The 116161-nt window shown below is 41.3% G+C and overlaps 3 protein-coding genes and 1 long non-coding RNA gene across 6 annotated transcripts; 3 read left to right on the forward strand and 1 right to left on the reverse strand.

Moving 5' to 3' along the window:
- The first annotated feature begins 27737 nt into the window (after positions 1-27737).
- On the forward strand, positions 27738-59820 carry RAP1B (RAP1B, member of RAS oncogene family). 2 transcript variants are annotated; one of them, XM_080576214.1, is made up of 8 exons: positions 27738-27927; positions 46483-46567; positions 47978-48046; positions 50833-50889; positions 52860-53000; positions 55086-55229; positions 57204-57319; positions 58596-59820. In XM_080576214.1, exons 2-7 carry the CDS (start codon positions 46511-46513, stop codon positions 57288-57290), a joined length of 555 nt encoding a protein of 184 aa, XP_080432340.1. In that variant the 5' UTR covers positions 27738-27927; positions 46483-46510; the 3' UTR covers positions 57291-57319; positions 58596-59820. The 2 variants fall into 2 exon arrangements, with proteins under 2 accessions (XP_080432340.1, XP_080432339.1); XM_080576213.1 differs by having other exon boundaries at positions 27739-27921.
- On the reverse strand, positions 59523-66363 carry LOC308187847. Its single transcript, XR_013944951.1, has 2 exons — positions 66141-66363; positions 59523-66045 (listed from the first exon to the last, which is right to left on the reverse strand). It is a non-coding gene; the product is annotated as an uncharacterized lncRNA (long non-coding RNA).
- A 142-nt stretch (positions 66364-66505) lies between these two features.
- NUP107 (nucleoporin 107) lies at positions 66506-96105 on the forward strand. Of its 2 annotated transcripts, XM_080576183.1 has the most exons (28): positions 66506-66639; positions 66833-66918; positions 68708-68797; positions 72505-72620; positions 74534-74660; positions 75165-75268; positions 76097-76224; positions 76583-76631; positions 77848-77919; positions 78422-78510; positions 79514-79592; positions 80783-80896; positions 82903-82993; positions 84033-84109; positions 84656-84715; positions 86398-86543; positions 86652-86700; positions 87824-87893; positions 88334-88452; positions 90675-90713; positions 91042-91192; positions 91744-91850; positions 92758-92860; positions 93100-93260; positions 93520-93645; positions 94350-94463; positions 94760-94927; positions 95780-96105. In XM_080576183.1, the coding sequence occupies exons 1-28, from the start codon at positions 66632-66634 to the stop codon at positions 95885-95887; spliced, it is 2751 nt and encodes a 916-aa protein (XP_080432309.1). In that variant the 5' UTR covers positions 66506-66631; the 3' UTR covers positions 95888-96105. The 2 variants fall into 2 exon arrangements, with proteins under 2 accessions (XP_080432309.1, XP_080432308.1); XM_080576182.1 differs by lacking the exon at positions 66506-66639 and having other exon boundaries at positions 66686-66918.
- Positions 96106-96751: 646 nt separating this feature from the next.
- On the forward strand, positions 96752-102740 carry SLC35E3 (solute carrier family 35 member E3). Its single transcript, XM_080576209.1, has 5 exons — positions 96752-97257; positions 97373-97483; positions 98719-98877; positions 99843-99925; positions 100425-102740. The coding sequence occupies exons 1-5, from the start codon at positions 96868-96870 to the stop codon at positions 100609-100611; spliced, it is 930 nt and encodes a 309-aa protein (XP_080432335.1). The 5' UTR covers positions 96752-96867; the 3' UTR covers positions 100612-102740.
- The last annotated feature ends 13421 nt before the right edge of the window (positions 102741-116161 follow it).

Consider the following 116161-nt stretch of genomic DNA (forward strand, 5'->3'; position numbering starts at 1 on the left):
TAGAAAAACTGAGATGAGAGGGAGAAAGTGCTGACCTGTTGTAACTCGATCAGTGCTAGTACAAGATGATGCTTGCATAGCAGGATCATATCTTCATTCTCTCCTCTTTCAAAACTCAATCCAGTTCATACTCAGTAAGTATAAAGTTTGCTGGAGAGTAACTTTTGGAGTTAATCTCCTGTAAGACTGATCTGTAGTTTTAATAACAAGAAACCCATGCAGCGTAACTGCCCAGGGCTCCTCCTGTGTAGTATTTAGGATTCCATTCAGAAGCAGTTCTGTCTTTGTCTGCTGCCTTCATAAATAATGGATACATCTTGCAGTAGAGATTAGCAAAGATTGTTAAATTTGCTTTTTTTCCACATGTGTAAGATTTGGTAGCTTTTAAAATATTGATATAGTTGTGCAAGTTGGTGGACCTATTATATTTTTAAGCAAGAATTTATTTTTTTAGAAAAAAATGCAAAGAGAAGAGGAAAATGATAGATCTAAAAGGCAGATCTCTGACAGTCAGAAACACCAGAAAATATGGTCCTTGTTTTCATGTCTGTGGGAAAATAGTTGCATTACTAACTTTTGTGATATTCTTTTAAGAATATTCTACAGATATCACTGTAGATTTCAAAGCAATTATGGTAGGTCATGAAAAGCCTTCAGGAAAAGCTGCCAAGGTACTGCACCATCTAAAAGGAAGAACACAGTGCTGGAAACTTTTCAAATCTGATTGAGAATAGACAGAGGAAGACAAATTTTCAAAGTCTTCTTTGCCTATTTCACTGATTTTACTTTTAATGTAATACTTTACAATTATATCTGTTATCTGAAAACACTTTCATGCTTCGCCTTGGTATTCACTTCTGGGGAAAAAAAAAAAAAGAAAAAAAAAACACAGATAATTGACTGCATATTTTGGTAGAAACCAGTTCTATCAAGACTGGTGACTTCTGTTTTTTCTTTTGTGTGCATGCTACTGATTTTAACTGTCTAAGCAGTGACATTGTACTCGTTATTGTGGTTCTTTGGATGCAGTGATGTCCTATTTCCAGCTCTCTGGCCCATCCCTTCTGCATATCCCACAGACACGACTCCTAAGTGCAGCTAATTACAGGGACAAGTTAACCGGTAATTTCATTGTGCTCCGTGGCGAGGATCCTGAAGTGCAGGCTGCCTAGCCAAAAAAGGGTGGACAAAAAAAAATAAATAAATAAAATAAAAAAAATGAGACACTGCATTAAATAACCATAAAAGTTACAGGGTCTGATAATACACGCAGCTATGGCAAAAATCATTGCTTTCATGGTGCAGCCAACTTGCCATTATCCAGAGCTATGGGAGAGGAGGAGAGGAATAAAGGCCTGAAATAACCCAGCTAATGGAAAATTGCAGGCAATATGGCACTGAGCAACCCAGTGCCAAGGCATCTGAATGGTTTGCTGTGAAGTCAGCCAGAATGGCTGGTGCCACATTAGTGCTAATAAGCCCTTCTGGAGCACACTGATTCCTTCAGGACCACACAAGCGCGGCCTTTCGTCCACGTTGCACGTTGCAGGGATACTCAGAGCTGGCTGAGGAGCACAGTGCAGATGTAGAAAGGGCTCTGCAGAAGTTAGCTGAAGTCCAGCTGGACTTAATACCTCAAGCTTAGTGCCAGACCTGCTAAACTGAGGCTGGCTTCATTCAAAGCCACCTTGAACCACAAGGTATCTGGACACCCATGGTCCCTCTGAGCAGAGCCAGCTTCAGTCTTGCGTGACTAGATAGTTCAGTCTTTGGCATACAGAAGTGGCCTAAGTGTCTTGAAGACAAACTTACTCTGGATATGGCATAGCTGTCTATGCAACACCGTCGAAATTACCAAGCCTGGCCAGATCCAAACTGAGTCTGTTTCCATAATACAGTTAAGCCTGAAAACACACAACGCTGAAAATGGATGGCTTTAAGGGCAGACCATTTGAGACACACAATAAAACATTCACTCAAGTCTCATGTCAGTAAGAAGTCTGCAGCTGCTTACTGTCCAAACCACTTCCCAAACTTTAAGTCTTAGCTCAGATTACTTTGCACGAACAGGGCTGGGGTCCATGTCCTTACCTTCCCTAACCACAGGGAATGGCAGGGTGAGGAATTCCTAACTTGTAAAATGGTCACTACAAAACCCATCGATCAGCAGATGGAGAATGGAAATAACAGGACTGAGTTAAGGGGGACTGAAAGGTCCAGCTTTCATGACCACAGAGGGATACCACAAAAATGGTCACGAAAAAAACTACTTGGAAGTTGGAAAGCAGAAGACAGGTACTCTATACCCAAGTGGATTAGCTAAGGTATGGTTGACTGGAATTGCATGTGACTTTTTAAATTACACATTTGGCAGCACTAGGGATGTGAAGAGAGCAGGGGGGACTGACCGCATTGTTTTCTTTTGACTCTGAGGCAAACTGTTTGGACTGGAAGTGGATCAGAACTTGCAACAAGCTCTTCAGTCTTTGAAGATTCATCAGGTTACACACAATGCATCCAAAAAGTGACTTAGCCTCTCCTCAGATCATAAATATATTATGGAAGGAGAGTCAGCAAATACATAGAGAAATGACAATATTTAGAACTTTCCTCTGATTTTCCTCTCAGTGACCTCTATTCGTCTTCTTCTACAAGCTGTCATTTGATTCCTCCTTTCCTCCAACTATTCCCATGATGAAATGTGAAATATCCTGCAGAAAACTTTAAAAACATAGAAACAGAGACACCAAGGCAGACAGCCCTGTACCCTGTCTCTAACAGTGGGCAGCAGTAAATGCCTGGAGAAGAATTTAGGAGGAGAGCAAGTGCACGATGTTATTCCCAGAATATCTATCTAGTACACAACAATTTGTGGTTCGGAGAATTCCTGAACCAGACATGGTGATTTTGCATTTAATAGCCCCCAATGGATTCATCTTTCATTAAGTTGTCTAGTCACTTCGGAATCCATGCTAATTTTAATCATCTACAGCATTTTGTGGTGAGGGGTTCATACCTTCAGTATTCTGTCTTCTGTGTTATTGATTAAGATTCTTGTTATTGGTATTTCAAGGAGATGTTTCATGAGATATTTCAAGAGCTGATGAACTAGGGTTGATCTTTGACCTTGAGATGAACAGAGATGTGATTCTCCTTCAGAACATCAGATAAATGTACCTCAAGTTTTAAATGGGAAAAAGGGTGAAAAAAAATAAAGAGAACCAGAGCACAACAGTAATATATGTCTTTACACGGTGAAAGTATTTGAGTTTGGTTTCAGCTGCAAGCCTGTCACCATGCACAGCTGAATTTATTAGAAAAGTTCTCAAGAAGTAATCTAAAGTTGGCTGCATAGTGGAACAGTGCATATGTTAGGATGGTTTCTTTGTTTGTTTGCTTGTTTGTTTTTATAAGCATTGAGCTGAATTTATGCTGCAGTGTGGCTAGACAGACTCAATGCTGTGTAGTTTCATAATCAGCGTCTTCTGTTTCCCACCATTCCTTTTTACTTAACATGTGCAGGAGAGAGTTCCCTGTAGCAACTCCTAGTAGCATCCAAAGGAATTTAAAACAGAAGTGTGAAGTCTATTGTATGCTGAGAAAAAAAAACAGATCCTTTGTGCCATAAGGTAATGGAGCATATCTAAAATAATACTTTTGAGCATTAAACTCAGCAAGACATGCTCTATTCTGTTACCACCAGCTTATTGACAGAAACTGAAACTGAAAAAAATTGGCCAAGTACACTTCTGTATTTTCTTCATGCCTGGTTGTTGTGTTCAAACAAAGGCCTTCTATTTCCCAAGCAGTATAAATGCTCCTTGTTTTAATCTAGAGTTCATAACCTAAGAATTTGTTCCTATGGAAATTGTTTTATTGTTGTTACTAGTGCTACTGAGAGAAGAGAAAGAAAAACAAAAAAAAAAAAGCATTAGCAAAGCATTTAGGATTCCTAGTTGTATTAATACAGACAGAAAGAGAGGAAATACTAAAGCAGGGAGATTACTCTGGTCAGCCTGGCCAGCAGTAGCTGCTGCACACTGCTGGTTTGACCTGACATCAGGTGGGAATTGCCACGGAGGGAGGTGCTGAGATTTGGACAGAAAGCTCTGGTGTAGAGGGGGAAGACGAGGTAGGCCACGTGGGAACATCACCTGATTCTGTGGATGTGGATGAGATGAGGTTGGGACCAGGGTGAGCAGGGAGAAGAGGACAACAGGGAGAACAGGACCTGTACAAAAACCTGGAAGAGGGAAAGGAAGAGCTTCAACAGACCTGCTAGAAGAGGAGTTGCGGGGGGCAGAAAGAGAAATTAGTACAGTAGGAGACATTCAGTATGACATGACCCAGCGCGGGACTAACCAGGACTGACTGCATTTCAGCAAGGCATCACGAGGCAGGACCTGCAAGCAGCCACGGGGCCACAGCCGCCTGGAGGGACAACCAGAACCTCCCGAGTCCCTGTTCCTGTGAATGCCACGCTGCGAGGGGGGGGAGAAAATGCCTTTAACTGCTGCACCCTCAAGAATTCCACCTGGGCTCCTGCACCTTCAGGTTGCCTGGCTAAATATTTGGCCCTAAAGAACAGCCGTAGGTTGTTGTTCAGCCACTGCAGTGTTGCGTGGTGCTGTTTGCTGTAAACTTGCATTCAAAACAGAGCTAGACTTTTGAACCAGAGGCCCCTGGGGAGGCAGAGCTATGTACCATTGCTAAATTTAGAAGCTTCTAAAGTGGAAAATGGTAAAATGTTTTGCAAATAGCAAACCTTTCAGGATGTGGTGCGCAAGAGGATCTCCACACAGCCTGGCTGCTGCAAGCTGATGATTGGGAAGTGGGCAATCATTAATCTTTTTCTGGAAAGACATATAGATTCCTGAACCATTCACAGATGACTTCAGCTACATCCAGAGAGAAAGGCCTGATTTTTCTTCCCAGCTCCAGTCACACAGAACATTTCACACTGGCACTCTTGCCTAGGAACCACTGCTCCCCAAGGAGGCATTTAAATCCTCTACAGAAACAGATGAGTCAATGTAAAAGCTGACGCGTTTCCTGATAATATTTGGGAAGGGTGTTTTCGCCCAGTTTTGGCTTATTTTTAAAGAGAGGTTTTACAGTTATCATCAAAACAGATAATCTATTATGTCAGATAATCATGGTATTTATAGTCTTTATCACCTTCAGCTCAGTTCACTGTATTAAATTACACTTCAGGCATAACTCACTTTCCTGTGCAGTCTTCTAAGTCATCACCCCAACAGCAACAGACGGTCACCCCCTTGAAGAGGTTATTATTTCTTAACATTGGGATACATAGTGTTAATTAGGATGTGTTACTACTTTGTGTCTTACTGTGGCATATTTACAAAGTCCTGTGAGAAAGCTGGCTTCGGATTTCTTTACTCTTCTGAGAAAGCTCTGCCAGTGCATTGCACTACAACATCTGCTTCATGTCATCTCCTCGAAGTTCACCGGGACACGGTATAACAAGTAGCTACTAGGGGCTAGCTGGCTGGTGGAGGTAAATGAAGGTTCATCTGCAGGATCCTTCTGACAAACATCACGGTCACTACAAGTGATCTATGTATTTCCATGGGTATTCAACACCCCAAGTCCCAAGTATCTACAAACTGGAATAGATAAAAAGGAACAGGAAAAGCCCAGAGATATGCTTCCTCCTTTATTTTTTGTTGATTCACAATAAAGAAGCCAGATGCAGTGAAATAAAATATGTGTACTTAGGCAAGAATGCTTTATAGTTTAGTTAACAGAATTATTTAATAAAAACAGGCAAAATCCCATAAAAATTAACATTTTGCCTCTCTGATGTGGAAGATATGTTGCAGACTGGTGATTCAGAATAAAACTAGGATAATGTGGTTGCATGAATTATAAAAAACTCCTTTTTATACTACAAAATGAGACAACAGAATTTAAGAGAGAATATTAATCTCTTGCGACACCATCTCTTGGCTTAAGTTGCACAGCAGGACAAGGGTTTCCTAAGACAAATCTGATAACCGCCATGGAGGTTTTTTTCTTTTTTTAGTTGCCTAGTTACACAGTTTGTGAGCACACACTACAAGGTTAGCCCATTTGTGAGTTATCCTAAATGTGTTAGGCCTGAAAGTACAGCCTTGGCAATGTACCAGAGACCCAAAGGTTTCTTGCAGAAGACTGATATGTATCAGTTTCTGGCAAAACCTACAGATTAAAATCATCTTTGGCATACAAAAAGGTCCAAGCGAGACCCGGACTGACAATGACCCAGTGTTTCTGCGTGGATTAGTCATTAGGCTTCTTCATGATTCAATCTACATTGTATCTGTAATATGGAAAGCAAAGGGATATTTCCTTCATTTCCATATAGAATTTTAAGATCTACAAATTAAAGAATTGTATAATAGTGCCACTATAATATTAAATTGATAAGCCTGTGTTCTGAGTCATTGATTTGCTATCTTTTCCATAGTAATTTATAGATATACCTTTCAATAATTTTTTTATTTTTATTTTTTTAATATTTTCTGATTTCATGCTCTGAAACTTGCAAGGATGTAAAACATTTGACCTTGCTATAATCTCTTCTCCCCAACACTTTTGTTTCCTCTTTTTTTGGCACTACCATGACCTCTCTGAATCTGCCTTTACTCAGCCCTCTAGGAGCAAATTAATTGGATTAGATTAAGCGACCCCCCTTCGCCCATTACAAAGCGTAGCAGGGTGTTACAGACCCAGCCCGCAGCTCGTCAGGCAGAAAGCTGTGAAGGCAGGAGGCAGAACCTAGCAGCCCAAAGCTGGGAAGCGGGGACCCGAGGAGTCCCAGAGCAGAGCTGCCAGAGCCGGCTGAGAGCTTTCCTCTGAACAAATGGAGGAGAAAGAAGGTGCTGAACAAACATCAGCAGAGCCAAGACCTGCGGAGCAGAGCCTGGCCAAATGAGAGGTGGAACGTTTTAAACTCCCCCGCCGATATAAGCTTTGTTGAGGAAAAAAAAACAGTTAGTTTCATTGTCAAGTTCAGCGTGCCAGCTGGTCACTAGCCACCTCTGATTGCCCACCCTGCTCTGGTAGCTCCCAAGACAGATCTGCACAAGGCCAGGTCAGGTCTATGAGCACTATGGGCCCTTCTGCAGAACTGTGCCTGCCTGGGTAGGCATAATGCTAGCTCACTGTTTTTTCCTCTTTGTATGCCTTTATAGTCTAATTTAGATACGTTTTGTATTACTCATTTTTTTTCTTTAAGCCGAGCATTCACCCCTGTCTCCCCTGCCTGCGTTTTCCTCGATAATTAGAAGCTGTGTGAACTATACTTATGGGATGAAGGTGGGCATGGAGAGCAGGGAGCAAATACTAAGGTCCCATTCTTTCACCTTAGAAACAGCATTTTGTTTCAAAAGAGCCCAAGAATGTTGCCATGGCACTTGGGGATTGTTTTTGTGTGTTGGGTTCCACTGTGTGGTGACTTATATAGAGCTTCTTTTAATTTCCTGACATTTTAAGTGACGGATCTAAACTATAAATTCTCAGATCCCCGAACTTTGCTCCCATTTTGTGATTTGAGCTCATTTTATTGGCTGATAATGATTTTATAATAAGAGAATTGTTCACTCATTAGTGGTGCAGTTACTGTTGGAGGTCTGTGCCCAGCGTAGATTACTTCTTAATCCAAGCCGGCCAGACATTTAAATCAACCATGCATTTTAGCTATTTCAAATGAAGACTTTTCATTAAACTGGCTTCTATTAATTTTCACTGCCCTCTGACAGCTGCTGTGTCAGACTTTCCTTTCTGTAATTACTCGTTGCAATTTTTTTAATATATGAACAGTTTTTAAATGCAGGAGGTAACTGACACTGGTGCAGTTTACACTGCCAAAGCGATTAGCCCAGCGGGAAAATGAGTATAGCAGGGACAATATGGGAAACATTACAGAAGTGAGTTCCTGCCATATGGGATGTCATTTCACGCAGCGAAACGTCTCGGAGCCGTTCGGTGATCGTGCGGCACGCAACACCCCACGCGGCCGCACGAGCTGCAAGCAGCGCTCCTCCTGAGCAGAGGCCTCGTGCTCTGCTGGGCTGCTGTGTCACAAAATTAACTCTGCTGCCTCGCATTTAGCAGCCTGCATAATCCATAGGTTGTGATGAGTAGGTCACATGAAATGCTAGAAAGAAAGAATGAGGCTCATCTCACCTAATCTTTGCCGTGAAGACAAGAGGCTAGCCGTGGAAGCTCTCTGCTGTGGTGAGAACCTCCCATGGACAAGTCACTCTCCTGTGCACAGCAGTTTTTCCCCTCTCAGACACAGCTTAACCAGGTCTTGCCATTCTTTTAGCCATTCATTTTTGGTCCCACGAGACTTCTCCAAGCAGGTCAGCAAAACCCCGCATGGCTACCCTGTGATCCCAGTCAAGTGATCGATGTGGCCTAACAGGAGCTCTCCTGGATTTCCTGGTACCACACACTCCACCACCTCAGCAACTTCACCCGCACCATTCTGAGGACAGTGCAGAGGAACAACAAGGCAAGGAGGCAAAAAGAGGTGGAATTTAATTAAATAAGCCACTGGCAGCAAAGGAAACATCTGTGGAGCCACCACCTTCCCCGCTGACTGCAGAACAGAGTCCCTGGTGGTACATGTCTCTCTCTGCTAACCACAGAGCCTTGAAGACCTCCTTAGACTGAACACTAATTTTTCAGATAAAGTCAGAATAAAAGACCCCACCCAAGACATCTCTGGGTATGTTGTGTGAAAGCACCACATCCTGATATCTTGTTTGCTAACCATTTTTCAGGCTGTCAAACGCTGTTTCTGATCATGAAGCTGTCTTGATGCCCCCTCACTACCTACTCTTTTTTTCTTCCTGACCTTTCAAATTGTATTTTGACCTTTTCCTTTGCTCTTGTTTCTGTTGCGCTTCTTTTCCTCTTCCTTTCATGTTTTTTATCTTCTCTTTTCTCCTCCTCTGGTTTCAGCTTTACATTTCCGTATTTTGTTTTCAGCGTGCCACTGCCTCTCGAGTTGTCACAGTAACACCTCGTACATAATTAGCTCGTGTCTTCCTCAGCTTACTGTCAGGTAGAGATCTAATTGGCCTCTGGTTTTCCCCAGGGCAGGACAATTGCAGCCTTTTTTGTCCTTTCTGCTTCGTGACAGCCATCATCACTGTCCTCCTGAACCCTTCCTCGCCCTGGTCAACCATTTGCCTTTTGCGAGGAAGGATGGGAAGCAGCTGATATAGCCCCAGAACCAGCCAGCTCCCCACTTGGGTGGCTCATCAGAAACCTGTATTCCTCAGGCCCAATTTGGAGCCAGCAGGTCCGAAGCCAAGCTTCAGCAGTTCTGTGAACACAGGATTTCAGGCTGGTGTTAGTGACTTCGGGGAACCGCACGACCCTCGGCCCCGCAGCACCAAAACCTCTGAAGGATGGAAATAGAAATAATTCTGAGAATTAAAGCAAGAGGTGGCTGGGAAAGGGGGGGGGGAGGAGGAACAGACACGCTCCTCGGTGTTTGCCAAGAGACAGCTTGCTGTTCAATCTGGTTTATAACCATTAGCTTATAAAGAGGTACTTCTCAGCTCTGCTGTGCAATGACACCGAGGAGTCACTGCCCCGCATGTCGTGGAGGGCCTGAACGCAGCCTGTTGTAATCAGACCACACGGCTGGTATTTTTCCTCCAGGTATTGCCATGCATAAAAAACATCCCAGACTCTTTAGCTCCATTAAAGAAAGCAATTACGCCGTCTCCATTCAGCTGGACTGGCGGGCCAGTGTCACTGTACAGGAAATCCATCTCCAGGATCTGCAAATGGCAAAGCTGGCCTCTCAGTGCACGAAAGCTCACTGCAGCAGCATTAGCCGCAGTACCTTCGTTGCATTCTGCTTACTCTGTACAATATTGTGTAACTTGATATTTCTCTGAGTGACATTCAAATTTAAGCCAAGAAGAAAGCTGATCGTCTATTTTTTTTTTTTTGCAAAAACATTATGTGAGAATTTTAGACCTGTGTCTCTTGATATAAATCAGCTCTGTGCATAAAAATCTGCTAAACTACCCTCGACCCCTGTAAGGGCTATAATCGTCACGTAATTTTGGTGTGATTATTGTTCAGCCATTTATGTGTGACTATGATAAACATACTCCCTTGGAATTAGTCCATTTAAAAGCACAGTTCCGTGATCAGCCTGCCCTTCTTAACCCTTCTTGACCCCCAACTGGTAATTTCTTCTAAGTCATTTTAATCATGTTTTATCATTGCGAGGCTTCTTAATAGGACAGTCTAGCCTTCCCTCCTGACTGCATGAAACACTGCTGTTGGAGTTTGATTTGCATGACCTAAATGATTTCTGCAATCACTGCTCTCCAGTTGTTTGTCCTGGAGGGACAGTGAAGGATTATACTGTTTTAAAAGCATTTCTATTTAGCAAATACCTCATTTGCAATAAGACATCAGCATTTACCACATTCATAATGCAACTGGTCCTGCTAATAAATTTCATTTCTGCTTCAATTTTCTTGCTTCGTAGAAGACCAGAGACAAAGATTGCATAATTGAGATCCAAGAGCAGGTAATAATCATTCTTTGCCCATTAGCCCTCCAACTGCAGAACTGTAAGCTTGTTCAAAACAGTTCATCAGGAGCTTGCACCATCCATCCTATCACAAGGACCCCACATGAGGACCTGCGTATCCCTTTGCATAAAAGGGAGGGAAGAACACTCTGCTGAAGCCCTGAAGTTCTGCCTCTCATCCTACTGCTCCTTTCTGCCTCCTATTTGCTTCATGAAAAAAAGGAAGAAAAGAAAGGAAGGAAGAGAAGGGAGGAAGAGTAGGAAGAGTAGGAAAGCTTTTTTAAAGAGGCTTTTAGTATCACAGATACCTTGAAACTAAAGATGTTACCTCGTCTATTTGAGGGACTGATCCAAAGAATAGGAATCTCATTATGGAGTTAAATCACTCCTAGTTCAAGCCCTTTTTTGGGGACTGGGGAACAGAAATATAGCAAGGTGTGGTGACAGGCTGTTGTTCAAGCCTCCTCCAGCTGCTCTCCTAAATGGGCAGTCCTCAGTACCAACAGCTAATGTAGGCAGTGCTAGCAAGGCCAAAAGCAGTTAAGCACATTTCCTATGCTGCCTGCCACTACGGAGTTGCACTGAGGAAGAGTTAGGTAAGAAGAGGCAGGGTCTGAAGTTTTCCCATCATACGGCAGCCGTGCAATACAAAAGACATGATTTTCTTTGTAATAGTAAGCTAAAGGAAAGTATGAGTTGATTAATGACCACGGCAGAGGAAGAATAAATAGTGAATGCATTTATAAGCCTCTGTATACCTTCCAGACTGGGAAAGGATTCTGAAGCAAACTACTACATGTAGCGGTTGCTGTTACAGAGAGGCATTCCTGTCGTGTTTTTGATTTTGGGTATTCATACACTGTAACCACCAATGTCATGACAAAAGCAGCAGTAATTGTCTTCCACATCTTCTTGAAATATCCTGTATCTTAACACGGGGTATGTCTCTTTGCCACGTTTCTGTACTGCCTCAGACGTTGATATTGGACCTATTAGACCTTGTCATAGTAGGAGGGATAATTACTGTGTAATCCTTCCAAGAACAATATTGTTTAATAAAAGATTTCCTTTTCTCAGCTTCTATATTTAGACAACGCAACAGCTCCACAGCTCTTTTCATAAAGCAGGCCTGTTTCTGGCAACTTCTTATGGGAAAAAGTTTTCTTCTGTCCGTCCTTGAATCCAGAACCACGTCTCCCTCCGGACCCCCAGAAACCCAGGGCATGGCTGCTGGGAGGAGAGAGCACTTTCCTCCGCACTGCAGCCTGCCTTTGTGAGGGAGAAAAAGGAGCTGAGCCAGCGGACACTTGTTGAATTCTGAACATTCTCCATCACCCACCACGCGCGGCGCAGACAGCTCAGCTGCTGTCTGCAGAAGCAGCAACACAGAAGGCTTATTAACAGAATAGACCGTAAGGCATCTTATCAGGTTACACAGACCCTCACACGCAAGTACACACACAGGCACCCACTGAAATAGTAGTGGCCAGAGAGAGAGAAAAGCAGTTTATAAGGTTTCCACCTCTTCGTGCCACAGCAAGTTGAGAGACAGGCAACTCCCTAAAACATGGCAAATGACCATAACTGGAAGTCTTGGTATTAGAAGTCTGTTTCTCTGCTAAATTTGGATTAAGGGGGGAAATCATAAAATCTGTTGTTAAACCGAGCAGAATCCCCTATGAAGCCAGTAATGCTGAGGTTTGTGGTGAATTAGTACAGCTCACACAACATCAGACAACATGAGGTGCCATTGACAAACAACAAATATCTGGCAGATAATTTTAAGTCTGTAGTCTGAAGCAGAGAAAGCAATCGATATATGTTGGCAATATTTACCCACTTACAGTACTGCCAAATGTGAATTTGCAAGGATGTGTTGGCTGTTTTGAACTGAACTTTGACTTTGTCTCTTCACAAGCAAAAGTGGACTGAAATTAGAATAATCCATATTGCAGAGAAAGAGATATGGCAGAAATGCACAGGGTCACCCCTACTATTTGCTCGTGCCGTAAGAGTCACTGCTGAAAAAAAACTAGGTCAGATACAATTTCCAGAGGGATTAAGTGAGGTAAATCAGATTGATAACAGAATACGAGTCTGACAAAATTTGCCATATCAGACTTGATCGTCCTTCTACTTGGAATAAAAACTAGAGTTTTGGGGGTTTGTTTGTTTGTTTGTTTGTTTTTGTTTTGTTTTTCTAATTAGAACGTAAATCTTGGATTTAAAAAGAATGAGCCTATATCTGGTCCGTTATCCATTTCCAGCTCTCTCACTCTCCCTTCCTCACTCCCTTCAGGCTTTTAGACATACCCTCTTAGAAATACAGACTGAGACAGCAATAGTTGCATGACCTGCTTCATGTAGACAGTAAGGAAGCATATGCATGAGATAGAAAAGTGTCCTGTGGCAACAAAAACTAGGCCAAACATGACTTTGGCTTATTTAATTTGATTCATGATTGCTGTTACAATCCATGAGCTATGAAAATTCTGCTGAAAAACAATAGTAATTTCAAATATCAGGTCCTAATTAAGAGCAGCAGAAGTGTCCTACTAAATCAGACTAATAATCCACCTCATCTCATACTCTGTCTTCCAGGAAAGTTCCAGGTCCTTTCCTGAAACTTTATCTTCCTCCTCATTCTGCCAAGGCCAAGAAATAGTTTGAAACTGAAGAGCTGGTTTCTGTGTGAGAGCAAAGGCAGAAGTATTTGGCCATTTGTAAGTTACCAAGAGAAATGAAGCTTCCTACGGTCATACGGAGCTTTAAAAAATTTAAGCAACAAGCCCGAGACATGGAATAAATCAAAGGAGAAACTAACTATTGTTCTGGGGCCTTTGCTAGCATTTTTAATTTTGGAAAAAAATGAGAAAACTCTCAAGTAGAATCTCTTTGATACAACGGCATTAAAGGATAATTTCCATTCCCCAGATGCATCATCTAACTCCTAATGAAAGGTGTGTCCTGAAGGACAGAATTTGGCCTTATGTGAATCTAATGAACCCAACATCTTTAGCAGGCTTCTCAAATACTCCTTTGTTCTGTAAAGTGCTTTACTGTTCTGTTTACATGAAAGAAGCTGTACAAAAAATGAGCCAGATAAAATGCTCTCAGGCCAGATTTCATCTGACCTTCCAGCGATACACGGGTAAAAAATTAAAGGGAGGTCTTGTGCGGGGAGTAGAGACACATTTCTTTTTACTGCATGAAGCGCCAGGTCTGCTCCCTCACTGTGAAGGAAACAAGGACTCAGGTCTAACTTGCCTCTGCATTGGAGGAGATCCTGAAATTCTGAGACAGTCAGCGTATCTCCCCATCATAGCAAGCTAGGGTAGAATAGCAACCAAAATATAACCTTACCTTTCAATAATATCTACAAAAGAATCGTGGCTTTTTCTAAAACTGTATCTGCAGGGCAGAGCTGCTTAGGGACCGTGCTTGAAAGGCATATCAGGAAGGTTGATACAACTGTACAAAGTTGGGGGGAAAAAATCAAAATAAAATGACTCTCTTTATCAACCGCTAAGTTACATTGTCCCAAGCAGGTGATGAATTCTGAAAAATTCAGAGCTTCATTTCTCTTACTGTGCAGATGTATTCAGTTTTCAGTTTTCCTGCAGCTGTACTGATACCACCTTACAGACCATCTACTTCTCAATGACAAATCTGTTTAGGTGCCTGGGGAATTAAATTCAATACAGAGTGATAGGCACCAGGCCTAGAAGGATTTCTAGTAGCATTCTGGAAGCACTGCAGCTAGGTGGGAGCTCTGTTCAACAGCAGAGCAAAACAGGTTGGGAGAATGATATTAAGACAGACTTTGGAGGTACTCTGTGATCCTGGGAGAATGAAAAGTATTTTGGAAATCATTTTTAATTTACTGGCAGAACTCTTCAAATGTTCATGGTAGAAAAGGAGTTGTGTTGTCTGCAACTCAGTTAATAAATTAAGGTTCTGATTATGTAGTCATTCACTAGAAAGGACTGATAACCTTTAGATATGGCCACTCTCTATTTAATGGAAAACCTGAAGGGGACCAAAGCATCTCCCTCCTCAGGATCGCTAAGAGCCAGCTTTGAAGCAGTTTTAAACTTGCATACGATGTCTCAGCAGCAGAGCGTGAGGCCAGGCAGAAGGAAATGCTGTTGAACAGCACACAGCATTGCTGGTGGCTCTGCTCCAGCTCAGCTGCCCCCACTGGCTCATGCCCTCACACCTCTGCCCTGGGAGACCCTCTGGAGAGCCTTCCACTTTCCTGGGCACTGAGGAAGGCAACCAGGACAGATGGACCTGTGTGGCCTCGTGGCTCCCACAAGTGTCTGCACCTAGCACGGTGCATTGCCTTGGTCCTCCCTGGAGAGGTCCTGATAGGACTTCTGGCAGGACAGCAGGAGCAAGGCTCTGACCAGCCTGTTCTCACGGTAAGCACTATTTGCCCAAAAGCGAGGGATGGACGTGTGGCACTAAGCCTTGGGACTGCTTCAAGCACCAGGTCAGTCTTGGTCCTGGTCTGGTGTCTCTTGACTTGGCCACTGAGTCCTAATAATGTTTAAAGCTAAGAAAGAGATTACGGTGCCAGACGGGAATCAATAGATTGCCTCTGACTTTTGGCCAAGTTATTCCCCATATCTCTATATTTTGTGTGATGTTTCTACTGGCAACTGTAACAAAAATGTAGGCAGGTACACACCTATCTCAACTCTCCCACGTGTTAGAAGCCAGTGCTCATGAACTCTTTCCTGCCCCTTTCAGTTGAGAAAACCACATGAGAAGCCACATGCGACATCCAGCTTAAACATCAGGGGTCACAGAGTTTTCTTCTGAGAACTGCTTTGAATAACCTTTGTGAAAAAATGCAGTATAATGTAATGAGGCAGATGACATTAAGCTGTCAGCTCTACATGATGGATGTGTGTTGTGAAAGGAAACACGAATACAAGAACTAGAAAAGAACATAAAGGAAGTACTGAAAATGCAATATGCAGAAAACGTTCAGGAACTGAAAAGCAGGAAATGTATACAAAGAGGTAGACTGGAAGTCTTGCAGGAACTAAACAGCAAAAGTGAGATGACAAAATGCTACAAATAAGAGGTAGAACCAAGGAATGTAAACAGGAAAGCTATAGTCCAAGAAGCAGGGGAGAGAAATTGATTTGCCTTCATGGTGATAAAACTGCAACTATTTAGTACATAGCATCAGTGGCTGTTCTTACTCTGAGCTCTCAGGTATTCTCAGACACATAGTGAGCAGAACAACAGCTGAGCAACTTCCAGTATACCCACAGTCAACAGGTCCGTAAATGAACATCAAAGAACCGGGTACCCTCCAACAACCCCAGTACAACAGCTCTGGATGCTGGGAGTGTGTGCAAGGAATGGGCCACATGAAGGGCTGTCGGTCTGACTCTGTATGGAAGCATTTTTTAAATGCTCATGCTCTCAAATCCTTTCAGAAATGCTGTATTAGAAGATAGTTCACCACCCACCTCTCTCTGTTGTAGTGTCCTTGGTTCTAAATGTTCTGAGGGCATTTGTCATAGCTTCTTTCACACTAAGAGCAAAGACTTCCAGGATGGCCCCAGTGGGCCACATTGTCAAATTGTCTTCTGCCTTTTTCAACAGGTCAACATCTCAGACAGATTGTAGGGAAATCCTGTGGGCACAAGAGAAGAGATGTGGGCTGGAGGAACCCAGAAGAAATATCAGATTACTGTGACAGGACAAAACAAAACAATAAATAGTTTTCATTACTTGAAATACAACAGCCAGTTTTTGCATCCCTTGTGGCAATATAAATCTGAAAATTCCTGATCTGCTCAAAAGAGTTGCTGGTTAATATATATGCAGTTTTCATATAGGGCTGTTTCCCTAGAATTGCTGAGTATCTTTGATTCTCATGTTAATACTTTATCTGCTAGTATGAAAGCAGCAGCACCATTTTACGCTTGGCCCACAGGATCCAGTGTAAGGAGTACTCATCAGCTCCTATCATTGCACCCAGTAATTATCTTTGTGATAATTAACATATGTCTCTTGGAGATCTCCATCAAGATTCCTCTTTCTATTGTGGACTATAACTATTAGGTTGGATCTCTGGCTGGAATGAACTGGTGTAACACCCTTAATTAATATCTTTTCCTCTCCCTCAGAGCTGAAAGGAAGCCTTAGGAAAAGATGTTGTTAAGGGTTATTCAAGGTAGCCATGAACTGAAGATCTGAATCTCTTAAAATCTGATTATGCATTCCTTGTGCACTCAGAACTCTGAAAGTTTTAGCTTGGTCATAAATCCGAGATCAGACCTTCCATTTGTCTGTATGTAGGAAAATGTGCTGCACTGAATGCAGGTGTCGTTAAACTGATAAACTTGGTACTGATATAAGCATTTTCCTTTAAAGACTGAACTGATTTTCAGACTTCAAAACCTCACAGCCAGTGTCTATGGTGCAAAAGTGCTTGGTCTGCCACCCTTCTCATTTTAATTAGTATAATTATAATGGATTGCTTCGTATCATTTAAACAAGTTCACATACCATCATCTCACAACCGAAATGCCAGTGGCACTTCATGGATCTCAGCCTGAAAGCAGCAGAGGTCATTATTTTTCCTCTTTCTCTGCTTGTTGTAAGCATGGCCCGTTTCTTGTTTGCTTCTGAAACACGACTCAGCCAGTTGTGGCTGCAGGACCTGTTTACAACCTGGGGAGCTGGCAGTGGGAGCAGGGCCATCATGTCCCCACTTCCTTTCAGTGACAAAAGCCTCAGGATAAAATGTCAGCCGAGCTTCTCAATGGGCTGCTCAGGCAAATGGGAGCAGGCTGGGACTGAAGTCCAGCTGCTCACCTCCTCCTGTAGCAGATTGATGGTATTTGCTCTGGAAAGGGGAAAGACTTCAGAAGCTGTCGATGCTCACGAACCACAATGTTAAAGCAGAGCTGTTGATGCCTTTCTGTGGTCACACATTGCCCTTGTAAAAGTACAGTAACTTCTGACTACAAATAAATGTTCATAACATGCCCCTCTGAACTTGTGGAGAATCTACGCCTAGTTTCTGTACCTAGTAAAGTTTCTCTGGATCAAAATATTTATTTATTTATTTATTTATTAGAACATGAGTTCTAGAACAACTACTTTTACAGGTGCACATAATCCACAACAGTTATTTTGGTTAATTTTTCTCTCTGCAAATAAGTACTACTAGTTACAGCTAGCCTTTGCTAGGATACTGTTAAAATCTTTCTCATCATGCATGTTGCATTTATGTATATAATAGCAATTATTATTCTTACATACCCCTATATAATGACTATACATACTATTGGCATGTATATGTGTTATGCTATTAAAATGATGTATATTTTATAAATAAATGTTATATATTATACATACATGCATGTGTTTTTATACATATATGTGCAAAGGAAAAATGGGTAATTGGACATAGGATACTATATTTTGAGTCGCATATGAATACAAAATAGAGAAATTAAAAAAATAAATAAAGGCCTGGAAGCTCCTTGCTCCCTGGCTGTGGTCTCCGTCAGGGCTGTAAGCAGGAGGGTGGTGGCGTGTTTTGAAAGGCTGCTTGATCAGGGAGCGAAGATACCTGCCAGGATGCCTCTGCTGAGCACTGCATCTTCCAAGTGCCACCCCCAGCTGCTGGCAACCGTTGCTGGCGCTGGCCAATGTCTAGGTGTCAGAAAATGTCCTTTGTTGTCCCCAGATGAGGCTTTCAAGCACAAAAAGGTAGGTAACCCCCCAGCCTATTAAAACTCAAAGAATATATCGGCATTTAACTATTGTGACTTAATCAAGATTTGTAAATACGTTAGGATGAGTAAGCGCTACACTCAGTGTCAATTGAAACAAGAGGATGACACAGCACTGAGTTTATGCTAGCCAAAGATATTTCTGGATGATCTGAAAACCGCACCTATCCGCTGCTGATGCTTGAGGCAAATTATTTCTGTAGGCTCAAACAATTAGAGATATCCTCCTGAATGATGTTTATCTAATGCTGCTTTCTTCGCAGTAAAGACTGTTAATGCAGCAGTTGAGCAACTCCAGGAAGGCACAGTTATCCTGAGATAATCAGGAGCCTGAGGGCTGAGAGGCAGTCATCTGTGTTCTGTGCCCCAATTTCATCGGTATTTTAAATTAAAAAAAAAAAATGTATGTTAATACATCATGAAGGTCAAACATTTCATCGCAAAGAAGTGTGGAAATTCAAAAATAGGATTCCCAGAGCAATTCTAGCTCTATACATATATATATTACATGTATACAGGTACAGTGGATTTTCCCAAATATTATGACTGTTGTCACTCAAACCTACCAGAAACGTGGAGAAATCATTAGGTAATTGATGTCTCAAAAATTGCTTATTTGTTTATTTGCCTTCATGTATGTGTTCATGAAGTGTGTGGGTAAGCAGATAGCCAATTAGTTCAATTTCATTTTTGACATGTATTTATAGATATTCTTTGATGAGTTTTGTAATTCATTTCTGTATTATGTGATTGCATATACTGGGAGGAGGAATTGTTGTTGATCTGTCCACCTTAAAAAGGAATGGTAAATATTTCCATGTACCTACATTGAATCTCTTTTATGTGATAATGGTCCCAAATCCCAGGACACTGGGTGCAGAACACGTTTTCAACTTTGCTTTGGAGGAATGACAGATTTTTGCCACCAACATTCACTGAAATAAAACGGGATTGGGATTTATTAGAGGTGTTCAGGGTTCCTAATTATGGGCCAAGCTCCCTTGTACTAGGAAATCCAGTAACAAATCCAAAATCAGCTGTAGCAAGCTGATGGGCATCGATAGGACAGGACAGTTCGTGACTGTTGTGAATAGGCTATGTCCAATATTACAGAACATTACAGAGGCAGCTCTGCTCACTTTCTAGAGCACGTGTGCCCATATTACTGCCGTCCACACACACACAGCCTCCGTGAGCAGCTGAAGCCACGGACAGCATGTTCCCGGGAGCTGGAAGATGGGTTTGTGCCTGGAATAGGGCAGACACAGTGCGACCAGGATGTGGGCCAACCTGGGAGAGCGTGAAGTGCCTCCGAACTTATTCTATAAAAGGCAGGATTCCATCCTGAGGGCTTTTCCTCCATTACTGGATGCCCATAGACAGACAAAAAATCCAGCTAAACATTAAAAAGCTGTTCCCAAGAGCTGGCTATAAAACAACTCTTATCTCCAAGGCACTACTCTTTCTCTGAATCCACTGTTATGTACCAAAATTGTTAAATAACATGGTGCTAATCGAAGAGTGTTTTTAGGAAAAATATATATATATATATATTCCTCTCCTTTTATGTCATTGGAGGAGCGTAGAGAAATAGAGTAAATGCTGATCTCTGAGCATAAGTTTCAGCGTTGTAGTGGCAGAAAGGAAATGTAAAGGCTATCTTGATTATATCACACAACCCCACCCCAAAACTAATGTGAAATCTTTAAACTGCTGTGTTAAAGTAAAAGGGGATGCAAGATAAAAGATAGAGAAGAAAGGGGGGAGGGGGAATGTTGCTGTTCTATAAAGTAATGGAATGATATATAATAAAGCTTAAACTAAATTATATGAGTTGGAGAAAGACGGCATGAAATCCATCACTGCAATTCATTGTGTCCTCACTGGAGTCTGAAGCTCCCATAATTTGCTCATATTTTAAGGAAAAAGAAGAAGGGAGGGAAAAGGAAGAACGCAGAAGAAAACGAGTTAGGAAAAATGGGGAGCAACAATAACAACTCAGGTGGCAATACCATTTTAAAAATAAAAATTTGAATTTATTTTATGTCATTGAAATCATGGCCCTGTGTCTTCTTTCACTTGAACTGAATCTGAAATGCCACATTGTGCATACAAACCAGCTGCAGAGCTAGCATGGCCCGTGGAGTTTCGCCTTCACATATGAAACCCAGCACCAGAGCAACATCAGCGTCACCTTCACACAAGGCAGCAGCCTCGACTCCGTCCCCATCTCCAGATGCGATACACAGGGCTCCTCGCCACCCAGCCATCCCTGAATGCTAAGACACTGTCTAGAGCTCAAATCAGAATGAATTTTATGCTGCTCGAGGTTGTAATAGAAGATTCTGTGTAGCGCAGAGGCAGTTAAAAGGCTTGGGACCTTGAAGCGATTCTGAATCTGTTAGAGAGGTTTGGAGAAGACAGCATTTACATTTCAAATGAGTATTTCTATTGATAAAAGTTGAAGGAATAAAACAAAATAGACATCTCATGGGAATGGGATATTAACAAACCAAAGTTCAACAGAACTGCATAGTATAGCAGTAGTAAAATGAAAGGACCCATAAAATAAACCTATTACACAAACTGCCTGTTCAGAACCTCAGGCAGGGTAAGGAGCAAAAAGGAATTTGACCTTGTGTCCTTCTGAGCATCAGAAAGCGTCAAATAGGTTGTAGGCCTATAAGCTGATAAACCGCACTGAAAAACAGGTGGAAATGAACCAAGAAAGTGGCAAAGAGCAAGGAGAGACGGAGCAGGAGGAGACAGAGAGGGGCACCAGCATGTCCCTGAGCAGCTCCCACACTACATGAAAAAATGTCAAAACTTTTCCTGGCCAGGCTGTGAGCTGTGACCTGTGGCAAATGTAGCAACTTTTTTGGAGATGGTTTCATTTCAGGATAGGATAGGATAGGATAGGATAGGATAGGATAGGATAGGATAGGATAGGATAGGATAGGATAGGATAGGATAGGATAGGATAGGATAGGATAGGATAGTTGAGTTGGAAGGGACCACCAGAGATCATCCAGCCCAACTACCTGACCGCTTCAGGGCTAGCCATAAGTTAAGGCACGTTACCGAGGGCACTGTCCAAATGCCCCTTGAACACCGGCAGGCACGGGGCATCAACCACCTTGCTAGGAAGCCTGTTCCAGGGTTTGGCCACCCTCACAAAGAGATTTTCCTCATGCCCAGCCTGCAGCCCCCCGGCGCAGCTCTGGGCCGTCCCCAGGTGTCCCGGGGAGCAGAGGCCGGCACCTCCCTCCCCGCTCGCCCTCCTCGGGAAGCTGCCGAGAGCCAGGAGGTCGCCTCTCAGCCTCCTTGTCTCCAGCCCAGGCAGCCCAAGGGCCTCAGCCTGCCCTCATGGGACACGCCTGCCAGCCCTGCTACCAGCCCTGTCATCCTCATCACCTCAACACGCTTTTTGTATTGTGGAGCTCAGACAGCGCACAGCATTCAAAGTGAGGCCACACCAACACTAAACACGGCCAGAGAGTCACCTCTTCTGACCTGCTGGCTATGCTGTGTGTAACACACCCAAAATCATTCATCCATAACGCACTCGGCCAAAAACAGCAAGCTTGTCAACATTTTCTTGGTTTTCCATTGGTTATTTGGGGCATATTGGCTCACTACAATTTACCTTCCAACCAAAATAAGCACCAGGATTACTGGCAAACACATTAATGAAACAGCTGCTTGAGGGATTAGCCACTTACGGACTTGCTAAGAAAGAGGTTAAAAAAAATGAAATTTTTATCAGCTAAAGAAACAATAATGCATTCTTTCTGCAAAAAGATTCATAAAAAAAATAAAATTAAATTACCCTGCTTTTTGGCTAGCGCTAAAACATAAGGAATATGTGTATTCCTTGGTGCCAGCTCTAACAATCCTTATTCAGCCCTCCCTCCTGGTTTGTAGTTTCAGCAACAGCTTCCATGGCCAGAGGAAAGATATGGCAGAACGAGGCCGCATCTACAGAGCAAGCTGAGGAGAAAATGATGTAATGGAGTTATGAAATACATTCTGCTTTCTGCGCCGTACATTTTGTTCTTCTAACCAACCTGAGTACCAAAACTAATGAATTGCTAACATAACTAATGATCGCAAGAGATTCCTGTGAATGCTTCTGGCCCACTGTGTTAATTAAGGCTTGATTCTGAAGTGGACAGAAAGGAAAGGAAGCAAAGAAAAATCCTATCTATATTTCAGTGTAAATTGTCGTGTTAATTGGGACATAATTCTGCTGCTGGGGGAAGCAGGACAAAAAATACTGAGTATTTTTAGACCTGTCATCATTAAATATACTTGCTCCTGTCTTGATATTGAGGTAAACCAGAAGTGAGTATATGTTTTAAATGCAAGTATTGCTAAATGTTGCACATCCCTCAAGGGCTGAATTTGAGTCCTGGTATAAAGCTCGTTAAAATCAACAGTAACTTTTCCCCTGTTTTCAGTAGAATCTGAATCTGGACATAAAGGAGTATTCTGGGAAAAAAAAAAAAAAAGAGTAATGGTGAGAAAGAAAATTCAAAGAAAGGTAACTATAGTTAAAATGTTGGTACTGACATTCCTTTATACTTATAAACACTGCTTTCCGAAGTTAAAATTCTGTACTTGAATGTTCTGGTAAAACAGGATCAAAAGGGCCCACTTCCCATATATCTGACTGGGACTACCACTATGGTCCCAGTGCTTTTCTTGCTCAGACTATTCAGAATTTCTGCTCGGTGCATTATTTAAAAAACTCTGGTAACAGGGTGAAGAAGGTCATTCTCAGCAAGAATGCAGACTTATAAATGGAGGAAACTAAGCGTGAGCTCAGAACTTCATGCTGCCATGTTATCTAAGGTGTGATTCAATCAGTCATCATCAGATAATTGTCGTTGCACCCAGGCCTTTTATGGAAGACTTTGAAGAACTCTCCTGGTATCACAGGAGGTGGTGATTCAGAAGGCGGTAACCTTCTGTCTGCATCATGTGCTGCTCAAAGTATCCTCTCGGAAAAGAAGGGAAGTAAGGCATCTGAAGCTTTGAAATTGTTAAAATACGTGTAACTTTTTTTTTTTTTTTTTAAGGGAAGTGCTAATCCATACCCTGGACACTTTCTGCTCCGGGTAATTACATTCCCTCTCTATTTCCACGTTATTCTTCATTTCCTCTTTTAAAACACTTCTGTTGCTGTGACAGTCTTGTTCCCCATCCAATCAGCTGGTTGTGCGATGCAGTTTGAAAGATCTTTTCAACACAGGATAAAACAAAGTAGGCTTTTCCTTTTACCAAATTAATCCTTACTTTTAAGAGTTTAAATTCCAGAGCTGAGGGCATTTTCTACAATCTCCCTGCAATTCAGAGTACTGTGCTTTCACAACAGCCATGTTGTGAAACAGCTATTCCGTGCTTTATCTGAAGTAACTACAGTGATATAAAAAGTGGTCTTACAAAGGCAGGAGAAAACAGATTTTAAAAAATGACACCCCAGTAAGCAAATGTTGACACTTACAATTTAGATTGCAGTAGTGTCCATTGCTTTAGATTGCAGTAGTGTCTGCAGCTTAGAAAAACAAAGGCAGAGTTTGGCCCTCAAAAGAGTTATCACAAGGGAAAAAAAAAAAAAAAGGACAAAGATAAAGGGAGGGCTACATTTTATAAACAAATAGAAGGAACGGAAGGACTTGGGCCAACAGCATGGAAGAGAGTCAGACGAGTAAGAGATACTGGCAGACAAATGTGAAGAGAGTCAAACATCCCTACAAGATAGGAAACATCCATTCAACACCAGTTGGAGGAAGAAGAGGTTTAGAGTGATTTAGAGTTTTCTTCAACAATGAAGAAAATGTGGAAAGTGAAAATGACTCAGGAATGAAAAACTGGAGTTAAGTTTCAGTCAAGTTTGTGATGAAGCCCTAATTTAAACAACTTTGATTAATAATTGGCAATACATCAAGAAGATGCAACTGAGAGAGGTCTGGATGGAAAGCTGCATAAATGGAAGCTATGTCAGAAGTTAAGATGATGAACTGGTAGAAATGATAATCATCAGTGTAAAATTCTCAGTCTGAGTTGTCTGAACAGATGAGAAGACACAGAGAAATCGCTCAGAGTTTACAGGGGAAGACATGTCTCTGAAATGGCTGGAGGAGCTATTCAGGCAGGCAGGGATTCCCCACGTACGTTACTACATCTTCTGAGTGTGGAGAAACACTAAACGAAAATCATGTCGAAGGATAAAGAATGATAAAGATATCTCACACAGCTATGTCTCAAAGATAACAGACAGTTTTCTTTGGTGTAGGAAATGTCTCCTTATTACTCTCGCAATCCAAAGTGCATTCTGACCTGTTAAACACCCTCTTGCTGGAACAACATAGCCTTCAAGCTAAGAATCAAACCCTTTTGGTCCATTCACCACAAAAGACAAGAACTTTGCTTCCCCTCAGAAAGCAAAGCATCCTCCTCGATTAACCAGATGACATTTCTGTCCCTCTAGGACAAATTTCTAGAAAAGTTCACGACTAATTGGCACAGGGCCCGGATAACATTCTCTGGCACCGCGTGCCCATTAAACTCCAGAGTTTGCTGGCAGCGCACGCTCTGCGTTCTGTCCCAGGGATGGCTGCATTTCAGCTGTAATGAAACTGCAGCGCACACAACGCCACATTCCTCCCTCCAACACCCAGGCAGCCCCAGTGAAAACAATGCAGGCAAAGTTAGAAAAACGACGTGCAAGTGACCAAAGGCCATCCTGTCAAACTTGGATTAAAGCATCATTTTTATAAGTCCTTCGTTTTTCCCAAATAATCTATCAACTGTCCCCCGTCCGTCTGTCCATCCCCCAGTAATTCCTCAGCGTTTCTAACAAGATCTGTCAATATTTTCATCCTCTTCTTCCAGAAGAAAGGATCTTCTGTGTTCTCTTTTAGCTGTTCCTCCCAACAGCCACAACATTAGGTAGTTCGCTGTGTTAGTGATGAGCAGGCTGAACGTCCCATGAGCTTCAGCTACGTGCAGGTCATGGACACAAGAGGTTTTTGAAGTACAGGCGGGCATCTGGAGAATCAGGGAACATAAGTTAGAGCGCTGAGAAGGAAAGCCAATGTGGCTGTGCTGTCGCTATTCAATACAACAGCACTTCAGCCCCATCTCCCTCATTTATTCTACGTTTCTGGCTCTTTGGGGAGTTGCTACGCCATGCAGGCACCTCCGCACTGGCACAGCTGCTGGAGTAACCAGCAGTGAGCAGCTCAGGCACATCTTAAGCACACAACGAGCTGAGCAGAACGAGCTGTGCAGAGTACCAGCCTGTTAAGCATACCCAATTTCCACTCACCAGTCACACTGATATGAATAAAGCTGGTTTAAGAATTGTGCTGAGGATTAACCAAATGATTCACAGGCAAATCCAAACTTAGGGGCCCGATTTACATTCAAAATATGTAGTCCAGAGAGTTGGGAAAAGGGAATGTTCAGTCTCTTGCTCAGGATGGATCCTAATCGCCTATTTCTTCTAGTTATTGTGATCAATTTTCAAGCCTGTCTATATTAAGTAAACCATATGTGTATATATGTGTGTGTACACTTCTTTTAAAATATCGGGTTTCAGATTCCCCCGTGTGAAACTCAAACACCAAGATCTGCTCGCCAGAGACTCGTTCAAACTCCCAAAGGCCCCTTCCTGTTTTCTTGTTGTGTAGCAAAGAGCAACACTTGCCCCACCGTCTACAAAACACAGGGTAATTAAAGGCACACTGTAAAACATTATTATGGCAACGACACACATCTGTTCTCTGAACGCTGCTTGTTATTTGGGTTTAATCTAGGTCATCGTTGAAAGTTGTGATGGCAGAGGATGCATCTTTCTGTTTGTTCTTTTAATCTGTATAATGATTGTCTCTGGGAGCTGATAATAATATCTACTTACCAAAAAAAAAGTCTAAATAAACCTTTTTTTCGGTTTGGTGAGTAAATATACTATTAAGCTAATTGTTGCAAGAGATGCTCTTATGCTTTTTACTCCGGAGACGCTATCGGTTTTGACATCTGATTTATGACTTCTGCCCCACATAGGATGCCCCGATGAGAAAGGACTGGTTTCTGCGTACTCAGTTTCTCACCGCCCAAGCTCTCCGGCATTATCCGTCATTTACAGGGATTCATTATCGAAGTACTACACGAGGGTTTAAGCTGTAAAACACCGAGAGATTTGCCTGGACTTTGGAGATTTTATGACGTCTGGGATTTGGAAGCAACACTCAAAAATGTTTTCTAAATGTGTCACTTTCTCGATGCCGTGAGCCTCGATGAAGCTCCTCCAACCAAGGGCAGATAATTCACCGGTCGCTCTTTGACCACGTTTGCTCTGACCTCCAGCATCTCCCACGCACCCACTCCAAGCTGTACAGCCCCCAAACATTCATAGCGAGGAGCTCTCTCCATCGTGCAACGGGGAGAAACATAATCTTTTTTTTTTTTTCCTTTTTCTATCTCTGTGCTACAAACAGAGAGCCTGCGCTTCCTCCACACCCACTCTCCTTGCCAGAAGCCTCCTTGCAACTTCCTGTCAGTTTCACACACCATGCCGTGGACTTCCTCTGAGCAAAAGTTTTATCTCAGCACACCATGTTAACTATTTGCTTGCTTTTTTTTTTTTTTTTTCCTCCCAGAAACATAAATGATTATTTTTAACGTTTATCAGCGGAACTATTTCTAACTGGAAAGTATTAGTGATGGGTGGGGGTTGGGGGGGAGGGGATGTAATGATGCTAATGTGGAAATGAGAGAGAAGCGTGGGGGGGGAAGGCAATGATGTTTAATGGGGAAATGAGAGAGAAGCGCTGAGGAATTTATTTGCAGGTCACGGGCATCCTGCTTTGTATCGCAGGGCTAACGGCAGCCAGTTCGCATCCAGAGGCGTAGCGAGCTGTGTACGCGTAGTGGCACGTCATGGTTTTGATACACTCTTCATCCATGGATCCCCAAAAGCCTTTCGGAGGTGGAAGAGCCGCATCCCTGCCATTTCTCCTCAGAACTGACCCAGGGCGACCATTACATGCCCAGCGCAGCGCTCGGCCCCACGTTTGGGCCGCCCCTAACCCACAGCTCTGTCACACCGGGGGGTGCGGGGACCCTGGGGGCCGCCCGGAGAGCTGGGGGCGAGCCCACGACCCCCTGCAGCCGGGACAAACCCCGGGGGGACAACCCCGGGGGGCTGCGTTCCCTCAGGGGGGGCAGCGCTGAGGGGAAGGGGGCGAAGGGAAGGGGGCCGGGGGGCGAAGGGAAGGGGGCCGGGCGCCTGCGCGGTGGCAGCGCGGCGGCGGGGTCAGCCCTTCCCCTCCCTCCTTCCCCTCCCTCCCTCCTTCCCTTCCCGTCCCTTCCCTTCCCTTCCCGTCCCCGCCCCGCCGCCAGAGCGAGGCTGGCCGTGCGGCGTCACGGCGACGGCCCCAAGCCGCGCCCCGGCACAGGCAGCCAGAGGCGGCGGGCGGAGCGGAGCGGAGCGCAGCGCAGGGCAGCGCAGCGCGGCGCGGCGCAGGGCAGCGGGCTCGGCCGGCGGGCGGGGAGCGGAGGCGCTGTCCGGTAAGGGTAAGGCGGCGGCTGGGAGGGGAGAAGGGGCAGCAGGCTGAACATGGCGGAGCCGCCGCCGCCTCGAGGCGCTGGGGGCCGCCCGGGAGCGGGGCGCTGAGGGACGGGGTGTGCGTGTTGGGGGGGGTGATCGGGGGAGGCTGGAGGGGCCGTGCCCGGCCCTCGCCCCGCCGCCGGTGCCCGCGGCCGAAGTTGGAGCGGGGGCGGAAAGTTGCGGCCCCGGCGGCGGGGCGAGGGGAGGCGCCCGGGGAGGGCCGGGCCCCGGCCCCAGCCCCGGTGGTGGCGGCGGTGCCGGCAGCGGGAAGTCCGAGCCGGGCCCCACCTCGTCCGGCCGCACGCCGCCGCTTCCGCCCGCCCGGGGCTCCGGGGGAGGGGAGGGGAGGCGGGGGGGGGGGGACCGGGGCCGGGCCCCGCTGCTCAGCCCCCGGGGGTGGCGGCGAGGACGAGGCCGGAAGGGACGCGGCCCGGCCCGGCTGCGCTGTGGCAGCAAATGGAAGAGCTGGTCCTGCGCCCTGCCGCCGCAACCCCTTCGTTTCTCCCCCCCCCCTCCCCGAATAAACCCCCCAAAACCCGCACAATGCCGGCCCCTCCCGTCTGGGCGCGGAGGGGGAAGGCAGAGCGAAGTTTGCGAAGGGGCAGAGCGAAACGCGAGCCTTTGGGCTGGCCTCGGATGACAAAAAGAGGATGGTGGGGCGCCAGGGCTCCGGCCCGAGGCTCCCCGCCTCGAGGAGGGGCAGGAAAAGTCCTCCCCGTGCCGTGGGCACGGCCCCGAGGGGGTAAAGGGCCGATAAAGGGGATGTTTCAGGGGTGCCCCGCTTGAAAATCGCGTGGTTTGTGTGTCTTCCTGCGTTTAGGTGTTCTGAGTAGTATAACTTGCTACTTCCACCATCTAACAGCTGTGTTGTATCCCAAATTGGAGTACGTAGACAGTGAATGACAAAGACTTTTTTTAGGTACTCTTTCATGGTAAACTGCGTTGAAATCACCGTTACGAGAAAAAAGAAGCCAGAAAACAATCTTCTTTTTCCCACAGATTATAATTAAGAGATAAAGAAGCAATCACGTTGTCTTGTATAGTAACCACTCAAAAATAAACGCATTTCCCTTTGGAAGGAGGTTCTTTTCTCCCCCACAGAAAACTTGAAAAATGAACCCAACGATCTGCTTTTAGATGACTTACATCAATGCTAAAATCTCAAGCTTTGGGAAAACAAAACTTAATTTCTAGTACAAACAAGCGTTTTCACTTTCTTTATCCATTCCTTTTTTTTAAAACTCTTGTTCCAAGTCTATCCTGTAGACTTCATTCTAGCTAAAAATGAGCTGAGGGAATAGCGAAGGTTGCCTTGGTCGTTTGCACCAAAGGCTTTGCAGATAAACTTCCTAAATAACGATGTGCGGTGTTCCGATCCTTGGTGCCTGCGTGTTTTCAGGCTCGTGTCATGCACTCGTATGAACTTCTTCAAGTTTAGCTTGCAACTGGAGGGTAAGGCTTTATGGCCTTTACTGCAGGGTAAGGCTTTATGTAGCTAAATAGCTGAGGTTTGAGTTGCTCCATATGCTATAAATGTCATGCATCCTTTTATTTTTTTAATTTTTTTTAGCAAAGCTGATCATACGTGGCACCTGTCTGCCTGGGGGTGAATTAAAGTGCAAAACAGAGCTGAGAGACTATAAGCATTATAACAGAAGTCATATGAAAAAAAGACAAATAGTCTTTTGTACTCTTTGTAACTGGAGGTCCTGCTTCGATTGCTGTGTGCATGCACCAGATAAGTTTTCTGAGTGCAATTAAAATTTTGCTATGCTGTTCTCGACCTCTGCTGCAGGACGGGTCATCAAAAATAAATCTGAAGTGAGCCATGACAGTTTTCTTTGTGCTGTGCCAGTTTTACAGAGTGAAGCTGACTGTCTTTAATTTGAGAGCCTTTCTGGAGCAGAAGCAAACAGATGGGAATCTAGGTGAGAGCCTACAAAGGCAGAAAGAAATTACTTGTATGGCTGAGAAAGGAAGCGTGCTGAAGATGACTTAGCTTGTGATCTAGCACTTAGTAAGCACGGGAACTGAAATAAATAGGTGTCCACCTATCGTCTGGAATATGAGAAGTGCAGGAGTCACAGAAGTACTTGAGTACTCGGTGTGCGCGCTGCTGTAGTGCCAGTCCTGGCATCCGTAGCGCTCTGCTGCCTGCTCCGAGCTAGAGAGGTGCTCCGAAGGGCAGGGATAGCGTACGGATTAAAAACAGGCGCGCGGTTATCCTTGGGTGGATGGTGAGACAATAGCTGGGTCCTTGGCCGGTAATGCTGCGATGACTTTCAGATACCTAACTGACTTCTGAGAGTGCCCTGTAATTCTCCAGGGCATGCTCTGCAATTTCTCTCAAGCTATTGTGAGTTTTAATCAGAATTACTCTTAGTAAATAGATGGCTAAGTATATGCTGTGCAACAGAAGCTTGTATTTAGCTTGTATTTAGCTTGTGGTTGCAAGCAGTGCCACTCTTCTGTCTCAGAACAAATACAGGAGCAGGCTGAAGTACTCTGTGTAATGTCAGCGTATTGAGTCCCCGCTGAGCTGGGGCAGGCTTCTGCTGAGTTCTGTCGCATCTAGGTCAGGTAGAGGGATATTTTAGACAGCCTCCTTCTTTGGAGAGATGGAGGGAGTGACTGCAGCAGCTACACCTTCCTATCTGAAGGCAGACTTTGTTTTCCTGCTCACAGATGGTTGAGATAGTCTGATTGTATTCTTCTCGGATAAAGCAGGGAAGAGGAAGGTGCTTTTTTGTTATCTGAAGGCATTTAATAGGGGACCTGCTTATTACTTGACACTTCTCAAAGTTGTTCAGCAGTCGACTGCAGGAGAGTCTGAGCATCTCACTCGGAGCATCTCATGTGTCGCTTCCTTCCCGGGTCCTGTCAAACATGAGAAAACTGAGTGGGATAGGCAGAGTAAAAGTGAGTTTCTCACGAGGCTGTGACACTGCTTGTAGTAGGCAAGCGGTGTTTGGAGACAGTCGGAGACCTCGTCTGGTGGTGCAGATTGTTTCTTGATGGCACAACTGAGCGAGGCTACCTTCGGAAGTGGCGGTGAGTTCTGGCTTGCAGCCCATGTCTCCCATGCTTTAGGATGCCTAAAGAAACACTGGACAACTAAAAAGGCCTCCTTTTTTCCTCTTTTTTTTTTTTTAACTGTCTGCACATCTCTGTGCTGTGAACTCCAACAATCTCCATGGTCTTTTAGCGAGAAGGAAAGGGAGGGAGGCTGTACGCACCATGTTGGCAATCTGCCTCTTGAGCGACTTTCGAAATACACAATGAGTTGTGGGCCCTCCAGCTCTTCAGGATGCTCTCTGCTCAAAGGCAGGGTTTTTCCCAGCACCGTCCATCAGTGGAGCAGTGGGGTGAAGGCTCTGTACGACCCCGCAGGGAAGCAAAGCTGCTCAGAGCTGAAGCAGGCAGGAGAGGAGGCGTTTGGCAGCATTGAGCGCATTGTCCCGCTCAGCTTTCTAGTTATTAATCTAAGGAGCTGATGTTGTTTGAAGTAAATCCCTGCTCTGCGACTCTGAAGAGAGACTGCCAATTACAGTAAACATGGTTAGCTCAGCCTCGGCCAAGGGAGGAAGGCCAGACCAGAGTGCAGAAGTGGGAGAGCCTGCCTGGCCCTTCTCATGGACGAGTGCTTGCGTCCTGCGGCACAGAAACAGCATCTCGTGTTTCCCTCCAGCCTGAGATCCTCTTCAGGGAACCCTTGGCTGCTCAGATCAACCTATCGTTCCTGCAGCTGTTACAACACAGGAAGGTGTTCGAAATCCTAATCATTTGACCAGTCCTTCTGCAGAAAGGATACCGGGTGGCGGTGTTCCTAATTCATGAAATAATTTTCAATGTAACCCTAATCTTAGGGCCATGAGAAATTTTGTATCATTAAATTTCTGGACAGTGTTGAGGAACTGGAACAGGAGAACAGTTTATTTTTGTTAACTGAAGACAAACCTTAAAGCAAGCATCTGCAACTAATTCCTGGCTTTCCTCATAGAAACTCTGAAGAAAATGTGCTCTTTGCATCAAAATGTATTGATGTTGATGCGGATGTTAACTGTTAACCTTACTTGCTTTAACTATAAAGTTTTATTAATCTTGGTTTTGTTAAGTAAAAGGAAAAGATGCAATTCTGCAAGGTTATTTTGTTTAGCATGGCCTACTTCAGAACTTCATGAAATGAGTTGGTCAAAGCTGAAATGAATTTGCTATCTGTTGCCCAAATCATGCATGTTGGCCAGCCTCCTCTTCAGTTAATCTAAAATAACTCCCAAATACAAATAGTCCCTGCTAGTGTTCCTTTTTGTTGCTCTGAATTAATTATCTTAGCTTTTGGAGTCTTCTCTTTTTTTTTTTTTTTCCCCACACAGTCTGCTTCTGCAACCTAGTCAGTTGTGTCTTGATTTTTTTTTTTCATGCCTTCAGTGAAGGGAAACTCTTTAAGGTATTCTTCATGTATCGAGAAGAAGCAAAAAGGGAACCACCACGTGTCTTAAAGATGAGCTGCAGACACCTGTGAGTTACCTGTGTGGAGCTTGAGAGGGGAGGAAGAGGAGGCAGGAGGAGGACCTGAATGATGCTAGGTGTGGGACTTCATTCAGCATTACTGAAATCAAAGTGTGTTCAAGAGACGTAGGGCCAGAGCAGCTACTTCCTTTTTAAAGGCTTAGCTTCAAATGCAGTCAAATTTTTATTTAAGATGAAGTTAAGAAGCTGAAAACCATTTGGACTGCCCCAGAGCCTGGACAAAACTGATAGCCAAGTTGCACAATTCTTGTTTGCAGTTAAACTTCTGTAACACCTGGTCTGATACTTCCCCAAAAGTGATTCACTGGGAGAGGAGTGGAAAGCTGAAGCACATCTTGTTTTTTTTCTAAATGTGGAGGAGAGCAAACTGGACTGTCGTATAGAGGTAATCTGTTAAATGGAAGTTATTTAAGAACCCTTCTCCACGACATAGTATTTAGGACTGGATTTATTTGTTTATAAGGTGATATTTACACTTGAGACTGAGCTGTGTGCTTGTGTGTCCAGCTTGTGTGGTCAAGTGCAAGGGCAGTCCAGGGGCATACTGGGCAGGAACCTCTTGCTTATTAATCTTGCAAGCCTTAAGTAGGTAAGGTGAATTGTTAAGACATTGTAAGACGCAGTCGGTAACCCTCCTCTCATCTTTCATTATGAAACTGCTTACAAGATAATGTTCCAAAAGCTTGATGTCCTTAAAAAAGATGACCCATAAAGCATACCCTGCCTAGTTTCTCGTTGGTTATTGCAGACAACATTGTTAAAGGATTTTCTCAGGGTTGGAAAAGTATGTAAATTAATACAGCAAAATCTCGATTCTTGTGCTCCTGCAGTTATATAGTTAGTGTGTATGTATAAAGGTATATCAGACTGGCTTTCTGTCACCCTTGTGACTTGTTTTAAATGGAGAATTGATGGTGAACATGGTGTTCTTAACCACGTTGTGCTGTTATTTATGCATATTGTTAAGTTGTGCAAGTATATGGGAAGTGATGTGTGTTTTCATGGATTCCACCATGAGCAGCATCAGAAACATGAGTTCTTTGTGAGTACGAATTCACCCTCAGAGTTCTTGCCCGTGTTATTACCAGTCCACAGATGAATTTCTGAAGTCATTTAACATCATCAGTACTCACTGAATAGAAGCACCCAAGTCGAGTTGCCTTGGACTTGTGTTCTTAACATGCTGTGAAATGCTTTGCTGCAAACCCAACTTCTTGCTGACACTAGTTATTTGAAAATATGCCGTGCTTCTAGAAATTGGTGCCAAATTGTCATCTTAGCACTTGGTGGAACATAAGAGACTGTGTAGTAGTCCTGTGGCATCGAGCAGGAACACTGGAAGAGGCAAAAATAGCTGACTGTCATGCTAGAGAATCGCTCTTCCGTCTTTCTCATAAATCTCATCTGATTTATGCAGCAGATTAGGAGATATCTCGCCGAAGAGGCGAGAGGCATCCTGTTACTTGATTATACATCATTCTGGGCTTTGAATAAGTTTGGAGACCAGCAGGGGGAAGCTTGTGATCCCACAATAAATCCAGGCACTCGTAACTTTCGTTCTGACTAGATGCTTGATTTTCACATGCTCTTACTTTTGGTGCAGAATTTTCTGCTTGCTTTTTATACTGGAGAGAAACAAGCATTTCTGAATCACTCATTTGTTCATTGCATGCTCTTTCAGTTTGTTACCTTTTCACCTTGCTTTATGTTTGAGAATGCCCATGCTTTCTTTTTTTTTTTTCTTTTATGATGCTCTTTCCTTTTCTGATCTCCCTAAACCTTTTATTTCAGGAAACGCCCTGAGCTATATTGAGGTTCAGCCAGAGATCTTGCATAGAAAACCAAAGTGTGGTGGCTGAAGTTCTGCAAAAACGGAGTAGCTGAAAGCGCAGTTCTACAATAAAGTGCTTTAGGCCGCTGTATGTGCGAGTGTTTGGCATCTTTTTGATCTGTGTTGCTTTTCATCAAATTCCTGAAAGAATCTCAGAAGAGAAATGCTGTGTCTATGTGAGCAGGAATTAGAGTGAGGAAATGGAGTACTACGTGTGAAGCCATCAATGAAAAGAGCGAGTAGGTTGTACAGTCTGTTTCTTGACAAACAAAGGTACAAGAAGTCCTGAAGCTGCCTTTTCCTTTTCTGCTAGGAATCTGGGTCCTGCCTAGCCAGCATGTTGATGAAGAAGCAACATTACATGCACGTTAGTTTGGACTTACTTAACTACAGCAGCCAATAAGTATAGCCTTGCTCACTGGAAGTACATCCTGCTCCTAACTAGAGGCAAGATCTTAAGATGCAGTTTGCAAATATGTATTTTTTTTCAGATTTCTCGAGTTGAAAATATTTGTAGTCTCAAATCATATAATTCTTCCTTAGTTAACTGCATGCAGAGTGCTTTTTAGAAATGAAATTCTGTGCTGTACGTTTCATAAAGGAAAGCCAAAACCTCTTTTGGTAGTTGAATGCTGAACGTGCTGTGACAGTAGACGTGAAGGTAAGGAACCATTCGCAGCCTTATCTACAGAAGGCTGACGCCACATGTCGAAAGCCCAAAAAGAGGATGCACTGGCTGTACTGGGAACTCCCTGAGCGATGTGGAAATACAAGAGTGGTTTTGTGAAGGATAAACTTGCCTCACTGGAACACGGGGTGGACTGAAAAGTTGTTCTTCCACTCAGGCTTTGCCCAAAATACAGATTGTTTGGAGATGCATATATTTGATTTCCTGGAGGTAAAACTTGTTCAGGAAAACATTTAGGGTACGGTGGTAATACCTGCTCAAATAGTGTGGTGATTGTCATAGTCTGAATAATAGATGACTCTTAGATGACCCGGCATGCTGCTCTGTATATAGAAAGGTCTTCCTGCCCAAACCGCTGGAGCTGACTTTAGATTTCGGTATGCTTTGGACATCATCTGCTGCCCTGTGAAAGTATGCATTTGATTTAACTTAACAGCAAAGCAAATCTTAAGGAAGTACAGGTTTCTCCAGTAAATGACAAGCTTTGAAGATGTAGAGGAACCAAAAACTGTGGTCTGAACAAGAACTAGGCTGATCTTAAGAAGATTGAAATAGACTCTTGTGGAGACTTGTTTAATCAAGTTTAACCCATACTAATTTGGTAACTCACTAAAGATCTAGTCCATGTAATAGCGGTGTGGGGCTGAGTGTGATTCAAATTCATTTGGTTAAAATTCTTTACCTTTGTGTGTAGGTGTCATTGTGTGTGTGAGCTTAGGCTTACAAATGTGAATTGCTTCTCTTTGGGCTCCTGCTCGTAGCTGTCAGATTTTTCCTTCTCGGAAATTTCTGACCCATTTAATAAGATTTTTTGGGGGGCTGTCTGAAATGCATCAGCTGCTCACAAAGCAGAGGCAGAATTACTGCAGATCACAGCTTGGCATGTGAAGGTAAGCTGGCATTTGTTTTAGTGTTTTTTAAACACTAGTATGAAGCTGCAGCAACTTCAGTTGCCTCAACAACAAACAAGTTGTCTGCGGATCTGCATCTGTGCAGGGCTTTGGAGTTAAGGCACGTTACTGAGGGCACTGTCCAAATGCCCCTTGTACACCGGCAGGCACGGGGCATCAACCACCTTGCTAGGAAGCCTGTTCTAGGGTTTGGCCACCCTCACAAAGAGATTTTCCTCGTGCCCAGCCTGCAGCCCCCTGGCGCAGCTCTGGGCCGTCCCCAGGTGTCCCGGGGAGCAGAGGCCGGCACCTCCCTCCCCGCTCGCCCTCCTCGGGAAGCTGCCGAGAGCCAGGAGGTCGCCTCTCAGCCTCCTTGTCTCCAGCCCAGGCAGCCCAAGGGCCTCAGCCTGCCCTCGTAGCACGTGCCTTCTGCCCAAGTTTCAGCCACTTCCATGAAGTGTTTCATATCTCGCACAAACTCACCTTCATCGGTGGATTCAGCTAATAAACTGTGAAAAGAAGCAATTAAGTCACACCTCCGTTATTACAGAAGTAGAATAATCGTGTGGCAGAAGATGGTAGCTATTGCTGGTGGTTTGTGCGTGCTTTTTTTTTTGCCTAACTTAACCTCACGATGGAAATCTTAAGCTTTAAAAAAGGAACTGTTTATGAAGTTATGTATAACTCGAGTAATGTTTGCTCACATTCAAATAACCGTGCTTTTATTGAGGAAGCATTGATTGAGAGCTCAAAACAGGCACGAGTTATAAAAACTTGACTTTTCTGCTATGGTTCATTTATCATAGCAGAGCTAATTTTGTTGCTGTAATGATTGCTAGTACCTACTACTCTCAATTTGCATAGGATCAGTGTCCTTTCAGCAGATAAAACTTCTAATCTTAATTGGAATGGCACATGAGAATTGGTAAGACTGATCTCAGGCTACTATCCTGAGTTGTAATAGAGGGACTGTAAATCATACTACAGAAGGATACTTTGGCGTAAGTTGCACTTTGGAAGATGACTTTTTTTTCAGTATATCATGATGTTGTTAGCTTCTGACTGGAAATAGGAACCTTTCAGGTGGTGGTTGTATGCTGTGTAGCTGTATGCAAAGGAGCTACACAAGCCAGTCTTCAGTGGCCAGTAACAAAAGGTAATCTAATGATGAGGGAAATGTCTGTGCCTTGATGATGTGTAAGTAATGTCAACAAATCAGGACTGAAATCCAACTTTTAATATTGAAGACGGTGCAAGCAGGCATGGAAGAATGCAAGCTCTGGTATTGCCAGGCCTGTACACGATGCGTGGGTTATAGAGACAAACTGGCAGGAGGGACAAAGATTCAGGACGTCCTGGAATTGCAGCTGTACTCAGCGTTGCCGTACGTTTGAAGGTGGAAACCTGACACGAGGCTGGATGGCTTCAGCAGCCAGCGGCACAAGCAGAGGAGAGCTAAGACTGGCAGATGTTATGCAGATAGCGCATGGAATTTGAGGGTAGGTCTTGTTTCTATGACAGGAGTAAAGCTGCCTTTTTTCCTAAGAGGAGTATCTTAAACCAACCTACAAGCTTATTTTTTAACTTAACTTTCGAACTGCAGAAGTGCATTTTTACAAGGGAAGTATCTTGACTCTGAAAACTTGCACGCCTCACTTGTAGTCCTGCTATTTTTGTCTCTATTTGTAACTTGAAAGATAAAATTTACTAGAATGGTTACGACGATAAGCAAATGATCTGATCTGCTGTTAATCAGGAGGAGACAGTGGGAGGTGTATTGGGTCAAACATGACAGGTTCACCATGTCCCTTAATTAATAAGTTCAGGCAGTCTATTAATTAATAAGTTTTAGAGCTAAATACTGGTCCTTCTCTAATGACAGTAGAGACGAGCTTGCAGCTGTAAATTGCTGTCTTAGTTCTCAAAATTTGCTGCATAGTTGAATACTTAGTTTATGGCTGGCAAGATATTATAATGTGATAATTATGCTTTCTCTGAATTTAAAGTATTTGTAGTTTTTTTAAAAATCTGAGTGCTCTTTCTACTTACTGTCTGCCTAGAGTTTTCTTTGCAAGCATCAAAAACATTTGCAGTTCAGTTTCTTTAGAAATTCTGAGATCATCGTTTTAGCTGGAAGTCAGACTGGTAGAGCACGCACAAACGACTTCTCTGGGGGATGGTGGTGTTTTACTGAGATTGGAAGAAAAGGTGTCACGGCAAACAGTTACCAAAAATAATCTGATAAAAGTTACGAAGTCCAACTGAGGCGTAAATAGGCTTAATATAACTTAATTTTGAGTCTCTTATAAAACCTGAATTGGCATAGTTGAGTTTTTGCATAAAACTGAAACTTCAGCTCAGAATTGGAGCATTGCATTATTTTTTAGTAGCTTAAGAGTGTTCATTGCATCACTTGTTTTGAAACAAGTTGGCTTTTTATGCTTGATATGAAACTGCTTTAAGTTGGTCTCACGCTTGGAACCTCTCATCCTGAGATACCTGTGGCTTGAAGTATGCCGGTTTTCAGCCTTACAACATGCATCAGGTGTGCGTTTAGATTTAAGATCTAGCTGGGAGATAACTTTGACTTTGGGAAGGGGGGAAATTACTCAGTTACACTAATTATAGACCCCGGAACTACCCAGAGGTAAGCTTGAATGTGGCATTTAGTGTGCTAGATCCTTTGCAGAACTTCTCCGTGTATGTCATACTAATCAAGGTCGTTCCCTTCAATGATGGGAAGAAAACTTGGTTATCTCTGTAGGATGAGCATCCCCATGGGATATTCAAGTAGTAACTTAAACCTCCGTGCCCTGCTTGTGCTGCAGTAACTTGGTTTTGTGTCTCTGCCACTTTCTCAGGTGGTGAGTATGACTTCCTGTCACTGGGCAAGTTTAACTGTCCAGGCAAGTTTTCAAAGATAGTTTGGCATCAGTTAAAATATTTGAAGATAATTGAAGAAATATTTTTGTCCAAGAAAAACTGCTGCATTAGGGCCCAGAAGAACTAGCTAGCTAATTGACAAATCCTTTTCTTTCTGAAATAGTTGCTTGTCTTGACAAAAAGGTGTCAAAATCAGGTAAAAACTAGAAACAAAAAGTTCTAGCTTTGTTTACTGAACAACTGATTTGCTTCCAGAAAGTCTGCATTGGTAATGGATTAGCTATTCTTCCCAGAGGCTTGAGTATAAATGTCTTCAATTAGACCCTATCATCTTTTCATTGTATCTTGTCTCGAATTGATTTCAGAATAATGTTTTCTGTAGATAAGTGTGATAAAGTCAACTCTGGAGTATTTTAACTCAACTCTTGTAAGAGATCACCCTATTGAGCAAGGATTCTATGAGTTGCTTTAATTCCTAAAACATCTAAAAGCTTTTGGAAGTGAATGGACTGAGAAAACCCTCCTTGGCTTGGAGTTTAGAGCTAAGAATTTAGGACTTCTCCTCATGTATATATTTGAGGAATGGTAAGAACAGCCCATGTTCTCCCTAACCACCTGTTCCAGCGAAGAAGGGGCTCTAAACCAAGGGACTCAAATCTTGGTGGAATCTGGATAGCCCAGGTAATTACAAAGATTTAGGTTTGGCCAGTACCAGAGGTGGGAAGCATCTTTCCTTGTAAGATGCAATCCGCTGGCCATGGTCAGACTGACCCAAGTCCTGTGAATGAGCTAGAGCTGTTTTTCGAAATGTCTGACCGCTGTCTTGTCATTCCACCTCAGGGCTAATATCCCCTCTCCGAGAAGTAGGATTTCTTTTCCATGGTGAGTTTCTCAACTGGTAAGCAGGTAAACCAGTCAGTTGATTTGCTTGATCTGTCATTCAGATGTTCAGAACTTATGGAAAGAGTTGAGAGGAGATTAAGAGCACTGTTCCCAAGGCGGTTCTAACAAAACGCCTCTTCTGAAGAGGTAAATATGCAGAGGCAGAAAAGTTATGAAAATTTCAGTGAATGCACTGAACAATAGAACCAGTACATCAAGACCTGAACATGAGAGCGGTGTCTGTAAAGTTCTGAAAATGATAATGCTTCTGGGAAGGACTATTTGCTTAATTCCATACCTGAACAACTCGTTCACATAAGCAAGTCTCAGGGATATCTTCAAGGACTGAATGTGTTTAGTTCCTGTTTTGGCCTGGAGGTGAGTTCCAGTTCCAGCTTCATTTGGTTTAATATCACTTGGAAAGATTGATTGATTGGCTTTCCCATTCTTCAGACAGGTAACAAAGTTGAATCAGAAACCAAAATTTGAGGCTGAAGGAGTTGAACAAAAATTAGCAAACTAAATTCTAACCCCCCAAAAAATTGTCTTCATAACTGTCGTATCGAGTCCAAATCCTTTCAGATGCCTCAAATGGTATTTGAACTTGCCTGAATTCTGAGTTCTTCATTGTGTGCTTGCTTTTTAGGAAGGCTTTACAGGCAGTAAGTGTGCAGCATCTTCAGTCATCACTAAAAGAGCGTTTTTTATTCCTTGACTTCCTTAAGTGAACCGTCACTTTGGTTCACCTTTGTCTGGAGACATGCTTCAAGAAAACTCTCCAGAAAATGTCCAAGAGGCACTTTTTCCCACTTTATGTGATCAGGGCAGAAGCTGAAAGCAAGTTCTGTGTAGAGGGGCCTTGAAAGATGTGAACCTTTTAAAGCCCTTCATTTCCAGTGGATTGTCTTGCTTAAGCTTTCCTTTTTCTGTTCAAATGGTGTTCATTCAGAGATGCCCTTTGAAGAATGCGCAGTGATTTATTGGATGAAGCGTCCGGTCATTTGCATAAACTGGAGGAGCAAGAGCTTTATCAAGTACTTTGATTTTGAAGAAGTGTGCCAGTCAGAAGTAGAATTAAGTAAGCAGTCGTCCTGCTTCAGGAAGAATTCTCCTCTAAGTTCCTTGTTTACTCTCAACTGTATACTTCTTTAGTTATCATCTTCGAGTTAGTTATCACCTTCTAGTACTCTGTTCAAAACTGGGATGACCAAAAAACAAGAATGTCTGTCATCTCTGCTCTATATTCAAGAGGTGATAAAATCAGGATGAGACTAGGAGTAATCCCCTTCCCCTGACAGTGAAAGAGATGTCAGGGTAAGAAAAATTAACATTGTTCTTTTTAATGTATTAATATATGTATTAATGTAGTACGTTAGTTACATTAACGCGCTGTATATTAATGCAGTGTAGTAACACTAATGCATTAATATGTGCATTAATTAGTAAAAATAATAGATGAGTAAGAGCTGCACAGTCTTGGTGGCTTTATGGACTGTTACACCTCAGGAAGCACACGAGGCAGTTACTGAAGTCATGTCAACTCCATCAACTGTGAGTGCCAAAGTGAGCTCACGACTTCTGAGAGATTGCGTATTTCAGACAGCGCTGGAGTCCAGTTTGTGTGAAAATGGTGTTTCTTGGAGAAGAGTAAGTTCCCTTATTTTCTAGCTAAATCTTGCATTGGATGTCTCCAGAATTAGGTTATGCCGATATCCGTGTGTATAAACACTCGTCTCAGTTGTGAAAGACATTCCCTGCTCCAGTGAAGGGGGGGAAGGCCATCGTTTTTGCATGCTTCCTGTCTTCCTCTTTAGTGCCTGCATAGAGACCACAGTGGACAAAGTTTTTCTGTCTAACGTTAGAGGAGCAGAAAAATGAAAAAGCCAGGGAATTATTGCTCTCATTCCTCAAAGGCCTGTCACCTTAAAGATAGCCACCCTTCAAAGCAGTGTAAATCTCTGTTAAAGTACTCTACTAAAAGAAGAGGGAAGGTAGGGATTCAAACAAATTGCTCAGTTTATTTGGTCAGAATAAGTTTGAAATTATTTGTGTCTAATTGCTGGGCAATTCTGTGGATGCTTCGTATAAACTACTGTCCAATAAATCTTTTTGCTTATCTATTAGTCAGATACTGTGCTATTTTCCTTTAGATTACACCCTTCTAAGTATATCCATTTCTTGTTCCCCCTGAGACTGGGTGATCTGGGGAGTACAGACAAACGTTGTTGGACTTGACCGTGTCTTGTTCTGGGTGCTCTGACCTTGCTGTGATATGGCTGTGGCGTTAGCATGCTAACTTTTAGGTAGGAAACACGCAAGCCTAACTGTCTCCTGATTTGAAGGAGTGAGATCTTGTCATTAGATCAAAGGATCTAATGATCCTTTCTCTATTTTTTCCAGTTAAGTAATACAATTGCTTTCTGATAGCTTTGGAATGAAAGGGTATCATTGAAACGTCTGGCTTGTGCCAACTGCTGGAAGCTATTCTGAACGTACCACTTCTGAAGGTGCCACTTTGAGCTCTTGACTGGATAGTACAAGTGGCTTTATAACCACGTACTCTTCCAAAGTTCTTCAGTCACTTTTTTTCTCCTGTTGTGGTTGTGGGAGAGAGAAGGGCAGGAGAACATGTGAAATGCAAGGGGTAGATTTTATAAAGAGAGATTGCACACAGTCAGTATCTGTTCTAGAATAGCTAGAGAAGTGTTTTTTTGTTGTTGTTTTTTTTTGTTTGTTTGTTTTTCAGGCAGAGAAGGCCATCCACCAGAAACTTGTGCATCCATCTTAGGTTTTACAGCATGCGTAGCTTTCAACAGCTGAATTTTTACATCAGTGTCCTGCTTTGAAGCTTAATGGCTTCTGTTGTTTAAAACTCCATTAGGTAACTGAAATACTGTGTGCTTTATGGCTTAAACCTCCCCTTCTATCCTTTGTCTTCCATCTTTCTCCTCTGCTTCCACCGTTTGTCATAAATGAGTCAACAAGAAAGTGTCAGCACTGGATGGAGCCGAATACAATATTAATTCCAGAATCAAGCATTATGTCAACCCGAAAAGCAAAGTTAGAGTAAGATCAAGGCTTAGGATGCAAGCAGTCCGTACGCCACACGATGCAGGATGCGTTTGAGCTAGAGCAGGGCCGGGTCGGGCTAGTCAGGAATCGCTGGAAAGTCAAGTTCAGGCAGGATCGGAGTCCTAACCCAGGCTGGGCACGCTTACAGCCAACGGGCATACTGGTCAGTGGAAAAAGTGCTAGCTTCTTTTTTTTTTTTTTTTTTTTTAACTCCAAGTAGCTGCTGGTCTGCCATGCTCCTAGCTTTGTAGACTGGTGGTTTCATAGTTGAGACAGAGACCTCTAACCAGGAAATTTTTCTTTCCGTAGGAAAGTTGTCTCAGCCACGAAGTGAGTTTCTTACCTATTAGAAAGCAGTAAAAGGAAGGTGAAGTGACTTCAGGGCTGCTATCCGGAGCCTGTGGGTTGGGAGCAGATGACAGCTGGTACTTCTGCAGGTGTTATTCCAGAGTTAGCTTGAAGAAAGTGTTTTGGAAAACAGGTTGTTTTGTGTTTCATTCCAAAGCTTTTTGCTTAGGCATTTCACAGGTTAAGAAGACTGGCTGACCAAGCTGTAGTAGTGTATATGTGCTTCAATTACGTACCGTGACCAAAAGCAGTGAAACCAGCTCCAGAGCATTGGATATTTAGGGCTTTTCTTCCAAACCTGGATGCCAAAAGCAGCTTTGGCTTGTGTTGAACTCTCCTGAAAGTCACAAATGACTCAAACCACTAGGTGAGCAGCACCTATTGAATATCTATTCTAAGTCCTATTACTTCTAAATTACTGTCAGCCTTCGTTACTGACATCTGCATATTTAGTTGCTAACTTCAGACCGAATACTGAACAATTCTGCTGAAACCATCCTTTACAAGACACTGAAATTGCTGCAGTTCACCCAGATTACTGCACTGGGATTTCCCCTCTTCCGACTAAGTTTGTCATTCTAGTGACACCTTTCCAAAAATAAAGACATAACTGAGTGTTTGTTTTAAAGAAATGACAGGTGAAGTAATTACAGGCTTAACTTGTCATGAGTTTGAAAGGTGTATTTCAGTACAGTTAGACGATCCTTTTTCTTCTTTGTAGAAAGGTTGGACGACTTAGGGTTTTGGGGATCTAACTGAACATTTATGATGGTGCTAAACAGACAAAACAGTACGCTTGGCTCTGGTCGAAGAAAACTACTTAAAGGGAGGAATGAAAAGTTGTTCTATTAGGTGTGAAATTGGATAGTCCCGATGTTTGTTGGTAAACAGAAGCCTGTGGAGAGACCTACATAGCTGGGCACCAGGTTGGTATTAGTTCCTCGCTGCTTTCTCCTTGCACACCCATTGCTTGCTTAAGGTGCAAGAAATAGTTTAGGTAAATAAAATTGCTCATGACATGTTTGCAAGAGCCTGGCTTCTTGATTTCTCAGTCTTCAGATAATGTGGGGTTAATCATTGATGGCGTAGATGGGCATTAACATGGAGGTGCGCTAATTTCTATGTAAATCGTCTTTGTGGTGTGTGCTAAACAGATGGCATGACTCCCAGAGATGCTGTGAGGTTACTGCTGATGAGAGGGCTATGTCCTACTGTCCTACCTTGCTTCTGCTTCCTTTCTTTACAGGAAGGTTCTGGGTGAGGAGGATTTTGTCTTTCTAAAGGCAGGGAAAGTATACAAAAGCAGGTAACTCAGTTTGGTATATGCTGGAGTCAGTGCAGGAAAGGAACTGAGACCTTCCTCCTGCAGCGTGACAGCTGCAGCAGTGCTTGGTTGCCTGCAGGACAGTAAGGGGTACATTTTCTTGTGCACATAACCCGAAGACCTGCCCCAGCATCTGTGGCCCTGTTTCTGTTTTTGCCAGGTCACCTTCCAGTGAAGATGAGCAGGCAGATCCAGCAGGCAGATGTAGGTAGGCACACCGGCTAGCACACAACTCCCAGCTTCTTGGAGAAGAAGGGTCTCAAAATAGTATTTTGGTTGCTTCAAGTTAGTCGTAAAACCACAGTCGTTATAACTGCATTTAGGTATCTAGCAGAACATTAATCAGTCCTCAGATTTAAGCAGGTTTTTTTTATTATTTTTTTAATACTAACTTCTGGGATCCTGCTGTTCTTTTTGAAAAACGTTTGCTTGGTGGGAAGAGGTAGGTTTAATTTTCTTACACGAGTATCTCTGAATGATTCTTCGTTTGGCATTTAAGTGTTTCAGGATGAGAAAATATATGCCATCTCCACTTGGATAATTGTTTCTTATTAATAGTAACTGTTAGCTTTACTACAGTAGGGTTTATTCAATATTTCTTTTATGGCAGAACAGTAATGTGAGAGAGAAAATACTATTTATCTGATGGTTTGCAGCTTTCTGTTGTAGCTTCATTAAGAGTTGGTGGTTTGAAAAATGGCCACTATGTATTTAAAAAAATAAAATCCTTAAGCCTTTTTATCAAACTCTGCTTAGTGAATTGGGTTGTGGCATCAAGGTTGTGCTTTCTGGATGTTGATCAAACTTGGAGCCAGTAGATACAAGCTCTGGCTGATATTCCACGTAAATGATGCCACAAATGAAGAGATGCTGTTCACTAAAGAAGCTTCCTATCTGTTTTTCTAGTCAGTACTGATGTTCTTAGTGATGTGGTGCAGTTTTTCAGAGGAAACTGGAGACGTTTCGTTCAAGTCAGTTTGTATGAGCAAAACCACTTGCACATGTGTATGTATATGAAATTACAAAGACTTATGCGATATGAAACAAGTCTGGGGGATGGCTGAGAAGAGGATGTAGTAGCTGTGAAACTTTTTAGAATTGCTACATCAGTACCATAGGTAATGAGCATTAGCAGCTGTTTACCTGATAAACATACTCAGTACTGGGAATGCAGCTGGAAAACTGCAAGCTCTTCAGGCGTCTGAGTGACTCTTGGGGATAATGACTTTGGTCTCCTGTTGCAAGATACATAGTGCAAGGAACTTCTTGTGAGTGGAAAAAGTTCTTGAGAAACCTGTGAATCACCTTAATGCTCCCTGCAATAGTCACACCGAGGTGCTAAAGACTTGCTTTCCTGTCTAGAAAAGCTTGTATAAGTTCTTGTGATGAACACAGATCAATGAGTGGTGTGCTGTGATACAAGTAATTTCCCTGTGAATAGGAGTAAATTTAATTTCTGTGCCTAATTCCTCCGTGCTATAAATGAAGGATATGTATACATCCAGAGGCCTCTGAGGGAGTGCTGTGAGCATGCAGGTATGAGCAGCTCTGCCAGGTACTTGGGCACTTCCTTCAAAACACCTGGGATATTTTGGCAAGATCACAATACTGAGCTCTTCATTACAAAGAGTCTTAATCTGTTCTTGCCTTTTCTCCAAAGTACTGTTTCTTAGGATATAAAAATCTCCATTTGAAAAACATTTCCGAGTCTGTACTGTTTTGAGTCTGAAACTGTACACAGTAACACGTGAATAACAGAACTTCTTCCTGAAGTCTTAAAATCCTGTTCAGAAGAAGCACTTGGCAGTACTTCACTTGCACTAGGCGAAAAAGTATTATCGATCACCATTATTGTCTTGAATAAGTGGCCATAGTGTCCATACTGCGTAATAATTGAAGTGACATCCTGCTTAGGTTACGCCTGCTTATAATGGTGTCTCTCCTGCCTTTATAATTTTATATCAATATTTAACTGTTCATATCTTGTTATACATGCAAGCGAACAGTGTCTGTAGTAATGCTAAAATAGCAATCCTGTTGAAAAAAAACGGTGAATAATTTATTGTGTTTTAGGTATTGAGGGCGATTTATCTCTTGCATCATGCGTGAATACAAGCTAGTGGTTCTTGGTTCTGGAGGTGTTGGAAAGTCTGCTCTGGTAAGTACTATGAAGCAGTTGAAGTTTTTCTTAGATTTCTGGTGTCTTGCTTTTTCTCCAGTACTCTCTACTAACCCATTATTTTTGCAAACTCACGTTAAAAAAATAAGTAATGACTGCCGAGGGTTCCTGGCTAGAATGGCTACACCCTTTGCTGTGTGTCTGTCAGCACTTTGTGGGTGTATCCGCATCCAGTGGTGCACTCTCGCATGCTGGTATTTTTGGATGTGGTTGGTTGCTGGTGCTTGCTCAGATCGTTGCCCATCCCACACAGTAAAATGCATAACCAAAGCATTATGAAGGTCTCTGGCTTCACTGGATAACCCAGGCATGCATAGGTTTGTGGGAAATCAAGCTGCTTTGGGAAACCAACGTGATGAACTGTGCCAGGCATGTGCCTGGCCTTGGTAACTTCTGTCTCTAGAAAGTTCTCTGGTGTACTGGTTGCCTAATGTTAGTTAGTGTCCAAAACACTCATTTTTTTAAATGCAAATAACTTCTATCCATCTGCATATTTATGGGAAGTTTGTCATGTTTTCTATATCTGTGCTTGCAAGTGGGTGAATAACTGTAGCAGGTAGATGACCGTACACCAAAGAGCTTGTGAGTTTCAGCTAAATGGGTACAGAAAAGTTGCAGTCAGACTGACATAGGCTAGCACTAAAAACGTTCACAGAATATGAAGTTTTCAGCTCAACTGAGAACTTTACATCTTTCAGTTTAATTGCGCACCTTATCATAAAGTAAGATCTAGAGGCCCATTTTATCAGGTAGAAGCTATTCTTTTACAAAGCAATTCCTAAAGGAAGACACGTGACAAATTATCTTAGGTTATAAAAGAACTTTTTCCTTCACCTCTCCGTGCTTACCTTACTGCAGCATGTCTGGATTTGAACCTGTCCATGCTCTGACTTGGCCATTGAGTCTTAAAGTTCCACTTGGGCTAAAAACCTCCTACGTGCTAGGTATACAGGAATATCTCATTGACTTTAGTTAGGAGTAGTAAATGCTGGCAGTTATTTTTTGACTAATTCCTGTGCTGGCAGATAAGTAGTAAAAGATGCAGTAGTTCTAAATACAAATGTAAAAGCCATGCAGCTGTACGGTATCCTGTTCAACTAAAAACTAATAATGATTCCAAAAGTTAGACAAACCTTAAATCAATGCATGCTTTAGTTCCTATGCTCCAAATGAGTGCCTAAAAGAAAGTGTAGTGTTACTTTATCTAACAATACGTAGTCAAATAGGCATATGCCTCTAACTTCTTGTAATTTCACTTCATTTATAGTCATCAGTCACTTAGTTTGCCTTCAAAACTGTGATGGATAAGTGAATATACACCTAGAACAGTAATTTGTGACATTTTGTACAGTATACAAGAAGGATCTTACATGAACTTCTGTGTTGCAGACTGTACAGTTTGTTCAAGGAATATTTGTTGAAAAATACGATCCTACGATAGAAGATTCCTACAGAAAGGTAAGTGCAAAGATGTTCTTGTGTTACAGGAACTTAAATACTTGCTTCAAGCTGCAGTAGATGTTGTCAAATATTTGAGGTTTTTGCTTCAAAAAGGGTATGCCTGGTAATGTCATGTAATATCTAGTAACTTAAGTTTGAAATGTGAAGTTGTTCTTGAGAAGTCTGTCTAAAAGGAGTAATGCAAGATTAGCTTTTTAATAGTTAGGCATAGTACTTTACTGGCTTGTCAGTTTAAAAAAACAATCACTTGTCAGAAATGAACACAAATATTTTTATTATATAAATATATATACATATATATTATTTTATACTTACATATAAATATAGTAATGTATTTATGGTTTTGTATACAAATGCACATAGGTACATACAGCTGTATATTGAGTGTCTGCAGGCAGATTTGGACCTGTGTTCCAAAGGCTCTAAACGTCTTTGCTACTATGAAAATGTACTAAAACCAAATTCAGGCTTACCTTCAGAATACAAGAGGAAACATACTGTACTTCTAACAATTTCACTGATAGCTTGATACACTTCCATTAGACGGACTGCTGTTTTATTAATATGTTGACACAAACCTATCATAAATGAACAAACACTCTCGCCTGTTAGTTCCTCTCTTCTCATCTTCAGCATGACAGGCTGCAAGGCCTGACTCTACTTGCATTATCTTGAAATCTCCATATTGCTCACTTTTCAGTTTCAGCTGAGACCATGATTAATATTCCAGGCTAAGACGGCTTGCATCTGGACTGCTACCAAAAGAGTTAACCGTTTGGTGAAGCAGATCAGCGTCCGTTTCTTAAACTCTTTCATTTTGTTACTTGAATTACTTCCCAGTTGTACTGATCCTCTGATGGAACTCACCACGGGACCATAGAAATACTACTTTCTATATAGAGGAGGAAAGGTGCACAAACCCTAGCTAGGGATGGGGCCGAGACTGCAGGACGTCCTCTTTCGGCAGTGGGGCTGTATTTTTGTCAGAATAAAGAGGCACATTAACAGCCATTACAGCTATAGTTATCGGGAGCTCTTCTGAACAGAAGAGGAATTAAAGCAAAACAATTTCACATTTGTTTTCTTTGACTTCATAGAAATCTGTATGCTGGAAAAAAAACTCAAGTCTTACTTGAGCGTGTGGGCTTTCAAACAGGACCAGAACTCTTATTAAAGACATAATGGCAGTAAAAAAAAAATATGTAGCAACTTATTTTTTTGTTGTTGTCATATTAGAGGAGTAGGGATTTTGAAACTGTGATATTCAGTGGGTCTGACACAGCAAAGGCCCTGCAATAAATGACTCCAAAAATACTCAAAACCTGTTCTGAAGTAAAATGTTTCCCTTGTTATATATTTGCATTCTTCAGGTCACATTAGATTTCTGATGTTTGTTGGATGATTTTTTCCAGTGAATGGTTCTGTGGAGTCTGAGAAAGTGAAGCCATCTCAAGAAATTTGCCTTTTGCTAGTGATTTTTTTTACCAGAGATCTTACAGTGTTTCTTTTGGTTTTGGTCATGAAACAACTAGGAATATCTCTTTGTACGCTTATTTTCAAATCAGCCAGTTTTTTGCTTAAGTCTGCATGACACTTTATGCTGTTGTTTTCTTCACTCTAGGTAATATTCTAACTTGCTTCTTGACTCAAGTGGCTTTTTTATTTGTTTGGCAGTTGCAATTCTGTGTTCTTTAAAATTAGATTTAACATTATGTGAAGTTGAGAGAATGTGGTTTGAAAAACTTTGCAACTAAATTTTAAAACAGAGTAAAATAATTGAGCATCTTGAAACTTAGCCTTGATTTACTCATCAAACCCAAGGGAATGGGTGCTGCTTAATTAGCTTGAATACTTCTGTCAGCAATACATGCTAAAATTGTGACTATTAAAGGAATTTCTATTCCTGGGGGGCATGAGGGAGGTATGAGAGGAGTGGAAGTAACTTTTTCCCCCAAAGCTCTAGTCTAGTTACAGAAGAAAAACTTGAAGTTAAGCTAGTGATAAGGGGTGTATCAGGAATGGGGGACACACAGTTCTTTTTGAGTGTTCATCTGCCAACTAGGAATTTTACATGAAGTACAACTAAAGGAAGTGTACTGATAGGTTGAAAGGAAAAAAAAAATCTGGTCAGCTTGCTTGAAACAGCTTGAGGGCACTTCCATGTCCTTTGTTACCCTGGAAGACATTTTCTTATTTAGGGGATACAGGGAGGTGTAGAAACTAGACAGGGGAACTCTGAAATAGATGCAGACATTGATCTGGTTTCCTAAACTTTCTATTTTTAAGCTGAATCAGTATCCTAATTAGTATCACTAAAGGCTTAATTTTGGGAAATCAGTCTCAGTGGCTTGGTTGGTGTATTGTATGTTGTGTACCACTTATTGATTTAAATGACTATTAAATCAGCATTAGTGTGCCAATTCAATTTTGTAGGTTTCACCTGGACTTTTCTGTGAATGATCCCTGGAACAAGTAGAAATGACTTGTGTTAGTTGCTGGTAACTGTTACTACAAATTTAGCAACCTTCATTTTTCATAATCAAAAATTCCTAATCACTTTGCAAAGTGGTACTTGGCTGCTGAGGCTGCTTTTGAAAATGTCACAGGGGCTCTTTGAAAACCTTTCTCCTGCTGTTTTCAAAGTGTATCTCCATATAAACTTCTTAAGCCATTATGTTGCTTTATGCATTATGAATTTGCTTATAAAAATCACACAACTGGTGGTGTTTTTGGAGGGCAGTTACAAGAGGAAACAGTCTAACTCCGTCTCTTTCTCTTAACAGCAAGTTGAAGTAGATGCACAACAGTGTATGCTTGAAATCTTAGATACTGCAGGAACGGTATGTAAAACCAATTTTCCCAAATACTGATGTACTGTGGTAAAGCCATCAAAAACTGTAGGGATGTGAATGATGGCAAGTTTCCTTCCTCACTTGCTAAAGAGTAACTGTGGTCAGTGCATTGAATAAAAGTTGTTTTCCAACAAAAGTTGAGTATTGCAACAGAAAATGAATTGCAAGTTTCCTGTGATCCGATGTTCTGTAACAGAGGAAACATCAGACTAAGAGCATTTTAAAAGTGATTCTGCTGCTGTTTTAAGTTTACATTGCCCAGAGGCAAATTTAGACCCAATGGTTACTCAGTTTTGATTTCTGTTGCTGAAGAAAAAGTGCTTTCTTCTCCTCTCCTTTTTCTATTGTCTGTGAGATGGACTCTTAACACGGGGATAAAAATAGTATCACTTTAGTCAGCTTATGTGGACTCATGCAAAGGGTCAGCATAAACCATATGCTTTACTGGTCAGTTTTTTTTTCCTGTTTAGTTCCAAAATATACTGAAACCAGTCATTTCACTCATTGATTCCAGTGAATCAAGACTCTTGGAGTATAGCATGTGTTTTCTGAACTATAATAGCAGTCTGGTCCCATAATCATTTATTTAAACTCCATATTAGAGTAAGGTTGTATTAAACTACAGAAAGATCGAGTAGCTGCTCTCTTGGAGTATATTCTTCTTTTCATCTGACATACAGTATTTGGTACAGCTGTACAGCTGTAGAAGAAAACATATATGAAAATAGAGACCTTTTGGGTACAAAGATGCAAAATCTGTGTGTGGATATTTAGTATATAGTATAAATCTTGAACTAAAATTTCCACTGCAGCTGCAGAACTGAAGTGTCTGGTGTCATTCTGAAAATGTTCGCACTGCATTGTATTAGTTTGCCTCTAATCACAAAAGCTGAGGTATAATGAGGTCAAATTAACATGCTCAATGCATGCAACCACAGATGAGATGGCCTCACAAAAGAAACCATAAGTTTTAGGGGAATTGTGTTTAAAATTAACATATAAAACAAAGAAAAAGAAGAAAGTAACTGGATTTTACAGCTGAGGCCATATATACAAGCAGATAGAACTTTTAAACAATTCTGTTAGTCTCATAAATCCTGTATTATACTTGAGTTTCACTCCACTAGAAAGGGCTACATGACCTGGAACAGTTAAAGAGGAATGAAATTTTAGTTTGAGATCAGGCACTTTTAGTTGATGAACTAGTTCCTGGAATATGATAAAGTAAGACAAGAGACCAGGTGAGTGAGTGATCAGTCACAAGATTGCAAAGCCACCAATGCCAGAAAGACAAAATGCTAGCACAGTCATACTAGTGAGAGCCTGCAAACAGCAACAAGTCCTAATGCTGCTGCTGTGTGGTGCACCAGTGAATCTTCATACGCAATATCGTAGTTGTCACCAAAGTCTAGGGAATGCGACAGGTCTGTTGAGGATCTCTATCCTCTGTTCAATCTCCTTGAAAATGAAAGTAGAATTTGACATAGGAAGTGCCTAGACTACAAAATGGAGACTGAAACGGATGCGATTACTTTGCAGTGTGTTTTAAAGAATAAACAGGAGACAGGAAGGAGTTGGTATATAAGGAGGGATTCAGGAGGAATGTAACATCTGTGATCTACAGACTATCCTGTACCTTCTGCGCTCTGTTCTTGATCTTTCTTTTGAAATTACTTCAGTTTCTGTGATGACTTTCCAGGGTTGTAGGCCTTGGCAATATCTAGATGTTTATTTAGCTACCCTAGAAAATATTCTAAGCTTGAGACTGATTTTAATGTATCTTAATTTACATTAATGCTTACCATAAAACGTTAAAATATTGGTCAGTTTAAAAAAGGGGGGGGAGGGGGGAGTACAAATGCATCATACTTGTAATCCATTTGTGACCTGAAGTATACATCAGTTTGTGTAAGGAAAGTGCAAATTGAATGCAAGATCTGTGTCTTTTTTAATTACAGGAACAGTTTACAGCAATGAGAGACCTATACATGAAAAATGGACAAGGTTTTGCATTAGTATATTCCATCACAGCACAGTCCACATTTAATGATTTGCAGGATCTAAGAGAACAGATTCTTCGAGTCAAAGACACTGATGATGTAAGCATTGCTATAAATGCAGAAGACGTGTATTTAGAGTTCTTCTTGCGGATGTTGTAACGTATACACTTTGATCAGATAGGTTCCAAGCCTTAAATTAAGAGACAAATCAACCAGCAGATACATAGTACAGAAATGCAACTCTTAAGGCAAAGGAGGAAAATTGTAACTTGACATATGGTATATAAAGAGAACTGTGTATTTAATTTCTTCCTTTAAAATGTTCTGCCTGAAACTGTATATAACCTTATTCTGTAGTACTGCAGAAAATATTTCTAAAGCAACTCTATTTCTACCTTCATCACTATACAATTAAGTCTCAAACTTACAGTCAATTTTTCGTTATAATATGCTTACTGTTTGTGGTATTTTGAAAGCACAAAGTCCTTACGGAAGATTGTACTGTAATCTTTAAACTTGCATGTTCTGCAGTCTTTATATTTTGTGTGTTCTTGGAAGTAAGTTTGATCATACTGTTTCCACACAATTTCAATATTTAACCCTTAACATTATTAAGGTTATAAAGTGAGGCTAAAACATTCTTGTTTATAACTGATTTTTTTTTTAAATGGTTGTCGGAAGTGAATACCTTTCTTACTTTTATTAATTATAAAAAGTATTTCAGATGTGAAACGTCAGTAAAACTGTTTTTAACTGACACTTTGCAAGTTGTAGCCACCAGACAGAAAAACTTCCTTGGGGTGGGGGAGTAAGCAATGAACACTTTAAGTATGCTCATCATATTGTGATCCATAACTGTGCTCATAACATATCTCATTCATAAATGTGCTCATGGAAACTTTGATCCCTTCCTCACTTCAAGTATCTTTATGTGCTTTAGCTCTTAGCAGACACAAAGTGTATTAAATCTTTCAATTTCAGTGAAGTTCACTATGACTCTTATAAAGCACCTTGCACTGTATTAAGCATATGTGTCTGCAGGTCTTGTCTATATTCAGAGTATTTCTTCTAGAAGTGATTTATGACCCGTTATCACAAATGCATCTTGAAAGGATAGTATTTAAGTTGCATGTACCTTTCCCATCCAGAAGCTACTAAGTTAGTCTTTTTTTAGTATCAAATTAATGTTGTACAGACTTGAACTAAAATCAAGATAATTGTGAGCATATTTGAAGCCGTAATTTACGTGCTTCTTTTATTCTGATTAGCATAAGCTTTCTTTAGTTGTGTCTGTTGGAATTGTATTTTTTTGTAACAAGCACCCCTCAGTCTTGAAAGCCTCAGTAGTATCAAGAGAATAGTATCAAGAGAAAAATAGAGAGCTTCAAGGTGCCACTTCAGTTCTCTTCACCAAAATTTACATAAATTTTGCTGTCATAGTGGGGGAAAAATAAAGATCAAAATACTGTAATCCTTGTTGCAACGCTTGAATTTGGGAAAAACTTGCATGTGTCCTTATAATTTAAAAAAAAAAAAAATTTCTTGCTGTAAAGTCGATTTAACGTTTTCTGTAGTTGGTGATTTTGGTAAACTACCATGTTTCTTTCCTCTGTGTGCATCAGCTTAGTAATAAATACTGCGTGAGCAAACTGCTCTTGGAAGGAGTACAGATAGGCTAGAAGTAGAGGAATAGTAGAAGGAGCTTTAGCATCACCTCCTTCATCATGCTGTTCAGTACAGTGCACTTTTCCTAGGATTTCTGAACATGTAGGAATCCTGTAGTAGATTTGTGAGTAGACTACTTCATGTCTTAAACTCACAGGTGGTGGCCATGCATGTAAAAATGAAATCTCAGAATCAGATTCTGATTTCAGAATCAGAAATCTCAGATCAGATCTCAGGTCATTCAGAACATGAGAAACCTGATCAATTGGCAGTATACTGAATCCTCCAACCATTCCCTCCCCCCCCCTCCCCGTATCCTGCAAAATGGCAGTCAAAAAAAATGCAGACACTTCATTTGAAGCCTCTCAGAGGTCTAAACTTAAGTTTCAGTTATACGAGAACTTGATTATTCTGGGAGTCAGGATCTTCTAAGGAGTCAGATTGGGTTGCAGGTGTTTTATGTTGCACCTTTCCAAAATTTTAATGTTGTTTTTTTTTCCGGTATTAAATCGCTTTTAGGTGCCTATGATTCTGGTTGGCAATAAGTGTGACTTGGAAGATGAAAGAGTTGTGGGAAAGGAACAAGGTCAGAACTTAGCAAGGCAATGGAATAATTGTGCATTCTTAGAGTCTTCTGCAAAATCAAAGATAAATGTTAATGAGGTAAGGCACAACACCTATGGGACAGGAGGGTGGCAAGGAAATGAGAACAGGACACAGTGTTTTGATAAACATTACCATTTGTCAAGAAAAAATGTTATTCATAATTCTGTTTTTATAATGGACAACTGTACACTATTAATATGAGAATCTGTGAAATATTTATATTAGGGATGTATCTATCTTTGTCTTGAGACTTTTTCGAATTATGTTTAATTTTAGTATAACTAGTCTTTAAATTATATGAATTTGGTTTAAATATTTCTGTTTGGTTCAGGCTTTTCATGCTACCTTCCCTAGTTGATACAAGCCCTATCCATTGACTTGACTATCCATTTCTCAGAAAGATCTGTAAGATCCTAAAACTATCGGACTTAAGCTATTTGTTATTGAACTACTTGAGATGGTAGGGACAAAAACTCATGGGCTTTGTCAAAATTAGCAGCTGGTTGGAGAAAAGACCTAAATAGGTGCTCTGCAAGAAAAAAGGAAGGCAAAGCCTCTCTAGTGTCTAGCTGCTTACTTATTCAGCAGGATCTAGGTGTCGCAGTAAAACGCATGCACTTTTAGGACTTGCCATAGTTCATGTCTTCTTATCCAGCGGGAGTGCAAGCATAAAGAAACAGATGCAAAAAATGCTTAAAAAAAGAGGCTGTGTTAATATTTACGTTCCTGAAACGGCTTGAATTTTATGATAAACCCCGCAGTTCATTGCATCTTCTGGAAAACATTGTTGGCGGTATCATTCAAGTTGAAAGGACCTCTGTGCAAGACTTGCTTGTAATCAAATGAGTGTGGTGTTTTTAAGCACAGCTCATTTTAAAAATGGGTAATGTTTGTTTAATTAGTTGGGATTTTTCTGGAAACTACACAGTTTTTCTTAAAAATCAATTTGCTTAACTGTATAGAAGTCATATGGTTAATAAACTGGAGCTTATTTCCATCAAACACTAAAAGCCTCTGTTGGAAAGCGTGCTGCTTTGCAACCAGTGCTCTAGGAATCTGCTCGGATGGCTTTAGTATGAGGACTTAATTTAAGAGACGCAGAAATAATTGGAACAATTTCAATTATGAACAAAACAGACGCTGTTTAATTGTACTGCTTATAAGTGTCTTAAATTAGCCTTTCCGCAAAACTATAGTCTAATTAAAATTCTAGGAGACTCAAAGTGTGAGTTTTATGCTTTATTTTTCTAGGAAACATTTTGCTTGTGTCGTGCTGTAGTCCTATAGAGGCTACTGACTGACTTTAGTACTTTCTAAAGTATCCGGAAAAGCACGATCTTACTCAAAGACTAGAGAGTATTACTGAATATACTCTTTACTTCAGTTAAAATGCAAATGTGTAGTAGTTAAAACTTACCAGAACTTTCTTCAAAAGAGTGTCCTTACAGTGAGTGATTTGAGTTAAAGGAAAGTTACGTCCTGTTCCTTGACCTCGGTGTGAAAATCCAAATAGCATATACTAGTTGATCATGGTGGCCATATATCATGCGTTTTCAGATAAATTTGGCCCAGAGTTTAAATGTGTTCAGATTACAGCTGTCATTCCAGTTTGCTTTATTGAAACTGGAAAACCCTTGGCAGACAATTATCTTAAGAAATAGAAAATAAACAGGTGTTAAGTATACAGTTTCACTTTCCATCTTTGTGTTAACTAAATATTTGTAGAGGTTCTTAGAGTCATAGAATGGCTCAGGTTGGAAGGGCCCTTAAAGCCCACCGAGCTCCAACCCCCTGCCATGGGCAGGGACACCTCCCACCAGACCAGGCTGCCCAAAGCCCCATCCAGCCTGGCCTTGGGCACCTCCAGGGATGGGGCATCCACAGCTGCTCTGGGCAGCCTGTGCCAGGGCCTCACCGCCCTCTGAGTGAAAAAAGGTTCTTGAGTATCTGAAAACAGTGTGAAGACTGAAGGGTTAAGGTTATGAGAGAAGCTTGTGAATTCCAATAAGTAATCGACTTTTATATTCACAGATCTTTTATGACCTTGTGCGACAAATTAACAGAAAAACTCCAGTGCCTGGAAAAGCACGCAAAAAGTCGTCATGTCAGCTACTTTAATGCATAGCTGTACTGTAGCTCTGAGCCAGGTAAACCTTTTAAACGTGTGTTTTGGTTTTATAAAAAAAAAAAAAAAGGTAGCTTCTCTAGTGCAGAAGCTTTAAGGTGTCAGTAAAGCTCATTAATCATGTTTGTCCTGATGCTTCTGAAACTTAGCTTTTGGAAGCATGGGGTTTTAATTTTTTGAAGGCTGATAGAAATACTGCAAGATCTTAATTGCAGGAGTACACACTAAAATACTGTGGTTCGCATACTAAAACGTCACTTCCTGCTTCAAACTCATCCTCATATTTGCATGATGTCATAGGAATTTATCTTGCTTTCTTTGGACCATATGGATATTTTATAGACTGTATTATGATTAGTACATTTGGAAGAGAATGATGAAGTGATCGTTGTAACACTCCAAATATTTGACCTGGAGCTGTTGGTTATTAGATTAATTTCTTGCCCTGTAGCAGTTGGCTAATGATCTGCCTGACTAAAACCATGCTTTAAGAATTCAGTTGAAGGCTCAAGCAAGCTCCGGCCTGCCTCTTCAGCAAGTTTTTTCAGAAGTTAAGCCACCAGGCATGAATCTATTTTCTGCAACTTGTTCTTGGACAGGTTGTTTCCCCCTTTCCCCCTCCAAGCCTTAGTACAGGCAGCTGTCTTTCATGACTGACATTATGTAAGTTACCTGTTCATCTCAATTCCTTTCAGTTTTAGAATTTTTCAGTTGCTTCAGTGCAACAATCCATTATTTTATCATCCAACAGATGTATTTCCTGCACTGGAGAATCCTGGTAGGAAATTTCACTGCTTGTGTTCTTGCAGGCTTGTATTAAAAATCAGGTAGTACTATGTTTAACTCTTTGGTATTGATTTTAAAAAAAAAAAAAAATTGAACAGCTGGGATCAATTCAAAGTAGAGCTGAGAGGGTTCCAAAAGCATTAGCTGAGGGTGGCAGAAATGATTGCTGCCTTTCCTTAACAGGGCTTTCAAAATAAGAGCTTTGATCCTCCAAATGTGTTTCTTAAAGCTACTGGAACTGTCTTACTGTAACCAAAACTAGTACTGCTCATCAAATATTGCTTCCACAGTTCAGCTTGGATTACCATATGCATCCCAGCTCAGTTTTATTTACTGAGATAATCTGTTACTGTAATTGTTCGCTAGAGATAACAGTACTAGAGGAGAAGTGATTAGGTTATTTTCTAAGTCTGTTTACTAAGAACTTTGTTAGTGTCAGCTTTACTTGTATTAACTAAAGAACAATGACGAATAGTTGTTGTTATTACTAACTTGTTGTTGCGTTGTTACAGGTCTGAAGAACTGTTGCCCAATTCAACAGTGCCAGCATTCCAACTTTATTAAACCTACCAACATCTTAAATGGACTTTCCTGTGGTGGTACCCTTTGAGAAATGGATGAAAGCTACTACATCAGTTTGCACATTCTAATCACTTTCCAGTGTCACGAGAGATTTTTACTTATAAATATTCTAAGTGTATGCAACTGGTAAAACCAGAGCCTACATCCAGTATTACTGATAAGAGACATTGTTCATCCACCAATGTTGTACATGTATGAAAACTGTGTACTGTATACTTCAACAATCCCCACTTTCTATTGGAGAGTACAATAATGTAAATCCTAAAAGCACCACTATTTTAGCATAATAAAAGAAAGTCCAAAGAGCTCCTATATAGACTACTCCAGATAACTTTGCTTCATCGGTATTTGTAGCTTATTGTAACTTTTTTAAAGAAATACAGGATCATCATCATTGTATTGTACAAAAGCGCTTTGATTAACACAACAGCTATATAGTTTTTTAATTTTAGGAAAAACCTGTGGAGACAGTGACCTAGTCTTTAAGAGTCCTTTCAGTATAACGTCTGACTAAAGACATGGCCTTTAATATCTGTTGGGAAGGAAATGTCCAGACTTTTCAACCTTTTATTGTATGTTTCCTTTTCCTTGTTTACATAGGGAACAATGTTTATAGTTGTGTGTACAGTGGGGGTCTACAACAAGAAGTGTATATTTTAAAACGATTTTTTAATGATTTAACAATTTTTTGTAAATCATTTTCGGGCTTCTGCAGCTGTAGATTCTCACTGTGAATTCCCTTGCTTGCTCATGCATAAGTGTATTTGCAATACCAAATATACAGGTTTAGTACTTTTGCCTGTTAGTGATTGTTTTACATGTGTAACGTTTTGGTTGAGATGTTAAATGGTGGAAGAGTACTGTGGATGTGAATGTGGGAAGTAATTTTAATCATGTGTAATTGGTCACAGGGCCTAAGTTGCAGTAATTAACTTTTGCTGATTTATTTAACAATGCCTTGTTGCTTTGTATGCATTAACGTTTGGGTGTAAAGATTGTGTGTATATCCAACAGGGAGCCACAGTATTTAAATTGACCAACCTAATGTTACAACTGCTTTGAGGTGGCCAAATGTAAACTAAAAGCCTTAATTAAAGTGGTGCAATTTTGTATGACTTAGCATCAGTAGTTCAATAAATTTGGATTGCCATGCAAGGGCTTGCATTACAGTTATATACTACTTGAATGTTTTGTGTTTTAGTAGTGCCAGTAAATATTGATTTAAATCTGTTGCACAGTGCAGACTCATACATCATAGGACCAAAAGGAACTGTTTGTTACGACTTTGTCTTCTGACAAATACATCCCATAGATACTTTCAATAGCATCATGTGCTAGGGTGGATGAATTTCTGACCGAATTAAACTCCATTTACTGTTTTAGACATGGAATATTGTAGTTCTAATGTAGGGGAGAAAGTCTTAGGTATGTCTTAAGAAAAGTATGTCTTTAAAAGTTAGTCCATCAGTGGCTGTTTTGGGAACCTGAGGATATGCTGCCCGCTATTTTCCTTCTTTCCAGGAAGAATTAGTTGTTAAAAATGACTAAGTGTAGATTTAAACAGAAAAATGTGTCTTGGGAGAAAACATGATCTTTCTGGATGATTAAACTAAATTTATTTGGTTTCAAGGAAATCTGCAGAAGAGCCTTCTTGGAGTATTAAGTGTAGTTGTGCAGACTTATATCTCTTAACACTGTTGGACCGTGAAGTGGAATGCGTGGACTGTGGATGATCTCCTGATCTTGGCTGTGCTTTTGAAAATTGTAATGCCCAAATACTTGGTACCTCTTCTTTCTCTGACACAGAATTATCAAAGCTTGTTCTAATCCATTCCTGCAAAATCAACCAGTAAGTTTTGAGATACTTTGTTACCCAGAGTGAATTGAGGAGCCCAGGTGATCCTTTCTACTCATAATTTTCAGTCACCACCATTACTTCATGGAGATAATAGTCTTTCACTGTGCAGAATCACACTTAAGACTGAAATTGCTTTCCATTTCTCATTGGAAAACAGAACATGTTGTTGATGATCCCCCATAAAATTCATTTGGTACACTTTGCATCCTGATTGATCCCCAGAGTAGACTAGGCTGGAGCATTGGATGCTATAGTTTTTCTTTTTTTTCCTCCATGAACCTCCTTGATGAGCTAATCGGGTTTTCCTCCCTTCACTTTCAGCATTTGCTTATTCAGGTCTTTTTACACTTTTATGTCCCAGTTGTCAGTTTATCTGTGTTTTAGAACATGTTTCTGTTCCAGGCAGCTGTACAGATGGCAGTGGGTGGGAGGCAGAGAAAAATCTTTAATAACATCAGAGGGGGCCCTGGGCCCTTGTTTGGTCTCAGTGTCCAGCCAGACTACTGATCATAGGGAACATCAGGCTTTGTACTGAAAGCTCTGTACGGAAGCATTCTTCGTTGCTCTGTGGAGTAGTGAATATACAATTCCTCAGCATTAGAGGTAGGTAGTTTGGAGAAATACCTCAAGCTCCAGGAAGTAACATTTTTCAGAAACTCGAGGCTTAATCATCTAAAGATTCTGCTTTTTTAAAAAAAAAAAAAGACCATATACACGTATTCTCCAATATTTAGAGCTCAGGCCGGACTTGCAAAATCATTAAATCATAACTCAGGTAACAAATAAAGAACAGTATTTTTCTCCTTGAAAACTTAATCAGGCTTCAAGGGAAGGGACTCCCAGTTGTTAAAGGGAAGATGCCTAATAAAATGATGCTGAGAAGTGACGGACATGAAGTGTAAGGAAAAAAGCATGAAATAATCTTATCTAAGTGACTGCAGCATAAGAAACTTCCCACTGAGGAAGGAACATTCCTCACAGGAATTGAAACTATGTAAGCAGTTAATTCTAAGAAAGAATCCTGACTGCTGAAATTTTTTTTGAAAACTTCTGCACGTCTTCAGGATAACCGTTTTGTCTACCAATGCTTAAGAAGTTCACGCTTGAACTACTTGTATAGAAACAGAACATTTCTCATAAAGCTTTGGATGAAAACCTGCATAATTCATATTTTCAGAAAACTAATGCAGTAATTTTCCAAATTCAGTGTTAATACATGTGCATTATGGCCTATAAAGTTAGGTAATGCTTACAGTGCACAGAGAGGTTGACTGCTTTTTTTTCCAACCTAATCTGAAATTGGTTTATGTCAGTATTTAAATGTCTGAGCTTTCTGTGGAAAAAGTAGTGTTTATCTTCTGAAATATAAAAGTATTTAATGGAATTGCACTCTTCCTATTAGAACTTTCCAGTATAAATTTATTTCTTATAACTTGTTACTAATGCCCTTCTTCATTCTCAAAGTATTCTGTGAAATGAATGTCTACTTGCCTAACTTAAGGGAATATTTTGAGACTGCAAGATGTTTTCAGATGCCCAAATGAATGCACTGTAAACTCAAACTACTGCTGTTCTTCTGCGTAAGGAAACTTAACTTCTGGAAAAGTGTTGTAGAGTTAGATGTTAAGTTCATTTCATAGCATGTACCGATACTGCAATGCTAGAACGGGAAGGTGGGAGGAGAATATTGATGGAATTTTGATTAAAGCTGTGTGTTTTTCTCCTGTACTGTTGTAATTAGAATTGCTGTTTCCTCATGGTTAAACACAGAAGACGAGGATTTTCTTCTCTTTAAGGAAAAAAAAAAAAGTATTGATGAATCAAGCTTTTCTTCCAAAATTTTCTAGTCTTTGCCAATTTGGGGGATAGCTTGAGGGGGGGAAACTCTCCCACAATAATGAACTACTTCTAGATAGGCTTCAGCGTAGACTTAATAACAACAGAAATTTAGTTTTAGACTTCAATTGTCAAAGACAGTAGTCTGTATAGAGCTCTCTGAAGCTCTTTTTGAAATGTAATTTGAAGATATAGCGAAACATCAGTGTAGAAAGAGAGCTTTTAATCCAAAGTTAAACTGCTATCCCAGCAGCATTAACCTATACTTCAATTTATAGCCATTGTTTCTTGTCTGCGTATGGGGAGGATAATGAAAGCAAAGAAGTTGCTCAAACATGTAACAAAATGCAGTTGTATGTAGTTCTCAAAGGTAGCATTAGAAAAGCAGAGCTCTTAGGTTCTCATTTCTGAGTCTCAGGCACCTTCCACTTTGAAAGGTTTATGAACAACTTGAAGATTCTTAAAATCTAATTTAATTTCTCTGTTCTATAAAGCAAAAGTCTGGAATGATGCTTGTAGCAAACCTTACATTCTGTTTTGAAGTATAAGCAAAGCTGTTGTCTTCTGTTCTCAGCGTTATAGTATTTGAGCTTCAAACATCAGATAAGTGCAGAGTTTTTGTCTCTTTCAATACCCTCCAGAACCATTTATTTTCAGAATTTTGAATCATCAGGCAGAGGGTGGCTTCCTGTTTTCAATGAGATATTCTTTATGGAGAGAAAAGAATGTCTTCATCGTTTCAGTGCACTCACTTCAGCCTCAAGAAATACTTAGTTCTGTGTAACAAACCCAAGTTTCATTGTTTTAAGAAAATTTGTGGCCACCAGGATTTGTTTTCTTCGAGACTGTGTTTGGTATGAACACTTCCATTTGAAAAAGTGTAATTTTGAATTAATTCATACAATTTTTTTGGCTACTGTATCTTGGAGGGTGGCGGGGGGAAATGCTTCAGCAATCTTGGAATTAGATTGAAATTATAGTAGAAGTTATAGTTATTTCTTTGGTCAGTATACGTTACCTTTTCGTGCCACGTATGTGGCATCTTTACCTTCTAAATTTACCAGGGAGGATTCAGTAACTTCACTGTCACGCAGGACACAAATCTAAATGTGAAATCCCAGCTTTCATAAACTGTGCTTGCTGCTTGTAACAGGGCCAATACAGCACAGGCCTTCGGCACTATTGTCATGATTTTCACACACAAAATGACAGTTATGAAATTGTTAACATTTCCTTTTTAATAAAAAAGTTTAGTTCACCTTCCTTATAAGAGTAGGCCCAGGAATCAACATCAGTTTGAGGTGAGACCCCACACCCCAAAAAAAACTTGTCTCATCATATGTATTTTAATACTAAGCAAACGCATGAATACTTCGTCATTCTTGAGATTAATTTAAAGAAAAAAGACTGCTTACACTCAAATTTTAAAAAGATTAAAAATTATACACTTCCAAGGATGCATTCTGACTAAGAAGAAAACTGAACCAAAGCATGACACTCTTTTGTCTTTAAAGTAGAAGAAGGGAGATTTAGATTAGATATAAGGAAGAAAATCTTTACTCAGAAGGTGGTGAGGCCCTGGCACAGGCTGCCCACAGCAGCTGTGGGTGCCCCATCCCTGGAGGTGCTCAAGGCCAGGCTGGATGGGGCTTTGGGCAACCTGGTCTGGTGGGAGGTGTCCCTGCCCATGGCAGGGGGTTGGAGCTGGGTGGGCTTTAAGGGCCCTTCCAACCCAAACCACTCAACAATTCTATGACTACCTTCCCTCTCATAAAAAGAGGAAAGGTATGGTGTAGGTTCCATGGTTTTCTTTGCACTGAAATCTTAGCTAATGCAGTTATGCTGCTGTCATACTTCATACAAGAACTTTCTCATACTATTGTATTGATGGTTCTAAATTAAGACTACAGTTTTGTTTACGCAGATGTCATGTTTGCAGCTTAGCAATGCATTAGGGTAATTTTTATCAACTATGTTCAAACATTTTATAAAGCATAATCAGAGTTTTGAGTTAGTTATACTACACGTAAATTACACAAGTAATCCTGAACTTTAATCTAGTACATCCTGTAAACCCCCGTGAACTTTATAGAAAGTTAGAAGGGAATTGAGGAACATTAGGCATTAGTGACAAACCTGCAGTGTCTGTGTTAGTGCTAGCTGATGAGGTCTTATTGCTCATTCTGCCTGTTAAGTGTGGAGCACTACCATCCTCTGGTAAACACAAGATTATGACAACATGTTTGCAATTAGGATCAGCGTTGGTACAAATGTGAAAGTTGAGATGTATTTATAAATTGTAATTATAATTTAAATTCAAAGTCCTTTATATCATGCTAAAGATTTGCATTGCCTTCTGCTACTTGAAACTGTAAGGTGCTTGCGTCAGACTTCCTTAGCTTTTTTCTCCTTTTTTCTTTTTCTCTTTGTCAGATAAATGAAATGGGACAGTAGTCAAAAAAATACTGCCTGAAAACACACCTCAAGATGTTTGTCCCATTCTCCCCTGTGCACACCCCTTACTTGGATCCAGCTTGATTACTGTAAGGTGCTTCCCCAGCCTGCATTTGAAGAGGCTGTATATACTCAGAAAACTTATCTCAAGGTTCCTGAATCTTCCATTTTCATTTAAAGTGGTGGTGTTTTGTTTTTACTCATTTATTTTTGAAAAAATGTGTGCTGCATGCTGCCCTCTTACTTTCCCTTCAGCCTTGTTTCTTTTGCCTTGTTTTCATGTTGCTGCTTTGAATAAACTTGAGGAGTATATAAAGGAAGCATTTTCTCTCTTACTACACCTCTCGCTTGCCTCCAGTTTTCTGCCCTAAGATAGGAGTAGCCCAAGATTTTGAGCTGGCAGCAAAGAACTGAACCAGATACTAATCTGTGCATTACACTGAACTTCTCACTACAGTACAGACAATAACAATATGTGTTGTGAGGATGTGTTAAGAAGTAAAATGCATTAAGTATGTAGTATTTCATCAGGTTATAATAGTTCCTTGGTATTAGTATCTGCTTTCCTGCAGTAATGAAGGTTGTTGCCTGACACACTTTCATGATAGAAAGGCAACTTCAGGCTTACATTTTTTCATCAGAACTTCAATTCCTGGGTGAAGCATCACTTCTCTGAGGGTCTTGATTGCTTGTGTGCCTGCACACCTGAGCTCCATCAGCATTCTCAGTTTCCCTTTTCATGTGAGGCCGTCCTAGGTTAGGCTCTCCAACAGCTCCAGTGAGGCACTGTGAGTTGGTGCCACCACTTTTCATTAGCGTCTTAAGCAAGCTATGGCATTTCTGATGATGTCTTGCAATTCTGCTTCTTGCAGCTGTTTTTTAGATGCATTGCTTTCATGTCTATACTAAAAATGCTACGTAGACAGTTTTCCTTGTACCAAAGTGTAAGTAAATGGACTATTGGTAGCATCTGTCCCGATTATTTTCCTGTAGTTAACGAATGTGCAAAACCTTTTCTTGAGGAGGAAGGGAAGAGGCAGCTTCATGCCTTTGTTAGCTTGCCCTGAGTGCTGAGAACTGAGTGACCCTGCACGGCTGCTGCTTCTCTCTTAACGTGGATGGCAGAAGCCTGAGGTGCTCTGAGGGAAGGCAGCAAGGCAGAAACTCATATGCAAGCTGCTGATCAGAGTCTTGTCCCGGTTTGGCAAGGAGCAGACGCTGGCTGGCTCTAGCTGAGGAAGGAAACATTTTGAGTGACAGATTAATCACGTTCATAGGATCCAGGAATCACAGAATGGCTCAGGTTGCAAGGGACCTTAAAGATCACCTGGTTCCAACCCCCCTGTCATGGGCAAGGATGTCACTCACTAGACCCGGTTGCCCAAAGCCCCATCCAGCCTGGCCTTGAACACCCCAAGGGATGGGGCATCCACAGCTGCTCTGGGCAGCCTGTGCCAGTGCCTCACCACCCTCTGAGGGAAGAATTTCCTCCTAACCTCTAAACCTCCCCTCTTTCAGCCCCAAACCACTCCCCCTTGTCCTGAAAAGCTCAGCGAGGTCTCCCCACAGCCTCCTCCTCTGCAGGCCGACCCCCGCGAGCTCTCAGAATCAGAAACGTGTGTGTGTGTGTGTGTGTGCGCTTTATTTTTAACCCCTGACACACGGCCCCGCCACCGGCGGACGGCCGACGGGACGCCCCCACCCCGCCGTGCCCGCAGCACGCAGGCGCGGGGCGGCCCCGCCCCCGGCGGAAGGGCGGCCTCGGCTTCCGCGCCCAACGCCCGGGCGGGAAGGGAAGGGAAGGGAAGGAGCCGGGCCATGGAGAGGTGCGGGGCGGGGACGGGGCCGCTGCTGGGGGGCGTGGGGGGATCCCCATCAGCCCTGCTCCCGTGAGACCCCTCCTGGAGCCCTGCAGCCGGCTCTGGGGCCCCCACCAGAGGAAGGAGTAACGTCGTAATCTCGTCGCATGCTTTGCTTGCCTTCATTTGCTTACTCTGCCTCTGTGTCGCTGTTTTCTAGAAGTGGGTTTGGAGATATGCTGTCGCCCCGCGACACGGAGATGGCCAGGCCTGGCCGAAAGCAGAGCTCTCAGAAAAGAGCTTCTGGTATCCTTTTTATGTAAAGGCTTTCTCGTCCGTTTAACTGTTGCTTGCTGTGTTCGTGAAGTACCGGCATTCCTGCCGCTTCCTTCATTTCGAGCATGGTGGGAAGGGTTTTCGAATACAGAGCAAGCTTTTTGCCATTTAAGATTATTACAAGAATTACTCCTTGTTTTATACCTATTCAAAGTGAGTAATATTTAAAAATACTTTGAAATTACCTGATTTGTGAGGTATCCTGCAGTGAATTTTGCTATTGAGCAGTTGCGTTTTGTCTTCTTCCATAGCCTAGTCTCTTTTCTATGTGGTACTTTTATGCCTTAAGGAGGAGAAAAGTTCAAAAACAGAACTATGATTGCAATATCTGAAAGCTAGAAGGGAGGGATATTAACGGCTGACAGAAATTGTGACTAGGAAATCTGGGTGAGTTTCCTTTAGAAAAACATTGTGTTTTCAGCACCACAACACGTTACTTGACCCTTACAGGAAAACATCGGAATGAGCCAAAAGATGCGATTGCTTGCCTTTTCACTGAGTGGTGTTTCTTCTGAGTGGAAATTCTCTCTCCCTTCCTTTATCCTCCCTGTTGTTTACATGAATCTCAAACTTTGTCAAAGCATCTGTAGTGATGTCTCAGAATGGATTACTTGCTAGACTTCAGGGAAGTACGAGGCTGTCAAAATACTCGTATAGTCATTTCTTGACTATATTTAGACTGATTATTTTGATTCTGGGCCAGTATGATTGCTGAGATGTTTTATTACCCCCCTCCTTTCTGTAGCATGGTGTTTTTACCGTTTTTCATGGGCTTACAAACTCAGTTCTCTAGGCTGACAATAACCTATGTGAGCAGTAGCTGACTCCATACCTGAGTTTTCTTCAATCTGTTATGTCTTAATTTTGTGAGTTTATGTTCTTTTGCATGTATTTTTTGTTACAATGGTATTGTGTTTATTCGGTGTATTGTAGCTTACCATCCACAGCAGTAGCAAGAGATGTGCACATACATAGATCTGAATTTTCACAGAACTTTTTTTTCCCCCTCACTTATTTACAATAAGAAGAAATACTTAATTCGGCAGCTAATATAAAGGTGGGTTTTTGTCATTGTGTCAGCAAAGGAATACATTACGCGTGCCCATCCTTATGCTGTTAGTTGTTGGTTGTTTGTAGTTTTTTTTTGTAAGCTGTATAAAACTAGTGAGATATTGGACTTGTTTATGTTGTTGTTGAGAATTAATGTTCCTGGAGACTGACATGAGAGAGGCCGCTGAAACTTTCACACCGCTGCTTCTTAATAAACCGTACCTAGAGCATTGAAGTTGGTTGCTGACAGGAGGAGGCAAAGTAGAGCAACAGAGGCCTTTTTGTTAAAGCCATCAGCATCATGGAATGGAAAGATAGAAAACTTCCTTAAAGCATTCAGGCTTGGATTTTCTTGTTGTGGTTTATGCAGGATATAGCAGCTCCTCACGGAGCAGAAGTACTCTCTTTAATCCAAGCAGTTACAAGGACCAAGACATCCCAGACCTGTTACGCTTATGTTTCTGAATTTTGAGTGTCCCTTCTAGCTCTCCAGCTTTTAAGCTTTTGGTGAAACATTTTATGACCTAATTCAGGATTAGAAGTAGGGCTTTCTGATGTAGTCTGAAAGACAGGATTTCTAATTTTTATTAGATTTCAGTCCCACCAAAACGTTCTTCCTTTCCAGGCGTTCACAATAGAACTGTTGTTGTTGTTACGTAGACCTGAAAGTTTGTGTAAAAGAGTGTTTCTTAACTTATTTGTTAATCAGTTTTTACATCCCTGGATGACAGCATTGGAAACATGACGCCCAGAAGCCATCTGATTTCCAGAACTCCCGGTTTGTTGCTTCGCCAGCCACGTAAGACTTTTTTTCTTTAATATATAGTTAAAAGGAATAATATCCTTGGACTTGATAACTAATAAGAATTCCTAGTGATAAAGCCAGGGACGTACTATAGGGGGTCCAGTGAAGGGCCACGAAGTTGATTAGGAGATTGAAGCATCTGATAGATGAGGGGAGGCTGAAAAGAGCTGAGATGGTTTAGCCTGGAGACAAGAAGGCGCAGGGGATCTCAGCAATGCCATATAACCTCCTGATGGGAGTAAGAAAAGAGGAGTAGAAAGACAGCTGTACTCTTCTTGGTGGTGCCCAGTAAAAAGGCAAGAGGCAGTAGGCACAAAATGAAATACAGGAAATTCTGTCTGTACGTAAGAAAAAATTTCTTTACTGTAAGGGTGACTGGAAGCTATAAGTGGTTGCCCAGACTGTGGAGAGTTACTTGGTGATTCTGAAGTTAGAAACATTTATAAACGGGAAAAAACACGTAGTATCAGTCAACATATACCTTCATATGTTATATGTATGCTGTTGGTGACTGCCAGTGGTTTTGCCTGTCAGATTTTAGAGTGCATTTGAGCTTCATTTTCTTTGTCACAAGAGCGTGTCCAGTACTGTTTCATCTTCTCTCAAGTATCACATTGAAACTGAATGATTCTTGCCTTGCTAGTCAGCAATCTAGTTTGTTCTGTTTCCCTCCTCCTCACAACCTTCTTTTTTGCAGCAGCAGCTTCAATTCTTCAAGGTATTTTGTCTTGTAGTGTCTCTCCAGGCATTTTGTCATCCCTAAGTGGCAGGCTAGTTCTGTTGCTGACCTTCCTAACAGGTGTATTTATTGGTTGCATCTGTGAGTGATCTCCTTCTCCACTGAAGAAGAGATGAGACAGCACACTTCACAGGCTGTGACTGCTCGTGGTGGCTGGGGTCAGGTTGCTCTGAAATCTCCCAGTCTCAGCCCCGTGTTCTGCATCAGTTTGCGCATATTGGGAGTGTGTTGGAAGTTGTTCCCAAACTGGCACTGATACAAGATAGCATGTTCCAGAGAGAGACTGATTCTCTGCAATTTCTCAGGTTCCCTGTCAAGTTCCGTGTGGCCCCTGTTTGTTCTTATGTAATGTAATACCTAGTGGCTAAGATATAAAATCTTAGCCAGCACCAAAGGTACGTGCTCTGAGCATCAGCCTTCTTCTCAAGCTACTTGTGTGTCAGCATTGACAGCTCTCACGATGAAACTGCAGGTTGTTCTTAGCATTGCCTTGACACTAAACATGCTGTGAAAAGATCTATAATCCTCTTAAGAGCCTCCCTCGCTAGTTATCACTGAAATGAAGAAACATGCCCGTTCCTCCCATTCCCATGTCATCACCAGGGCTTACCTCACTTTTTATTGTCAGTCTCCTCCTGTAGGCTTTATTTTGGCATATTTCAAGTGCTCGTATAAGGGGTTCCTGGTTTTCATTGTCATGTAGCCAGTGTTTCCCAGCAATCTCCGAGGGAAGGCTTGCTTTCCTTCTCCACATCCTTCTTCCAGGACTGCTTGGAGACAAGTCATATATTCTTCTTTTAGAGGTAAGCGTTGTGTGTCATGCTGTGAACATCTCACTCAGGTGGCTTTTCTTCAACTTTTCAAAACAAATTAGAACTTCTGTATACCATCGTGAGTATTGTTTGATTTCAGTGAAGATCTTGATTTTGCCTGACATGTTGGTCTAACAACTTGCCTGGATTCTGTCACTGTGAAATTTCTGTTTTGTCCATTTTCAGAAAGTTCTGCAATAAAAAATTTCAGTAAAAGGCAGCGTATGGTTTGCATGTGCAGCAGCTGCCCCCCGTAATACAAGCACTTGATGGCAAGTAAAAGCAGAGATTGCAGATGCAAAATACCCTGAGCAGAAAGGTTTAGGGTGAGCAGTTGTGGTTGTTCGTACAATCAGTCGTCATGGAGATGACTGGTAACATCTCATGGTGGTGTTACTAAACAGCGCATACTGTGTAACCTACCTCCTATTTCTTTAATAGACTTCAGAAAGAAAATGTTCTGGTCTCTGCAAACTTCCCTAAACGCAGCTGACAGTTATCCCCATAGGTGGTTATGATTTGTGATAAACTTTCTTCAAACAGCTTTGCGCGGACAGGCAGTCCTTACTGAAAGGTTTGTTGTTTCCACACTATTTAATCCAAAGACATGCAGTCCCAAAGCATGAATACAGGCTGGGCAACAGAGAAGGGCCTTGGGGGTGTTGGTTGATGAGAAGCTCGACATGAGCCAGCAATGTGTGCTTGCAACCCAGAAAGCCAACCGTGTCCTGGGCTGCATCAAAAGCAGCGTGGGCAGCAGGGTGAGGGAGGGGATTCTCCCCCTCTGCTCTGCTCTCGTGAGACCCCACCTGGAGCCTGCGTTCAGCTCTGGGGCCCCCAGCACAGAAGGGACATGGACCTGTTAGGAAGAGTCCAGAGGAGGCCACAAAAATGATCGAAGGGCTGGAGCACCTCTCCTGTGAAGACAGGCTGAGGGAGTTGGGGTTGTTCAGCCTGCAGAGGAGAAGGCTAGAGCTGCTGCTTTTTGAAGCAGTCTGAAGACTCTGCAACAAAGCAAACATTGGCATTTTTACTCCTGTTTCTGTTGTACGGTCTCATTCCTACAATGGAGCATTTGAAGTGTTCTTGTGAACTGCATGCATTACCTCCTCTCCTGGGAACAAGCTTTTTTTTGTTTCCTTTGATGTCAGCTGCTCACAGTTGTGCATTTGGGGGTATTGGAAACTGTATTTGAGAATTATTCAGTGTAGTTCTTTTCTGCCACCCTGTAAATTCCTGAGCCTTGAATGTATTGTGTCATATGGGCAGGGGAGACTTTTCTGGTACCATGAAGGAGGGGAGAACAATGACCCGCTGACAGCGTGAGTGCTTTGACCTACAACTTCAGAGTCAGACTGGTAATGTTAGTAGCTGTAATTCTAGTTCTAAAAATTGAGAATTGATTTCTCTCTTTGATCTTCAGTATGCCTGACTTTCACATCTCGAGAGTTTAGGGCAGATTTATTTGTGGTGATTCAAGGTATGTGCTAATACAAAGACAGAAACCTTTGGTTCTTCAGCTGACTAGGTCTGTACAAAACTGATGCGTGGAGAACCAAACATACCTATTGGTGTGAAGCCTTCTAGTCTCTGTCTACCTGTTTCCAATGGCTTTGTCCCCTTATAATTTGAGGGTGTCAGAAGAAGTGACCAGGTACGTTCTTGGCCATCTTCAGCACTGGGGACTTTCTATGAAAGTTCTGGTCATCTGAGACATTTTAAAAGAAAAAAAAAAAAAAAGAAAAAAGAAAAACACAACCCTACAGGCATTGGATCTTCTGCTTCCAAACTGAAGATTAGTGCTTGAGAATGCTTCAGACTTGGCTAATGCTGCTTGTATAAGCCTGGCATAACTAGAGAGTTAGACTATGAAGTTCTATTATTGATAACTAACATCCTTACTTCCAAGTGTACTCAGGCCTAAGACTTTTGTAATTGGTATTTGTGGGTTTCGTACAAGCCTTCTGATGGAATGAAAATAGCAGTGGGCAGGAGCAAGTCACTCCTCCATCAGGTTGGCTTGTTTGTTTCTTCTGTGACCGAGCAGGATTTCATAAATACTTCAGTCTGCATTGCAAGATTACTTTCCTTGATAGAGCACAGTGGTCTTAAACAGCTTTTGTTTTCAGAAAAGGCTCTCTGTCTTTCAGTTACTTCGCTGTCTCGAAGCTCCATGAAGCAGACGGATATGTCAGCCATCCTGGGAACAGGAGGGAGATCTCCTCTGATTCTTCAGACTTCTGGACTGCTTGGCAATATGTCAATGGTAAGATGGTTAGAGCACGTTTTTCTGTTTAGCTCCTGTGAAGCTTACAGGAAGCTACCATTTTGCAGTGTTTCCATGTTTGCACCAAGGACAAACTGCAGGTGGGACAGGCTTGCTCTTACTACTGCTTCTGTTGCTGCTTGCTACTAGTGTCATTTAGTAATGTGGTGTTTGAGATGATGCAGTAAGGAATGAAGAGGGTTTTATGGACCTCTTAACTACACGATATATGTTAAGCTAGTCCATGTAACATCTGCTTGTGACTACAGAAAACTTGACTCTGCTTGTTTACAGATTCTTCAAAGATGATTGTTCTGTCAGCAAATTAAACCTTCAGAGTTTTTCTTACTTTAGCACTCTCCAGTATTAGGCGTCGTTTGGATCTTAACGTTTGGACTTCAAAGAGCAACTTCTTCTGATTACTTTTCAGATGACGTTAATTATCTTCTACTGTAGCATCTTTGGAAAAACAATGATTAGAGAAGTCATAAGTAGGGACATCTAAAATAATTTTTCTCCGTTTATTTTTAAATTGACTCCAAAAAAAAAAAATGTTTCTGTATGTGCATTTGAATTCATTCTTCCTTGTGGTTGTTTCTATAGTTTGTAATGGCCTGCCTGTTTCTTTAAATAGTAAGGTTCTCGGGCCTACGGGCTCTTGATCAACATTGATAAAGCTCTTAGCAGTAGCGCTGTTCTCCTGCTTCAGAGCCTCTTGATAGCTCTAAAATGAACTTCACTCACAAAATACTTAGCATTTAGTGCTCTGGCTTGAATCCGGTTTAGATTAGCAAGGGTAAATTTGGGAGTAAATCAAAGCTTTCACAGGAGGGTGATGGAAAAAGGACTTAAAACTATGTCTCTTGGAAATTTACGTGCTGGTAGATTAGAACATTCATCAGACCTTTTTGTATTTGCCACAGAGACCTGATAAAATTGTAGTGGAAGTGAGCTTCTTGTTATTTTTACTCAGTTGTCTGAATGTTGCTGAGTACAGTAGCATTCTGTTCTGGCTGGCTAGAGGGCAATAACGGCAGCGAGAAATCAGGCAAGAGAAATACAGTGGGTAGAAACTGGGGCATAAAAGGAAAAACAACAGTTATGTCCACAGTTTTTGGATACACTTAAGAGACTTATGACAGTGTCGTCTGGTTTGGGTGTGACCATTTTAACAGTTAGGGAAAAGAATCAACCATTGTCATATCACGGGATCTTCATATGGCATTAATTGCTGCTGAGAAAGCAATTGCTGTCATGGAAACAGCTACGGGAAGCTGTCCTGTCGGTGCAGTGTATGTACGGTCTGTCTTCTGGTTTGGCCGTTTTGCTGCCTTATCTCAGATGTTATCAAATACCTCCCCTGAAATGCTCCCAAGGAAGCGTAGCTATCTCTCTGTTTCCCACTTCAATACTCTTGTATTTTCTCCTTAAAGATGTATTGCTTCATTCAGTCGGGGGTTTTGAGCAATTCTCTGAGAAGGTTGGAAGGTGGAAGTAAATGGTTCTGATCAAATTTTAACTGTTTTGTTTAATTTTTCACAGCTGCTTTGCAACCTAATCAACAAAATACTTGGTAAACATTTAACAGAATACAAAAGGATGGACTGATGCATTTGTTTTAAGGGGAAAAGTGATACACAGTGATGTAAAATGCAAGGCCTGATTACATTATACTTTTTTTATTTCCTGATGGGGAAAAAAGAAAAGAAACATGAAGAATTTCCTTTTTCCAGATTAAAATTTATCTTTTCAGAGCTATTTGTTACAGTCGTAGTTGCGCTTTATCTAAAGGCAGTTATTTCATTATTAATTTTTAGAATTGCTCTGTACCATTCAGATAGAATGAAAAAAAAACTTTGAAGCTAGGCTTGCAGTAGTCTGAGATTGCTGTTTATTTTCTGTTACGCTTTTAGTTGGATGAAAGTAACTGGACAACAGTGCTCTCACCTCAGCAGACAGGACTGTTTACAAATCTGGACATGACAGAAGATGTCACTATGAGTGCTGTGCTGTTGCGTGAGGATGATCCTGGGGAAGCTGGTGAGACAATCTGAAGTTTTCATCGTAACTGACCACACATATATGTTCTTGGCTTTCTGTATCATTTTGTTTAGATATTTCTATGCCAAGAACAGTCTAGTTTTAAAAGTTCAGAAAGTTAACTTTTTCAGTTATTGCAGTTTTGCCAATTTATGTTTTCTGTGGAAACTGATGACACAAATGGGACACTGTGGTGATGCAAAACACAAACTGGATTAGCTTTATGGAGACAGACAAACAAGTTTGTCTTTAAAACTCTCTCAGGTGACAGATTTACAGCAAAAGTTTTATAATTATTTGGCTTACCTCGTAGCTTCTGCATATCTTACTGTCTTAACTGGTAAATTCTTCTGACTTTATGGGATATAAATAGTTCGCATCATTGCTGCCTTTGCTTAGCTTTATTAATGACAAGATGCCTTGTCATCAGGATATTTTTGGTAGTGTTGGATTTTTTAACCACATTGTGTCTAATATGATTTTTCCTTCTTATACATATTCTAGCTACTATGAGCATGTACTCAGATTTTCTACATTCCTTCCTGAAGTATAGATCAACTACCATTTTTGATCTGGTGGATGAATATGAAAGTATATGTAACAGTCAGGTAAATAGTTTGCTGGTTTTTTTTTTTCTGACTATTTATTTTAATTTGCAGTCCCTTCGTTAAGTTCTGTTGTTCTTTTTCTTTAAGCTGAGAAGTCGCAGTGCTTAACGTAGATACTTTTAAATCTTCCAGCTGGTTGCAGTCTTGAGTCACCGAACACTAGCATTGGTTAGCATACCTCTTTACTTTGCCACAGGAATGCCCATTGTGTAGCTTGCTAAATGCTAAAAACGTCATCCAGCTGCCATTCCCCTGCAAGTGTCAAGTGACAATAATAAACATGATCAGATAAATAGATTTTTTTTGTTACTGATAGTGAGCTGGATTAACAAATACTTATTTGTCTCAGGTATAAATAAATAAGATCATTTTACTATGATGGTATTAAGAGCTTTCTAGTGCATTCCTAATAAACTGGCAGTAGAGTTCTCAACATAAAATATAAGAGATCTGCTTTTAGACACAATTTTTGAATCGTTCGGTGATAGACAGTTTATAATCAGCAGGGACTGGCAAATTGAAAGGAAGAAGTTATGAGCCTTCCAGCAATAACAGCGTTGATCACAAAAGCGAGAAGAGGGCAGAGTTTGTATAGCGCCTTGCAAAAGAGAGCTACATTCTTGTTTTATGGTCTCAAGGCCACGTAACATTTTTTAAACATTCTTATGGGAACTTACAGTATGGAGAACCATCTACCTATTTAGAAGAGATGGTAATTAAATTTGGTTTTTGAGGGAGTCTTCGGAATAATGAAAAGATTATCATAATGGCTTAGAAAAAAATACAGTGGTGGGCATTATTAACTACGTATATATTTATTTACCTCAGGTGAATATACTAGGCAAAATAGTTTACAGAGCGACTCCTGGACAGCAAAAGTTCTCAAAAACCGCCAGTGTCTTGTGGCTTCTCAAGCAGGAGATGGTAACATGGAGACTGTTGTCTGCACTTTATAGGTAATTTACTTGAAAAGCACGTTACTTCTTTGCGCTGAGCTGACTTTCTTAGATATATTATGAATAAGATTATTTATATGGAATAAGTAGCTACTTATTATCTGTAGCTACTTATTATCTAGTAGCTACTTATTATCTGTTTCTGGATCTAGCTGCTGATAATTATGCTTATTTCCTATCTGTTTATGGAAATGGAAAGTTGTAAACAGTCCTATTATTACTTTTTAAACTTAGAGTATTTCTATAAAAGAACACTTTTTTGTAAAGGTATTTTTAAACACTTTCAGTTATATTACACATTCTGCTGAATTTTCTCATCTTTATTTTAATCGTTAAGGTTTTGCACTTTTATTTCTAGAGACAGAATACAGTCGGCACTGGAAGATGAAACTACATTTGAAATCATGGTAAGCTTGAGGGGGAAAATTATTATTACTATTTTTAAGGGGTATGTGTTAAAGCTAAATGCTTACGTTTTATTTTTTACGATCCCAATGTTGCAGCCAACTCAAAATTCAGAGATAAAAGAATATAAACAAAGATGAAACCAATTTGAATTCTAGCAAGTTAATATTAAATTATTCCACATTTTGGAAATTGTGAATTTAAATACTCAGTTCTAAATAGAAAATGCTAGTGTAAGAATTTGTATTAACTATACTTGGTTTTGTTTCATTAAGTATTCCTCACATACTTGGAAAATCCACTGGAAGCAACTATATATTTATTTTTAAAAGTTGCATCAGCAGTGATAATGTTTCCCCTGGGGCAGAGATAATTTTGCTTTGCCTAGAAGTGCATGTGGTCTCAAGCTGTGTAGTACTTTGTAGTCCTGATTCTAATTTATCTCAAAAGAAACCCAAATTTTTGTATCATTCTTATTTCAGCTGTAGTCGTCTTGTCTATGTCAATACAGCGTTTCTAGCCTTTGCTGCCAGAATATGCTTAGGAAGACAAAACAATAAGCAAAGTGACTCCATCTTTGTAAAATTTATGATTGTTGCTCTTTTTTCTCAGTCATGAAATAGCTTCATCTATGATTCCCACTGCAAAGTTGTCAGTACTTTTAAATTAAACACTGCTGTGCCAAAATAAAGTCTCTTCCTATCTGTGTTTTTTAGGAAAATGTATATTCTGTTCTCCTTTTGTTGCAAGAAAGCTAAATTAATGCAGGAGAGTAGAAAGAAGTATCAGGAGGTTGGGGTGTATTTTTGTGTGTTTTGGTTGGGTTTGGTTTTGTTTTCTTTTTTTCTACTTGTTCATGTTTACAGTTTATATGATCTGGGAAAACGTCCACTTTTTTGACATATACAGTTATAAGCAAAATTTGTGATAATATGAATGCAGTCAGTGGAACTGGTGGATTTACTATGTAGAATCTTTCTGTGGCCATGCATTTGAACTATATTGAGTCTCAGTTTTACAGATTTTAGTATAACGGGATGTAGATGATGATCCAAATAAAACAAATGTGTACTGTTGTCTGTTTGCAAAGGGACAGGGGAGAGGTAGCATGCTGAACTTGTTGACAATCTGTAAGTTAATACGTGTTCAGTTTGGTGTTCATGTTTTTGTGTCAAGTTTCCTTTTCCAGGAAGTACTAATCAACTTTTTCTTAAATAGTCTTTAAATGTTAGTGAGAAGACGCATATAGAAAACTTCTTTCAGAAAGATTCATTTGTTCGACAAAGCCAGGTATGATAAAATTTTTACAGTGAGAATGGAAATAGACCAATAGACATTTAAATGTTTGTAACACTAGTATTGCATAAGCTTCAGAAAATGAGTTATGTGCACTTAATTAAGCTGTTTCTAACACTTATTTCTTTTTATTCATTTAGGCATGTTATTATTTGTATGTGTAGAAATATTGTTCTTTAGTTTCTAAAGATCAGAAACGTTTTTCAGGCTAGGCTGGAGAGGATGGAAGGCTGAGATCTATTCTTATTTGGAGCCTCTGTTACTGTTGATAATGATTAATAAACTAGTAGCACTGTAGTAACTGCAGCATCTAGTGAGAAATAGATTAAGTGCCAAAACAACCTTCCAACTGGATACTTACAATGGTATAGTCTCAGGATGTACACACCTTTTGATTAATCTGTAGATAACTAATAGACTTAGAGATGGGAGGAAGCCAGTTAAAATATTACTTGTTAAATGTTTGTCTTAAAAATGCAAATTCCTATCATTCCAGATGGTGGTAGATTGGCTAGAGAGCATTGCCAAGGATGAAATCGGGGACTTCTCTGATAATATTGAGTTTTATGCAAAATCTGTATATTGGTGAGTTCAGACTTTCTGTTTTGTGTACAGGCTTCCTTCAAGTGTAAGATTCGCATACCTAGACACAGAATTGGTCCAAAATCACTCTGAAGAACTGTTTTTTTTTAAAAAGTTGGCCAGTTCGTTCACTTCTTTTCCTTCAATTCTTAGATGTAAAATTGAGCTTCCTCCCCAACTTAAAGGATGTCTTCTCGAAAGTCAAGTACTGCTTTTGGGATGAGAATATGAAAGGAAAGCCATCAAAGCAATTTAATTTACTCTTTACCCAGATGAAGGTTTCATTTTTTCGTAATAAGGAACAATAAGAGATGGTCACCTGCTGATCAACCTGTTATTTACACTACACAAAACCTTTCTTATTTGTTTCTCAGGTGGTCAGTTCTTTGTCTGGCTTTACTTTTTGCCTGTTCTTGTCATCCCTTTGTGTCATTGATCCTTCACCAGAAGTCATTTTTGTCATCTTTTTTTTTTTATCAATGGTGGATTTTATGGCAGAAAAGACCAAAGCCTGCTTTTGATTCTAGTTGCCTAGAGTAAACTTGGTTTCAGTGGATGGGTGAATACAGGCTTTTGGAATCGTGTTCAACATAATTTGAATTTCTGTCCTAGACTAACTACAGTGAATGCTAATGAGAAATTTTGCTCATGGAGAAATTAATTCATAGTTTAGATAATATGAATGATTGGAATAATGGATGTTTTTGAAAGAAATCAAAACTCTGTGAATTGATTCTATTATTGTACTTATTTTAATACTTATTATTATTACTTATTTAATTTTACATTAATTTTAATTTAATTTATTATTATTACTTATTTAATACTTATTATTAAAATTTTAACATTTTGACTAACACAGTCTATTGATCCACAACCCAAACCAGGCATGTCTTTTCTGTAATCCTATTCCACTTATCCACAAGTATTAAGTGTATTTTTAATATTTGTGTCTTATTAAAATACAGTTGTTCTCTTTTTCTGAAGAGCATTTCATTGCTTTCAGGGAGAATACACTACATGCCCTGAAGCAGCGACAGTTATGTACATACGTCGGAAGTTCTCGAGCTCTCGTAACAGAGTTGGTAAGTTTTATTTAAATATAAGACTTGGTTTCAAAATGGGTGTAAATTAGATTAGAGAGAGCATATATGCTATTTTCACAGCATTCCACCAATTTTTAGAAAGTTGTGCTATCTAAAAACTGTTGTGCTATCTAAGAAATTGCAGAACGCTAAGTTGGAAAAGGTGAAAATTAGTACAGAAATTGTGAAGCAGGAAGGAACTAGCTGAGGAGAAGATGTTAGTGTTGAAGTTGGACGTTGTAGAATAATTAAGAAAACAAATTGTTAAATCTGTCAGATGAGTGAGATTCTGGAAAAGCTTTTTATGATGATGAAATAAACTTATTTTAATTGGAAGTTTGAACACACTGTAGAGTAATTAGCAGTGGACAAGACCCAATGAGTCAGGATACCTCTGGAGTTCTTTTGAGACGTGTAGACATCTGTTTTCTTTCAGCCATTGCTTTTTCTTTTTCTAGCACAAGAACCTGTGGTCAATATAGTGAAATAAATAGCTTTGTTAGTAAGCTTTTTCTGAAACAAACTCATGTTCATACGTAGGAAAGTTTACAGAACTGATTGGAAGCTCTTACAAGTAAGGGCATGCTGTCGTTATACAGTAACTAGTGCAATGAAACTAAATCCCATAAATAATGGGATTTCTTGAGAGCTACTGTAGTAAAAGCTGACAGGAGGGACGTCAAGGGAAGAAAAGACTCTCCAGTCGAAGGAGAGAATGAAGTGTCTCTGACAGCAAGGCAGTCGTGGAAGATGAATGCAATTGGGGAGTGATCAATGCATTGATTGAAAAGTGGCTTGAGAAAATCTGTTTGGATTAAATAGAAGCAAATACAGCTATAGAAAAGGCTTCTGAGAAGGTGGAGAAGGACAGACTGTCTGGTAGGTGGAGAGGCAGAAGGGGAAAGGATGTTTAAGGACGAAAAGAGCTGGAAGATGAGAAATCCGAGGCAAAGACAAGGTGGTGGAGTAAATAAAGAGACTGCAGTGGCTCCCTCTGTTAGGAACAGTAACAGAAAAAGAATAAAAGAAGTAAGAGGGGAAAGACAGGAAAGTATCACGCTGGATATGTTGGCTGTATAGCATATTGTGCCAACATGAAAATATGACTCAAAATTATAAAACAGGACAGGAAATCATTGGAAGAGGCAGACATGCATTGTGTGAATGGATGGTACCCTTTTTCCTTGCAGGATCCAGATGCTCCTATAAGACAGAAACTGCCACTTGATGATTTGGATCGAGAAGATGATGCAAGGTTATTGAAGTATCTCTTTACTCTCATCAGAGCAGGAATGACAGATGAGGTAAGCCATAAAAAGTGGAAGAATCTTCTTGGTTAACTAGTTTAACTTATGTCAAATCTTACTATTAAAGCTAGTGACAGGCTGCGTACTAAAATGTCTATGTAATTCTGGCTTGTAGGGATTTAAGTTTCAATGAAATATCAATAAGACGGTGATAGATTGCTAAAATTGTAGTTAAAAAGTCTTGCATTTAGTTAAGTAATTTCAGGTGTATAATAGATGCTATGGAAAAAAGTTGCACCTTTATATTTCGGTTGTATGACAGTGTAATTTTTTTTTTTACTGTAGTGGCTTGATACTAAATACTGTCAGAAAAACATTGGATTTTTCAAAGAACTTCCTAATTGCATGTGTAATAATCAGTGGATTATCATACAGGCTTCCTTTTAAATATGTTGGAATGGAACATGCTTGTAATTTTAACTAGAGAGAGAGAAAGATTTGATGTATGCTTTCCTTAGAAAAAGTATTAAATTAGGCAACTTTTACTTGCTCTGCTCCTCTGATGTCCCCTTGATTATATGGTCTGAATGGAGTTGAGGGAGAGTCATGGCTAGCATTCTACTTTTTGTTTTGTTACCTTTATTGTTTGGCAGGGTCTTTGGCAGCAAAAGCTATGAGAGACTTTATCTGAATATTCTAAAAAGTACATTATTCTCCTCCATAAACTCTTTTACTACAGTTCTGCTTGTTGCCCTGTCTTACTGAATGTATGATGCATATACTTTGCGTTTTTCCTTATCTGAGTAACATCCAGGCAGTTCTGGTCCTAAAGCTGTTCTCAATAAAGATTCCCAGTTGTTGCAAAGCGGCTTTTGTGATTTTATCATGTAAATAGTTGTGTTGTCAAAGGCCTCAGTTGGAAACACAGTCCCTTATACTGGGCTCTACATACATGTAATGATACTTGGTTAAGGGGAAGAAAAAGGAACTTGAGATTCTGGTGTCCGAGACCTTAGACTTAAAATGGTTACTTGCAAGTGTTTTGTTCCCCTATAGTACATATCCATTCATTTTCCCATAGTATGGACACAAGACCACGTTGGTGCAGGGTATGAATATAAATCTGCAATTTCGATTGTTCATCAGTAGCTGCTAGATGTTGCTACTGTCTGATGAGCATGGAGCAGCTTATTCACTACTGAAATAATAAGTTTATTCAGAGTTCACTCTGAATTAACAGTGAATCTTGGTTCATTTACATTACCACATGTAATGTACAGCTCCTAAGCTAGACCAACATGTTGGCTTTTTTGTCTATTCTTTGGTTTGTTACCATTCCCAAAATGGTTGAATGTCTGCGGCCCTTTCAGCATGAAGTGAATGGAGGTTGGCTAAACAAACTAAGGCCACATATTGCAGTTTCTCTTGCTCTTCACAGTGTTTTGTTAGTGTTGGAATGATACCAGTCAGACTAATCAGATAATCTTTAGCTGATTTTTTTTCAGAGGTGTAGGATTAGAAGAATTCTAAACAAGCTTTGTTGCTTTTTTTTTCCCCTCACAGAGTTTCTGTTTTACATTCCATGCTATTCAAAATAGCTTTGAATTAAACCTTTTTGTGCTAGTGAGTAGACTATTGAATATCATGGGAAAATTAGGATTGCTGGTTTTAGAAGTGCTTGAGGGGTTTGGAAAGCTCAGTCGATGAGAGAAGTAGGTGAAGAGATGGATTAGACCATCTAAGCAACAAGATGATACCTTAATGTGAGCTTATCAGAAGGATGTGTAACAGCTGTCTAAGCTAATAGGGTGGGACTGTAGCATATTTCTCATATTGCTCTAAGTACTGACAGAAAAACTGAAACTTTTAGTGAAAAACAAGCTGATGAGTTTTTATTGACTTTGAGCTCTTAGTTCTTTTGAGTTTAAGGTTCTTTGTGTAGTTATTTTTTATTACAATCTCTATGCAAGCTAATTATTTTAATAACGTTTACATTTTTAATGGAGAGACTGTTGGGTTTCCTACCTTGAAATCCGTTGCTGAGAAAATGCATTATTTTTCAGGCACAACGCTTATGCAAACGATGTGGTCAGGCCTGGAGAGCGGCAACTTTGGAAGGATGGAAATTGTATCATGATCCTAACAGAAGTGGAGGTATCTGCTTCCAAATGCACTTGATATGTACAAAAATAGGGCAGAGGGCTTTCTCTTAATGTCTGTCTCTAGCAAAAAGAAATTGTGGGTTGTTTTTTTGGTTTTTTTTGTTGTTTTTTTTTTACATCTTCAGGGTCTTTCTTATATCTAAAATGTCTTTACCACGTCTGTTGAGCCTACGTAAAAACTAATATGCAATCACTTTAGTTGAAGGTTTGAGTACACTGAATCCACTTAACATGCTGAAGTCATTTTCTTTTTTGAAAAGCAAGCATAATGTCTAGGAAACGGATGTCTAGGAATTCCATACAGCTCTTTTCCACTCCCATATAATGTTCCATTATGTATTTTCTCAACATCTGACTTCTGCCATCTAGCAAAGGTCTCATTGCTTACAGACTGAAAAAAAATAGCTGCAGAAAGATACAGTAGGACTTGAGTTCAGCAAATGTAAATGAAGGAAAAATATACGCTTTTATGATATTTGGACATCAAAGGATTTAAGAACGTGTCTTATATACTAGGCACAGCTGGGACTGGAAGGCGTACTGTTTTCCTACTTTCTGAATCCTGATAATCCACTATTTTTATCTGCACAATTCACTGGTGTCCTAGCCTTGTTTTGAGTGTTACCCACCTAGTCTGCAGTTATGTATTTTTTTCTGTGATGCACGCTGTCATGCAGAGGCCTGCAGAATAGCAGCATTTATTAGATGCTTATACTCCTTAAAATACACAAATTAATTTACTCCCTAACTCTGTGTTTTCTATATGTAATTAGATATGTTGCAGTCAAAACCACGATTTTTTGCAAGGCTAAATAGCAGGTAAAAGCTTAAAATACTGTAATTTTTAGTTCTGCATTTACCAGACTTCCCAGAAAAGCTGCCCCACAGGCCAGTCAAAAGCATTGAGAAGCTTTGGGAAGAGTTTCAAAGGGAGTGGGATAGGGTTAATAACAGAAAATAGGTTTTACCTTGTCACTGTTTCCTCTTTATTTTTTTAATAGTATGTTTGTTTAATTATCCTTTGCATATAGGAAGAGAGCTGGAGCCCGTTGAAGGGAATCCATACAGGTGCATTTGGAAAATAAGTTGCTGGCGTATGGCTGAAGAGGTAAGATGATGTTGATTTGCTTGATACTAACATATAAAGATGAATTTCTTTGAGCTCGATCACATGATTTTAAGTAAACCTACCCTTTGTGTTTGCTCTTTGTAGGATTTGCAGGTAATCTTTCTAAGAGGACTCCTGAAATAATATAGTTATGTCTTGCAGTGAGAAATCTACATAATTGTCACCAATTTTTAAGGCTTAGGAAATGTCTTTTTTATTTGGTTGAAAGTGAAAATACTCACACTGGCTTTGATTTTCATCTTGACTCGGTTGAATGGGAAAGGAAAAAACATTGCTGTCTTTCCAGATCTATGCAAATTTTTCAGATAAGTTACAATGTTTTGCTACGGAAGGGGAAGTCACTTGCTATTTTTATTTTGGCTCCTGATATTTCCTGGGGTTTTCCAATTTCTTATTTTGGTGTTGTTTTTTTTTTTTGGAAACAAGTGGAACATTTTGTAATGGATTAATCTCTAACAAAATTTAAAGTGATCAGGAAACATACATGCTTTTTAATTCAGTTATATTTTCAACTGCTTATTTTAGGAGCAGTTTAACAGATATGAGAGAGCAATCTATGCAGCACTCAGTGGAAATCTCAAACAGGTATGTCAAGCCTCCTAGTGAATGGTGTTTGATAGTTGTGCATTTTGTTTCTTATATGTGACAATAACGTCATCGGACATGCTGCAATTACTGCTTAATGTGCTTTCAAAAATCTAGTAAATGCGACAGTGGCAAACAGTTCTGCTTTAGTCAATGTGATCTCTAGGATTTTTGTGCCTTAGCTAAATATACTTGATAGACTTCTGTTAGTATTATTCATGCTAGCTAGCAGTACAATCCGTTCTAATTCCACTGTATTATTTCTTTTTCATTTTAGTATTACTTAAGAGCTTATATATAGTCGTTTTTCTGCCCATGCACAGTATTGTGATTTGTCAGTGCTTTAAGTTGCAAGTGTTAGACAAGTTAGCATATCCAAGCGTTATTTTGTAACTAAATTTCACTATCAGTAGCTTTTATTTTTCTCTATGATGTTTTTTATGTAATTCTCCCTTTTATTAGTTTTAATTCTCCAGATACTGTTGTGCTCTCCTAAGTAGGGATTTTTCTTTTAAAGAACAATGAGGAAAGTAGCAGTCAATATCATAAAGGTTTACTTGCTGTTATATTAATCAGTGATAATCTCCTACTTGAGGAGTTTGACACCACCACCCCCATCTTAGTGACATATTAGGAAAAAAAAATCAGAAAATAAAGAGGGGGTGATAGTGAACGTTTTCTGGTTTTAGTCATTGAAGTTTAAAAATCAGTTCTTTGGCCGAAGAAGGCATCGTAAAACTGTACAGAATATGGAGCAAAAAGTGTTCACCTTCTTGTGGCAGAGGAAAGAGTTAATGAAATTAACTGTTTTCACTAATTTCAGTAATTTTAAAATTTGTGTAAGAGACAAGTGCTTCATGAAGTGTGTTGTTGTCTCTGGAACTTGTCCCAGGGTTTCTCTGCTGAAAGAGCCTAATGAGATTCAGAGAAGAACTGGATATAAAGCTTTAGATTCTCCAAAGGGAGTTGTTAGTCTATATATAATAGTATTATCTGGGCTGTCTTGCTCAGTTATCTCTCAAATTGAGATTTTTCAAACTTCCTGTTACCAATTTTAGAGGTGCAGTGAGAATTAATATATATATATATATATAAAAAGTAATACGTATATATCTCTAATATATTACTTATATCATATATATTACTTTATACATCGTTATGCGTATATATATATTTTTTTGTGTCTATATCCCCTTAGTTTCTGAATGAAGTAACGCAGTTCAAAGACTTCCAAGGTGTCACTGATGCAAAGGCCTTCCTTCTGCCCTACACCTTTCGTTATTCCACAATGACTTGTGCAACCATAACATAAACCAGTACGGCAAAGTGATCCTGCTGACAAATGACCCGGTAGAGAAGCGGAGTACAGTTTTCATCTGTACGGGTTATCTGAGCTACTACACAAGAGAGGGAATGGTATCAGAGCGGTGTCACCTGTGAAAGGAGAAAATAGGAGTATTTATTTTGACAACCTTTAATTTCAAATAGTCGAGGAAGTAGAGCATTATTTAGTGAAAGGATTTTTTGTATCCTACACTAATGAAGGAAGAGTTGCTGTTCGAGATGGTCTTCAGTCTGTTTGAGAGCAAAGTCCGATCCTAAATTATAGTCACTGTGTTTTGGATTCTCATGGTTCTCAATCTCTCATAACTTTTGTTCTTTTGTTTTGTTTAATTACATAGCTTCTTCCAGTTTGTGATACCTGGGAAGATACTGTTTGGGCATATTTCAGGGTCATGGTAGATACTCTTGTGGAGCAAGAAATCCGAACGTCAGTTGTAACTACAGAGGAGACGGAAGAGCTCCCTAGAGAGTACTTAGAAACCAAGTAAGTTTTAAGTAACAAATATGTTCCTACACTCAACAAAAGATCCTGTGTGATCCTTTTGCAATACTCAAGCTAATGTTTTTTTGCCTTTTTTCTCCTACTTTGAAGTTGGACTTCAGAAAAAGTTTTTGAAGAACTTCAGGCAACAGACAAAAAGGTATGTATTGATTACAGTTCCTCCTCGCTGTTTACTATTTTTAATTATTCACTAGGTTGTTCTTATACTCCACTATTTAATGAAATGTTCAGATGTGTACAGTGGCTGGTTTATAAATTTGTAATGTGTACTTTTTCAATCCAAATAGTGTTGGTTTTTTTTGCCACCTTTTAATGATGAAAAAGATGCAGGTTTTGTCTTGTCCTGTATCTGCCAAACTAACTAGATTCGCTAAAGAAAAAGCAGACTATCAAGTGCTGTAAGGCATGAAAAGCAGACAAAGTAAATCACCTATTTAACACTTTGATAGAATGTGCAAGGATTGATTTCGTGCAGTTTTCTTTGTAGGAGGTTTGTGTGCATATTTCAGAACAGGTCTTTGAAAATGAAGAAGTGTATTTGCTTAAGCAGACTGTTTCTTCTTTACACCCAGGATATTTATTTAATTTAAGATGGAATATATAACTTATCTGTTAATTTTGTAAATATTAAATTGAAACTAGATTTGATGGAAGCAGTTCAAGGGAATCAAATCTGTTCCATTGGTGGAACAGACATAGCATTCATCATACTGATAAGACAAGGACATATTGAAGGACAGCTTACAGATTGATGGGGTTAGCCAGATACACTCAGCTGCCATTGCCTTTTAGTGCTATTCTCACCACACAGTAATTTCACAGGTGCAGTTAAATTGTATGTCATGCATCCATTCCTCTAAAGAAAAAAATCTGTTCCTTAAATAAGTTTCACAGGCCCTTTCTTTACAGCTTTATACAAAATGTTGCTTTTTCTATGGCTTTGGAGAATCTACTCTCTGTAACGTTGTTATTTATTCTCCTCTTCAAAGCAAAAAGCCCTTGGTCTTGAATTTCTTCCATTACATGAAAGTATTAACTTCACAGATCTATATTCTGGTTCTGTCTTTCAGTTTGTCAATATTCTTGTAATTTGACACGGAGATAACAGGTATATTTTCTTTTGCTTTTTATGCAGAAGACCCTTTGAAATAGGATAGCTTTTTTTCCCTAAGGAACCTTTGCTTTATTTATAACTTTGCTTTCTTTATATATTGTGCTATAAGATTTTATTCACAGTTTGAACTTTCCTTTTTCCTCCCTAGAGGGTTATAGAAGAGAACCAAGAACACTACCATGTGATTCAGAAATTCATTATACTGGGAGATGTGGATGGTGAGCTTTTCTCTAAGTGATTTTTAAATGTCAACTGACTACATTATTTCTAGTGACCTTTCCAGAATCTTTATGTGTGAATGGATTTTAGAAACACACAGTAGGCAAACTCCACCTAAAAGCTAAGCTGCTGCTTTAATCAAGAGCTATAGGGGCTTTCTGCAGTTTGACGCACAAAATAGTTTTCAAAGTCGTGAAATCATGTAAATGTGTCAGAATGTACGTGCGAATGGTGCTGCAACTTTTTCTGAGAAATGACAAAATGCATACAGCAGGTATTTAAGCCAAACAGCTGAATATTTACCAAACTGTTGCTGTTCTGTTTTATTGCGCTTTTAAGGCTAAATTATGTTTGTTGAGTAGATGCAGAGTTTTTGAAGTATTTCTTAGGTGTTTTTCCCAGGATATGACTAATATAGACATTTCCTGGGTGGCTACAGGTTTAATGGAAGAATTCAACAAATGGCTTTCTAAAGAGAGAAGTGTGCTGCCAGGGCATCTCCTTCGTTTCATGACCCATCTTATTCTGTTTTTCCGCACTTTGTGCCTGCAGACTAAGGTGAGTGATTTGTTCTCGTAGCAATATCTACTCTTTGAATTAAAAATGTGTGTGTTAATACATAAACTTAGTGCAACAATGGTAAACTACAACCAGGCTAAGGAGGAGCTGCATGCTTGTAGTGTATTATTTGATCTTAGAACCAAAGCACAACAATCAAAATTTAAAAAGAGCGTTGTCTTCCCCTGCAATTCAGCTTGAAAATATTTTTGAGGATGATGGATTCTATTTATAAGCCTTTTGTTGAGAAGGACCTGACTCAAAATTCAAGGTTAGGCTTATTAAGAACAGCCAAGATGCTCTGAATATAACCCTATCTTAAGCACTGGTCTTGGAATTGTACGTATTGCTGGGAGCTTGTAAATGCTCTTGCTTGAGGTAATTGGCCCCTTTAGCTTCTAGCCAAAACAGTTCTGTATTTTCTATAAATACATAGTAAGTATAGCTTACTAGCTACCTAATCACTTTATGCTAAAAAGGCAGATGCAGCTATGTGATCCAATTACTCTTTTCTGAGGCAATCACAAATAATTAGAAGTTCTCCTTTTCTACTACGAAATTTAGAAGCGCTTATATATTCTATAAGTTTCTGAGTATAACCTATTTTGGCAAAATACAAATGTGTGTTTCCATTAGCTGATTTAAACCTAGCTTTGTTTTTTTTTTCACGTCTGTAATCATTGCTTTATTCCCCTGTTAAAGTTGATTTTGAAGTTAGTTATCATTTAGCTAATTTAGGAGAGTGCGTGTGTGTAAAAAAAAAAAATATATATATATATATGTAAGAGTATATATATGTTTTAGCCAGAATCAAAATTTGATAGACTAGGTCTTTAAGCTGCAATGCAGTAGAACTAATTCTTAGCATGTTTAATAGAGGGAACAAATAAATGCAGTTTCCTACATGAATCCCATTGTGGGATGATGACCAATTGTCGATCACTGCCAGTAAATTCACCTCCTCGAAAATTTTAGAGGAAGACTACTCGATAAGCACAGTAGACCTCAGAAGTAAGAGAAGGTTGTGCAGGCTTTTATGATGTTCCTTATTTGGTGTTTTGAGTACAATTTATATAGGTATGTACTTTTAGTTTTCTTGTTGGTAGAGAAAAGCTTAGCGAAATCTCCTCGAGTACTGTTTGTATCAAAGTGCAGAGGCAAAAAATAAAGCAAGCTTGTTTTTATTGAGTGTTGCAGTGCTTTATGTTACTTAGGGATGATAATGTGAATTTGACAAAAATCGGTTTGCGTGCTTAGCGTTTTCCAGCTTATAGACCGAATATGGCTGATTACAGAAGATGTTACTGCCAGTAATGTCTTTAAGGAACATGAAAGTGATTTATGAACTAATAGCACTGGAGTCAGCAGTAGTAAGATACATACGAATTAAATATCTTAAGATGGGCTGGCACCTTGCTTTATTTGGACAATTATGACTGCTATATTGTGGCATCTGACAATCCAATGACTTTAGATTTTTCGGTTGACTGGTTTCTGCAAAAGAGATACCCATCTTGTGGGCTGAACAGGAACTCTAAATACACTTCAGCAGATGTTTCTTTTAATTTTTAAAACCTTTAACGAGGGTTATCACTAACTGCTTTTTCGTGTGTACACATAAGTCTGCATAGACACAAGATAACCATATCAAACTAAAATGGTAGCTCTTCAGTAACAAACATTTGGTTCTTAGCAAAAGCAGTCTCAGTTGTTCAGGCTGTATTTGGAATTGTTGTTTAGTATAGGCTATAACAAATGAGCCAGGTGATTAGTAGTCTCCCTCCATCACCCCCATGTATAGGAACATCAGAATTTTCTGTCATATAGCAGAGCATATAGCACATTCCAATAGTCACCTGTTTTCGTGACACTGGATTTAAGTAATAAAAACAATATGGTAAACTGGGAAGATTTAGAAAAACAAAAAAAAAAAAGTAACTTTCCAATTAAACCCAAAACTGTATTAACTAGTAGCTGAGAAATAAATTCTTTGAAACTAAATCTTTGAATCAGGAGATATATTAGGTATTTTTAATAACACTGTAAGAGAAACAGTTCCTCCAGCTGAGCCTGTTGGGATGCGTAAGTTACTGAAGCATGGATAAGCAAGTAACCCCGTGTCTGTGTTACAGTAGTTGTCTATAAGATATCTTCTCTTTTTTTTTGGCTACGTTATCTCATTTGATTTAATACAAATTGAATTTATATTTGTTTGCAATAAGGAGGAAGTGTCTGTTGAAGTCCTGAAGACCTACATTCAGGTAAGCTTTCAAAAATATATTTTGTTGTTTCTGACAGCTTAGACAAAAAGGAAGAAAAAAGACTAAAGGTTACAGGATGGGAGCAGCTATGAGGCAGCTCATACTCTTAATAGATACAAGAAGCTTGCCGAGTATGCAGCATTTCTGAAAGCAATGCTTGAATAAGATGTAGTTGTTTGACCTTTGAATAAAAGCTAAGAAATAAATGGAATTTTCCTACGAAAATAAGCAATCAGCCATCTGTGTTACACATTATTTAATGTTCATAACTTAGATGTTTACACAGAGGAATATAACTTTTTTTTAATACATACTTTTTATTCTGCAGCGGTTGGTATCTGAGAAGCACACAGATTTAATAGCATTTTATGTTAGCTACTTGCCCCCAGAGCTAGCTGTTGCTCAGTATGCTCTGTTTCTAGAAGATGTTACTGAAAGTGATCAACGCCACCGCTGTCTTGAATTAGCAAGAGAAGCAGGTGAGATATGCTGATATTCTATTTATAGTTTTATATAATGAGTTATGCTGTCTTTCAGCAGTTCTTAATGCAAGACCTAGCTATGAAGATGTTTTCTTCCTGTCTCTCTTTGTTTTTCAACTAAATAAAATTAGCTTACCCATCACTTCTTTGAGTATCTACATTGTCTTCTACCTGTAACCTGGAATTGCAATTCTTTTTGTAAAGTAAACTAAATATCATTTCTGCTTGCGGATCATGTCCAAACACAAGAAGGAAGTGAGTGCCCGCTTCCTGTCTCAAATACATGCTCTGAAGTTTGACAAATAGATAATCTATATGCTGGTCCCCACACGGGCTGATGTTTGGTGTTTTCTGTTATCTCAGGTATCTAAAATACCTGAAATACCTGTAATAAATTATCTATATCAAAAGCCTGTAATTTAGCATGGCAATGTGTGACTAGACTGATTACTAGTAGTAAGAAGTAAGATCTACAGACAGAGTCTGAGGTTCATTCAGTGGCAAGTTTGAATTTCTGATCACTGTTGCACAATTCTCTCTTATCCTAGGTCTGGATGTTGCAGCGATAACAAAAACTGTTGTTGAAAACATACGCAAGAAGGATGCTGGTGAATTCAGTCACCACGATCATATGTTAGACACGGGCACGACAGAGGTGGGTAACTCTTTTGGGCAGATACTCCAGTTTGCAGAAAAGTACAGAGTCCTTTACCATATATAATCTATATTTCTCTTTAAACAATGGTGCAAATTGTCTTGAAAAAGGCTGTGAGGAAAACCAGCTTTCCACATGGCCAAGCGAGGAGGTGAATTGGATGAATTCTTCACTTCTGTTTCTACATCTCCTTGATCTTCTGGGCCGTGATGTGTGTCACTCAGCAGCATGCTTGTATGAGAGCAGTAATTGAAGATAAAGCCAGTGAAACAACTGTGACAAAATACGTTGTAGCTGAGAGCAGGGTATTATCCTAGCTTCTCGGAATTATGAGGATTGACACTTTGGAGCTCAGGTGCACCTCATTACATGTTCAAGTAATATATCCTAGCTACTACACACACAGCCTTACTGACAGGTTTTTTGTCATTACTATTGAACGTCAGCTGGATCCAATCCAGTGCTTTAGTGCCAACGAGGCAGTTAATAGCTAGCACTTTTTCTGCAGAGTATCCTTTAGAAAGCAACTGATAGGTTGCAACTCCGGTTGCAGGCTGACTGAACCCCTCAAGTTTATAGCAAGGGTTCCATACGCCATGTTTATGCAGTGTGCTCGTATTAAAGTTTGAGGAAGGTGCAAGGTAATCCATAAAAACTCTTGAGAGTTGATGCTCATCCATTGGTCTGAAAGTCTTGGCAATACTTGGAAATGGATTTTGGCTGAATCTCGACTGCAGAGTTTGTTTTGTAAGCTTTTGATACAAAAGGTATGAATAAAGCGATTCTTACTAATATGTTAAAATGCTGTCCAAAGATCTCTAGAAACTTACCTTTGTTGACCTGATTTATTGTATTTAACACCAGTATGCTTGAAATGCTAGTGAATCTAATATGTTGGCTTTTACAGGCAGATCGGCTGAAAATAGATGTAATTGACTGGCTCGTATTTGATCCTGCGCAGAGGGCAGAAGCACTTAAGCAAAGCAATGCAATCATGAGGAAGTTCTTGGGTACTATACTTCAAAAATACTCTAGGCTTTTTAAATGTTGTTTTTGTTCTCTTTGATTATTGGCATTACATTTTATGTAACTTTGAATCTAGTCTGCTAAAAAGCATGGGCAATGTAGTAGAGCACAGTCTGATCCATCTTTTTTACTTCTAATGAATAACTGTGGTACAGTTTGTCTTTTTATACAAATAAAGTATGGAAAGTACAAAGCTGTTGACACTGAGTCTGCATTCTTGTAGCATCCAAGAAACATGAAGCTGCAAAAGATGTGTTTGCGAAGATTCCCCAAGACTCTATAGCAGAAATATATAACAAATGGGAAGAGCAGGAAATGGAAACTTCACTTCCAGCTGAAGATGACAATGCTATAAGAGAACATTTATGTATTCGGGCGTATTTGGTGAGTTTCAAATATAGTTCCAACCGTATTCAAGTTATTACTTAAAAATAAGGGTGGCTTTGCCTCAGTGGTGAGATTTTCAACTTTGTCCATTTGATTTGATTTCTGATTCCTGGATGCACTGTAACCGAAAGTTTACAAAATAGCGAGGACCTTTCTGTACCCGTTACAAAGTAACTTTTGGCTTTTGTGCATTTAATTAATGACATTCTTAGAAATTAGTGAAAAACGTCCAAACGTTGTTCCCAATGCAATCCAGGAAGCCCATGAAACCTTCAATGAATGGTTTAAACACATGAACTCAGCTCCGCAGAAGCCTTCTTTGGTACCACAAGCAAGTTTTACTGAAAAAGTGGCCCATGAACATAAAGAAAAAAAGTATGAGGTAGGTAAAATTTCAAGTTATTTACTATAAATATTTATATTCTTGCATAGGAGGCAGTCCTAGTTTAAAGAAACAGAAGTCTGCTAATTCATTTTGCATAAGAGCTCTGTTATAAAATATCTTGTTTCTGTGCTGAAAAGGGGAAGTATAAAACAGTAGAATAGTAAGGCAGCTGCACAATAAATTCTCAGGCTTCTTTCTTATGTGACAGCTGTACTTATAACGCCGTATGGTAAATATTCATTATACGTGTCAGCGTTATAAATAAATCTGACTACTTGATTTTGCTATTAACCGTTCGCTAGAAGTGGAGGATGAAGGCTGTTTTGTGTTTTATTTGTCACATTTTCATTTCTGAAAGATGCTGCTGTGGGTTTTTTTTTTGCCAGAAGTTCTTTTTGGATATCTGTCCAGTACGAATATGCTATAGTCAGTTTGTACAAGTATTATTTTTATAAGCATGACAGAATAAATTATTTAAAGTTAGCTTCTCCTAGTGACTTTGACTGTTTCTGCACAACCTTTGTGATATTCTGTACAGGGAGTAAAGTGATGATGGCAGTAGCTGTTAGCACCAGGCTAAATTTTAGACGTTGGCTGAAGATTGTAATTTGAATTAGAGCTGTGCTAGCTGCTATATGCAAGGTGAAGGTCCTGTGTTAAAATAGCCTTGGAAATTAGCAGATTTTTTTTTTCTTTGCCAGATGGACTATGGTATTTGGAAAGGTCTCTTGGATGCTCTTACAGCTGATGTGAAAGAGAAAATGTACAACGTGTTGCTGTTCGTTGATGGAGGATGGATGGTTGACGTTAGAGAGGTAAAATGACTTTTTATATCATGGCACAGACCACAAACGCTGGATCATACCCAGCTGTGCCTTTGTCATCTTTAGCTTGACGTCCTTCTGTTTACTCAGCAATAATTCTCTCTGGCCTTGCTGTGACCGGTTACAGATTGCTTCCCCTTCAGTTACTTTATAGATCAGATCTGGCAGTCCAGTCTAGGCTGGTTAGCCCAGTTTTTTGCCTCTGACATTACTAATTGCATGATTGCGTTGAGTTGTCTTTTAAAGGTAAACACTCATAATACTCATACATGTTTTCCTATACTAAGGATGCTGAGGACGACCCTGAGCGAACACATCAGATGATTTTGCTGCGCAAGCTGTGTCTGCCAATGATGTGCTTTTTACTGCACACGGTGTTACACAGTACTGGACAATATCAGGAGTGCCTGAGACTGGCTGACATGGTCGCTTCTGAGCGACACAAGCTTTATACGGTGAGTTACTGAGAGCTCTAGACAGCTTGGCTTCCAATTAAAACTTCTGTGGGTTGACTGTGGGCAAAGCTTCTATTCAGAAAGGAAGATACCATATGTTACTTAACATCCGAAGTTTCTTCATCTCTTCCCATTCGCTGCAGTAGTAAAGGGTTTCTTTGTGTGCTGACTGAAAGCAATCTAGGAATTAAATTTGAAATTCATCATCACTGAAGATGACAACTCAGTTTTTCTGAGTAGTGCAGTTACTAATTTTTGGATGAGGGCTACTGATATAAGTTGAGCTGTAAAATTGTAACTGTTTTTTTTATTTTCCATTACATTTCAGAACATTTTATAAGCACTTTTCATTTTGGAGTACTTGGTTTACCTAACCTCTCCCTCCAAGACCCTGAAAAACAATCCCCCCAAAATATATCACCAAAAAAGGCACAATGTCCCCTGCTCCCTCCCCCTCCCTGCCCCCTCCCCCCACCCCCCACCCCCCCCCCCCCCCCCCAAAAAAAAAGAAACCTGATGAGAACCATCAACGCTAAGAAAAATACTGTGATGCATTTGCATGGATTGGCTTAATATGTGCAGCAGTAACAGGAAAATTAAACTGGGCTGCTTCCCAATAATGTTTGTACTAGTTATAAGACAGAATTGTCTTGACATTACTTGCAGGTTTTGAATACTGCCACTAGCTTCCAGTCCTTTAATAAATGCCATTCTGAAATGTCTGTTGTGGACACTGTCCTAAATGAAAAAGACATGAAAACACTGTGTAACTCAGTTAACCACCATTTATTTTGGTATCAGTGCAGTTCATTGTACAAAAATACAACTCAATTGTTTATTTTTTATTTTTAGGTGTTTTCAAAAGAAGAACTCAGAAAACTTCTACAGAAGCTGAGGGAATCTTCTCTGATGCTTCTGGACCAGGACCTCGATCCACTGGGATATGAAATTCAGTCATAGATTTTTGTGTAGATACTTGCAAAGACTTTTGAACATAAAGTCTAGACACATCGATTTCAAGAACAAAAACATGCATCAGTTAAGCTGTTCGGATCTTTGGTTAAAGAAAAACACCTGAGCTTTAATTTATGAACTTGAAAGATTCTGACCAACATGAGAGGATATTTGTTATGGCCCTCTTTTGTATTTTTTTCTAATAAAAGTGGTTTTCAAACAAACACTGTGTTCATTCTAATCTACCCTGTCTGTGTGTAGGGGGAGAGTGTGAACCTCCTTAACGTGCTTGCTCTGTGCTGAAGCACTGCCTCCAGAGCATTATTCAGCAGTAGGAGAATGTGCAAAGGTTCAGTGGAAAAGGGGTGAGGATGCGTGGAATCGTTAAGGTTGGAAAAGCCCTCCAAGATCATCTGGTCCAACCATCGTCCTACCACCAATGTCACCCACCATGTCCCTGAGCACCACGTCCAGCCTTCCCTCGAGCACCCCCAGGGACGGTGACTCCACCACCTCCCCGGGCAACCCCTCCCAGTGCCTGACTGCTCTTTCTGAGGAGAAATGTCTCCTCATTTCCAACCTGAGCCTCCCCTGGCGCAACCTGAGGCCATTCCCTCTTGTCCTATCACCTGTGAGAAGAGGCCGACCCCCAGCTCCCCACGGCTTCCTTCCAGGTACCTGCAGAGAGCACTGAGGCCCCCCCTGAGCCTCCCCTTCTCCAGACCGCGCGCCGCCACCTCCCTCAGCCGCCCCTCACAGGGCCCTTACGGCCGCGGAGCGCAGGCCGCCGGCTGACGGGGCCCGTCCCCGTCTCCCCGGTGCGGGCGGCGCCGCCGGAAGGCGCGGGGCCACGTGGCGCGGGGGCGGGGAAGGCGGCGGCGGCCGGGGCTGGGCTGGGCTGGGCTCGGCGGGGCGCTGCTGCCGCTGCTGCCGGTCCCTGCGGCCGGTACCCGCCGCCGCTGCCGGTGCCGGCCCCGCCGCGCGCCATGGGCTGGGTGCCGGCGCAGGGCCGGCTGGCGGCGGGGCTGCTGGTGAACCTGGCCGCCTCCATCTGCATCGTGTTCCTGAACAAGTGGCTGTACGTGCGGCTGGGCTTCCCCAACCTCAGCCTCACCCTGGTGCACTTCGCCATCACCTGGCTCGGCCTCTACCTCTGCCAGGCGCTCGGCGCCTTCGCCCCCAAGAGCCTGCGGCCCGCCCAGGTGCTGCCCCTGGCCCTCAGCTTCTGCGGCTTCGTCGTCTTCACCAACCTCTCCCTGCAGAGCAACACCATCGGCACCTACCAGCTGGCCAAGGCCATGACCACGCCGGTCATCGTGGCCATCCAGAGCCTGGCCTACGGCAAGACCTTCCCCCTGCGCATCAAGCTCACGCTGGTGAGGGGGCTGCGGAGGGTTTTGGGGGGTTCGGGGAGGTTTTGGGGGGGCTTCGGGGGCGGCCCTGTCGCGGGGTGCCTTCGCTGAGGCGCCCGGCGCCGCCTCTCGCCCGCAGGTGCCCATCACGCTGGGCGTCTTCCTCAACTCCTACTACGACGTCAAGTTCAGCGCCCTCGGCATGGTGTTCGCCACGCTGGGCGTCCTGGTCACCTCGCTCTACCAAGTGGTCGGTAACGGCGGCCGGGGGGCTTGGGGTGGGGATGGGGGGACGGGGGTGCCGCCCGCCGCCGGTCGGGGCAGGCGGGGGTCTGAGGGTGGAGGTCGTCACCAAAATGCCTGTGGTGCTGCGGGTACCTCGCGTCTGGGCCTTTCCCAGATGGGGAAGGTTTATTACGGGGAGAAAAATTGATGTATCCAAGGATTGCCTCAGCCCTTTCTGCCATAGCGCTGGACTAAAAGCCTGCAATCAGCACCTTGTCTGCCGTGACCCTAAAAGCTTCCCACACTGGAGTCACCTGTCATGTTGAAACGAAAGCCATCATCACTTTAAACTCTAATTTGTTCATGGCAACTACACTGTGCTTCCAAAAGAAGCAAGGCTCTGCAACCTGTAGCACACAAGATGAGAAATAATGGTCTTTTGTTCTGTGTGGGGGCAGAAGGAGCGAGATGGTGCATACTAAATTCAGGTGGTTGTGTACTGGAGAAATGATAGCACCTGAGGGAAATTATTCTGTAATTTTTTCAAAAAACTTAGCCAAGTCATATTGTGTGCACTGGAATCCATGTTACTAGTGAACATGACATGAAAGGAGCAAAAAGTCACTATGTTTGGCAGTCAATATTTTTTAATAAAGCTCTGGAAATATTCCTGACAATAAACTACAGAATTTTTGTCTGTGGAAGTAAATTGATGACTTTGAAAAACAGCACAAGCAATGCTGCAACCAGTGAGGATTAGCAAGTGGTGTACACAAATGTATTATAAGCATGCTCTCCACTTCAGAGTGCAGCATATAAAGAAGGGCGGGTGGAAGGCGGTCCCTGCAGCTGCTTGCTCTGCTTTGGCAGAGGTGCTCGGCTCCATCACGGAGAGGGTCTTGAATTTGTGTTGGCTAGAAGGGAGCTGGCATTTTCTTCCCAGCTCTGCTGCTGTTTTTGTTCTTCCTCAAGTATAATACCTTGCCGCCAGGCAGGCAGGCAGGAAGGAAAAGGAAGGTTTAGGTGCCAGGCATTTAGCTGAGAGGGGTTTCACTCTCTTCTCTTTCCTCCTCCCGTGGCTGCCTTCCGCTGCTCGTGTGCTTACAAAAGGCCAACACCTGGCCCTCTGGTTAGGGAACGGTAGACAATAACGCTCACCAACCCAGTTACCTGGTATTGTCTGCGTGGCACGCCCTCTGTATTAGTAAATGGTTTGGGGTTGCTTTCCTCGTGTTTAACAGCTTTCTCTTTTGGTTCTAGTGGGTAGGAGCGAAGCAGCATGAGTTGCAGGTAAACTCTATGCAGCTGCTGTACTATCAGGCACCAATGTCCTCAGCTATGTTGCTGTTCATCATACCCTTCTTCGAGCCAGTCTTTGGAGAAGGGGGGATATTTGGGCCCTGGACACTTTCTGCTGTGGTAAGACTTTCATTGACTCTCTTTTTTCCTTAAATAAGCCATCATTGCTGATGTATTTAAATTTGATATTTAATGCTAAGATATGTTTCTCTGTGAAACAGATTTTTGTACAGTCATTAACTATGATGAGATGAGAGGGGCATGTGGAAAGAGGAAAAAAAAAAACTTGTCTGCCCTGCTTCCTCTTAGAGGAGTTTGTCTGTCAATTGATTCACCTCCTTATTCTCGTTTCTGTTTAGAAGGCACCTGAACAACAGGAAAATCTGACAAAATCCAGAAGCTTCCCCTAGTGTATTAAATTAGAAATATGTAAGTGCCCTGGTTCCAGCTCTTACTGTCCACTCAGAAAAGAGATAAGCATGCTCACTTCTGCCACTCTCAACTCCTCTTCTGTGGAAGGTTGCCAGCATTGGTTACTCTCTAGAATGGCCAGTGTGTTTTCACCAAGAAGGCTGTAATTTCTCTTTAGCCTTCTGCTGTCCTTGGTGTCACCGAAAGAAAGCCAGTGGCGTTTTCTCACCACTGCTGATCACGCCACTCCATGATGGGTGAAAGATAAATTCTAGTAGCGATGGAGTTTATATATGGAATAGCAAGTATTCAGAATAGTAAAATTGGATAATTTTTCCTTTTTTTTTTTGTGACCATCTCTTGAAGGTGAAGAATGTAACTTCTGTGTGTATGAGTAGCCAGGTTTTCCAAATCACTCATAACTGTTCATTGAGAGTAAAGAAGAAAAAGCGTGCGGTTATATCAGTATGTATTTACGGACATCATGCCCTGAGCTACTCATACACATCACTGGTGTCTCTACTGACTTGAAATTATTTCTATTTTTGTTCTCAATATTTCTTTCCTGCCTGATATTTTGCGTTTGAAAGTAAAGGAACCTAGCTAAATAACCCGGAATGTCTGCAGATGGTCAAAAGAGTGTTGGGTTGCTGACTGTGTCCGTTAATCCACAGATAATGGTACTGCTGTCTGGTATAATAGCCTTTATGGTAAACTTGTCCATTTACTGGATCATTGGAAATACGTCACCTGTCACGTATCCTTTGTAACGTCTAGTTGTTTCTCCTCTTTCCAGATAAATTATGTTAGCATTTATTTGGATGGATCTGCGGTGGGAAAACTGGTTTGTAACCTGCCTGTTTTCTCGTGCATGATGAAGCTGGAAAAGCACGTTCATGTTTTAGTGTCTTTTATTTCTTTGGTCATGGTTCGTATAGATAACCGCGGTTAACTCACTGACATGACCTTCATGCCTACAAAGAATATTTAACCTCACTTTGGCTACCTCGAGGAAGAATTGGTGTGGCAATGCGTTGAGTAGGATGGGTGGAAGGCTGTATGTGGAGGTTAACTCTTCTCATAAGTTAACCTCCACGGTTAACTTTTCATGGGTGCAGAGATGCTAGAGAGTCGTGCAAGATGAAGTCAGTGTGATGCACCTTTACGTGTCTTGAATGTGATTAACGACATTCCCGAGTATTTCTGTTAACAGCAAATATCAATATTATTTTTTGCAATCCTTAACAGCCGTCTAGATATAACATGTTCGGACATTTCAAGTTCTGCATCACCCTCCTGGGAGGGTGTCTCTTGTTTAAGGATCCGCTGTCTGTTAACCAAGGCCTTGGGATTCTGTGCACGCTGCTGGGCATTTTAGCCTACACGCACTTCAAGCTGAGCGAGCAGGAGAGCAATAAGAGTAAATTGGCTCAGCGTCCGTGAAGCAGGGTTTTCTGGAGATTGGGAATATTGGGAAGGAAAACAAATATTTAAATATGCATTGGTTCTAGAAGGCATAAAATTGCCTCATTCGTTTTGAGCTATGGTTTTAGTTTAACTGCCAGGATGGTTGTTCTGTAATTGAGACAAACAAATTGAATTATGTAAAATGCCAGGGTTTGCCCAGCTTGGTCTGGCCTATCATTTTCAGTAAATTTAAATGGTCGCTTAAAAAAAGAATGCAGCACACTTCAAATTGCTGCGGAAATTTTACTAAAGTAATTATGTTTTTTACATACCAAATGAAATTGTGATGGCTACTGTATTGAGAGAGAAAGAGAAATAATCTTGCCTTTGTGACCATGCCAGTATGGTTGTGAAGAAACTTGGAGGCACTTTAATGCAGATGCTCTGGTATGTAATGATGCTTCCTCCTTTTTGTCTGGTGGATGAGGAAGAGGACGAGCACCTTGTTTTGTTGTTCTAAACAGGGCTGCCAAACTCATTCCTGTTTCTCATATCCTTTCTTATGTATGCTTCACTTGAATACACTGATGAATTTCGGCTAAAGAAATGAGATAAAATTACTGGAGGAGGGAGACACTGGAAAACGTGAAGCCTTGGGCCAGGCTGTAGAAAAGCAGGAAAATGGTTCTGAACTGTTGATCTTAAATTTTGCTTCTGATCTGTCAGGACGTTAAATTCATCGGTGATTTCAGAAAACGTGTTGCTGCTTCATGATTTTCTCTGTGCCAAAACCGAGGCTGGACACGAGATCTTGTACGTACTCGTGAGCCTAATCAAATCCCCGATTTCGTGGTAATAATCGCCAAATATTTTGCAGCCCGTGCACACAGGCACCCATACTAAAAACAGTCCCGGAGAAATCTTTGGGAAGGTCACCGCAGCCTGCAGTGGGCGCGAAGGCTGCGCAGTTCCCTGCTGCCCGCAGCCCACGCCCTGCCCCCGGTGCGTTGGGCAGGATCCGTGCATCTCTCTCGTTTCGGGGGTCACTGCCGGGTGCCTGGGCAGTGCCAACAAGGCAGTGGTCACTCACCAGAAAGGCCCCAAAAACGTGTCCAAGGGACTGAGGAGCGCGAGGTGGGACCTACTTCTGCTCTAATTCGGGAGTGCTTTGAAAATTGCTTCATGCCGGTAGCGAGCACTGATTTTGACAGCATGGGAGGAAGGAGAAGTTGAGCACTGTTCTATTTTAAAAAGGAAAGGAGAAATAAATGCTCTCAGTAAATCTGGTGAAAGCATATGTTCGCGAGATTTGCGAGGTTCGAATCGATTTGCGGCATCTTGCTCCTTACGCTTGGAGTTTATTTTGTCTTCATCTACCTCTAGCAGATTTAAAGAGGGGAATTACGTGAACATAAAGAGGTGTTAAAGTTTTGCAGCCATCAAGAGAAATATTATTTAGTTCCTCTGAGCTAAGTCTCCATGTAAGAAACAACGTAGATCTTCTGACGCTCATAAATTATTTATTCTGTTACAGCATTCATGGCTTAAGAAACAGTTACTTCCCTGCGTAACCTCAGCTTACGCTGTAATACTCCATAACATTTCAGAGTCAGAAATACCCTAGTAATTTCACATCTTTACTGACTGTATCCTAGCCGTTGTACTGGCCCAAGGATAGTTTTTAATACATTTTTGTAGTTCTATAATTAGTTTAAAAATCCAGCCTGGACTGCTGAAGGATGTGTTCAGACAGGACAGTCTCTGGGTGCACATCCTTCAGTAGATACACTACGAAAGCCATTTGCATTGATTTGTGCTGTGCACAAGTTCTTCTAAAATATAGTTAGACCACAAAGACTCTTACGGTTAGCGAACAGTGACTGAATTAGAAGCCTCTATGACGACAATATTTGAGATGGGACTGGAGTGTGGCAAAATGCAAACAACTGTCTGAAAATACAAAAGACGCTGTAGGGAGAGGAGCAGATCTGCAGGAGAAAGGTAATAGCATGGTGTAAAACGAAGCACTGTAAATACAGCCTGTTTCTGGAACGTCCAGGTCTCAAAGGTCACTTACGAGACGTGATTTTTTTTTTTCATATGTTCAAGAGCTCTCCTTTGAGATTCGCCTGTTGTACCTAACAAATAAAGTATCTTGAACTTTTTCTTTGTTGTGTGGTTGCAAGTATTGAATTCGGGAGGCTCTTTATGTGTGTTGGTTCTTTGAATATCGTATGTGGGGTGGGAATAAAGTTTTAACCACTGGGCTGGCAGCTGCTTGTTGAGGGGGGGAAGAGCTCTCGTCTCTTTCATCTCCTGCTCGAATCGCCTGCACCTGAAGGGTATAGGTGTGTGTAAGACAGAATGGTGCCGCTCGGGTTTCTGTCTGCGATTTACAGAGCTGGCACGTTTTAGGGCTGAACTCGCGACGAATGCGGGAGGCTGCGTGCCTGCCCTCCCTGATACACAGACCCACCTGGGGGTGCGCACGTGCCTGCGTGCTTAGAAGCTGCCTGGTTGCTTTTCTTCACCCCCTTCTCAGCCGCCCCCCGAAGCTCCTTTCTGGGTGCTCCAGGCTCCGTGCGCTCCCTCCCCCGTCCTGCACAGAGGTCCCCGGTGCAAGGGTCTCACCGCTCCGGCTCCCGCCCCAGCCCCGAGCAAGGAAGCCCCCGCGCTCTCCGAGCGGTGCCGGGGAGCAGGGCAGGAGCGAAATGGAGCGAGCAGGTACGATGCCGCAGCAGGGGAACTCTGGCACCAGCCAACTCCTTCCCTTACAGACAACCTTACGGAGAGTTTGGGGGAATTAATCCTGTGGTAGGTTGTAAAGCGGTGAAAAGGAAGGAACGGATGAAAGGGCCTTTCAGGTCGAACCACTTTACTGCGAGTGCTGTGACAATACACTTAGCCAAACTTTCAAATCCTGAGGTAAGTGCAGAGTTTTAGAAAAATCACTGATATTTACCCAGGGGCAGAGTCACTTGCTCTGCTTTTTGCTGCATTGCTTTAATATGTTTTCATGGCATTTGTGTGTATTCAGTTCAGTTTGGGCTTTCACAGAAGAGAAATCAGAGTCTCGACATCTTTAACAATGTGTACAAACCATGGTATTTACTGTCTGCTTCTGTTTTGACTTCATATTTTATATATGACTGAGCTGTAGTAACAAGTTGGACTTTGGTCCTTTTCTGCTATCAAGTGCTTTGCTGCTTTTCTTAGCATTTATTTTTTTTACTTTAAAAAGTTACCATTACTGTAGTTCCAGGGTAAAAGCTAGCATAGATACGAGGGCGGCATTTAAAAATCAGAGCAGATCCAGATGGTTCTGAGAAAAATATGAGTCACCGATGGCAGAGTTATCTTTGCTAACCCTGTCCCTGCAAGTACGTTGTAATGCATCCACCAGTTTTTCTCATTTTCCCCAGCGGATAGGAAGCTGCCTTCGCTCACACACACGTTCTCGGTTCAAAGCTCTGTGGTACCCCCAACTTTGGTAACTCAGCATTTTTGGACGGATTTTGCGTCTGGTTTTGTGTGAGTTCTTGCAGGCTCTGGGAGGCACTGCACCAGAGGAGCTTTCCTGTTGATGGGCGAGCGGCTGCGCTCTCGGGCGCGAGGTCGGAGGAGAGAGCTGTGCTTCTGCTCAGCGTATGAAAAGGGGGCTTGTCCTCCAGGAAGCCTACCTTCAAGACAGAGCGTCAATTCAGCAGCAGTGTATCCTCTCTCTGTCTCGTTTCAGGAAATGAATGCCCAGCGACGGCTGAAGCAGCTTTTAAGCCTAGTGTGGGCTGCCCCTGGATTTTATTAAACTTTTTTGGAAGTATTAGCAGTAGTCAGTGCAGGTTGATTGTTAAGGTAAATGTTCATTTGGATAGTGTCCTACATAATGGGAACTTCAGGAGAGTGTTTCACAACATTTGGGAGTACAGCTAATGTCTGACTCGTGTCCACCTTGTCACATCCGCAAAATCTATCAAATGCAGTGATGGATTTCTGAACTGGCTGTGTGTATTTGTCCGGGTGGGCTGCTGAGAAGAGACAGTACCGTGCCACTAAACACTGGCATGCTGTTAGTGTACGTAGCGGTGACTTAGAAACATCCAGTGGCATATTCCTGCAATTCACCATTGTGCTCACGAAGGGAGAAAGGCTCACTCTGATAGGTGAGAGAGCTTTTCAGATTTGGGTTTGACAGCAACCAAGAGGCTTGAAGCTTAAGGGAATCCAGAGAGCAAGCCTGACTGTCCCTCAGCTTACCTTTCATATTAAGATTTTTCCCCCAAGATGTCTGTTCTGCTCCCAGTTACACAGCTGGTATCTTACCTAGCTTTTAAAGAAGCATATTTGGGGTTACAGACCTGCAGTGTTTATTTAGGTTGTGGGTTGGGTTTTTTTTTTTGTTTTTTTTTTTTTTTTTGTTTTTTTTTCCTCCTAAAATTTTATGGTAGCCATTCATAACCCAACTTCCCTGTTCGATGAGAAGCAAACGAGAGGAAAGCTGAATACACGAAAGGTAGACTGGATAGGTGGTAAAGATGTGCTTTGTTTCACAGAACTTGGCTCTTGGCTAACTGTGGAGACGCATCCCTTTCTTTTTGTTCCCCTAGCATTGTCATGTAGATGCCCAGAAGCACCACGATCTGTTGCATACAAATTCTCTTCCTGCTGGTACTCTCTGATAGCTGCTCAGCCTCCCATCTGACAGCTCAGTTGCTGCAGAGATGATTACGATGTCAGCTGCCGAAGGTTAAGAACGTGAAGTAGAAAACCATCATCCTGAGCTGATACAATCTTGGGTAATGAGAAATCCTGTTCCAAGACACAGAGACGTCTGACCAAAAAGACCCCTGGGGAGAGGTGTGGGTTTATGTCCGGACAAATGTTGTAACAAAGTGCAGGAGTTGAATTGTGTGAATTCTTGCTGTGCTGTGGTAGTTGACAAATTTAGTTTCAAGCATTCTTTAGTAATACTCGAACATATAAATGCCATGCAAAAAAAAAATGAATAGCTGGATTCAGTCCATATAAAATCTTTTCCAGACTCGTCCCACAGCGATGGTTAACCTCCCCGAGAGAAGAGAGCTGTTTTTCCTCCTCCCGTTCGCTCGGTGATGCCCGAAAGCTGCCCTGTGTGCTTTCAGCCGTATCAGCTGGTGGAGTGGAAACACCTCACCTCTCCCTAAGCAGCTTGTCTCGCCGAAGTTTCTGTCTCTGCTTTCATCTGGCTGACTTGGGTCGTGCTGGGATCTTCCTCCAGCAGCTGAAAGTCGCACTGGGAAGTAAAACAAACGCCGCCAGCTCGTGCTGCAGTGTCCGGGCAGCCCTGCTGCAGGGGATCCAGCCCAGCCCGAAGCAGCCTGTGCTACAACAGGAACTGATGAAAGGGGAAAGGCCATCCCTTCTCATTGTTTTGGCTGAAAAACAGTAACTCATCTCTTCAAAATTTAGTCTTCGTTACTTCCCTTTAGGAGGTCCGTAAGAAAGCTCCCTTTCCTGTTTCAGTCTGCCCTTTCTGTATCAAGTGCGAAGATGCCAAGTTTTAGAGAATTTGGCAGTCAAGACAGAAATTGTATTCATCGCGCGCATAAATGTATTGACCTCACATGCGGCGTGTCAGAAAAGTCCAGGCTTATTTTTAGACCTGTATATGGCTGCGTCACATCCAGGAAGTACAGGGAGGAGGAGATCTCTGCTTGAAGCACAGCATGAGAATGTAATTTTTAATGACCTTTATTTTCTGTCTTTACGTCCTTATGAAGCGCAGGCTGAGCAGCAAACTTGTTTAAAGGAGCTCTCTTCTGACCAAGAGAAGCACAAGGAGTAGTCCTGACTACTGCGACTCCCAGAACAGGGGGGGCTGTGTATTGTTTCTAAAAAAAATAGAGACTGGATTAAGAGAAAACTGGGAGGAGTTTTCAGCACATACACATCTAGGCAGGTTTTTAAATATAGGGGTCTAAGTTTAGATACCTAACTCCACAATTAGGCATCCGAATAGCAGGGCTGGATTTGTCAGTGTGAACTCGTTCCCTTTCGGTTGTACTTCACGGAGAATGGCATGTGCTCAACATTTCCAGAAATGGAGCTGCATAGTTGACAAGTTTGACATTTTTTTGGTCTCCAAATAAATTAAGTATGCTGTTTAACAGTGAAGCAGAGCCCTTGTTCTGCTGCCTTACCCTGTCTGTAATGTTTTTATCTTCCTTACAGAACATTTGCATTCCTTTCTTTCATTTCCTTTTTTTTTTTTCCTGTTGTTGTGCAGCTAAATGCAGTGACTAAAAAGGTTTTGTTTTGCAATACACTGGAGTTGCATAGTAAAAACTTTTATTAAGATCCTGTAATTTATTTACAAGTGTGCATGTTGAATCCATTCAGGTTTCTATCTCTGAGCTGAGTGGAAAAAAACCCTCATACTATAGAACATCAGCTGTTGTAAAATAAAATGCTCCTCTCCAGGGAGTGGAAAGGCAATATTGAGGTGTTCTGGGATCCAGGCTGGTTTGCTTGTTAACACATTTCTCGTGGTGGTTAGTCAAAGGCTGGTTTCCTATTTCTTAGTCCAGCTGAAAGGAGAAACCGACAGCAGGGGTCACACGTTCTTTAGGAAATTGTGATAGGTGTCTGAAAACACGATCACGCTTTTCTAAGTGCAAGGTGGCTCTGCTGATCAGGATAAAAAATATGCCAATGCTTTGCTGACCCTGATGCCCCCACAGCCCCGAGGTGGTGCAGATGGCAGCGCAGGGGACGGACACACGGGAGGCTGAAGGTGAGCATGGGCTGCTCAGTGCCCACCCAACGTTGTTTTTGTAGCCCTAGGTGTGAGGTTACAGAACTGGCTGCCTTTGGTTGTCATTCAAACCTCATCTTGGGTGCTGGAGGGAGAAATTCACATGTAAATGAAACAGCAAATGGACTGGCAAATCTCTGTTCTTCCCGTCCACAATATGGAGGGAAGGTCTTTGGGAAGTCTGTGTGTTGGTCCCGTTTTTCAGCCTGCTCCATTGAGCTGAACGGGTCTGTGCTACATCAGCTGTTTCTGCTTCCCTGAAGACAGCTTTACTCATTTGAGAGCCTGTAATAATTCACAGTGTGTCACACAAGCTGGAAATCATTGAGATATTACTTTTAAAGGCTGGTTAACTTTCTAATCACTGTCACGTGTCCCTCAGCAAGCCAGGGTTTAAATATCTTGTAGTTAAATATTCTCAGTGGTTTTGGAACTGGGTAAAGGTAAGATAAGCAGTCCCCTGCACTCAGGAGTTTCCTACACGTAGGTCAGTATGAACAAAGATGTGTAAATAAATTGTTTTAGGATGTGACATCCTTATTTACTAGGAGAATTTAACATATTGGGGCTATGAATGAATGAAATTAAACTTCTGGAAACACCCATCTGTAAAAGCGGTTTGCCAGGATTGGGTTGTAGCAGAGGAAGAAGCACTGTTTGCATTGAAAACTGGGAAGACAAACTAGTAAAAATGGGGAGCTGATACACATACATAGTGTAGATAAAACCGTGCTGTGTTTTTAGTTTTACTGCAGTTACCTTTTTGGTCTTGCATAGAGTAACTGTATGGCTGCGTGGACCAAGAGGACAGTGATGAGAGACAGCGCTGCCCCCCAGCTACCTGTGGCTTCTCCTCTTCCAGAGGCTATTGTCCTTCCCGCCTGTGTCAGCACAGAGGAATGTGTGCCTGTGCTATGGTCTCTCATGGGTGCAACCCCCTGAGCAACAGCTTCATACAAATTGTGAAGCGAACCCACTGAGATGTGGGCAGTCATCCCCCCTACTTGGTGTGCTGCAGGGGCAGTGACTTTGGCTAAGCAAGTGCAGCCATCAGCAGAAGGAAGCGATGTCTTGGACTGGAGCGACTTTATTTGCTAGATCTGCTTGCTCAAAGCTGCAATAACAACAGCAAATCGTGCCTGCTAGTAGGCAAAGAAATATCAAGGTCAGGGTTTTGGAATTGTATGGGGAGAAAGCTCCAGGAGCGTTGCGAAGATCAGCTGCATGAGGAGAGAAAACTCCCTTAAGCAGCTGCGCAAGTGGAATGCAAAATCCACAACTGAGACATGCTCTCTGGGTGTCAAGACGTGCATTTCCAAAGATGTGCATTTCCTTCAGAAGGGGTTATTTCTGGGCCCCATTTCCATCTCCAGTTCTCTGCTTCCAGCTACACGTTCCTGCTGCTTTCCTTGCGACGTTTTATGTGCCCATCTGACTGCGTGATGAAGCAAGCCGACGTACTAGCAGCAAGTAAAAGTCAACACCCTGCTGTTGAATCAGCTTGCTCTGTGGTCAGGTGAGTCAAAGGCAGCTCTGAGAAACACTTGGCTGGGAATGCCCAGCTCCTGGCATGACCGTTGTTTCAGCGGTGCGTTAGCTGAGCTCAGGATGTGCTTGCAGTGAGCCGGCTGACGGGCTCGCCTGCGCCGCCTCACTGTGCAAGAGGCCTGAGTCAACCCGACACCACACCGCTGCCCAAAAAGGTCTCACCGTCAGAGCTCGCAGCCAGCAGTGAGGAGAGGAAGAGAGGAGTGGGACCTCTCTCTTTTGCGGAATCAGGAACAGAGTAAGACATGCCCAAGTCGATGGGTCTCTGCAGCTTTACCTATGCTCCATCTTGTACGAAAGAGGAGACGAGATACTGTGGCATCTCCTGCACTGAGAGTTAAAAAGTTAAAGAGTTCCAGATCAGGATAGGCAAAGTATCTGCCGAAAGGGATGGTCTGTGTTCTACCAATCCTCCTTCAGTAGAAGTTAGAGAAAACAAATGTTCTCATGAATCTTCTTGAAACTGTGTTGTGGTGCTGAGAGCCAGAAGACCTGTGCTCTCAAGTAGGACTGCACCGCGTTTCTGGGTATGCCTGCAGAAGGCTTGTTTTGCTCGAGCAAGGAAACTGCAGCCCGTCTTCTGACAGCCAGGTAAGTCATGATGCAGCACTGTCTTACAGACAGTAAAGGTGGATTTGGGATCCTCTCAGAATGGATTTGCATTCCTCTCAAAATGTTCCACCGTGCTGTTTCCTCGCTGGCCTTGGCTCATAGCTGAACCACATGGTTTTAAGATAAGTAAGGTAGGTCAAAAGTCAAAACGCAGTGCCTGCATATCTCACCAGGTACACAGGAAAGGCAGAAGAAACTGCCAAGAAAAGCTCACAGAATCGAAGCTACCACAGCTAAAAGAATGATGTGGTGATCTACTTGGGGGTTAACGTGGGTGTTGTAAAACCAGCTGAATGAAAAAATGCCCCAAAGTCCATGGACTTGCTTTCTGTGGTGGCAAGAGATAATGGAGATATTAAATCTTTAACGGAACAAAGCAGAGCACAAAGCAAACACTTGGCATGACTTTTTCATCCGCAATCAGAGTTTGTGTCCTGCTTTTCCAGTGGCATCAATGGGTTTGTGAAATTTTTCTTCGTTTATTTCATAGAGCCTTTCTTTGCATATTTAAGATGGAAAAAAAAAAATCTCCACCAGATGGCAGAATCACTGGCAAAACTGTCACTGACAAACCTTACAAAGCCAGCATAGTCTAAGGCTGAGCGAGACAAGGTTTGTAAACTGAGTAATGTCTGTCAGACCGACTAATGTAGCCAGGGGAGGTGGCAGAAAACCAAGATTAATGACCTACGCATCCTTCAAAAGTTTATATACCAGTTGGATTGGCATAACCTCTCCTCTGCAAACCTCGCCTTGCTGATTAACATGGTTGATGTTACCCTCCTCTGTATTGCCCACCTGTTACTCAAAAAGAGGTTTCAATTTGCAGGGCAGCAGCGGTAAGGGATTCCCCTTCATTTTCCTGCTCCATATTTAGTCAGAAAAAAAAAAAAAAAAGAAAGAAAGCACTTATTCAAGTTTCTGTAGCGCAGCTGGACCCATCAGAGTCCTCCTTGGGATAAAACATGCTGGAAACCGGTACCAGGTGACTTTCAGATGGGAGCTGTGAAAAACTAAAACTCTACAGTAAAGCAAGAAAGGCAGGGTGTCAAATATACGGATATTAAATGCTATTAAAGAAGTAAACCTTCCAGCTATATGCTTCTGTATTGAGCCACTTCTAGAAAACTTTTTTACACATAACTATAGAAAAATTAAGACACGTAAGAGTATTTGCAGAACACTTTACAAGAACTTTATATGAAACTTTTTTTTCATATGTTTAGAGACTGTATATTTTGAATAGACTATGGAAATACTAACAAAATCTGAAAGGAGGGGAGAAGGAGACAAAGAATATGCAGGTATGAGAAGAAAGACACCAAAGGAAGCAAGTAGAGAAATTAAGAGGTATATGTAAAAGAGCATGTGAACTCCAGAATGCCAAAATTCCACTTTGTTACTTTCTCACTGCAGCTTTGAGAGTGGCAGATGTATATAAGAGCCTTCCCCGTGATTCAGGAGAAGTCTGTGACTGTCACGTTCCAGGGCTTCGTCACCCAAGTTGGCACAAGCAGATTAATCATCAAGGCTGTTGTAACCGATGGAGAACTGCCTGCAGCATCCCTTTGGGTCACGAAATCCCTCCCAGGAACACCCAGCTATCTTCTCAGCCAGCTCAAGTACCTGTGCTTAGCTCCTTGCACCTGGCCTTAAAAGTCTTCCCCAGAAAAAGTTTTTTTTTTTTTTTCTCTGTGGTTACTTGTAATTGAAAGAGAAATGATTTTTGCAGAGAACCCCAAGATCTTTAGAGACATTTGCATGTTCTGTTAAAGCAGGGAAGTGTTTCCTGCTTTGTTCTCCCTTTGCAGTCATGGTCTGTTAATTCTGGGAGGTGAGGTTTAGTCTCTACTTCGCAGGCCCTTTCTTACCAGGTGTTTGAATAGGAAAAAGGATCTGAGAGATGTATTGTGAGTAGCTGTAGAATGGGAAATTGATACAGTTGATACATGGGTGGAGCCTAAATGCTGGAGGCTAAATAGGTGCCTTCTGTGTTTGTGGGTTTTTTTTGTTTGTTTTTTTGTTTTTGTTTTTTGGTTGGTTGGTTGGTTGGTTTTTTAGGCAAGTAGCCTTTGTGAGAACAAGGGACAAACTGTCAGGACCAATGGAAGGAAGAGGTCCCAAACAGGAACATTAAGAACATCAGTGAATAAACATTATTCATCACATCCTTAACATTCATTAATATGAATACATCACATTGATAAGGTACTTAGACAATCCTGGCCAGTGGAGAGCAAGATGACTAGTTATGTCCTTTGTGGACACCTAAGTACAGAAAAGTCATGCATGCGGCTGCAGGAAATAAACCACATGATCACCCATAAATAAAAGCAAAGGACTCAAGTTCAAAGAGATTTCAGAAATATAAACCTTGTTTGCTAGAACAAGAAATCTGGGAAAGGGTCACTCAGGATGGAATTATAACGTGTGGCCCACTTCAACTGTATGGTAATTAGGCTGTTTGAATGTTAGGCCGGTTGAAGAAGAATATCTGTATAAATCTTATGTAACTCCCCTTCAGATCTCTTTTAATTAGAACAGTAATACACTACTGGGAACATAATAATAAATAAAACTTTACTGCATATTCATCAAGCTATGCAAACTTAAAGATTAGAAAACTTCAGGAAGACTGCCTCTCCAGTATTCCCTGTTTTCTGCGTAAAGCTCAATGTGCTTGAGGTACAAAGCACCGTCTCACGGACTACTTTGCCAGCTAGGTAAAGGAAAACCTTGGTACAAGGTTTTCAGTAGCTGTCTGGGATTCATTGCTGAATTCATTTTGTACTCTTCCAGCTTGTCATTCCTATATTTACACACACTGGCCCTTGATCTAAAAAGCCTGCCTTTTTCTTCTTCTATGTCTTTCCTATAAGATAGCTTCTCAAACAGACCAAGTACAGCCACCATTTTGAAGTGAAAAGGGAAAGAGCATGGAATAATCACTGTCTGGAAAAAGAGTTGCACAGTGATTTACGTTTGCATGTTGACTAAGAGCAGTGCTGTATGTGCAAACTCACTATTAGAAGTCCACAGATCGTCATCTTCTTGGTTTGGGTCTCAGATGGAGTTCAGGTTGATTTTCTGACTGTGATTCAGGATGCTTCAGGACATCTGTGAAAGTCAGAGTTTCCTAATTTCACCAGATCGACAAAACATCATTCAGTGAAGTCCGTAACACTATAGTCACTGAAAGATGATAGATCTAGCACAGATGTAGCTCCCCTCCTACTAAAACTGCACCACTTCTCTCTCATATATTATGCTGATGTTACTACTCCAGTCCAGAGAGAACCTCTAGGTTCCTGTGGTGTGAATGTGTTCCTTACTTAGATGTGGTTGTTTCATGTTTGTGGTAAAGCAAGTGTTAATTCCATGGCAGACAACTGGACACTATAAAAAAACTTCTTGTCTTGCTTGGCAGCAAGTTGTTAGTTGCATGCCAGCAACTAGATGGTGAGGTGACATTTTATCAAGACCCACCTGAATCAAGGGAGGGCATACAGATAAAGAAAAATGCAGAGCTGATAGCCAGGAAAGCAATGCAGCTCTTCAGAAGGATGACTTAGCCAGGTACAGCTGTTTATTTCAGGAGCTGTATGCATCCATGCCTGGTTTGGAGGAGACCTAATCTCAAGGCAACTCTGAGGAAACTCATCTTCTCAACAAACCCATTTCCAAAGTGGGCTTTGGAATACACGTTCAAGGTTCCGAATGTAGCCTGTTTGTGATGCCAGGGGACTCTTGGTGTGAAATTACTCAAATAACCTTCAAGATTTCAAGTTGAGGCTACCCCAGATACTGGCAAAGCCTCTAGTAAGCGCTCCAAACTACTTGCCTAACTACTAGGATTGTTGTTTTACTCTATGTTAAAAGCTGTGTTGGCAAAACTATGCTTTCAAAAGCAGAGATCGATTTGATACCAGTATAAAGGTGACTTTGTAATTTATGTCACATCAATCATGTCAGCAAAAGGAAAATGCTGAGGCTTTTTCAGGAACAGGCAGTTCTTTCTGTGTAAAGTAAAAGCATATACCAGTCAATAAAACTGCATCAACCAAACATTAAACTGTGGAGCTGACCACAATAAAGTCATAAAGTCTGCAAGGGAGGGCATTTATAGTAACTTTATGGTGGGGAAAAAAAAAAAGAAACAAAAAAAAGACTATTATTTCTTATATAACAGGCAGTTAGAAAGCAAGAATGGGAGCATGCAGGAGAGATGTGGACAAATGGGTTGGCAGGGCTGGGACAATTCTAGGAGCTACATGACCAGACACAGAACGGGTCCGAGTTAGGAAGCTGCTTGTGCGATGTAACACCCTGCTGGGTGCTGGTGTTAGTAACAAACAGTTCAAATCACAGCCAGGCAGTTAGAATTCGTTTTTATCTTCCCCTCCCCTAACCCAAACTGCAGCCTGACTCCAGCAGGCCTGACCTCATCACCAGCTGCAGTTCTGTCCCTCCCTGTCCTTCTGTCCCTATAAGGCATCCTGAGCAGGCAGTGCTTGCTCGCAGCCTCTAACAGAGCTAGGTTCTCCCTGAACACATTTCAGACTGTAAATCCATTTCAGGCTCTCCTCGGGAGCTTCTGGAAGACATCTGTCTTTCACTTGAGTCCCATGTGCACGCCACACACCCTTCTGGGCGCCTCCCTTGAACAGAAATGTGTTTTGTGCTAAGCCGAGTGGTACATTTGAATGACAATTTACCACTGAATTAAAGAAACAGTTCTAAACTGAACTGGTGTCATCCTAATTTGCTTGAACGAGGCAGATGACCATTGTTAAAAAACGCTTTCTTTGATCTAATTACATGCCATCAAGTACTCCTCCAGGAGGATAGATCACAGGATTGTTCAGTCTTCACAGCTACAGATTAGCAGAGCAGGAAATGGTCTCAACCTAGCCACATACTTCGCCCCTGCTTAACAGCAGTAGGAGAAAACCAGAGTTTGGTCATTCAGTGATATTTGTCACCAAAGCTTCCGGGAATCAGAAGAACCTTTTTCTGAGTTTTTTTCCTTCTCTATTCTTTAGAATCACTCCACAAGCTTCTTTCAAAAGCGAGGACTGAACAGAAATATAGAGGGAAAAAAAAGAAAAAAGAAAGAAAAACCACACACAAAACCAACTTTCATTCTATGTTAGATTTTGAGCACTTCTAAGCAGAAATTCAAGATAATAGTCTTGTATTTTTGCCACTATTGTTTCATTTAATTTTGCTTCTGGCTGACTGAGCTGCTACCAAATAGGAATCAGATTTGGGCAGACAGACAGAAACTAGTGTCTCCCAGATGCATGAAGGAATGTGTATGTCAAGTAAACAAAAGAAGAAAAAAAAATCTGTCTTCTGATGTGGGATTGGTCCAGCTCCAGGTGTTTTTGAAGCTGCTTGCCCTTAACACTTCAGAAGAGCAGTGCTTACCTGAACAAGCTCGTGAACAGCTGTTAGAGAAACATTTTGTTTGAGACCATCTTTGGCAGCCCACCTACATTTTTCAAAATAAAGAAGGTTGAATGCGGCACAGCAGCAAACAGAAGTTTAACAGCAAAGTAGAACCCGGCGTTCCCTGTTAAACACCTGCAAGAGCGCTGAATGCGGTCTTTGGGTTCTCACCACTGCCGAGCCCTGCTCTTTATTTCCACTTGGCATTAGTTTGATCGAAATTGCCCCAAGGAAGGCTTCATCCCCTTTTTGTTTAATAGAATTTGGTTTACAGTATGAGGTTTCTGGTGATACTGACAGACCTCTCTGTTGGGATAGGTCCTAGCTTATGAAGAATTCAGGTAAGTTCTCTGAAGCAGACTTTCTGTCAAGTGTGTTCTTTCTTACAGAAGAGAACAGGAAGGTCATGGAAGAAAAAACCTCTCTCCCTGATCCTTACACAGAAGTGTGCCGACCCACTGCGGGGCACGTGGGGTCGTGGCTGGAGCAGACGGGCCTGGCCGCAGGCCTCATTAAGCCACACAGGCCCCAGCTGCACCGCAGCCCACTTTTCCCTCTATCCTGTTATCTCGCTGTGCCTGACAGTCTGTAACCGGGCTGATCACAGCTTTGTCACACTGATAGAGATACAGCCTGAGGCTTAAGGAAGGGTCCGCCAGCACAGCCTGTGGCCCCAGAGGCTGTTTGGGTTTTGCCCTGGGAGCAGTGGATAGACTGCACATGAGGTTAACCCACCCGATAGCCAAGCATCACAAGAGAGACTGGAAATCAGAACTGAAAACCCTGGCCACCTATGCCTTTGATCATCTTATGGGAACTTTGGACAATTTCATGCAAACTAAGAAAGAGTAAGAGGGACATACTGGGGAAAAAAAAAAAGGGTGGTGACAAAAATCTGAAACTGAAGCTTTTTTATGACCCATCTGTTCATTTGAGTTGGGCATCCCTGCAGCACAGCAACCCATCTTTCTTCTGGGATACGTGCCTATAGGTGGAACAGATCCAGCTTGGAGAAATAATTTAAATCAAAAGCATTAAACAATGAAATGTCTGCAGTTAGAACCTGATTTTATATTAATATGGATCTCATATACTATATAAGTTAACAATGGTGTAAGGTGGGTATCTCCAGTGAAGGTAGATGGACTACATGTGCTCCAGATATTTTCTGTAACAACAAAAATA

Source organism: Anser brachyrhynchus (assembly GCF_964034855.1).
Source record: "Anser brachyrhynchus genome assembly, chromosome: 1".
NCBI classification, from domain to species: domain Eukaryota; kingdom Metazoa; phylum Chordata; class Aves; order Anseriformes; family Anatidae; genus Anser; species Anser brachyrhynchus.

Excerpts from the sequence above, each read along its gene's own strand:
- NUP107 (XM_080576182.1), top strand. The coding sequence starts at position 66,780 with ATGCTTTGCTTGCCTTCATTTGCTTACTCTGCCTCTGTGTCGCTGTTT. Across the intron at positions 76,225-76,582 it reads CTGTTGTCTGCACTTTATAG|AGACAGAATACAGTCGGCAC; the intron begins GTAATTTACTTG and ends TTTTATTTCTAG. Across the intron at positions 93,646-94,349 it reads ATAAAGAAAAAAAGTATGAG|ATGGACTATGGTATTTGGAA; the intron begins GTAGGTAAAATT and ends TTTCTTTGCCAG.
- RAP1B (XM_080576214.1), top strand. The coding sequence starts at position 46,511 with ATGCGTGAATACAAGCTAGTGGTTCTTGGTTCTGGAGGTGTTGGAAAG. Across the intron at positions 48,047-50,832 it reads TAGAAGATTCCTACAGAAAG|CAAGTTGAAGTAGATGCACA; the intron begins GTAAGTGCAAAG and ends TTCTCTTAACAG. Across the intron at positions 53,001-55,085 it reads GAGTCAAAGACACTGATGAT|GTGCCTATGATTCTGGTTGG; the intron begins GTAAGCATTGCT and ends AATCGCTTTTAG.
- SLC35E3 (XM_080576209.1), top strand. The coding sequence starts at position 96,868 with ATGGGCTGGGTGCCGGCGCAGGGCCGGCTGGCGGCGGGGCTGCTGGTG. Across the intron at positions 97,258-97,372 it reads TGCGCATCAAGCTCACGCTG|GTGCCCATCACGCTGGGCGT; the intron begins GTGAGGGGGCTG and ends TCTCGCCCGCAG. Across the intron at positions 97,484-98,718 it reads TCACCTCGCTCTACCAAGTG|TGGGTAGGAGCGAAGCAGCA; the intron begins GTCGGTAACGGC and ends TTTTGGTTCTAG.